The sequence below is a fragment of the Malaclemys terrapin genome, chromosome 21 (genome assembly GCF_027887155.1).
Source record: "Malaclemys terrapin pileata isolate rMalTer1 chromosome 21, rMalTer1.hap1, whole genome shotgun sequence".
Taxonomy (NCBI): domain Eukaryota; kingdom Metazoa; phylum Chordata; order Testudines; family Emydidae; genus Malaclemys; species Malaclemys terrapin.
The window spans coordinates 21,393,394-21,529,478 of record NC_071525.1 but is presented as its reverse complement, the minus strand read 5'-3'; the positions used below and the strand labels follow the sequence as shown (position 1 = coordinate 21,529,478).

Sequence of the window (136,085 nt, the reverse complement as noted above, 5' to 3'; positions counted from 1 at the left end):
GCCTGGGCACCATTTAAAAACCCAGGACAAATACTGCAAATCACTTCAGGATGTTTGTGGTTCGCGCTCACCTAACAGTGGGCAGCCCTAGCCCAAACAGTGCCCCAGACAAGAAGCGTTTTCGGTGCCCCTCCCCCATTTGTTAAACTTTTGAATACTTTATTTTTTTATTGCATTTGTAACTCCTTTCACAACTATGATGCACAATTGCATGCATGATTTATCCCTGTCATTTCCCCCTTTTGTTGCCAACATCAAAAACTGCACCCTGAACCCAACATCCCCCCAAGCCCAGTAACCAAGGTGGTTGCCTGGGTCACCGGCCCCTAAATCCAGTCCTAGAGCTGGCCCTGAAGCAGAGATTTGGTTGTCCTGATCTTGTTGTTTGCAAAGTAATGCACGTTGGAAAACAATCCCAACTATACATACAAAATGGAGTCTAAATGAGCTGTTACCACTCAAGAAAGATCTTGGAGTCATTGTGGACAGTTCTCTGAAAATATCCACTCAGTGTGCAGCAGCATCTGAAAAGGTTAACAGAATGTTAGGAACCATTAGGAAAGGGATAGATCAGGGATCGGCAACTTTTGGCACACGGCCTGTCAGGGAAATCCGCTGGCGGGCCAGGATGGTTTGTTTACCTACAGCGTCCGCAGGTTCGGCCAATCGCAGCTCCCACTGTCCGCGGTTCACCGTTTCAGGCCAATGGGGGCTGTGGGAAGCAACGCGGGCCAAGGGATGTGCTGTCTGCCCTTCCTGCAGCCCCCATTGGCCTGGAATGGCAAACCATGGCCAGTGGGAGCTGCGGTCGGCCGACCCTGTGAATGCTGTAGGTAGACAAGCCATCTCGGCCTGCCAGAGGATTTCCCTGACAGGCCGTGTGCCAAAGGTTGCCGATCTCTGGGATAGATAATAAGATATAAAATGTCCTAATGCCACTATTTAAATCCATGATAGGCCCACACCTTGAATACTGCATGCAGTTCTGGTCACTCCATCTGAAAAAAAGATTAGAATTGGAAGAGATACAGAGAAGGGCAACAAAATTGAGAAAAGGTATGGAACAGGTTCCATATGAGAGATTAAAAAGACAGGGACTTTTCAGCTTGGAAAAAGAGATGACTCATGGGGGAATATGACAGATAAATGGTGTGGAGAAAGCAAATAAGGAGGTGTTGTTTACTCCACACAACACAAGAACCAGAAGTCACTCAATGAAATTAATAGGCAGCAAGTTTAAAACAAGCAAAAGGAAGTACTTCTTCACACAATGCACAGTCAACCAGTGAAACTTGTTACCAGATGATGTTGTGCAGGCCAAAAGTATAACTGGGTTCAAAAAAAGAATTAGATAAGCTCCTGGAGGATAGGTCCATCAATGGCTATTAACAGAGATGGTCAGGGATGCAACTCCATGCTCTGGGTGTCCCTAGCCTTTGATTGCCGGAAGCTGGGATTGAACAACATGGGATGGATCACTTGATTGCCTGTTCTGTTCATTCCTTCTGAAGCACCTGGCACTGGCCACTGTTGGAAGACAAGATACTGGGCCAGGTGGACCATTCATAGAATCATAGAATATCAGGGTTGGAAGGGACCTCAGGAGGTCATCTAGTCCAACCCCCTGCTCAAAGCAGGACCAATTCCCAACTAAATCATCCCAGCCAGGGCTTTGTCAAGCCGGGCCTTAAAAACTTCTAAGGAAGGAGATTCCACCACCTCCCTAGGTAACGCATTCCAGTGCTTCACCACCCTCCTAGTGAAATAGTGTTTCCTAATATCCAACCTAGACCTCCCCCACTGCAACTTGAGACCATTGCTCCTTGTTCTGTTATCTGCTACCACTGAGAACAGTCTAGATCCATCCTCTTTGGAACCCCCCTTCAGGTAGTTGAAAGCAGCTATCAAATCCCCCCTCATTCTTCTCTTCTGGAGACTAAACAATCCCAGTTCCCTCAGCCTCCCTCATAAGTCATGTGCTCCAGCCCCCTAATCATTTTTGTTGCCCTCCGCTGGACTCTTTCCAATTTTTCCACATCCTTCTTGTAGTGTGGGGACCAAAATTGGACACAGTATTCCAGATGAGGCCTCACCAATGTCAAATAAAGGGGAATGATCACGTTCCTCGATCTACTGGCAATGCCCCTACTTATACAGCCCAAAATGCGGTTAGCCTTCTTGGCAACAAGAGCACACTGTTGACTCATATCCAGCTTCTCGTCCACTGTGACCCCTACGTCCTTTTCTGCAGAACTGCTACCTAGCCAGTCGGTCCCTAGTCTGTAGCAGTGCATGGGATTCTTCCGGCCTAAGTGCAGGACTCTGCACTTGTCCTTGTTGAACCTCATCAGGTTTTTTTTGTCCCAATCCTCTAATTTGTCTAGGTCCCTCTGTATCCAATCCCTACCCTCTAGTGTATCTACCATGCCTCTTAGTTTAGTGTCATCTGCAAACTTGCTGAGAGTGCAGTCCACACCATCTTCCAGATCATTAATAAAAGATATTAAACAAAACCGGCCCCAAGACCGACCCTTGGGGCACTCCGCTTGAAACCGGCTGCCAACTAGACATGGAGCCATTGATCACTACCCGTTGAGCCCGACGATCTAGCCAGCTTTCTATCCACCTTACAGTCCATTCATCCAGCCCATACTTCTTTAACTTGCCAGCAAGAATACTATGGGAGACCGTATCAAAAGCTTTGCTAAAGTCAAGGAATAACACATCCACTGCTTTCCTTTCATCCACAGAGCCAGTTCTCATCATAGAAGGCAATTAGGTTAGTCAGGCACAACTTCCCCTTGGTGAATCCATGCTGACTGTTCCTGATCACTTTCCTCTCCTCTAAGTGTTTCATAATTGATTCCTTGAGGACCTGCTCCATGATTTTTCCAGGGACTGAGGTGAGGCTGACTGGCCTGTAGTTCCCCGGATCCTCCTTCTTCCCTTTTTAAAAGATGGGCACTACATTAGCCTTTTTCCAGTCATCCGGGACCTCCCCAGATTGCCATGAGTTTTCAAAAATAATGGCTAATGGCTCTGCAATCTCATCCGCCAACTCCTTGTGGGGAAATAGAACAGGGGGGCCTTCCTTTTAATAGCCAGAGCTTTGAATCTGAAGGCCCTGAAATAAACCCTCTAGCAGAGATCTGTTATGCTGACGGCCTTTATACAGAGTAGTACAGGCCTTAGCATGAGCAAGACTGAACAACACAGTTTTCTGCCAGACTCGGTCAAGGGTAATAACCAGAGGAGTGGGGGAAAAAAGAACCGTGTTGTTCATTCTTGCTCATGCTAAGGCCTGTACTACTCTGTATAAAGGCTGTCAGCATAACAGATCTCTGCTAGAGGGTTTATTTCGGGGCCTTCAGAGTCAAAGCTCTGGCTATTAAAAGGAAGGCCCCCCTGTTCTATTTCCCCACATCCTTTAGCACCCTCGGATGCAGCGCATCCGGCCCCATGGACTTGTGCACATCCAGTTTTTCTAAATAGTCCCGAACCACTTCTTTCTCCACAGAGGGCTGGTCACCTTCTCCCCATATTGTGCTGCCCAGTGCAGCAGTCTGGGAGCTGACCTTGTTCGTGAAGACAGAGGCAAAAAAAGCATTGAGTACATTAGCTTTTTCCACATCCTCGGTCACTAGGTTGCCTCCCTCATTCAGTAAGGGGCCCACACTTTCCTTGACTTTCTTCTTGTTGCTAACATACCTGAAGAAACCCTTCTTGTTACTCTTAACATCTCTAGCTAGCTGCAACTCCAAGTGTTATTTGGCCTTCCTGATTTCACTCCTGCATGCCTGAGCAATATTTTTATATTCCTCCCTGGTCATTTGTCCAATCTTCCACTTCTTGTAAGCTTCTTTTTTGCGTTTAAGATCAGCAAGGATTTCACTGTTTAGCCAAGCTGGTCGCCTGCCATATTTACTATTCTTTCTACACATTGGGATGGTTTGTACCTGCAACCGCAATAAGGATTCTTTAAAACACAGCCAGCACTCCTGGACCCCTTTGCCCTTCATGTTATTCTCCCAGGGGATCCTGCCCATCTGTTCCCTGAGGGAGTCAAAGTCTGCTTTTCTGAAGTCCAGGGTCCGTATTCTGCTGCTCTCCTTTCTTCCTTGCGTCAGGATCCTGAACTCGACCATCTCATGGTCACTGCCTCCCAGGTTCCCATCCACTTTTGCTTCCCCTACTAATTCTTCCCTGTTTGTGAGCAGCAGGTCAAGAAAAGCTCTGCCCCTAGTTGGTTCCTCCAGCACTTGCACCAGGAAATTGTCCCCTACACTTTCCAAAAACTTCCTGGATTGTCTGTGCACCGCTGTATTGCTCTCCCAGCAGATATCAGGATGATTAAAGTCTCCCATGAGAACCAGGGCCTGCGATCTAGCAACTTCTGCTAGTTGCCAGAAGAAAGCCGTGTCCACCTCATCCCCCTGGTCTGGTGGTCTATAGCAGACTCCGACCACGACATCACCCTTGTTGCTCACACTTCTCAACTTTATCCAGAGACTCTCAGGTTTTTCTGCAGTTTCATACCGGAGCTCTGAGCAGTCATACTCCTCTCTTACATACAACGCAACTCCCCCAACTTTTCTGCCTTGCCTGTCCTTCCTGAACAGTTTATATCCATCCATGATAGTACTCCAGTCATGTGAGTTATCCCACCAAGTCTCCGTTATTCCAATTGCATCATAGTTCCCTGACTGTGCCAGGACTTCCAGTTCTCCCTGCTTGTTTCCCAGGCTTCTTGGATTTGTGTATAGGCACTTAAGATAACTCATCGATCGTCCCTCTTTCTCAGTATGAGACAGGAGTCCTCCCCTCTTGCGCTCTCCTGCTTGTGCTTTCTCCCAGGATCCCATTTCCCCACTTACCTCAGGGCTTTGGTCTCTTTTCCCCAGTTTAAAGCCCTCCTCATTAGGTTGGCCAGCCTGCTTGCGAAGATGCTCTTCCCTCTCTTCGTTAGGTGGAGCCCGTCTCTGCCTAGCACTCCTTCTTGGAACACCATCCCATGGTCGAAGAATCCAAAGCCTTCTCTCTGACACCACCTGCGTAGCCATTCGTTGACTTCCACGATTCAACGGTCTCTACCCAGGCCTTTTCCTTGCACAGGGAGGATGGACGAAAACACCACTTGCATCTCAAACTCCTTTATCCTTCTTCCCAGAGCCACGTAGTCTGTAGTGATGCACTCAAGGTCATTCTTGGCAGTATCATTGGTGCCCACATGGAGAAGCAGGAAGGGGTAGCGATCCGAGGGCTTGATGAGTCTCGGCAGTCTCTCTGTCACATCGTGTATCCATTGGTCTGACCCATTATGGTCATGACTATGTAGATATTCTTGTAACCACTATTATATATTTTCAACAAATCTTGTAGAAAATGGGGCATGTGGGATGTCTAGGAAAAGGTTAGGATTATGCTATCTGTATATATGTATCTTTTTGTATTTGAAGTTATGAGTATTTGCTCTATATCTGTATTTCAAATGTTTGCTCCTGGGGTAACTAACAAGGTAGTTAGCCAGCACATCTTTGAGGGACTATTCAAATTGAGTGGCCCATCAAAAGGGCACTTAACTCATAATGGACCATGGGAGATGCCCATCGACACGGAGTGGCTGTGTAGCGAAGCGAAGACTCACCGGTGCAGTGCCTCCTGCTGGTCATCCAGGGAATTAGCTCTTTTCCAGCTCCAGAGCATCCTCTGCAGGCCAGTGTCTCACCTGCTTCAAGCCCCATATCCCTCCCAGACCCCAGTACCCTTTTCCTCAGCGCTCTGCCCCAGCAGTACCCCCACACCCTGGGTCTCCCCTCCCAGGGGAACCCCCAACCCTCTAAACCCACCTTGTCTCAGTGGCTACTGCCAGTCATCATCTAGCCCCCACTCTCTGGGGCAGATGACAGTCTGTAAAGGCCACTCATCATGGGCAAGGGGGTCAGACCAGCTGCCTCTGCCTATCCCCGGGATACACCTCGGCAACCCCTGTATCAGCTTTGGCCTTTAGCAAGGCCCACAGCCCAGGGATTTACCAGGCTGGAGCTCCGCAGTGCCTCCTACCTTTCCCCAGACCTGCTCCATTCCCTGTATCCTGAGCTCCCAGGTAACAGGTCCTTCTCTCTCCGCAGCAAAAGAGAGACTGTCTGACCCAGTTCCTCCCTGAGCCCTTATAACAGGGCCAGGTGTGGCCTGATTGGAGCATGGCCCCAGCTGAGGCTGCTTCCCCAATCAGCCTGGCCTTTTCTCTAGGACCGGGTAGCTGACCCATGGCAGGTTGGCCTGTAAACATGCTGTCTGGAGTATAGGTAATGGCTTCCTGCAATGACTGAGCAAAACTGGGCATGAACATGTGACTTGTCCATGTGACTCAAAACACTATCTGGTCACCTGTGATTCTTCGCTAGCAATGCTGAGGTTTTTGTTTCAAACAATGGGTTTCCCTCCACATGGCAGAGGAGATCAATGGCCCTGGAAACCCCTCCATTTTGCTTCTATCCTGCTCCAGCCTCTGGACTATGAACTTATACTAATGGGAGCATTCTAACCAATGGACTGAAGACCTTCCAATGATTTGGAAGCAGCCAGAGACTTGACTTAAGCCAGCAGTTTATTTCATCACTGCTACAAGCCTGAACCAAGAATTTCACAATTACTGTATGTATTTGATTTCTTTAACCAATTTTTACTCTTACCTTTCTTTCTTTCATTTTATGAATGAACCTTTAGATTTTAGATACTAAAGGATTGGCATCAGTGTGAGTTTGGGGTAAGATCTAAGTTATATATTGACCTGTGTGTGTGACTGGTCCTTTGGGATCAGAGGAACCTTTATTTCAGGGGTAGGCAACTATGGCACACGTGCCGAAGGCGGCACACGAGCTGATTTTCAGTGGCACTCACACTGCCCAGGTCCTGGCCACCGGTCCGGGGGGGCTCTGCATTTTAATTTAATTTTAAATAAAGCTTCTTAAACATTTTAAAAACCTTATTTACTTTACATACAACAATAGTTTAGTTATATATTATAGACTTATAGAAAGAGACCTTCTACAAACATTAAAATGTATTACTGGCATGCGAAACCTTAATTTAGAGTGAATAAATGAAGACTCGGCACACCACTTCTGAAAGGTTGCCGACCCCTGCTTTATTTAATGAGTCTGGTTGTAAAGAACCACTCACCTTTAAATCTAGTGTTTTCAGTGGTAATACAAGGACTGGGATGCCCACGGAAACTGCTTTTATGACTTGTTATTAGCCAGTGTGGTGAAACAGAAGTTTACTTTTGTTGCTGGTTTATCCTATGGGGGGAATAGCCACCTGTCTTGGGGTGTATCTGCCCTATTTCTCAGCAGTCCATCCTGAATTTGGCATCCTCAGCTGTGACCCACTGAGGCACGGTCGCACCCATTATGGCCATTCTTATGTTGTTGTTGTGATGGGTAGCCTCCCACCTTCAAGTCACCTGATATACTGGGGTACAACTGAGCCCGCCTGTTCCACCAGCCTGGGCTCCCTCACCCTGTCCTGCTGAGCCAGGCCCTCAAGCCCCCTCCAGCCGCACAGGTAGGGACACGCCCAGCTGCAGAAAGACACAGACACTGAGATCAGTTCTGCCTGGGAAGACTCAGCTCGGGGATTGCCCAGTACTCAAGTGCACACCCCCTCTGGAGTGTAAACCCAAAATAGTATTGTCCTGCGCTGCACAGAGGCACCCCCACCCCACTATGGGCCATTCCTGTGGTTCCACAATCTGTCTTGAAAGCCTTAATACTCAGATGTTGGCTGGCGGAGAGGAACTTAACTTATGCCCAAATAAATTTGCTAGTCTCGAAAGTGCCACAAGGACTCCTCATTGTTTTTGCTGATACAGACGAACACGGCTACCACTCTGAAACTTAACTTTCAGGGTAAATGTGTGCAGTGTCTGGGGGTGGGGTCGGTGCCTAGCACCCAGCACCCTTTTAAACTAGTGCCCTTTAATACAGAAGGTGCAAACATGTGGCGCTGGGTGAGTTACTGATGTGACTGCGTGGCACTGAGTGTGCAGTGGGATCTGTGTGGTCAGGCCCTGGTGACCCTGTGTGCGGTCGGATCTGACTGCAGGTTCGGGATTGTTTGTAAAGCACTGAATAAAAAAGGGCACAAAGAGGGCAGAACATTTCCCTATAGTGCAGGCGTCGCTGGGAGAGATTCTCTGGCTTGTGCTGTTCCAGGGATCGGACTAGGTCTCTTCTGGCCATAAAACCTAACAATGGCTAGTTGCTATGACGCAGAGCACGACACAGACAAGACTAATGTGGTGACAGCTGGATTTATTGCCATCTCTTGCACCTCTTTCCATCTTACTGTGGCATTGCCCCTCCCAGCACTGAGATGGTCTCACCATGTGTATGGAATGTGAGTTCTGTTTTGTGCCCAGGTCCTGGCCCAGCAGAGTGAGGAGAGTCCATGTTCCCAAGTGGAAAGTGTTGTTCTGTCTGAGCTAGTTAGCGGCCATGGTGCTCTTGATCCAGGACAGCAGAGAGCAGATCTTGGTGTAGATGCTAGGGTGATCCTTTTGGGCCCAGCCAAATCCCCAGGACATGATGCCCTGCAACTCCCCGTTGCAGACCAGAGGTCCACCAGCATCTCCCTGTGTGTGAGTGGAGGGAAAGCAATACCACCAAATTAATGGCCTGTTAAAGTCACTGAATCCCTCCAGTCCCTTATACTGCATGCATCATCCAGGGCCTGCATTGACAGATCCCTCCTGACCTCTGGTGTGTTAGCAGAAGGGCTAGAGTCGCTGTAAGACCCAGACAGGACCATGACTGTTAGCCTTCACCTGGCATGCATCCTTGCCTCCTTCCGGGTACCCAGCGCACATCATGGTGCTGGTGATCATCCCGGGGTAGGAGCGCTCACACACCTGGTCGCTCACAATGGGAACTTCGACACACTGCAGGTTCTTGGCGCTTAGCACTAAAAGGCAGAGAAGAATTGGTCTTACCAGGGATTCTCCTCCTTCCCACACCACGCTGGTATATTCCTTCAGGGGGAGTGACGGTAAGTCATTGAGTTATATCACTATCCTGAATGGTTTCAGAGTAGTAGCCGTGTTAGTCTGTATTCTCAAAAAGAACAGGGGTACTTGTGGCACCTTAGAGACACATTTATTGTAGCATAAGCTTTTGTGGGCTACAGCTCACTTCGTCAGATGCACATAGTGGAAAATACAGAAGGAAGATATATATACACACACACACACACACACACACACACACACACACACACACAGGGAACATGAAACAATGGGTGTTACCATACACATTATAAGGAAAGTGATCAGATAAGGTGAGCTGTTGTCAGCAGGAGGGGGGGGGGAAACTGTTTGTAGTGGTAATGAAAATGGCCCATTTCCAACACTTGACAAGGAGATATAAGGAACTGTGGGGTGGGGGGGAGAGAGATAAGCATGGGGAAGTAGTTTTACTTTGGGAGTGGATGGGCCATTATACAAAGTAAAACTATGCTGGGAATGGGCCACTTTCATTACCACTACAAACAGTTTTGTTTTGTTTTCTCTCCTGCTGACAACAGTTCACCTTAACTGATCACTCTCCTTATAGTGTGTATGGTAACACCCATTGTTTCATGTTCCGTGTGTGTGTGTGTGTGTGTGTGTGTGTATGTATGTATATATATATATATATATATATATATATATATATATATATTCCTTCTGTATTTTCCACTACATGCATCCGATGAAGTGGGTTTAGCCCACGAAAGCTTATGCTACAATAAATTTGTTAGTCTCTAAGGTGCCACAAGTACTCCTGTTCTTTTTACTCTCCTGAATGTTGCACACGGTGGCAGCATGCTCTGAGTGAAGCACTTCAGATTCTGTCCCAGTTCTGGGAGTGGAATGTGCTCCTAAAAGGGCTACAGCAGGGGGGACCTGGGAGTCAGGCTTGTATAAAATCCCTGTTTGCTGTCCCTATCTCTAGCCTCAGTCCAAGCACAGACACAGCTGGGCAGTGGGTCTTTGGGCAGGACAGGGACTGTCCCCTCCTGAACATCTGCACAGTGTGGGCTGTGTCATCCGCATATAATTATTAGACAGCTGAGTGTGATGTGCTGAGTAGCCTGGGACTCCTGAGACAGAGGGAACTCACAGCCATTGCTGAGGATGTTACCCCATCCTGACACCATGCAGAGAGACCCAACCTCTGGGCAGGCGGTCGGCAGGGGAACGGGTCGCACGTAGGCATCCGGCTGGATGCGGTGGGCCAGCTTGATGAGCATGATGTCGTGGTCCAGTGTCTGCTCGTCATAGCTGGGGTGCAACATGATGGTCTCGATGCGCATCAGGTGCTCGGTGTGTTCAAAGACCTGGATGTTGTGGTCTCCCAGGATCACCTGCATGGAGTCGGGGCTGGGAAACGAACGGTGGCTCAGAGCCCCTCTGGACATCCCCCACGAGCTCCCTAACCCCAGCCTGCTCCCACCCTTCTGGGACTGCGATAACAACAGTGACAAGCACACACAGACGGTGAGTTCCTCACTTACTAGTACCAGCAGTGGGCAGCTGACAGCACCCACTGGTCCGCGATGAGGGATCCGCCACAGAAATGGTACCCAGTGTTCAGGGAAACCTGCCAGGGCTGTGAATGGGGGCTGCACTCGTATCCCCCAATTATCTTGTCTACTCCCTGTGGGGCAGCAGCTGTGGGGAGACAACGTTAGTGTGGTTATAGGGGTGAACTGGTAACAAGAGGAGATGCATGCAGCCTCGCTGGGGAAGATCTGGACTCTCATTCCTGTCCCCTTTCATCTGGCCGGGCCCAGGGTCTGATGGGCTGTCACTGAACTCAGTGGCTGCTGCGACCATGCTGAGTTTCCCTGGGGTACATTTTGTAAATGGGAGATTTTACCAAAACCTAAAACCAAGAGTGTTGCTTTAATGGGAACCAGGGTCCCAATCCTGCAGTCGGATCCATACAAACTCCGACGGGCTGGTGCTTCCCATGTGGGTTGGACTGCGAGATCGGACAGTAGCTGTCACCTTAGTTTTTTGTTTGTTTGTTTGTTTTTTAATTTCCTTGCTGTGGTGGAAAACTAAAGACAAGAACTTTGGCTCATGCAAGTGGGAGCTAGAAAATGCAACTGCTGAGTTTTGTTCCACCTGCCCGAGACGAGCAAAATGCAGAAGGTGAATAAATCCCTGTGACGGAGTAGGGAGTATTAACCTGATAATGTTGCATGGGAGTTTTACGTTTACTGTCTGCATTGATACTAGATGATGATGGGAAATAAGGGTGTGATTTCACTGAGGGATGATGCCTGACGGCCAGCACGTAAAGCAGGCCTGCACAACATGCGGTCCGCGTGGGCTCACTGTGTGGCCCGCAGGGGGTGAGTAGGCAAGCAGCAGGTGAGGGAGGGGGGCTGAGGAGTTGAGCGGGCAGGCAGTGACAGGGGGAGTAGGTGAGCCGGGGACTGAGGAGGCGAGTGGGCAGGCAGTGGCGGGGGGGCAGGTGAGCCGGCGGCGGGGGAGGCGAGCGGGCAGGCAGTGGCGGGGGGCAGGTGAGCCGGCAGCGGGGGAGGCGAGCGGGCAGGCAGTGGCGGGGGGCAGGTGAGCCGGCGGCGGGGGAGGCGAGTGGGCAGGCAGTGGTGGGGGGGCAGGTGAGCCGGCGGCGGGGGAGGCGAGTGGGCAGGCAGTGGTGGGGGGGCAGGTGAGCCGGCGGCGGGGGAGGTGAGTGGGCAGGCAGTGGCGGGGGGCAGGTGAGCCGGGGGCCGAGGAGGCGAGCGGGCAGGCAGTGGGGGGGGGGGCAGGTGAGCCGGCGGCGGGGGAGGCGAGCGGGCAGGCAGTGGCGGGGGGCAGGTGAGCCGGCGGCGGGGGAGGCGAGCGGGCAGGCAGTGGCGGGGGGCAGGTGAGCCGGTGGCGGGGGAGGCGAGCGGGGCAGGCAGTGGGGGGGGGCAGGTGAGCCGGGGGCTGAGGAGGCGAGCGGGCAGGCAGTGGCGGGGGGGCAGGTGAGCCGGCGGCGGGGGAGGTGAGTGGGCAGGCAGTGGTGGGGGGGCAGGTGAGCCAGCGGCTGAGGAGGCGAGCGGGCAGGCAGTGGCGGGGGGGCAGGTGAGCCGGTGGCTGAGGAGGCGAGCGGGCAGGTAGTGGCGGGGCGCAGGTGAGCTGGTGGCTGAGGAGGCGAGTGGGCAGGCAGTGGAGGGGGGGCAGGTGAGCCGGCGGCGGGGGAGGCGAGTGGGCAGGCAGTGGAGGGGGGGCAGGTGAGCCGGCGGCGGGGGAGGCGAGCGGGCAGGCAGTGGCGGGGGGGCAGGTGAGCCGGCGGCGGGGGAGGCGAGCGGGCAGGCAGTGGCGGGGGGGCAGGTGAACCGGCGGCGGGGGAGGCGAGCGGGCAGGCAGTGGGGGGGGGGCAGGTGAGCCGGCGGCGGGGGAGGCGAGTGGGCAGGCAGTGACGGGGGGGCAGGTGAGCCGGCGGCGGGGGAGGCGAGTGGGCAGGCAGTGGAGGGGGGGCAGGTGAGCCGGCGGCGGGGGAGGCGAGCGGGCAGGCAGTGGCGGGGGGGCAGGTGAACCGGCGGCGGGGGAGGCGAGCGGGCAGGCAGTGGGGGGGGGCAGGTGAGCCGGCGGCGGGGGAGGCGAGCGGGCAGGCAGTGGGGGGGGGGCAGGTGAGCCGGCGGCGGGGGAGGCGAGTGGGCAGGCAGTGACGGGGGGGCAGGTGAGCCGGCGGCGGGGGAGGCGAGCGGGCAGGCAGTGGCGGGGGGCAGGTGAGCCGGCGGCGGGGGAGGCGAGTGGGCAGGCAGTGACGGGGGGGCAGGTGAGCCGGCGGCGGGGGAGGCGAGTGGGCAGGCAGTGGCGGGGGGGCAGGTGAGCCGGCGGCGGGGGAGGTGAGTGGGCAGGCAGTGGGGGGGGGGGGCGGTGAGCCGGCGGCGGGGGAGGCGAGTGGGCAGGCAGTGGCGGGGGGCAGGTGAGCCGGTGGCGGGGGAGGCGAGTGGGCAGGCAGTGGCGGGGGGCAGGTGAGCCGGCGGCCGGGGAGGGGAGCTGAGGAGGCGAGTGGTGAATCGGTGGCTGACCTGTTCTACTGATCTGGTCTGGCTCCCATCCCCTCTCCAAGGGTTGCAGCTGTCTGGAGGTGCTGCCTTCCATGTCTACCACATTCATTCAACAGAGGAATTGATTACAAAGTGTGGGGAAGATCTTATTCTACTTCTAGCAAAAAGACAGGTTTCTTTTACCTTAATTATACTATCTTAGGGGCCTGCTATAACATATTACCAAGGTTCAATACCGCTGTTTTGGTGGGGCTGCACTAGGGAAGGAGGATTTGTTTCCGCGTGGCGGGCGGCGCTGGTGGGGGGGGTTGGCGGGGCCGGGGGGGTTCCACCCTCAGCTATTTTCTTTGGAGTAATATGGCCCTCGCCGTTTTACGAGTTCTGCAGGCCTGACGTAAAGGATGGTGGCTGTCCTACATAACCTGAGCCCAGGGAGTTGGGGCCAGGTGGACAGAGGCTGAAGGAGGAGCCGGGGGGTGTGGCTGGGTGAAGCTGCTGGAGGGAGTTTCAGTTTGGAGCTGGCTGGGGAAATGGGGGGGAGGCCCAGAACCTGGGTCTGAGCTCCCCGCTCCCCAAGATGGACCTGACTGAGGGATCCTGTTTTCTGTACCTACACGCTCTGTCTTGAACTGTGTTCCTGTTGTCTAATAGACCATCTGCATCTGTTTTACTGGCTGGCTGAGAGTCAGGGTGAATCTCAGGAAGGGAGGGTTCAGGGGCCAGAGCTCTGACTCCCCCCACACTCTGCAACAATTCCATAGGGTGAATAGAACCTGGGCTTTTGCACTAATCTGTGCTGTGATCAGTGACACGGAGGCATCTTATAGATAAATTAATTTAATCTTGAAAATGACTCTCCAACATCATTTGCATAAAATTCTTAGGGAGATGAAGGGCCTGTGTCCTCAGTTGTTTGGAGCATTAACCTCTTGCAAGCCCTGACAAGGTGGTGCAGACTGAGAACATGCTTAAGTTTGGCTTGTGGGATTCATTTCATTGGCCCCTGATCCTGCAAAGACGCGTGTAAAACCTTATTCCGGTGAATCCTCCCATAGGGTTTGCACCTGTGAGTGAAGTTATGGACCCAGTTTGCTGGATAGGGACTTATTTCTGTAACAGTCACCAGTCAGACAGACACGACTCCATCCTATGCTGAAATGGGCCAACACGCTGTTCCCATGTACCGGGATGTCACTACTCCTGCTGGGCAGAGGCAGGACTCAGCACAGCACTTGGCCCTTCCTCCATCACTAATGCATCACATTGATACAGTAATCCTCAGGCAAACCCAGAGGTTTCAGCCGCTCTGTCACTAATTCAGTATCTTGGGCAGAAATTACATTAGCTTCATTCTAACAGGCTTAGCTGGAGCCTGTTTAATTTCACTCTGACTTTGCAGCTATGTCCCGGCCCCGCGTCACTACCGAGCTCCACAAGCTAGCCTGGCTGCATACAACATAATTACCTGCCACCGCAAACAATGCCAGCACGAGCCACATTGTCATACTTCTCTGCAGGCTGTTGGACAGAAAAGAACAAGCCCCAGCCCTCAGGTATTTATAGGGGAGCTGTTATGGAAAGTTTTTATTACTAATCTGCAGCAGATGCAGCTTTCACATGAGCCACTGATGGCAATTAATAACGCCTTAAAATACAACTGACCTCTTTATTTCTGATTCTTAGCCAGATTGATTCTTCTAATACCTCAATATGCACCATAAGAGCAGTACACTGGCAGGTGTTCCAGAGATCTCTCTTAATAGCTGTCTTCAGGGAGTGGAATGGGACCTCAGTAGGGGGGGACTCTCCTTTCATAGTCAGTGCTGATACTAATGCCCCAGTTCAGTGCTAGGGGGTGGTGGGAGCTCAATAGGGGGGCACTCTCTCCTCATGGAGCTGACCCCATTCCCCCACCCAGAACTCAGGGGTGCTGTACTGCAGGGAGCAAGGTGGGTATGAGTCGGGGGCACACTCCCCTTGCAGCTAGAGCTGATCCCAGGATCCTGGCATGGCACATGGGGGCGCTGTGCTACGGGAGGTACCATTTTGGGGATGAGACATGTTGCACTGGTTTTGTGCTTGCTAAAGTCACTGCTCTAGGTCAACGGTTCTCAAACTGTGGGTCAGGACCCCAAAGTGGGTTGTGACCCTATTTTTAATGGGGTCGCCAGGGCTGGCTTAGACTTGCTTGGGCCAAAGCCAAAGCCCGAGCATCACCACCCAGGGCAATAGCCGAGGACCGCAGGCTTCAGCCAGGGGCGGCAAGGCTCAGGTTACAGGCGCCCTGCCTGTATTCTCTAGAGGCTTTCCAATGGATTTCCTAATCATTTCTTCACATAGCTTCCCAGGTATTGAAGTTAGACTGACCTGAGTTGGTCAGAGGCTGGGGGGCTGCATCACTGGCTAAAAAAAGAACAGCAGAGCACCCTTTGCTCTGAGAGGCCTGGCTCACAGCTTAGCTCCAGATCAACCCAGCTAAGGGCACCAGACTTTGCCACACATGCTATTGCACAAGGGCTCCCTCTGCTTACTGTGGTGGCCAGTTACTAACCCTGGTCCCTAAGTGTCTGCCAATAACCCTAGGGTTACCATACGTCCGGATTTTCCCGGACATGTCCGGCTTTTGGGGGCTCAAATCCCCGTCCGGGGGGAAATCCCCAAAAGCCGGGCATGTCCGGGAAAATCGGGAGGGCTCGGTGGTGCTCGGCCGGGGCCGGCGGTGCGGGGCCGGGGCCGGGGGCATGGTGCCGGGCCGGGAACCAGGGGCGCAGTGCCGGGCCAGGGTCACAGTGCCGGGCCGGGCGCGGGGCCGGACGGGGAGCCGGTCAGCCGGGGAGCCCGCGGGGAGCCGAGCCTGCGGGGCGGGGAGCCGGTCAGCCGGGGAGCCGAGCCCGCGGGGAGCCGGTCAGCCGGGGAGCCGAGCCCGTGGGGCGGGGAGCCGGGGAGCCGAGCCCGCGGGGCGGGGAGCCGGTCAGCTGGGGAGCCGAGCCCGCGGGGAGCCGGTCAGCCGGGCCCGCGGGGCCGGGAGCCGATCAGCCGGGCCCGCGGGGCCGGGAGCCGATCAGCCGGGCCCGCGGGGCCGGGAGCCGGGGGGTGCGCCGGGCCATCGGGGGCCAGCAGTGCTGGGCGGGCCGGGGTTGGTCGGCCGGGGCCGGCACCCCAGGGCCCGAGCCGACCCAGGCTGGAGCCGCCGGGGGGGCCAGCCTGGGCCGCGCCTCCTCCCCCCACACTCCCCCTTACCTGCTTCAGGCTTCCCGCGAATCAAATATTCGCGGGAAGCAGGGGAGGGGGCGGAGACTTTGGGGAGGGGGCGGGGTTGGGGAGGGGGCGTGGGCGGGGCTGGGGGCGGGGCCGGGGGCCGTGGAGTGTCCTCCATTTGGAGGCACAAAATATGGTAACCCTAAATAACCCGAGACCCTGGGCCTTGGCTACCATGGCCTGTGGCCCTGCCGAATCCTGGGGCTGACCCTTGAGTGCTAAACTGGGGCCAATCGCTGTTGAGGGGAGGCTCACCAGGCTCTCCCCTGGGCGTGAGGGGCAGAGGTGCTGGATCTGCGGGTGCCTCACTGCGCGTGCCCTCCTGCTGCCCTAGCTCCGTGAGCCCCAGCAGCACTGGGGGTGAGGGCAGCAGGGTCAGCCTGTCGAGGCTGTTGCATGTGAGGTCTGCAGATGCTTGAGGGGTGTTTATTGAGGGGTGTGGAGCTGCATCATGCTCTCTGGGTATTTCCTCAACCCTCTGCTTCCCCCACAATAGCTGCCTGCTCCCAGCCAGGCTGCCTCATTCCCATCTCCCTCTCCCAGCAGGGGGAAGAACCCAGCCCCGCTGGGCTGCTCAGGCCAGTGTCCTGTCCCCTCCCCCAAATGCAGTGAGCACTGAGTCTGACTCTGAGGGCAGTGCATGAGAGCGCAGAGGGAAGTAACCCCTCAGCTGTTTCACCCCAGGATGAGGTCATGTGGCAGCTGGCTGGTTTCTCAGGGTTAATGAGGAGGTGTGGTGGGAGGCTGCACCAAGGTAACTATCTTCTGGGAGCTTCTCCGTGGAATAAACCCAACCTGCCCAGCCTCTCTGATGCCAGCCAATCTCCCTGACCCTCAGCATGCCCCACAGCCCTACTACTGTCTTTGACCCCCCAGGGGATGGAGTGGGACAGAGGACTGGGGGGAAGCTGCAGTGGAAACAGGCTAAGAGGCAGAGAGCCTGGTAGTGACTCAAGCAGGGTGTGGATGAGACGTGAGTGGGGAGCGGGGGAGGATTCTGTCTTGTTGCAGAGGGAGAAGGTGGAATTCCTGTAGGGGGAGGGTCTGTGGGTTAGGGTTAGCATAACTAATGTGTTCAGGTTCAGATGCACCTGTGCAGCCACTCTGGCTCTCCTAGACTTGTTGGGCCATACTCCATGTGGACAAGAGAGAAATGCAGACTGGGAACTGCGATGTCCATATGTTCATAGGACACCTTGCATGGCTGCAGAACCATTTATTTTCAGGTGCTTTGCAGTAGGGCCGAGAAGCCCTAGCCTGGGGACAAGGCCCTGCTATGCCAGCCCCTGCTGTATGGTAACAAGGTAGTCCCTGCCCTGAGAGCTCACGATCTGCATGTGAATACTCATGGAGCACTCAGCCAGGAGCCGTAGCTGGGGGAAGGCCACCTTTCACAGCTGCTGCGGTTCTGTGGCATGGGACTTCACACCTCCACCAGGGAGGTTCCCCTCCTCCACACACCTCCCCTCTTGAATGCACCTGTCCCCAGTTGCCATCTGTGGTGAACGATATTTGTAAAACACTTTTACACCACTTCTCCTGCGAGGAAGAGCTGGTGACTCCTCAAGCAAGCTGGGGATAGAACACAGGAGTCCTGGCAAAACCCAGGCAAAAGCCTTACTGAAGTGGATGAGATTCTTAGTGACTTGAAAACTAGGGACATGCTATATATTGCCAGCCTCCATGAGTCCCAGCCCCCCACCCCACTCATCCCATACAACTTAGGGATCTGGGGCAAAAATCAGTACTTGGTCCTGCTAGTGTGAAGGCAGGGGGCTGGACTCGATGACCTTAGGGGAGAGGGATAGCTCAGTGGCTTGAGCATTGGCCTGCTAAACCCAGGGTTGTGAGTTCAATCCTTGAGGGAGCCATTTAGGGATCTGGGGCAAAAATCTGCCTGGGGATTGGCCCTGCTTTGAGCAGGGGGTTGGACTAGATCCCTCCTGAGGTCCCTGATAGTCTATGATTTAATGCAGCAGGGGCATTTGCTGGAACTACAGGTATCTGCTGCCAATTCGCAGCTCAGACTTCCTGTGTGCCCTTGAGCAAGTCACTGAATCTCTCTGCAGCTCAATTCCCAGCTATAGAATTGGGACCTGGCTTTGGCTGGGTGTGTCACTCACTGTGTCTGTGCAACACCCAGCTCAGCAGGGGCCTCCTGAGGCATCCGCTTGCTACCATAATATTCATCTAATTATAACAATACCAGTGTGGGAGGCAAGTGCTGATTTGGGCTAAAAATGCCAAGAATTCAGCAGGATGTAGGAACTGAATTTTATTGATGAGTTGGGATTTCATAGCCTCATTTGATGCTTCTCTCATAAGCATCTTGTGTCTTCCCTACTGGGTTTCTTGGCGTCACGGCAGCCCCCCGGTTTTACTGAGAAGGTTTCAATCACTTTTATCCAGACAGCAGGCAAAGCGGGACGGGGAGGTCTGAATGCAGCCTCTCTGCCAGGAGAAATACTCTGCGGTTGCACATGTCAGTTGTTGGCAATGACCTCCGCAATCCAGGACACGTAGTTACACACTGTGGTATAGACGCCAGGGTAATTCTTCTGGGCACACCCAATGCCCCAGGACACCACTCCCGTCAACTCTCCATTATAGACCACTGGCCCACCGGAGTCTCCCTGCAGGGAACAAAGAGTTGTGCAGGTCCATTCATGGCACTAGAACAGAGGTGGGCAAACTATGGCCCGTGGGCACATCAGGCCCGCGGGACTGTCCTGGCCGGCCCCGGAGCTCCTGACCGGGAAGGCTACCCCCGGACCCTCCCCCGCTGTCCCCCCTGCCACGCCGCTGTGCAAGCAGCGCTCTGGGCAGTGGGATTGCATGCTCCTGGAGAGCAGTGCGGCAGAGTGTCTGGCTCCCGCCGGGCAGCACAGCTGCCAGACATGCTGCTCTGAGCAGCATGGTAGGGGGGCCAGGGCTGGGGTTGGATAAGGGGCGGAGGTTCAGGGGGGAGGCGGTCAGGGGACGGGGATGGAGAATGGTGAGGGGGGGGTTGGATAAGCGTGGGAGTCCCGGGGGGCCTGTCAGGGGTGAGGGTGTGGATAGAGGTCGGGGGGCAGTCAGGGGACTGGAAGCAGGGGGGTTGGATAAGGGGTGGGGTCCCAGGGGGCGGTTAGGGGACAAAGAGCAGGGGGGGTTAGCTGGGTCAGGGGCAGTCAGGGAGTGGGAAGTGGGAGGGGGTGGATGGGGGCAGGGACCAAGCTGTTTGGGGAGGCACAGCCTTCCCTACACGGCCCTCCATACAGTTTTGCAACCTCAATGTGGCCCTCGGGCCAAAAATTTTGCCCACCCCTGCATTAGAATCTGGCAAGAGAACTATGCGCAAGCGACTAGGAGTCACCGCTTAGGGCTGGACGTGGCTGTCAGTCAGCCAAGGTCCAGGTGATGTTGGTAATAGTGGGAAGACCTGCCCATCGCAGGCCCCCCATCCTTCTCCTTCACACATGCCCTCGCTGGGACATCCCAGCACTAGCCAAGTGCTAGGGTGGGAAGTGCCAGACCACATCACAGGAACCGACAGAGTCAAAGGAGACTGAATCAACTTGCCCGAGGCACAGGGGCCAGTGCACAGCCCAGGGGCCGTGTACATTAGGGGGTTAGTCAGAGTTCTTTGGTGCCTAGGCCCTGGGCTAGAGCAGAATTTTAGGGCTTTTCCTAGAAACTGTAGGTCAGACATTCCTGTTGGTGTGGATTTATTGTCTAGCAAGTGAGCGTGACCTCTCTGCAGAGCTGCAAGCTGGGGTAAGGTGTCCTCCTTGGAACGGACATAACCTCCTATGCATATTCATGCACATACATATCCCTGTGCACAGGGCCAATGAGATGGGCGGGGGGGAAGCCGGTACAAATTACCGAGGCCCAGCTTCCCCGGTTCCTCCCCCCCTCCGCCCATCAGCCCTGTTTAGCCGGTCTGCCCTTGCTGGGGGGCCCGAAAAAATTTTTTCACCGGGGCCTGAACCCGCTCTCAGGCACTAGTAATACTCACATGTATACTAGCACACAGACACCCCTGTGCACACACACTTACACACACCACCTTCTGTAAATAGTAATGTGTACAAAGCCCTTGACATACACACCTCTCTGCACAAACCCGCCCACATGCCTCTGCACACATGAACACCCTATCACTCGCGTGCGCGCACACACACAGACACCTGGCTCCACTGAGAGGAAATATCCCAGAAACGTGCAAGTGCACCCTATAATGATGCCAATGACATCATGATCACCTGATCCTGACATCCCCAGGACACATGTCTAGAGCTCATTGTCCTTGTACTTGCAAAACCCAAGCATGGCGATCGCTTGCCATGTAGTGAGGAAACAGCATTCGCTTTGAACCCCAGGGCAGCTGAATGAAAGGCAACCTCCCCACACACCACAAACCTAACTAGCCACTCCCTCCATACCTGACAAGAGTCCTTGCCCCCTTCTATGTAGCCAGCACAGAACATGTTTGTGGTGATGCGACCAGGGTAGGCGGCACGGCAGGCAGAGTCAGAGAGGATGGGCACATTCAGACACTGTAGGGCATCCGGGTACTGAACTGGGGAGGAGAGAGAATGGGGATAAATGGGGATCGAATGCCACAGACTATTCAAAGGCAGGGAAGCACCCATCAGATTCCCCATCACCCATGCCAGTGTAAATCAGGAGTAACCCCATTGGAGTTGGTGTAAGTCAGGATTATTGCTGATGACCCCTCCCCCTTGCAGATGCTCCCTGAGCTGAAGTTGTCTCCACTGTATCTTACCCCCAGATGTGAGGAGGTTCCCCCAGCCAGAGACCAGGCACTCTGTCCCTGGCACAGGGCAGCTGCTGGAGATGGGGATTGGTTGCACGTAGGCACCGAACCGAGCCGGCTGGGCTAGCTTCACCAGCATGATGTCATTATTCATGGTGCGTTGGCTGTACTGGGGGAACTGGATGGCTTTGGCCACTTGGATATGCTGCTCAGTGCCCTCGTCTGCACTGGTGTCATGCTCCCCGAGATGAGCCACCAGGGTACTGGGCCTGCAGGGAACAGCCATCGAGTCACAGAAATGCAGGGATCTCGAGAAGTCATCACATCCAGCCTCCTGCACTGAGGCAAGACCAAGTAACCCTAAACCAGCCCTGATTCGTGTTTGTTCAGCCCGTTCTTCAACCTTCCATTGATGGGGACTCCACACCCTCCCTTGGAGCCTGTTCCGGTGCCCAACTACCCCGAGAGTTCGAAGGTTTTCATAATATCTAAGATAAATCTGCCTTGCTGCTGATTACACCCATCGCTGCTTGTCCTACCTTCAGTGGACAGGGAGAACTGACCCCTGGCTTCTTTATAACAGTTGTTTTAGCCTCTCCTCAGAAGTCAGGTTTTCTAAACCTTTGATCATTTTTGTTGCTGTCCTCTGGACTCTCTCCAGCTTGTCCACATCTTTGCTAAAGTGCGGCACGCAGCTTTGGACCCACTTCATCAGCTGAGGCCTCCCCGGTTCCAAGTCAAATGGCCCATGACCTCCTTTGTCTGACATGCAACACTCCTGCTAATACACCCTTGAATTATATTAGCCTTTTTGGCAACTGCATCACAGTGTTTCCCATGGTTTAGTTGCTTGGGACCATGGTAAGACTTAAGGCCCCCACATAACACCCACAAGGCCTGGGTCCCACTGAAGACTTTCTTTCTACCCAAAGGGGCCTGTGCCTTGTGCTAGGACAGGGATAAATCCTCCCAAACTGCACCCGTGTACTCACGTTTTGTAGCAATGAGCTGCTGAGACGATCCACCACTCATTGATGAGTGACCCCCCGCACCAGCGGTAGCCTGAGCCGTACGTGAAATAGACCTGCCAGGGCTGGGAGTGGGGCGAGCACTCATATCCACCTATTATCTTATCATCATCCTCCAGCTGTGAGGCTGCTGCAAGGCAAAGGGGATGGATGGGGATTAGCCTGGGGGAGTTAGAACAGGGAGAAAAGAGAGGCCAGTGCGGACAGCAGTTACCTGTGGCGCTCAGCAGAAGAGCGAACAAGACGATCTCCATGGTGCCAGGCTGAGCTGGGCACAAGAATGGGGTGGGTTTATACATGATGAACTGTCCACATGATCCAACAGCTGTCAGTGATTAGGGACTGAATTTAGAAACAAAACCACATCTGTCTCCCCAGGTAAATAACTGTCTGCTCCACCTGCTGCGTTCCCTTGGGGAGGGGTTTGCTGCAGAGGAGGGAACTGGGGCTAAAAATAGTTCAGGGCACGACCTGCTTCCTATGTCATTTGGGTGAAATTCGCCCAGTGCAACTCAACCTTTAACATGGGCTGGAAGTGATAAATAGGCATTGGGCATGTCAAATCCACAGCCCAAGGCTTGGCAGCCCACGTAAGACCTCCGAATAGGGGGCTTCCATGGGAATGAATAGTGAGGAAATGCAGGGCTTTTTTATTAATGTGCTGGACTGGGACTCAGTGCTCCTCGGTAGAACTGGTCAGGAATTTTCCAATTCAACTTTTGTTGTTGTTGGAAAATGCCAATTGATCAAAACAGAAACTGTTTGTGAAACAGTGTCGGGTTTGATGGAACACTCACTGTGACGGGTTCAATCACAGAGAACCCCTTGGGACTGTCACCTGATGCGCTGAAACTACCTCTGCGCCCATCTTCCCTGCCAGCTTGGAACTCCAGAACCCTGCCTTGTTGAGCCAGACACGCTAGCCTGCTGCAACACAGACCCAGGGTCTGAACCACACCCCCAAAGCTGCAGACTTAACTGAAAACAGTTCAGCAAGTACTCCTGTCTCCAGCACCCAGACACCCAGTTCCCAATGGGATCCAAACCCCAAACAAATCCATTTTACTCTGTATAAAGCTTATACACGGTGGGTAAACTCATAAATTGTTCGCCCTCTACAACACTGATAGAGAGAGATGCACAGTTGTTTGCTCCCCCAGATATTAATCACTTACTCTGGGTTAATTAATAAACAAAAGTGATTTTATTAAGTATAAAAAGTAGGATTTAAGTGGTTTCAAGTAATAACAGACAGAACAAAGTAAGTTACCAAGCAAAATAAAACAAAACCTGCATGTCTAAGCCTAATATATTAAGAAGCTGAATACAGTAAATCTCACCCTCAGAGATGTTCCAATAAGTTTCTTTCACAGACTAGACTCCTTCCTATTCTGAGCCCAATCCTTTCCCTGGTACAGTCCTTGATAGTTCCAGCTCAGATGGTAACTAGGGGATTTCTCATGACTGGCAGACCCCTTTGTTCTGTTCCAGCCCCTTTTATGGCTTTGGTACAAGGCAGGAATCTTTTATCTCTCTGGGTCCCCACCCCTCCTTCTAAATGGAAAAGCACCAGGTTTAAGATGGATTCCAGTACCAGGTGACATAGTTACATGTCCCGTGAGACCCCTAGTCGCCATTCTTCCAGGGCTGGCTGGCACTTACTCCTGAAGGTTTGTAAGTAAACAGAGCCATTTACAGTCACACTTTGACCTAAACCAAAAATTATTTCTGATTTTTGATTCACAGAAATGTTTAAAATTTTGACTTTTCATCCCAATCTGAGATGGGAGAGAAAATTTGAATGTTGAAAATTCTCCTGAGCTGGGTGGGAACCAGTTTTCTGCCCAGCCCCACTCCTGGGTTTGATCCTGGTTCTGCCACAGACTCACTGCGTGATCTCAGCTGAGTCACTGAATCTTTCTGAGCTTTGGTCCCCATCTTCTAAGAGGGACAGTTTTACCTGCTTCCCCCTGGGGGTGAGACTGAAGGCTAGTCTACACTAGAAGCACTACATCGGCATAATAAAACCACCTCCACAAGAGGCGGTAGCTATGTCATAACGCTGTCAACACCGGCGCTTAGGTCAGTGTAACTTATGTTGCTCGGGGAGTGGCTTATTCCCATCCCTGAGTGATATAAGTTATACTGATCTAACCTGTAGTGTAGAAAAGCCCTGAGAGATGGTTGGGGCCATAGAAGGGCCTAGCTAGACAGGCCTGAAAGGTACGTCTGCTCTGAGCTGCCTGCTGCACTGGGGTGACTTTCCTTGTGCTGAGCAGGCAACTGCAGATACAACTCTCCCTCTGTTGCTATAACCATGGGGTAGTTCATGTCCTAATATGATTGTAACTCTGCATTTCTAGCAAGCCCACAATCTGGAATGGCCAGTGGTCATTGTTCACTCTCTTCAGACCCCAGGACTGAACCCCAACCCTGGTGCCGCCTGGCTCTGAGAGCACATTGGATGTATAGTCGTTTTCTTTGCTCTGACAAGGGAAAGTAACTAACACCAGTAGGCAGAACAAGCTCTAATCAGTGTTTGATTTTCCAGTGAGTGACCCTGGTGGTGGTGGTATTCTCGGGATTATTGGGCCACCTTCTCTTTCATTTAATTGTTAGCATATTAAACATTGTTAAATGCATCTCCAAAGGGCTGACCTGAACCACCCTCCTCCTACATGGGGAAAATAAACACCACTGGGACATGGGCACAAACCCACTCACGATGCAGAGAATTCACCATCTCTTGTGACTTACAGAGCAAAGTGTGTTTCTTTCTGCGTCGGTATGGAATGAGGCTTGTAAATTGCCATTCAATGCAGAGTGCACTGCGCTCATGCAGCTAGTCCTAGTCAGATGCTTTAATGTACAGGGCACTGTTGTTATTATTTTGTAGTGCAGAAGCACTTACAGATCCCACCTAGGTGGACAGCTCTTTGTGCTGGGTGCTGTACAAGTGCAATCAGTAAGGCACGGTCAAGGGGTGAGTGAGAGAGGGATCATGCCAGGGAGTGAATGTTTTAATGTTAGCTAAACAAACCCTTTCAACCCTATTGAAATGAAACATTTTACCCTTTACTTTCAACAGGGTCCTTTTCATATTTCGAAACTGGAATATTTCAGAATACTTTGTTCCATGAAAAATGTAGATTTAGACTTTTTGTCCCAATTTGAGACAGAAATTCCTGTGCATACCCCAGGAGGTATCCCCATTTGAGTCACAGATACAGAGCACTGCATCACATCACAGTGCCATGTTTGTTCCAGTTACATACCTCCAGAAGCTGCAGGGGGCCCACAGACCCAGTGGCCAGTGCCAGCAGGCACCCAACAGGCCTGAAAGGTACGTCTGCTCTGAGCTGCCTGCTGCACTGGGGTGACTTTCCTTGTGCTGAGCAGGCAACTGCAGATACAACTCTCCCTCTGTTGCTATAACCATGGGGTAGTAACAGTAATTTAAACAACAGTAAGTGTTCAGAGCACAGGCGTCCATCATGTGCCATGTGAATCCCTGAATAACTTCAGGCCCATGCCAGAGGAGGCTGCATCCGCTAAGGACTTCATCAGCCTGCCATTTAAGCAACATGTAGAGGAATGAGGCAGTTCATGCCTACACCCCCCTCTCCCCACACTATTCATGCATGCGGCACAGATATGGACTCACCCACATGCACGCCCTGCAGATATATCAGCCATATGTGCATTGTGTGTACATGTGTGCATGCACGCACACACATGATGCGCCCTCATCTAAACACACTGGCACAGAGGCACACTAGGGAAAAGTGCAGAGCTGTTTGCATGCGAACCTTGCCCCATCGTCCAGCACAGGAGAGAGGCTGAGAACACAACCCTTCTCCCCAAGGGATAGAGGGCTTGGACGGAGCGTGAGGCCTGGCAGTACTGTGCATTGCACCTCTCCTGCACTGCATCTTGCTCTCCGACGCATCAGTGCCGCTCTGGCTGTCCTGCTTGTGCAGGAAACTGAAACCTGCATAAATGATGGGCTGGGGCTGGGGCTGGGGTGGAGAGGTGCCCAAAATAAAGGCTGGGTTGGGGCTGGGTCACATCTGCTGGATTCCTGCTCACTGGGTGCAAAGTCCCCAGAAGCGCCTGCCTCCCTTTCCCCACCCCTGAAGTCTCTGACCTGTAATTATCCTGGTGTGTTACAACCTAAATCTTCCTACCAGACCCATGTGTTACACCCTAAATCTTCCCCTCTGGTCTCTACATGTTGCCGTTTAAATCTCCCCCACCCAGTCACCTGTGTTATACCCTAAAGTTTCCCTCTAGATATACTTGTGATTCACAGAGAGGAACATGAGTGATTAGAGAAGATGTAGGGTGCATTACCCTACGTTATATTTCTAGTCTCCTATGTTTCACCGCAGTTACCCCGACTAGTTGTTCCATCTGCATCTCACCGTAAATCTTCTGAGTTACCTCCACTGTGCTAATCCTAATGCTTTGCCTGTAACAAACCATTCTCCCCCTTATCCCCAGAATTCAGCCTACATTTCCTCTTTAGTGACCTCAGTAATTTTCCTATTTATCACTTTGTGAGTCACCCAGAATCACCATCCCATTCACAAGGGGGACTTGCATACAAAAAAAAAAAAGTGTTGGGGGAAGGGTCTGGGTATTTATGTGCATGTATCGCTCTGTGTGGATATTGAGATTGGGTGTGTATGTGTAAGACTGCATGGGGTGTGTATGCAGGTGGGGGTGAGTGTTTGGCTATTTGTGGATGAGTTTTTATGGGCATGTATGTGGGGATGTATGGCTCTTGGTGTGCAAGGCTTTGTGTGTGTGTATGTTTGTGTGTTTAGCTCAATGTGCCTTTGCAGTTTTACTGTGGATAAATCTCTGCATTAAGCATCTTCATATAACTTTCATATGACTTTGTCATACAACTTTGTATCAGATCCTTATATAGAAAACTTTGTATTGAGCCTTGGTATAATGTTATAGCCCCTCTGGATAGTTAAAGTAGAAGAAAAATGTCTTTTTGCTAGGAGTAGAACAAGATCTTCCCCCCCTTTTAATCAATTGCCCTGTTGAATGAATGAGGTGTGGATGAGCAAGGCATGGAAGGCAGCACCTCCAGACAGCTGCAACTGTTGGAGAGGGGCTAGGAGCCAGACCCAAGGACAATAAAACAATCAAGTGGGCTCACTAAAGAAGATCAGACATATTGACGGCCTCGGGGGGAGGGGAGGGGAGGGGCGTTAGAAGCAAGCACCTTCTTTTGGAAACACCCTCTTTGAACAGCATTGGGACAACCCCCAGAGAGAAGCAGCACAAAGGACCAATGGACACAGACACAGATTTTGAATCTGGTACAGATTGGCATGAGCGGGAAGCTGCTATAAATTTGAGGTGGCTTACAGAGGACCCCGGGTCTCGTCTTGTCAACATGGGAGCATCGATCTGGATCGGCAGAAGCCCGGCTCCACCCCCTCCCCCATCTAACTCACCTGGCCAGTGAAGTTAAGGGGAGCAACTAGTTGGTAACAACAACAAGACGGAGTGTGCTTGTGTGTGTGTGTAAGTGCATGAGTGTAAGATGGGACCCCTATAACGAGTGCGTGCTGAGGACCTGCGGGGTAGGCCGTCGCTACGCGCAGCTCCTGCGACGTCTAATGGTCTCGGACACTATCCGATGGTCCCGAGACATTTATACAGAGCACATCACCGGCCACCGCCAATACCGAGAGTGAGCCAGCGTGACTCCGCGCACCCACAATGAGGAAGAGACCTGAAGACTTCCTCTGTTGGACCCTATCCCCTGAACCCTGAACCCACCGAACCGAACTGACCTCCACCATATGAGGGTCATCCTATCCTCATTACCCGGCCCACTTATTTATACCTATGATTGCCTGTAACTCCTATATGAGTGATGTACCCTCACTGCTTGCTGACTGTACCTTGATTCATTCACTTTGTACCCCTCCATTGGGGATATTGCAGACTGTATGTGTTATGTGCTATCCAACGTCAAAATACTAACATCCCCCTATACTCTGTATGTTACCCCCGATGACTAATAACTGAAGTTTCAACACTCTGTATCATCCATTTTTAAACATTTTCTAATAAAATTTTATATCTCATATGCATATGATACAGTGTTGATTGATACATGTATTACCAATAAATGTGGTGCTTTGCCTTATTCCCCCTGAAAAGATCTTGTGTAGTACTTTAAGTACAAAATTAGCACTGATCACTCAACCCCTTAATGTACAGATGGGCCCATCCCAAACCCCTCAGTGGCAGCTAGTTTCAAACAGGGAGGAAACTTAGGCACTAGAACAAGTTTGCAGTATGACCTTTTCCACTCCCAGCTCTTGGAGGGAGTGGGGTCCAGGCAGTCGGAACAGGAGGGGGCTGGGAGGTAGGATGCCTGATGCTTGGGTGAAGTGGGTTCTAATGGTTAGAGTGAAGGGGGCTGGGACCCAGGACGCCTGGGTTCTATTCTCAACTTAGTGGAGAATGAGCGGGGAGGCAGGAGTTGTGGGTTCTGTTCCTCTGTCTGCAGCTTACTCCTTCTCACGTGCCATCGCTGTGCCTCAGTTGCCTCCCAATATCTGAAGACAGGGATAATGGGACAGGAGGTGCAGTTATAATTAAGACTCTGAGTGAGCCCCATACACGCCAAGTTCTGTGTCACTCACAGATCCACACACACAGCAGTGAATGGAGCCAGGCAAGGGAATTTGCTTTATTGACTCTAAGCAGAAAAGTGTCAGCACGTGAACAAATATGAACATAGAGGAACCCGCTCGCTATCCTGGCTTGTCCCTGTAGGAATGGCAGTGGGGAGGGGATGGGGATGGGGTGGACGGCAGCCTATGTTACTGCTCCCCATGCCACCAATGGTAAACCTGGTCCTTCAGGATTTCTGTGTAGGTCCCTGCAGCCGATGTGGTTTTTTCGTAGATTTCCCTGGGAAGGAAAATGGAGGGGATGAGGAGACGCCACGTGAGAGGGCTGGACCCTAGTCCCGGCGGGATGGTCTGCACTATCAGCATCATTATTAAATACAGTCCATGATTAGAGTAAAACCAGCACCAAATCCAGCCATGGAGCCCTGAAAATCACTGACACATGGGCCCTGCTTCCTAGGGTCCTGTCATGCCATTCGGGCAGCATAGAGGGGCCTCAGATAGGTGGGGACAGCTGTCTGTTAACGTGCCCTGCTCAGAGGACCTTCCCAAATGGGATAGAATGCCACGTTGGAGCCATAGCATCCATCTCTGCGTCCCAGGGCCCAGAGAGAGCCATGAAAAGAACATAACATAAGAGCAGCAATACTGGCTCAGAGCAAAGGTCCATCTTCCTGTCTGCCGATAGTGGCCAATGGTAGGTGCCCCAGAGGGAATGAACAGAACAGGGAATCATCCAGTGATCCATCCCCCGTCGCCCATTTCCAGCTTCTGGCAAACAGCAGCTAGGGACACCATCCCTGCCCAGCCTGGCTAATAGCCACTGATGGACCTGTCCTCCAGGAACTTATCTAGTTCTTTTTTGAACCTTGTTATAGTCTTGGCCTTCACAACCTCCTCTGGCAAGGAGTTCCACGGGTTGACTGTGTGTTGTGTGAAAAAATACTTCCTTTTGTTTGTTTTAAAACTGCTGCCTATTAATTTCATTTGTTGACTCCTAGTTCTTGTGTTATGAGAAGGAGTAAATAACACTTCCTTATTTACTTCCTCCACACCGGTCATGATTTTATAGACCTCTATCATATTCTCCGCTTAGTCATCTCTTTTCTAAGCTGAAAAGTCCCAGTCTTATTAATCTCTCCTCTTATGGCAGCCGTTCCATACCCTTAATCATTTTTGTTGTCCTTTTCTGAACCTTTTCCAATTCCAAAATATCTTTTTTGAGATGGGGCAACCACATCTGCACACAGTATTCAAGGTGTGGGCACACCATGGATTTATAGAGAGGCAATATATTTTCTGTCTTATTATCTATCTCTTTCTTAATGATTACCAACATTTTGACGGCTGCTGCACATTGAGTGGATGTTTTCAGAGAACTACCCACAATGACTCCAAGATCTCTTTCTTGAGTGGTAACAACTAAGTTAGACACCATTATTTTATATGTATAGTTGGGATTATATTTTCCAATGTGCATTATTTTGCACTTGTCAACATTGAATTTCATCTGCCATTTTGTTGCCCAATCACCCAATTTTGTGAGATCCCTTTGTAGCTCTTCACAGTCTGCTTGGGACTTAACTAGCTTGGGTAGTTTTGTATCATCTGCATATATTAAAGCAGCCACACCAGGGCCTAGGGTTACCATACGTCCGGATTTTCCCGGACATGTCCGGCTTTTGGGGGCTCAAATCCCCGTCCGGGGGGAAATCCCCAAAAGCCGGGCATGTCCGGGAAAATCGGGAGGGAGGGAGGGAGGGCTCGGCCGGGGCCTCTTTGGCCGGGGCCGGTGCGGGGCCGGGCCGGGGGCATGGTGCCGGGCCGGGAGCCGGGCCGGGCGTGCGGTGCCGGGCCGGGGTCCAGGGGCGCAGTGCCGGGCCGGGGTCGCCGGGCCGGGCTGGGCGCGGGGCCGGGCGGGGAGCCGGGGGCGCGGTGCCGGGCCGGGGTCCGGGGGCGCGGTGCTGGGCCGGGGTCCGGGCGCCGGGCCGGGGGCGCGGTGCCGGGCCGCTGGGGGGTGCGCTGGGCCGCGGGGCCGGGAGCTGGGGGGCCGGGCCGGGAGCCGGTCCAGGGTCGCGGGGCCGGGGGGTGCGCTGGGCCGCGGGGCCGGGCTGCCGGGGGGTGTGCTGGGCTGCGGGGCCGGGGGGCCGGGCCCGCCGGGCCGGGCCGCCGGAGGGTGCGCCGGGCCGCCGGGGGCCGGCAGTGCTGGGCGGGCCGGGGGTGGTCGGCCGGGGGCCGGGGCCGGGGCCGGCACCCCAGGGCCCGAGCCGACCCAGGCTGGAGCCGCCGGGGGGCCAGCCTGGGCCGCGCCTCCTCTCCCCACACCCCCCCTTACCTGCTTCAGGCTTCCCGCGAATTAAATGTTCGTGGGAAGCAGGGGAGGGGGCGGAGACTTTGGGGAGGGGGCGGAGTTGGGGCGTGGGGCGTGGGCGGGGCTGGGGGCGGGGCCTGGGCCCCGTGGAGTGTCCTCCATTTGGAGGCACAAAATATGGTAACCCTACCAGGGCCTGAGCTGGACCCTGCAGAGTTTCAAACTTCAAGAACCACAAAGGCAGCTTTAACCTACCTGCCAGAGGGCCTGCCCCAGTCGCAGGAAGGAAGGCAATAGGGAATCAGCCCCAGGAATGGGGAAGGGCTGTTAGGTCACAACTAGTGCATGCTCTTTGCATCTGTGCACGTCCAGGATTGTAACCCACATGGGACTCTCCAGGGCTTTATGTCACCAACAGAGCAAACCCTCTGTCTGCGCGGAGCCAGAGACCACCACCTCCCAAACCACTCCCTTTGGGGGTATATCTCTTCCGGGTAACGCTGCCTGGAAAGACCAACCATGCTGGTGGCTTCCTCCAGATTTAATCTCTGCTTGTGTAATACTGACAGACCCCGGTCATCGGCGGGCGGGATCAAACCTGGGACCTCTGGAACTTAGTGCATGAGACTCTACCTACCACATGAACTAAAAGCCAACTGGCTCTTAGCTAAGGCTGTAGAGCAGACTCATTTTATCCCTCTCTAAGTGGTCTTGGTGCCGCTACATGGGACAGAACCCTACGCCCAGGAGGGTTGCACTCTGCCTACCCCTTACCAAGATTTGACACTGTCCATCCAGCCCTGGACCGCTGAATTCAGCCGCTCCCAATAACTCTTGGCAACCTCCTGGATCTGGGAGAATGAGTCCTGAGCCTCTCTCTTCTGCAGCCGATAACTGGCAGCCTCTGCAGAGACAGAAAATGGGGCTCAGGTCTCTCTAGGGGAGGAGGGGCCATGTCCAGGGAGGTAGCTGCTTTTACACTGGTATTGGAAAGCCAGGAGACAAACATTGGCCAAACTGGACAGTCTCTACGTAACAGAATAAATGGACACAAATCAGACAACAGGAATGGTAACATACAAAAGCCAGTAGGAGAACACTTCAATCTCCCTGGACATTCAATAACAGATTTAAAAGTAGCCATCCTACAACAAAAATACTTCAAAAACAGACTTCAAAGAAAAACTGCAGAGCTACAATTCATTTGCAAACTTAACACATTAATTTGGGCTTGAATAGGGACTGGGAGTGGCTGGCTCACTACAAAAGCAATTTTCCCTCTCTTGGTATTGACATCTCCTCATCAATTATTGGGAGTGGACCACATCCACCCTGACTGAATTGGCCTTGTCAACACTGGTTCGCCACTTGTAAGGTAACTCCCTCCTCTTCATGTGTCAGTATATTTAAGCCTGCATCTGTAATTTTCACTCCATGCCTCTAAAGAAGTGTTTTTTTACCCATGAAAGCTTATGCCCAAATAAATCTGTTAGTCTTTAAGGTGCCACCGTACTCCTCGTTGTTTTTGTGGATTCAGACTAACATGGCTACCCTCTGATACATGAGACAAACTGGAAAAGCTGAATCCTCGTGATCCCTTGATGTGCAAAGCATCTGTCACAAATATCCCGGTACCATTCTTGCACCACAGACATCCATTCCACGCAAGATGCTGTTCATGCACCAACACACAACAGCAAATACTGTCTGGAAGGGAGTTTGTGTTTAATGCAGAAAGGAAATCAGCCTATTTCCAGCCGGACAGATGAAAGCCTCCACTTTTGGTGTGTGAGTGACATGCTAAACACAAGCTAGGAGAGGCAGCCATTGCTCAGATGCACCATAAAATCTAACATGGTGTTTATCAACGGGTGGGTTGCAAGCCCCAGAAGGGTCTTGAAAGGCAAATGAGGGGGGTTGTGGGGCATTGAAAATTGAATTACAATTCTAAATTGTGTTGTAGTGCGGTACAATTGTATTACAATTCTAAATTGTGTTGTAGTGCGGTACAATTGTATCACAATTCTAAAGCAAATAAAGTAGGATTTCCAGAATAACTTCATGCTAGCCAAAACTATCGACATGTGTAACATCAAATGTAGGCAGGGCCGGCTCCGGGCACCAGCCTGGCAAGCAGGTGCTTGGGCGGCCTCTCCGGAGAGGGGCGGCACGTCCAGGTATTCAGCGGCAATTCGGCGGATGGTCCCTCACTCCCGCTGGGAGCAAAGGACCTCCCGCCGAATTGCCGCCGCAGATCGCAATCGCGGCTTTTTTTTTTTTTGGCTGCTTGGGGCGGCCAAAACCCTGGAGCCGACCCTGAATGTAGCCATTGTATTTTTAACTCCCACTTTTGTACCCGTAGGGGATCACTTTTATTTTGAAGAAGGGGTCACTGCTGAGAAAAGGCTGAGAGAGGCTGCCCTAACAGACTCCCAGGATGAGAGCCGGCCAGTGCTTTAGGGCAACTCATTCTGGAGCTAACAGAGAACTGGCATTTGTTCTCATGAAAAAAAATGATTCAAACAAACATGTTTTCATTTTTCTTTACCTTCATTCTCCTGTTTTTCATTTTTAACTGCAACTTTGTTGTTATTGGTTTTTGGTTTTCAGTTGCCAGAGACCAAAAAATGTTCCATTTTGGGCAAAAATCCAAGAAATGTCATTGAAATTGGACATTTCTTTGGAAATTTCTGTTCTGGTGAAAAAAACATTTTGGGAAATGTTTTGAAGAAAACCCTGAAGAGGGAGTCTAGGGCTGACCAGCCCCTAACTCCAGGGAAAGCTGGGGGAGCACCAGGAGCTCAGCAGCTCTGAAAATCAGGCCCTAAAATCAGCAGCCACTTTGGCAAATATTGGGCTGCATCCTCAGGTTTCCCCTGGTCCTGGATACAACCCCTAGACTGGAACTGGGGAGGAGGAAGAATAATGTGCTCTGGAGTTGGGGAACGTGAGGAGACATCATCTCTCTAGACATCCTCAGGAGGAATTTAACCCGCATCTCTGGGTTCAGGGAATCTACCACCCGCCAGCATCTCTTACCAGTGCAGAGAAACAGCAGCAGGACGAAGGCCACTGCAATTTTCAGATCCATCCGCCCCATACTTGCTGGAAAACGAAACCCTCAGGTTAATGCCGCTTTCTCCCTGTGCACTGGATGTGTGCGCGGAAAGTCAGAGTGGACAGTGCTGAGCCTAGCCCCTTCCTCCCCCCCTCGCTTATTGCACTGGGGATGAGCTCACACCAGTGGACATCAAGAATGGGAAATGAGGTGGCTCCCATCCAGCCCACATCCCAGGCCCACAGAGCTGGCTCGGGGTTGTTCCGTACAGCATAGTTCCTGGAACACTGTTGGGATTCCCCACCCGAGTCACATCCATCCAGCCCAGCCTCCTGCCTCTATCAGCAGCACGCGCCTGGTGGCCATCCCCACCTGACTCTGTGAGAGAGGGGGTTGCTCATGCCCCATAGCAGGGCGGTGCCAAACCTCTCGTTTTTTAAATCCTTATCACAGCTCTGGATATTCGAGTTCTCCATAGGAATGTCCTATCCTTGTCAGAATCCTGCTGAGCTCTTGTCCTCCGTGCCCTTGTGTGTCAGGGAGTTTCACAGGCTGATTGTGCACCCAGTAGTTCCCTGTCTCATACAGTATAAGGCCAAAAGAGACCATTAGATCATCCAATCTGACCTCCTGTATATCATGCTCCATTCAGTTTAATCCGGACACTCGTCTATTGAGTCCAGAGACTTCAGTTAAACCAAAGCATTTCAGTCCTCAGGAGACTAAACTGTTGTGTGCTCAAGGCAGTGACCAGGAGAGACCAAGGTGCCAGCATCTTCCCAGGAGCTGATTCGCTGTGCTGCCCTGCGCCCAGTCCTGCCATTTGCACTGGCAAAGTGGGTGGGAACCCTGCTGACTTGGGATGGGAGCTTTGCACACACACTTTGCACACCTGCAAAGCACAACACAGAGCCTGGGGTGCAGATTCAGACATTCATTGATGTGAAATCCTGCATAACCCCGGCCAGAGCCCCTCCCAGTGACTCCTGCATCCTCCTGGCCCTGGGTAAGCCAGAGCAGATGGTTTAGCTGAGATGCCTGTGCTCTGTTTACAGACACCAAGGGAGAGGGAGCCCACATCTGTCCCCAGTCCCTCTCGCTGTACGGTTACTGGCCTGAATGTATCTAGATTCTTCTTCCACTGGGCTGGCAGCGGAATCCAGGCCCTGGGGTGACTAGGGATCATACCTGTCGTAGAGAGCGTGGCTCCTTCCTGAGACTCGAGCAAGGCACGGAAACCTACAAACCAAATGAAACATGTACAGCTGGTAAAGGAGAAACAGAACCCTGGGCTCACAGGGAAGCCACGCAAACCCCTCGGGGCTGCGTGTTCCTAGGAAAATCCCCTGTCGGGCCCCAGGCTCCCAGCCTTGAGAGGCGGCTGTTTCCCTCGTGGCTTTTCCAGGTCAGGATGCAGAGATGCAGGGGGAGATCTCACTCCAGAGAGGGCAGCCCGCGTGAGGTTGCTCCAGCCCCCAGGCACTCTGGGAGCCAGGCTGAGAGGCAGGCAGGCTGTGTGACCCACAGGAGAGGTACTCACGGGTGGCTGGAGGCTGCTGCTCACTCTGGCTCCAAGGTCCTGGCCAGCTCATTTATAGAGTGTTTGTGAAAACTCTTAACCCCCCTTTCCCAAAAGCGGCTCCATCAATGACACAACCTCACCGTCCCAGGTCAAACTCCAAGCAAACACAGCCAGGCCTGGCCCTTTGACCTGAGAGCAACTGATTGACCAACGCCACACAACCCTCCCCCCCGCCCGCCGCCCCACCCTGTGTCCCTTGGGGTGGGACTGAGTCAGAATTATACTGGCTCAGTGAGTGGGGAAATTCTGCCCCTCAGAAACACCCCAGCACTCAGCAGGCAGCCTGTGGGACCTGCCCCACCTCACTCCCCCCCAGATCCATCACCCTACTTCCCCACCCCCTCAGCCTGCCTTTCCCCTGCACCTTGCCTCCCCCCAAGACCCCACTCTAGGCCCCTTCAATGGAACATCAGAGACCCCCAGGCCTCTCAGTGGAGCAAAAGAGCCCCCAGGCCCCTTCACCCCAACTCCTTCTCCCTGGCCCTCTCAATGAAACATCAGAGACACCCCCCAGGCCCTTCAGTGGAAGAACAATGTTTCCTACACTCTCCTAGTGGGGGCTCTGAGCCCAGGACTCACTGTTGTCCAGAGCCTCCCAAAGCCAGCCTGACTCAAACAGCACAGATTCCAGCCCCCAGGGACTGCAGCCCAAGGATGATCCAGCCAGGCCTTCCATGGTGAAATTCACCCTGGTGCAAGGGGGCAGCCTAGGCCACAATTAACTCCCATACGGTCTAGGAAATCCTTATGTCCCACGTCCAGCCCCATGTGCTGGGCCTCTGCCCTGGGTGGGGTGGCCCCATTCTCGCCTGCTGAGTGATGCTGAGGCTGTTTGGTTCCCACAGCACTTCCCCCAAGCCTCATCCCGTTAGGGGATTTATGGACGTGCAGATGCTGCTTGTGTGCACAGATGGGCTGAATAGCCAGACTGCTCTTGGTGACTTAGGGCACATCTTCACTGGCAATGTTAAAGTGCTGACGCATGCTTTAACATGGCTTTTGTAGTCACGGCACAAAACCACCCCCACGAGGGGAGTAGCTCCCAGCACTGGGGCACTTCTGCACTGGCACTTCACAGCTCTGAAACTTGCAGTGCTCAGGGGGGTGTTTTTTCACACCCCTGAGCGAGAAAGTTGCAGCGCTGTAAAGTACCAGTGTAGACAAGCCCTTAGTAATGCATCCCTCCTCACGGCATGGGCTGGCAGTCAGGACTCCTGGGTTCTATCCCCAGCTTTGGGAGGGGAGTGGGGTCTAGTGGGTTAGAGTGGGGGAGGGGGGTGTCCTGGCTCACTGTGTGACCTTGAGAGAGACAGGGCGGGTGAGGTAAGTGATCTGTGCAAGCTCAAAAGCTTGTCTCTTTCACCAACAGAACATGGTCTAATAAAAGCCACCACCTCACCCACCAGGTGTCTCTAATATTCTGGACCAACATGGCTATAGCAACGCTGCATGACCCTAAGAGAGTCATTCCAGCTTCCTGTTTCTCAGGGTCCCTGTGAAATTAAACTCCAGCCAGAAAGGCTGCAAAGATGCTGGGCATGCTCATTGTTTTTAAAGGACACCTTTGCCAGTTAAGGCTCTGGGCTTTTCCTTGAGTCAGGTAGGCATACCCATAGGAGCGCTAGCCTACTAGTATTAGCTACAACGGTCATCAAGATGCAGTGAGGGGCTTCAGCGTGAGCTGTAGGGTGCAGGCTTCAGCCGGGGGCCCTGGGTACAGAGTCACGTTTCTAGCTCACACTGCTGCTTCTTCGGTGCTAGCTTAGCTGGGCTAGCTGATAAAAGCTAGTGCAGGTAGCGCTACCGGAGCGGCAATGACACCTCTGAGTGTAGTGTAGACATTCCCCGAAACTAGCAGCCAAAGCCTGGGCGACACAGACAGACAGGAGAGCCCAGGCGGGGCTGTGGAAGCCCATCGTGCCAGAGGCGAAGCTGCAGAGAAGAGGGTGTCCTGGAACCTACAAGCTCTTCCCCAGCTTCTAAACCTGGAATAATCATAATCGTGCAACACAAACACTCTGGGGGCCAGATCAGTGTCAATATATGGGGGGGGGATGGATCAGGGACGGCACCAATGCCACTGGACAGGTGAGGGCATGGAAAGGTACAGCTTAATGGGAATGATCCATCCACACACACCTCCACCTCCCATCTACCTATCTATCTATCTCACTGGCTAGCTACCTCCCTCCCTCTCTGGCTGCCTCGCACCATATTATCAATATCTGCCCAGGGGGCTTTGTTTCCCCCTCCCCATTGAGAATTACAGGGAATCCCCCATTCATCTGTCCTTGTTGAGAACAGTGGGTGCTCCTGGGAACTGCTGCGCACCTTTGTAATCTGCCCCTTTTACTGGTTCCCAGCTGGTGCCAGCCATGTGCAGAGTCAGGGTTTGTGTTAAGAAAGAGGGTGACAAGCAGCTAGTCTCCCTTCTGTGGCCCAGTCATGTTACTGTATCACCTTATGCCTCCAGTGCCTTCCTCTTATGCCTCTCCTCCAAACAGCCCCAGGGCCATCGTCTCAGTGGACACTACTCCACTGAAGCCAGGAGCCCAGCAAACAGGAAGGGTGATAATGATACCGAGCTCCATTGTAAAGCACGGTGAGATTTACTGGTGAAAAGTGCCACAGAATAGAGAGGTATTATTGGTCTCTCTCTCTCCCCCTGCACAGCTGTTCCTCCCGCCATCCCGTCCTCGAGCTTCCCCTATGCATGGGGCTCTCACCCATCAACCATCCCTGTGCTGCATACAAGAGTGGCCTCTCACACAAACACCAGCAGGATTCACGCTCCCACCACCCCCTCCCCACAGCTCCCTCCTGTAGCCAAAGGGGCAATTCAACACAGCATGCTCAGTACAGCCCAACTCGTGTTGTTTGCATTGCCCGTGTGCGGAGGAGTGGCAGTCATGGGCCAGGACACCCTACACACCCAGACCAGGATGACAGGCCCAGTCCCAAAGAGCTGACAATCCATCAGCTGCTCTGAGCCTTTCTCTGCACACACAAGTTCTACCACTTTAACTCTGCCTGTATATTGAAAGTGGTACAACCCCCCTGCCATGGAGGCAGATCTAGAGCCTGTACAGCTGTTCCCTTATGGAAGGGGAATAAGCCAAACCAGGACAAGGCACCCTTATATTGATATAACTGCACCCACATTAGGGGTTGTACTGGTGTAACTATCTCATTAAAAACCCCAAATTAAAGCTACCGGTGCAGAACCTGTGTGTGGAACAGGCACTCCAAGCAGAGACACCGAGGTCAGCTGCTCTCTGACAGGCTGTCAACCTCTGCGGGGTCCAAAGGGATATTTATTTAAGTGTCCCAAAGCATGAGGTTGCTGGGAGCTAAACTCCTGCTCCCAAGGTCACTTTGCTCAGAGCTTTTGCAATATTTGCTCCTGGTAATTTATCAACCAGCTTTTCTGGAGCAATTTAAAACACAATCGCATGGGTCACACAGTGATTTACAGCAGCTGAGGAGCTGAGCCTCCGAAAGGAGCCCTGTGATCATCTCTCCAGACCTGCTTACCCCAGGCTACCCCTAGGGACTTGTGGTTAGGGGTGCTAACACTGTATTGCCAAAATAAGGGACTGTTTTCTTACCCACTCCCCACACTCCTCCTGATATTGTTATCATCATTATTAATAATAATAATACTAAGCACGGCTCACCTCCATTCGCCAGGGGTGTTTCTTGCTGCTTTTTGCAGCACCCAGCTAATCCCGATCTTGTTGGACAGAAATGAATAAATAAGGGCTGTCCCTTATTGTGTTGGCAGCCCGCCTTGGGGGGTGAACTGAAGGCTGCTGCAAAGTGCAAACCCAAACTCACTTCCCTGCAGTCAATGCCTGTAGCAGGGCAATGAAGACGAGATGTTAGGGCTGGATCTAAGGGCTTGTCTACACTTTCAGTGCTGCAATGGTGCACCTGCACTGCTGTAGCGCTTAGCAGCTTCTATGCCACCTATGCCAGTGGGCGAGCCTCTCCTGGCGATGCAGGTACACCGCCTCCCAGGGCGGGAGAGCCCCTCCTGATGACATAGTCTACACCGGGGGTAGGCCAGTCTAACTATGTGATGTGGCTCATAAGTTTGTAGTGCAGATCGCGGCTAAGAACGAGCCCTTCCCCACCCCCGTCTTGATTTAAAGTGACACCCCTAGATGGGTTGTTCCAGTGGCTAGTCCCTCACACTGTTACAATCCCTGCTTTGTTTCCAGTTTGAAATGTTCTCACCTTGACTCTCGGCCATTAGCTCTTGTTCTGCCTTTGTTGGTGAGTTTAGAGCGCCCCCTAGTGTCCGGTCTCTGCCTTTTGTGTCTGTATTTATGGTGTTAAAGATTTTATTGTGAGATTCAAAGCGAAACAATGTTAAGCGAATCCAATTTCCCCATAAGAATTAATGTAAATGGGGGGTGGGGGTTAGGTTCCAGGGAAAATTTTTCAGGAAAACAGGTATGTTAGCCCTAGAATGCTAAAGGCTCTTTTTCCGACAAACTGGGAAGGGGTTACTTCAGGTCAATTAGGGACACCTGAGTCCAAGTAAGGGCTGCCTGAAACCTGTTCAAACCTCTCTCCTGGGGGAGGGAGACAAACTGCTGCAAGGCTAGAGGCAGCAGAAAGATCGGCTTCTCCAGTGTGAGACTGCACCCCTCCCCATAGGGAAAACACCCAAACCTCAGTGCCTGTTTAGGGGGAGGACTGACACCCCAGGGCCAGCAACAGGACAACACCTGCCCCAGTGAGGGGGCCAGGGAAAGGAATCCCCTTTTGTTTCGGTGCATTATAGACTTTTCCCCTTATTTGGCAGAGGAGCACTCCTCAGACCTGCCCCGAGGCCTACCGGGAAGGCTCTGAGAAACAAACCCTGAAGCAGAAAGACAGGCACGCTCCAGAGTGGGGCTAATTTAACCCAGGCCCTGTCCCTGCCAGAGGAGGGAGTGCTAAGTCCAGCAAGGCCTTGCTGCAATATATACACACAGTATACGTTTTAAACAAACAATTGAATACTGTCCACAGCAATGATGAGTGTGAAGCTTGGTTGAGGTGGTGGAGTCAGAGGGTGGGATATTTCCCAGGGAATACCTTACTGCTAAATGATGAACTAGCACTCGACTGAGCCCTCAAGGGTTAACATGTTGTTAATGTAGCCTCACACTCTACAAGGCAGCACAAATGGAGGGAGGAGACACAGCATGGCAGAGAGACAGCGACACACACACTGTGTGTGGGGGAGGGAGGGACACACAGTACACTGGCCCCACTCTAAGTACATTGCCTTTTTAAGTAGATCAGCAAGTTGAGACAGCAGCTGCTGCCAGCAAGCTCCCTCCATCCTGAGCCCTGTCATGTCCCCCCACAGCTCTGTGGAGATGAGGTACAGGAGTGGGGGGCGGGGGAGGGGGACACCCTGACATTAGCACCCCTCTTCCCCCTCCCCCCCGCCAGCACAGCAAGCAGCTCCAACTGGGAGCAGCTCCAAGGCAGAGGGCAGGAGCAGCACAGGGCAGTCGGGGGAGGGACAGCTGAACTGCCTGGCAATTGATAGCCTGCTGGGCGGCTGCGACACAGGGAACTTAGGGGAGCGGGGAGCTGATAGGGGGGCTGCCGGCCCACGCTGGTTTCAAGCCCCCACCAGCCAGCTGCAACGAGCTGCTCTTCCTGCAACCAGTGGACAAAGCAGGTGGCTGCCAAATAACGTTATAAGGGAGCATTGCGCAACTTTAAACGAGCATGTTCTCTAATTGATCGGCAACGTAACAATGTTAACCAGGACGATGTTAAGTGAAAAGTTACTGTACATCCCAACCTCACTCCCAATACACTCGCCCCTCGCCACTTCCACCTAAATGTCAGTCTTTAAAAAAATAACCCTCTGGCTCAATTAATTAATACTGAGCCCAAAGGGACCATTAGATCATCTAGTCTGACTTCCTGCATAACACAGGCCAGAGAGCTGCCCCCAGTTACCCCTGCGCTGAGCCCAATAACTCGCATTGGACTAAAGCATCTTCCAGCAAGGCACCATCAAGGGATGGAGAATCCACCACTTCCCTTGGGAGTTTGTGCCAAAGGGTAACTACCTTCACTGTTCAAATTTGCACCTTGTTTCTAATTTAAATGTGTCTGCCTTTAACTTCCAGGTGCTGGGTCTTGTTCTGCCTTTCTCTGCTGGATAAAAGAGCCCTGCTATTTTCTCCCCGCTGCCTCTGTGAATGTGATTTTATACCTCGATCAAGTCACCCCTTGCTAGTCTTTTTAATCAGTTAAACAGACTGGTCCCCTTCAGTCGCTCCCTGTGAGGCTTTTATTCTAGGAAGAGTTTTGTGTATTCGTATAATTTTTGTAGCTATTTTTTGCACCCTCTACAGTTTTTCTGCTACCAGAGCTGGAGAACGGTGGCCACACATCTATATGGATCTATGCTATATAGACCAGAACTATATACGCAGCACATGAGATACAAGGTTGTAACAGTGACAGCGATGTGCAGGAAAGGTCCCAAACCCCCCGCTGTGCCCTGCAGTTAGAATCCTGGTCTCAGGCCCAGAGAGGTGACAAACTGGAGGGAATTCAGAGCAGTGGCACAGAAATCACTGGGCTTGAGCTGGTAGGAGAGACTGAAAAGGCAAAACCTGCTCAGATTGGATAAGGGACAGGTAAGGGGCAGGGGAGCTGACATGAGAGGCCACGTGAACTGCATGAACACCAGGTACCAGAGAATGATTTCAGGTGATCCATGGGACAAGCGGGAGGGGCACTGAGAATAACAGGACGGAAAAAGCAAAGTGAGACTGAGAGAGAATTTTGAGGCCTCTCCCTAATGAGCATGGTCTGTGCAGGAACGACCAAGCAACCCCTGATACAAACCCAGCACTAAGGCAATCAGCATTTATTCATGGCTACAACAAAAGCAATAGAAAACAGGAACTTGGGTGCCAACCCTGGGTTCCCCTCCCAGCATGATCTCTTCAAGGGGAGCAGTACCCCAGGAATTGCCTGTGAGCTCTGCAGAAAAAAAAACCCTCTCAGTCAGATCAGTCCCTGGAAAACTGCTCATTGAACTTCTCCTTCATCTTCTGGAATTGCTCAGAGAACCAGTTCCTGTAAGACAAGGGGAGGCAGAGGCAACATCAGCCAGTGTGTTAGGATCCTGCACTTCCTCACCCCCCACCTCCACAGATGCTACTACGGGGATGACTGGGGGCTTTGTAAAGGGGCTGGCTGAGAAGCCCTGAGCTTTGCCCTCGTGAACAGTGCAAAGCTGCACTGATTTGAGACACTACCATCTAGGGGCGGCTAACAGAGCCAGCATCCCTCTGGGGACAGAGCCTGGTAGATGCAGGGAAATCTCAGCCGCCACCTGGTCATTATAGTTCATAACAGCGATTTTGACACATGGCTAAGGAATGGGTTTTTCCTTTCTAGTGTAGCCGCCTCTCCTGGGAGCTGTGAGGATAATGAGGCCAACTCAGTCCCAACTGTGAACTAAATCATACTAGTTTATCTGCTGTGCCTTCCAGGCAGCAGGATTTCACAGCACTTCCCATGGGATTGCTTCACATGATACATTATTCATATTTCAGTAGTGACCTAGTTATGGGGCCCCATAGTGCCACCAAGCGCTGCACAGACCCTGACCAAGATCAAGCTCCCATCCTGCCAGCACCGCACCGGACTGACTGAGATCAGGTGCTCCGTTGTGCCAGGTGCTGCACATACAGAGTGAGCGCCAGTCCCTGCCTCAGCTCCGAGAGGGGGGGTATGTCCCAAGCGTGACCAATGCAGTGACATCTGCCTGAGTCTGCAGAGAGCCTGTGGGGGATCTCACTGAGGAGTTAACTCTGATGCTCAGCAACGCTCATTTAAATGTCAACATCATTTACAATGTCATCTGTCCTGTGACACCAGAGCAGGGGGGTCATGGCACTGCACAATTGACTGGAGCTGAGTGTTTGGGAAGAGCATTTCTAGCAGCACCTTCCTCAGTCTCCCAGCCAAGCCTGGAACAGTTCCCGCCTCTGCTTAGCTGCAGGTGACAGTCTCAGTGTCACTGGTTTCTGCAGGAGCCCTGCCCCCCTGCCCCGAGGCCCCTGTGACTCACCGGGTCTTTTCGCTGAACTCGCTGTGATGCAGTTCTTGGAAGGCGGCTTTGGTTTTATCTGCAATGCTGTCAGCAAAGGCCTGCAGCTTGTTCTGGAAGTTCTCCAACTTTTTGGTCAGGGTTGGCTCTGTGGGTTGAGCCTGAGCAGAGTCTGAAAGGGAGACGGAGAACGATGAATGCTACTGCCCAAACTCAACCCACCACACCCGTGCAATGTGCCATGTATGCATGTGCGTGCAATGTGCCAGGGGCGTACGTGCATGTACATGCTCGGCTCTTTGTCTGTGTCAGTCAGTGCCCAGAAAGATGGTCCCTGATCTCGTCACTCTGTGCCTTGGAGTTGTTTCTCCACAGTCTCTGAAACATGCTTGTCGCAGGAATTCTCAGCCCTTTTCACAGTTAGCTTTTCTGCTTCTGGTACCTGGTTCTGGAGCCCCGTGAGACTTTGTGTTACTTGAGATTAATGACCCTTGACCGTCTTTAAATGCCAGACCACCCATTGCACTCTCTCAACCCTGCCCACCCAGACTCCACACAGACGCTGGGGTGGTTGGAGCTCGGTTGCTGAGTAGCAACCTGGGGAGGTTTTCGCTTTTTCCAGACATCTCAGGGCTACTGTTTGGCTCTGGCAGCTCAGAGATGTAATTTGCCACAGATGTGGAGCTACTCCTATTTGTGGTTTTACACACACACACACACATACGGCACAGTGTACATGCACACACACAGTACACTGTACATCCACGCACACCCTGGCACATTGCACGCATGTGCGCACACACCCGGCACACTGCAGGCGCAAAATGCATCCCCCCCTCCCCCCCCCCCCCCCTCCCCGGTTTCAATGAGCCCAGCTATTGCTGACAAGATCCCAGGCATCCCTGAGCCCCAGAGTTATTTATAATCTCTACTGAGGTGTTGCTAGGGCAGTTGTTGGTCCCATGGTGGCAGGCGCTGCATGAACATGCAGCAGAGATCAGTCCTGCCCACCATGGGCGAGGCAGAGACAGGATAGACGGGTCTGACATGCTCCCTGCTCCCCTCTCACCCTGGCCCACACCCTTCCCCCGGCCCCTCCCTCCCCTCTCCCAGGCACAATCTCCTCCCCCAGTCCCTGAGACCCCCATTCCCCCAGCTCTGTTTCCCTGAGGAATTGGGGCTCTTACCTGCCAGGACTGTCAGAGCCACGAGGATCAGTGCGATGGACACTGCAGGCCGCATGGTCACTGGGCTTGGCGTGTCCCTGTGGGGGGGAGGAGGATGTGACCTCGAGACTGGTCCCAAATGCACCAACCTACCCTGGGGAAGGGACCCAGCCAGTGCCTCTGGCTGGGGGTTACACAGCCCTCGCCGAAACACCCACCCAGCTCCACGTGGACCCCACTGACTCCCCCCCAATACTCCACTTCCTCCCCTGATCCTGCAGTGCCCCCCCCGCATGGATACCCCTCCAGCCCCACATGGACCCCACTGCCTCCCCTCTACACAAACCCCACTTCCTCCCCTGATCCTACAGTGCCCCCCCCCCGCATGGACACCCCCCCAGCCCCACACGGACCCCACAGCCTCCCCCCACAGGCCCCACTTCCTCCCCACATCCTGCAGTGCCCCCCCACATGTCCAAACCCCCCCTCACATGGACCCCACAGCCTCCCCCCACAGGCCCCACTTCCTCCCCACATCCTGCAGTGCCCCCCCACATGTCCAAACCCCCCCTCACATGGACCCCACAGCCTCCCCCCACAGGCCCCACTTCCTCCCCACATCCTGCAGTGCCCCCCCACATGGCCAAACCCCCCCTCACATGGACCCCACAGCCTCCCCTCTACACAGACCCCACTTCCTCCCCTGATCCTACAATGCTCCCCCCCCGCATGGACACCCCCCCAGCCCCACATGGACCCCACTTCCTCCCCTCTACACAGACCCCACTTCCTCCCCTTATCCTACAGTGCCCCCCCCACATGGACACCCCCCCAGCCCCACATGGACCCCACTGCCTCCCCTCTACACAGACCCCACTTCCTCCCCTGATCCTACAGTGCCCCCCCTGCATGGACACCCCCCCCAGCCCCACATGGACCCCACAGCCTCCCCCCACAGGCCCCACTTCCTCCCCACATCCTGCAGTGCCCCCCCCACATGGCCAACCCCCCCCCACATGGACCCCCTGCCTCCCCTCTACACAGACCCCACTTCCTCCCCTGATCCTACAGTGCCCCCCCTGGCATGGACACCCCCCCAGCCCCACATGGACCCCACTGCCTCCCCTCTACACAGACCCCACTTCCTCCCCTGATCCTGCAGTGCCCCCCCTGCATGGACACCCCCCCAGCCCCACATGGACCCCACTGCCTCCCCTCTACACAGACCCCACTTCTTCCCCTGATCCTGCAGTGCCCCCCCCCCCTGCATGGATACCCCTCCAGCCCCACATGGACCACACAGCCTCTCCCCACAGGCCCCACTTCCTCCCCAGATCCTGCAGTGCCCCCCCCACATGGCCAGCCCCCCCAGCCCCACATGGACCCCACTGCCTCCCCTCTACACAGACCCCACTTCCTCCCCAGAGGGCAGTGGGTTCTCTCACTCAGGGAGTTTCAGCCCCAAGCCTGCAATCTGCTCAAATGTATCCCCCAGGCCCCTCTTCCCCTCCTCACCCCACCAAGCCCCCTGCCCTCCCCACCAGGTCCCCCAGATTCCCTCCCAGTCTCCACCCCACCGAGCCCCTGCCTCTCCCCACCATGTCCCCCATCCTGGCCAACGAGCCCCCATTCCCCTCTTTGCACACTGCTCCAGTCCCACTGCCTCCACACGCCACCCCAGCCCCACTGAGCCCCGAACACCAGCCCAGCCCCACTCACTGCAGCTGGAATTAAGCAATCTCCGCAGCTGGGATGCAGCTTCCCGACCTCCAGCTCCCTATAAACCATCCTGCCTCCGTCATCCGCCCCCTCTGCTTGATGGGGGGGAAACCTGACCCCTCCCTCCCTGCTCTTCCAAGGCCTCTTAATTATTAGTCTGTGCCATGGGGAAATGAAATCCCAGCTAGGGAACAGCCTGGGGTGGGGGAAGAGCTGTTATTACAAATCAAGGTTCTCATGGCCATGCCTAAGGACCCCCGAGACCAGGGGGGTGCCGGGCGCTGCACAAACAGCATGGGGGACAGTCCCTGCCAGACAGCCACAGGGCGTGGGAAGGGGGTCGAACACCCCAGCCCCATGACCAATGCACTGGCCGCAAACGGCGTGTTTATGGTGTCTAGTCTTGGCTGGGTTTAGTAGGAGGAGATCAGCTAAATGAGAAGAAAAGGGAAGGGGATGGGGAGAAAAGGCAGGGGAGGTGAAGGGCAGGGAGCAGGGGCAGAGTGAAGCCGGGAAGGCGGGGGGTGGGGGGAGGTCGAGCAAACAGACACTCAGCATGGAGCAGGGAAGGGCCAGTGTACCCCTCCAGCGCCTAGTTTGGGGCGCAGACCCAGCTACCTGCCCCCCAGGTGCAGCAGGGTGAGGGTCACACCCAGTGTGTCAGCTGGGACTCCCTGTTCATATCCTCCAGAAGCGCCCATTTAGCTGGGGGGGGGGGCTTACACTGATGCCAGGTAGTGTGCCAGCGCCCCCTTGGGAACACCAGCCCCGCCAGGCCAATCGCATGCACCAGACCCCGAAGAAACAGGAGCTCAGCTGAAAAGCCATGAATCTGCTGGGCTCTGCTCCGTTCCTGTCTCTGCATTCCCTTGCGCTCCCCCCGGCGGTGCCTCTGCTCTGCTATTTGGACTATGAGCTCCATGGGGCAGGGACCAGCTCTTTGCGCTGTCTGTGCAGCACCTAACGCAACGGGGTACTAGGGTCCCTGCGCTCTGGGGTAATAACAATAATGATAAGATTGTGCCTTTGCCCCACGGGCAGCACCAGCCTCATCCTGGGGGGGAGGTGGGGGCTGAGATGGGCCAGACAAAACTAGGGGAGCTGTGCCCCTCCTTGCCATGAGGCCCCCATCCCTCTCCGTGGCCCTGGCCCCAGCCAGCTCAGAGGCCAGGGTGCTGCTCGCAACCAGTAAGAGCTGCCCAGGCAGAGGGACCCGGCTTCGGGGCCGGCAGAGCCCTGGGGAGCAGCGACCGCAGGGGGAGGGGCCCAGGCACCTGGGCCGGAGCGGGTCAGTCCAGGCTTCTGTGGGGAGCCCGGACCCTCCTGCCCTGGATAGCGCACCCTGGTGGGTGGGGACACGGGCCGGGGGCTGCTCTCGGGCACCTCAGCCCACCACTCAGGCTAACTTCTCTGCTGCTGCTGGAACTGGGCGCCCAGTCAGCAGCCCCTGCTCTCGCTGCTCTGCCTTCAGAGCTGGGCGGCTGGAAAGCGGCAGCTGCTATGGGGTGGGTATGGGGGGCTAAGGCAAATTTTGGGTGGCTATAGCCCCCACAAGTCCCCCCTCCCCCAGCGCTGCCTCCTGCTTTGCCCTCTGATGTCTGAGCCTGTAGTGGTAGTATGTTCCAGTTTTTCTCCAAAGCCAGGGGGCCAGAAATGTACTGGATTTGTTTAAATTAAAGCCAAGCGTCTCCCATACATCACAGGACTCCAGGAGCTGGAGATGTAAGAAAACACACCAAATGCTGCAAGCTCAGGAGTCATTTCAGTTCAGCTTAATCCATATTTTTATCACCTTAAACAAACCTACTGAAAACCATAGCTTCAGTGAAACTGACGCCAATTCTGCCGAGAGAGATGGACACAGACAGATGGACACAGGGGGGAGGTTAAAGAAAGTCAGTCAGGCCAGGATAAGAGAAAAAGTGCAGTGGAGGGGAGGGAAAGGGGTTCCAGGGGGCAGGGGCTGGGATGGTCCCCTACAGTCTATTCCAGGGCGGCGGGGCTCATCCCCTACAATCCATGCATGCCCTGGGGTGGGGGCTGTTATTATCACCGACAGTCAACGCCCACCTACAGGGACATCCCTTCTAGTCTTACCCACCCCTCAGGGGAGGAGGGCAGGCAGTGACTGACCCAGCCGGCCCCACCTGCAGATGCTGTCTCTGATCCAAGGCCTGTGGACTTGGAGAATTCCTGGAGCCTTTGAGGAAAGGCCTAGACCCATGTGGCCAGCATTGCACTAAGAGCGTCCAGTGCCTGCTGGGAGCCAGCCGTGTGAACTGAGCCAGGCTCCTGCTGGTTTGGCCTGCGTCTGCCCTGGGCAACCTGGTTAGGAGTGGAGGTGGTTTGGTTGGAGGGGCTGCTGGAAAACTCCATTGTCAGGAGCCTAGTACTCTTCCACAGGCTGGCCTAGCACAGCCAGAGTGATGGGACTCCTGACACTCCCCCCAGGCAAGTGATTCCCTGCGCTCACAGCCCCCCCAGATCTGGGGCTCCCAGCCCTTCCCCCAGGAGGGGATCCCCCAGCTCACAGCCCCCCCGGATCTGGGGCTCCCAGCCCTTCCCCCAGGAGGGGATCCCCCCCATCTCACAGACACTCCCCCAGATCTGGGGCTCCCAGCCCTTCCCCCAGGAGGGGATCCCCCCAGCTCACAGCCCCCCCGGATCTGGGGCTCCTAGCTCTTCCCCCAGGAGGGGATCCCCCCAGCTCACAGACACTCCCCCAGATCTGGGGCTCCCAGCCCTTCCCTCAGGAGGGCATTTCCCCCCTCCCCCAGCTCACAGACCCCCCCGCCCCCCAGATCTGGGGCTCCCAGCCCTTCCCCCAGGAGGGGATCCCCCCAGCTCACAGCCCCCCCGGATCTGGGGCTCCCAGCCCTTCCCCCAGGAGGGGGTCCCCCCAGCTCACAGACACTCCCCCAGATCTGAGGCTCCTAGCTCTTCCCCCAGGAGGGCATTTCCCTCCTCCCCCAGCTCACAGACACCCCCCCAGATCTGGGGCTCCCAGCCCTTCCCCCAGGAGGGGATCCCCCAGCTCACAGACACTCCCCCCAGATCTGGGGCTCCCGGCTCTTCCCCCAGGAGGGGATCCCCCAGCTCACAGACACCCCACCCCAGATCAGGGGCTCCTAGCTCTTCCCCCAGGAGGACATTTCCCCCCTCCCCCAGCTCACAGACACCCCCCGCAGATCTGGGGCTCCCAGCCCTTCTCCCAGGAGGGGATCCCCCAGCTCACAGACACACACACCCCCAGATCTGGGGCTCCCAGCTCTTCCCCCAGGAGGGCATTTCCCTCCTCCCCCAGCTCACAGACACCCCCCACAGATCTGGGGCTCCCAGCCCTTCCCCCAGGAGGGAATCCCCAGCTCACAGACACCCCCCCCCCCAGATCTGAGGCTCCCAGCTCTTCCCCCAGGAGGGCATTTCCCCCCTCCCCCAGCTCACAGAGCCCTGGCCCTCCTCCCTGGCAGGGGACCCCCCCTATGGTTGCCAACCTGTAGGCTCCAGGAATTAAAGCTTAATCTTTAATTAAAGTATCAGGGGGTAGCCGTGTTAGTCTGTATCTACAAAAAGCTTATTCCCAAATAAATCTGTTAGTCTTTAAGGTGCCACCAGACTCCTTGTTGTTTTTGTTTCTTTAATTAAAGATTGTGACATGAGGAAATCTGGAGAGATTCGTCCAACCAAAACTGGCAAACCTAGGACCAACCCCCCCCCCCCCCCAACCCCCGAATCTCTCCCCACCAGTGTTAGGACTTTGTTTCCCAACAGCCTTTCCCTAAGGAATCTCGTTTGTCTCCTCTGCAGCCGCCTCCCCCTCCCCCTTCCTCCCCCCTCAAGCATTTGCACTGTTCAGCCCCTCCGAACCAGGGCAAATTCCTGTGACCAGGGAAAGGACGTGCACCCATGCTGAGCCCAAGTCCTTCCCCCACTAGCCAGTTCCCCACCCCAGGAGATGCCAGCTCCATCGCTGTCTCTGCCTAACTCCACGGGGGTGGGCGCAGCCCCAGATGGGCTCCCCAGGCTGACGGCAACACTAAGGGGTCCCTGTGGGACCTGGCTGGGAAGAGCCCAGCGAGAGCTGGAGGTTATTTGCATTCACTGCTCTGAAGCTCGGTTCATCCCCCTGCCGTCCCACACACTCTTCTCCAGGCTGCTTGAGCTCTGCCCGCTAGTAACCCCTCCTGGCAGGGTCTGTATCGCCAGCCCCTTATTTTCGTATAAGCAGCCCGCATCGAGAAATGCTTTGTTTTTGCTGAGAAACCCAATTCCGTCCTCCCCTCCCTGGCGTTTTCTTTTTTCAGCTTGAGGTTTCGGATTGTGAAAGCTCAGGCCATGGCTGAGTCATTCACAAGCCAAACCCCAGTGCTGGTTGCAAAACAAAGTCAGATGGCACCAGCACTTTCCAAAGGCTTGGCCTAGAAATGCCCCAGATGGGTCCCAGCGCCTGGTGTTCCTAAGAAAACCCACAGCCCTGGGCTGCAGCAGAGGATGGGTGCTCATGTAACCCACACACCTCTTGGGTGTGGTGTTGTGTCCTACCTAGTGGCACTGAGACCACTTCGAGAGAGAGAATGAGTCTGCTCTGCAGCTTAGCTAACAACCAGGTGGCTTTTAGCTCATGCTGTAGAGGCCCGTGCACTGAGGTCCCAGGTTCGATCCTGCCCGCCGACAACCAGGGTCTGTCGGCATTACACTCACAGAGCCTGAGCGTAAGCCCAGACAGGACCATTCTATCCAGTCTAAAACAGGCCACATTCTTTCACCCAGTTCCCCCGGCACTGAGCCCAGGATGGTGCATCACTTCCAGACAGTGGCAGCAGGTGTCCCAGGCCCTGCATGTCAGATTATTCGTGGCCAGAAAGCTGTGACATGGAACCTGGATATAGTTTAAGTTGAACCGGCTTTATTTACTCACCAACACCTAGTCCTGGAACAGTGGTGAGCAAACAATACGTCAGGAAAGCCCTTCTCCCAGAAATTACCACCAGTTCCCCTGGCACCACTCTGCCTTGCACAGCTCCCTGGCTCCCAAAGCTGCCTCTAGGCAGAACTTTGCATAGTCCCAAACTAACAGCCACACCGCATATCTTCCCAAGAGTCAAAACTTGCTCCGCCCCTCAGCACTTGGAAGCGTGTGTGTGTGTGTGACAGCGGCCCCTGGTGATGCCTCAGCCTTAGCAATATCAGCCACTGTTTGCAAGGTGGCTTTGCAGCTGCTGAGAACAGGGGAAGATAAAACAGCCTGTGCCCAGCTCCCTGCCGAACTGTGTAGTTGCTCGCACCAGAAAAAGGAAGTGCATCCACTTTTCACTAGTGTAAACTAAGACCTATGCTGCCTAGCTAGCCCCTGTCCTGAAGGTAAAACCAACGAGGCGTCCTTGTGAGTTTACTGATACAGACTAACACGGCTACCCCTCTGAAACCTGTTCTGAAGGTGTCACTTCTGTCCAGGCTTCTCTGCCAGGGCACAGTAAGTGCAAAGCACCAGCAGGTAAGGCCAGCAGCAATTGCCAGTGGTGTGAGTGACTGTGGATGGTGCAGGGCAATGGCAAATTATGCCCGAGGGAGGGCACGGAGGGCAGGAAAGGTCTGGGTGGGGTTGTACCCTGCTCCATTGAGCAGGCTGCTGTCTGCATGGAGCCACAGCTGCCTGGCACAACCTATGAAGGGGGTTGGGTGATCACGCCAGAATCAAGAGACATTTCACCTCCAACTTGCATGTGGAGCCCAGAAATGAGAGGGTCTGTTTACACAGGGACCCCCTCCCCCAGCACTGAGATGAAGCCTAGGGCATGGGGGTTGTTTATCCAGTGTCCCCTCTTCTGTCACTAAAATTCAGCTGCCTCTGGGGTGGGGCATGGGGGGCTCTTTATACAGGGTCCCCTTGCCCTGAGCTGAGCTGCCTGTGGGGTGGGGGGTGGGGCTGTTTAACAGTACAGCTGGAATTGGAGGCAGAAAGGAATTCCTGAATCAGGGCCAGATTGTCAAAGGCACTCAGCACCCTGCCAGCTCACATTTGCATCCCAAATGACATGAGTTTAGCTGGAATAACAAGGCTAATAAAGGCCACTGCTCTCCTGGAAAGTGTGGGCTGAAATGCTGAGGCAGGAGCAGAACTTTGTTTTGCCAGAGGAAGTTTCCCCGGTGCTTAGAAAAGTTGTGGTTGTGATGAAGCCAATATAAATGTGTGTTGAACAGTCACAGCTTGGAGTGAGAGGCCCACAGACAGCTGTGTTCCAGGGCACAGCGTGGGAGGTTTATAACTTACATGTGCTCATTCTCTGGGCCTCTGGCTTCACAAAAACAGCTTGTTTGTTTGCTATTACGGTGAAGGGAGAAGGAACCTTTTTAACTTCCACCCGACACCCCAAAGAAACCATCCATGGAGCAGACACACCTGCTGCTATGGGGATACGGGGTGCGTGTTCTCCAGTGGTGCTGGAGCAGAGCTGGGGAAGTCCTTTGAAACACAATGGGCCAAATTTCCTGCTGATGTAACTCCCCCAGAGCCAATGGTGAGAGACCTTACCCAACAGACTTGGTTGTGGGTGTTTAGGGAGGGATCGGGGTGGGGCTGGTTAGCAGCATTTCCCACTGAAGGTGCGGGAAGATAAGCATCTGGGGCAAGTCAGAACCCAGAGAGCCCCAAGCGAAGGGCTGTGTCTGTGTCTGGGGGGTTGGGAGCATCTGCTGGGATCCCGCACACTGGTGGGAGGGGGGATTCGGGGAAAGCAGCAGTGAGTGTTGGCGGGTAGGCTGGGGGCTTGGCCACACCCTGCTGCGGCACCAGTATCTGCTGAACACATCAGATTAGTTGAACCAATACCAGGTTTACAGCGGATCCATAGATTCTAAGGCCAGATGGGACCATTCTGTTCATCTAGTCTGACCCCTTGCATAGCAGAGGCCACTGACCTGTCCCACAGTGATTCCCAGAGCAGAGCTGTTAGAAAAACATCTAGGTTTAAAATTGCCAGTGATGGAGAATCCACCACGACCCTTGGTAAATTGTTCCAGTGGTTTATTACTGTCAGCAGTAAAAATCTGCACCTTATTTCCAGTCTGAAGTTATCTAGCTTCAACTTCCAGCCACTGGAGTGTGTGAGACCTGAGGAGCCCATTAGTACAGACCAGGATCAAATCACCCCTTAACCTTCTGTTTGTTGTGCTAAATAGCTTGAGCTCTAAGAGTCTGTCACTACAAGGCAGGTTTGCTAATTCTTTAATCATTCTCATGGCTCTTCTCTGAACCCTCCCCAGTTTATCAGTATCCTTCTTGCATTATGGGCCCCAAAACTGCACACAGTATTCCAGCAGTGATCATACCTGTGCCAAATACAGAGGTAAAAATAACCTCTCTACACTCCTGCTGCCGTGCTCACATCCATATGCCAGCCTAGACAGTGGACGGCAGCAAGGGGGCCAGATCAGACAATTCTGAACGGAGCAGTGCAATATGGGATAGCAATGGGAGGACTTCTTGTATCTGTGGCCCATGGAACAATGCCAGTTGGCCAGGATCTGGCCCCATTGACTTCAGTGGAGCTACGGCTGATTTACAGCAGCTGGGGATCTGAATGTGTGTGTCTCATAAATTTAGGTCATAAAGAAGAAAAGGCCCCTGGTACCTTGTGCCCAAAGCAGGAATTTATTTAGTTTCAGGTGAAAGCACTGGTGAACACAGGAGATCTAACAGCAGGGATCGGAGAGGGGCATCACGTTCAGCTGTGGTTAGAGAGGGGAGAATGGGATGGGCGGAGGTTATCCCCTCATGTTTCCAGGGCGTGCACAAAAGCAGTTCAGGGCCAGATTCATGGGCATCATTTCCACCAGTCCCAAGTGTGAGGCAGGATCAGAGTGGCAATGTCTATACACTGGGGCTCGTGCACAGGGACAATGAAGATCTGGGCCCCTGCGGGAGGTCTGGAGCGGGCTTAGTAGGTGAAGTGACTCCTGCCTGTTCGCTCCAGGAGTCACAGACCTCCATGGCTAGCTTGGTGTTAGTGGGCAGGGCTGTACTGTGGGAGACCTGGGAATGCAGGCCCCTGGATTGCCAGGGCTCTGGGCTGTCAGGGGCCTCAGTGTGGGGTGAGCAGGGGCTGTTACAGCTGGAGTTTCCCTTGCAGCTTCTCCACCAGGCCCTGTAACTGGGCACGGACATCCTGCAGGAAGGGTGCAAACCACTGGCGGACCTGCTCAGCAGCCTGGTCTAGGGAGCTCTGCACCTCCTCAACCTTCCCCTGCAGGTGCCCATGCAGCTCCTGGGCCCGGGTGCCCAGGCTCTCGCGCACCTTCTGGCTCTGCTCACCCATGGCCTGGCTCAGGGCTTCCAGACGCTGCTGTCCCTTGTCACGGATGCTGTCGATCAGTGGCTGCAGGCCCTGGCGCACAGCATTCACCTGCTGGTCAGTGTGGGCCTGCACCTCACCGGCATAGGCGGCCATCTTGCGGCGCAGCTCCTCGGTGTCTTTGCCCAGGCGCTTGCGCAGCTTGCGCAGGTACATGCCAACTCGGGCCTGCACCTCCTCCAGGTTCTGGTTGAACATCAAGCGCACGTCGCCCGTGTACTGCACCACCCGGCCCTTGGCCTCCTCCATGTCGGCCCGCAGCTTCCCCGTCAGCGCCTCCACCTCGCTGCCCAGGCGCTGCTGGGCCTCCTGGGCGTAGGGGCCGAACCGGGTCCGCAGCTCTTCTCTGTACACCTCCACTTCAGCCATGGTGTCGGTGATCAGCCCGCTGGGGAGGGACCGGGGAGTCAGAGCCGGGGCGTCTTGGCTTGCACCCCCCCACCCCGGCCATGGGATCTATGATGAGCCCATGCAGGGCTGTGGTGATACCCATCCAAACCCCGCTCTCCATCAGGGCACTGAGGGCTCCCCAAGGATCCCCACATCACCCCCTCTGTGCCCCATGTTGTGGCCCTTGGCTGGGCATCCCCCCATATGCTGCTTTAGGAATGCTCCCAACCCACCATTACGGCAAAGCGGCAGCAACACCCACAGGGGTGGTGTGCACCAGCCAAACATGGTGCTTCTCAGCACAGCCTGGCACCCGGCACTTAGCCAAAGCCCGGCATTTCCCCAGCAGAGATATCATCCTCTCCAGGGGGACACAGGCCCCTGCTGCTTGGTGTCCTTGCCCCACCCATCTTCACCCAGAGACGCTGAGCCGCAGGGTCACTCACTCCAGTTCCTTGCTGAGCTGGGAGCTCTTGATCTGGGCGGTCACGTTGTCCGCGGCATGTCCCACTTTGGAAAGGTAGTTCCAGAAGACGCTCACGGCCTCTTCCCACTTAGTCTTGGGCTCATCCTGGACGAGCGGGTTGGCCTGGCAGCCTGGAGGGGCAGAGTTTGCAGGTCAAGAGTCGAGTCTGACCTCCTGTGTAACCCAGGCCATTGTGGCCCCGGAGCCACATGGGGGGGGTCAGACCCAGTGTCCATCTAACCCAGCCTCGTATCCCTGGCTGGCCCTGCACAGACTGACTGAGATCAGGGCCCCCCATCATGCCGGGCGCTGCACAGACCCCCACCAAGATCAGGGCCCCCATCATGCCGGGCACTGCACAGACCCCCACCGAGATCGGGGGCCCCGTCATGCCGGGCACTGCACAGGCCCCCACCGAGATCGGGGGCCCCCGTCGTGCCGGGCGCTGCACAGGCCCCCACCGAGATCAGGGGCCCCCATCGTGCCGGGCATTGTACAAAACACAGTAGGAGACAGTCCCTCCCCGAAAGGGTTTACCAGTCAAACGAGACCAGACAAGCTGTGTGAGGCACAAGCCATGGAAGGGTTGGGGCTGTGTCCTCACAGCAAGAGGTGGTGTTTTTACAGTGCAATAACTAACACACAATAGGGATCGCCAGCCTGCTGTACGATCCTGTTGGAGACAAGGCACCTGGATTGGTTACCAGGAGGTAGCTAGGCAGGTCAGCGCTGCACCCTGCTGCTGGTTGATCTCATGGTAAAATTACAGGCTTGGCTTGGCCTTTACTGCCTGATGGTAACAGTTGATAGTAACAGCTAACAGGGGTTGGTTCTCCCATTGGAAAACACACCTGCTTTTGACAGTGAAGACAAAGCCTAAGTGACTCACCCAGGGTCATGGGCAAGTCAGCAGCAGAGCTAGGGATAGACCCCAGGATTCCTGGCTCCCAGCACTAACCCACCAGTCTCCCCTCCCAGAGCTGGGGATAGACACCAGCAGTCCCCAGGCAGGACCCCTACCCACTGGGGTCACACTGCTGATTTACACCGTGGTGCGTGAAAGGGGAACCAGTCCCCATGACTCCAATGGGGTTACTCCTGATCGACATCCCAAGGGGAGTTTCCAACCCTGCCCTGGTGGGGGGAGATGAACTGAACGAGCCATTTACCTGCCAGCAGGGTTGCCCCGAGCAGCACAATCCAAACCTTCATGGCTGCAGCTTTGCCTGCAGGGAGAGAAGGAAGGGGCTGGGGTGAATGAGGGCAGGGAGGGTGGGACCTAACACCCCCCATCGGTCCCCCACAGGGGATACAAGCTAGGGTGCACAGCATGTGGGAAGCCAGGTCCATCTGCTAGGCCAACCACCCCTGTCCCTGGGAAAGCCCTTACCCCTCTGGGCTGCATCCACTCTACCCCTAATCCTGCCCCTCAGCCCTCACCTCTGGTCTGCCCCCCATCCATCCTCCCACTCCTCTGGGCTGCACCCTGCCTGCCCCAAAGCTTGTACCTTTCCAGCCTCCTCGAGGCTGCAACCCCCAGGCCCTCCCACTGCTACCACTGCCCCTCACCCTTCTCCTCTGGGCTGCACCCCACCGGCCCCAAAGCCTGCCCCTCACCAGCCTCCTCATGGCTCCAATCCGCAGCCCCTCCCACCACTACCACTGCCCCTCACCCTTCTCCTCTGGCCTGCACCCCCCGTTACTCCTTAGGGTGTATCTCCATTGCCCCCTGCCCTCACCTCTGCTGGGCTCCTAGTCCCGGGCTCTAAAGTGCCACCAGCCCCACTCGCTGCCTTAAATACCCACGGGGCGGGGGGGGGGAGAGGGGAGGGGAGGACAGAGCCGGCGCAAACTCGCCAATTCAGCTGGAGGGGGCGAAGGTTACTCCCCCCCACCCCCCTCGCATGGGGCCGGACAGCTTCCCCTTCGGAGAAAGTGTTAACCCTCTGCTTGCCGGGGAGGAGGAGGGAGACAGACAGACACATCTCTTCCCCTCGCCCTGCGCAGTCTGCCCCACCCCACCGGGTCTAGGACTCCTATGTACCCGGCGAGCGGACCCCCCCACAGGGAGCGGTGCAGGAGGGAGAGGAGAGAGGGCCCCCACTCTCAGGGACAGACACCGGGGACACTAGCCCCCATCAGCATTTTTGTCCTGTTTGCAAAGGAGAATACAAAGTGTCCAAGTGTCACAGGCTGGGGCGGGGGGTGGGGGCTGAGACTTGGGGGGGCGGGGCGCTGAGATCTGGGGCTGAGGCGGTGTGGGTGGGGTGCCAAGACCTCGTGCTGGGGTGTGTGGGCAGAGACCTTGTGCCCTGTATTTGTGTGTATGCGGGGGGTGGGGATGCTGAGACCTTCTATCATGTGGTGGGGGCATGCTGAGACCTCTTGCTGTGTGTGTGTGTGTGTGTATGGGGGCGGTGCCAAGACCTGGGGGGGGGGCTGCTGAGACTTCATGCTGGATTGGGGGGGACGCTGAAACCTCATGCGGGATTGCGGGGGCACTGAGACTTCATGCTGGATTGGGGGGGACGCTGAGACTTCATGCTGGATTGGGGGGGACGCTGAGACCTCATGCTGGATTGCGGGAGCACTGAGACTTCATGCTGGCTGTGAGGGGGGTGACTTATGAAATCTCAAGAGAAGCCAGACTGTGGGGCTGCTGCTGTTTGGGAGATCTGCTCCTCCCCCCAATGCGTCTTCGTGGTCCAGCAGATAGAGGGGACCCTGCTCCACGTGGGGGGCCCCAGTGCTTTGGGAAAGGTTGGAAGGACTGGGCCGCCTGAGGCCCCATAAGACTGGGAGCTTTCTGAGCCGGTAGCCACACGCACTGCTCCTGCCAGAGGCCCTCGTAGGGTGGGGGTCCTGCTCAGCTCATTAGCATGCGTGTAGGCTCTTTGGATTTTTTCGGTAATGCTTTTACCTTAAGCTGAATGTTGGCTGCTTACAAAGAGCTGGGTAGCACTGTAGGAATCCCTGTGCTACCCAGCTCTGAAGGGAAAGCAAGCAGGTGTGGCTTTGTGGGGGAATGGGGTGAAGGCAGGGAGCTGTGCACCCTGGGAATCTCCTGCTCAGAGGGGAGCGAGGTGGGTCTCCATTCAGAATGGCAACGGCCAGGACATCCACTTGCAATTGCCCTGCACTGTGACAGAGAGTGCCCTTCCCTCCACCCCCTACTGCCACACTGGGGTCAGCACTGACTGAGACAGGAGAGCACCCCCTCCGGAGCCACCTCGCTGGAGCATCCGAACCAACACTGACTGCCCGGGAACAGCGACCCACTCCCTGAGTGCGTCTCCCATTCAAACGCTGACCCAGAGTAACCCTGCGTAGCAGTGCGTGCCAGGTTCAGGGTGATGCCATCATGGTGCGCAGTGACATTGGCAAAATGACTTGAGGGTTTGTTTTTCCAAACAGATAAACAGAAAATTGGTTTCCAGACCCACCTGGCGGGGACTGCCTTGGGGCTGTAATTATGTAATAGAAGCTTATTTGCATAACAAAGGCTGATTCTATATTAAATGCTGTTGGTTTCTGGGTTAGAGGTTTGTGCAGGAGCCTGGAATAACACAGTTGAACTTGCCTCTTCCTTTCCACGAGGGATTATTCCATGCAGTGTCAGGCGGTCTGAAATCAGGCTCTATCGCTGGATGCCCCAACGTGGCACCCTCCCGGTTTGCTGGGAAGAAAACGACAGGCCAGTAAATATCTCCAGCTGCAAAGTGGGAGGGAAGGTCCCTGAGGCTGCAGTTTGCTGTCAGTACCGCCCTGTGGCCTGGGCCTTATCTGCTGCCAGTTGACCTCTGCGCGGAGCCCCAGCGCTGTCGTGTCAGCAGAGGACTCTGCTTGTGATCATAGATCACTGAGCTCCAACCTCTGCACATTCCTCTGTGATGTGGAGCCAGGATTTCCAGCTCTTTCACTTGAACTCCTCACCCCTTTCCAGACCCCCTTGTTAAACTGCATTCCTCATCCAGCTGCAGCCTCATCTCCTTCCCGCATTCCCCATCCCCCTTAGGTTTCCCCACATGACTGCAAATCCTCTGCTAGTGTCAACAACCCCCCTTCCCTGGCAACATGGATTCCCTGTGCCCAAGTGGAGAGGAGAGAAGACAATAAACCAGAGAATGTGTTTTGTAGCATAGAGTGAAAGTTACAGATGCAGGCATTATATCTGTAACTTTCACTCTATGCATCTGAAGAAGTGAGGTTTTTACCCACGAAGGCTTATGCCCAAATAAATCTGTTAGTCTTTAAGGTGCCACTAGACTCCTTGTTGTTTTTGTAGATACAGACTAACACGGCTAGCCCCTGATACTTGTTTTGTAGCATGTTTCACTCACAGATCTTGGGGGGGGGGCACCAGTTGGCATCACCACCCCCATTTTAAAAGGGTGAGTCTGTCAAGTGGCAGACAGGAGATGTGTCTCACTCAGTCACACAGCAGCCAGATTCCCAAGTCTCCCCTGCTCCCTCCCAGAGCCAGAGGCAGAACCCAGGAGTCCTGTCTCCGGTCCCTATCCCTACTCTAACCCACTAGACCCCACGCCCCTCCCAGAACCCAGGAGTCCTGACTGCCAGTCACCAGCCTTCTAACCCACTAGCCCCCATGCCCTTCCCAGAGCTAGGAGCCCTGACTCCCAGCATCTTGTGCCAGGTTCTGCAAAGCCACACAGGGTAACTCTACACTGCAGCTGGGACGGAGGGTGCTTCCCAGTACAAGTAGACAGACAAGCTCTAGGTCTGCTGGAACTAGTGCACCAAAAATAGCCTTGTGGGCTCTGTGGCACAGACAGTGGCTTGGGCTAGCTACCCAAGTACTAGCCTGAGCCGCTGCTTGTGCTGCTAGTGCGTTAGCTTGAGCACAGCTAGCAGGTGTCTGGCTACCCATGCTGGGAAGCACCCTCCCAGCTGCAGCGTAGACACACCGAAGGTCCCTGGCCCTGCCTAAAAGAGTTTAAAATCCCAATATGGGGAGGCGAAACTGAGGCCCAGGAAGGGGAAAGGACTAGCAGGTAAGTGGCAAAGCCGGGTAATAGGTCTCCTGGCTCTGAGGCTGGTGCCCAACCCACTGCCTCTATACCACATTTTCTGAGGTCCCAGTTCCAAAGTCCAGACACTTGTGGGGGCCTGAGCCCAGCTCCGGCAGCAGCGACGGATTTCTGCCCTGGGTTCCAAGCTGGAGGCAATTTGGGAGAACCCCGGAGCTGAGCTCGGCGGTCCCAGTAAACAAGTCAGCAAGGATGATTCATAGTGAGGAGCGATCATGAGACCCGATCAGAGCGGGAGGGAGAGGGGCCTGCAGTGAGGCCGCCAGTGGCATGTGCATTGCGTTAGTGTTTGCCTGGTGTTATTATCCTTATAGTTCTGTGTTACTGGTAGTGCAGGAACCCCAGCCATGTGGCAGGCATTCCAGTGCAGACACAGAACGGTCCCTGAGCCAGTGAAAAGGGGCTGCAAGAGGGGCAATAGAGAGCTAGCGACGGTCACCTTCTCACCTTTTACTCATTGGCCGAGCTTGCGAAGACCTGATGCGTGACTTGGTGGTATTTCCATGTCTGTCTGTTACAGGGTCACTTTTGAACATTGCACCCAATCACTTCCAAAATTTCTGGGCATTTCTAGGCATGGATGGAAAATTGGAAAAGTGAAAAGCGTGGGCGGGGGGGGGGCGGCATGGGGGAGAAACGGGGAAGACATGAAGCTCCTGACATCTGAATAGCAAAGCCAAGGCTTAAGCCTCTGCAACTGGCTGTAGATTGAACAGCTGGTTGGTGGTACCATTAACTCCTTCCAGCATAACAAAACCCCCCGCCCAGGGCCCAGCATCCCAATAGCATGGAACATGGTGACACTTGGATGAATTATTTTCCAGACAAATGATGATGGTGGAGAGCAGGAAGGGTGGCACGCACACAGCCCTTGCACTTGGGGGAGAATGCGGGACCCTGGCTTGGGACGAGGGGAGAATGGAGGTCTCACAGAAGCCCTGCCAGGCAGGGAATGGGTAGAGATACGGGGTGACTCTGAAATAGAGGGGGCTGCAAGGGTGGCACTTAGAGGCATGGGGGGGAGGAATGGAAAGACACAAGGAAGCCCTGAGGGGGCAATGAATTCAGCTGATACAAGCGACAGTGTTTGACTGTCTCTTATTATTATTTTTAATAGGTGAATTATGGTAGCACCAAGGAGCTTCCTCATGCACCGGGACCCCGTGTGCTAGCGCTGTACATTAGGTGTATTACGGTAGCACTGGGACCCCGTGGGCTAGCGCTGTACAAACATAGCACAGGAGGACAGTCCCTGCCCTGCAGAGTTTACAGTACATGACAAGGGACAGCGAATGGAAACAGCCGGACAAGGAGACAATGAGACAATAGGGGTCAACATGACAGGCTGCGGTCTGGGCCTGGCCGGTGTCATTTGTAGGCCTCATCGGGAAGGTGCTGAGGAGGGATGTGAAGGTGGAGAATGAGGTTGAGACTTGCTTTGTGTTTATAGGGCACGCCTCCCCCATGGGAGGGGCCCATGGCAGAAAGCACCAGGGACGTGCTTAGAATTAGGACAGGCGGGTGATGGAAGTGGACAGCACAGGCCCATGGAGGTGGGGACTGATGTTCTGATACTGACAGGTAGGGTGAAGCTAGGACGTGGAAGGCCGTGAAAGTGAAAATAAATAGCTTATGCTTGATATTGTTATGCTGAGAGAAACTGGGGACTGCACGGGTCACAGACCTCTGAAACTGGGTGTGAACTCACCTTCAATTAATATAACTGTTAGGGTACATTAATTACCAGCCCCCACACCTAAAACCAAGGCGCTGTGAACCCCTTAGAGAGTTTTAAACTGGATGGGGAAAGGGCCTTTGGCCGAGCCCTGGTCTACATGCTGAACTTACGTTAGTCTAATTACATCACTCAGGGGTGTGGAAAAGCCGAACGAAGCAGTTATACTGACCGAACTCCCCCTGTAGACAGCGTTATGTCGATGGGAGGGCTTCTCCTGTGGACATAGCTACCGCCTCTCGGGGAGGTGGAGTACCTACACAGGTGGGAGAAGCGCTACCGCCCACATACATAGTGTCTTCACTACACGCTTCAGCGGTGCAGCTGCAGTGCTTGAAGTGCAGACAAGCTCTGAGTATTGTTTGGGGTTTTCATTCCTCCTGCTAGTGCTAGTTTGCAGAAGCAGGACTTTGTACACTCGGTGAATAAACAAGGCTGCATTCAAGACAATATCGGACTCCATCATGAATTTGTACTGCCAGCTGGGACATCGCCAGGGCCCCGAACTTGGATTAGCTGCTTGGGTCAGAGGTGTAACACTACCATAGAGAAGAGGAGCCAGCCAGAGCGGAGAGATAGCCCATTGTTTTGGCCAAAAGAACATGGGTATGAGTGGGGCCAGACTGCATTTGTCAGGCCAGAGAGAAGGCTGCAGCAGTAGTTGAACTGTGAGATGATGAGCTTTAGCTGTGGGGATGGAGAGAAACAGTCTCAGCCCACCAAAGCTTATGCTCAGATAAATTTGTTAGTCTCTAGGGTGCCACAAGTCCTCCTGTTCTTTTAGTCTCAGATCAGGGCTTTCTGGGCAGCACCAGCCCGGGCAGTTTCATTTCGGGGGCTGGGAGCCCAAAGCCCTACCCCGCCCTGGACTGTAGACAGAGCTCAAGGCCAGGTCATGTGGGGATGGTGCTGAGGTTAATGAGTGACAGGAGGAGGCAGGGGTGACAGGGCTGTTACCCCATCCACTCCCCCTTGTCTCTAACTTGTCTCTTTCCTCCATCCTGCCAGGTTCTCCGGGAAACTCCCAGCATGAAGCTTCTCACTGCTGTCCTGTTCCTGGCCGTGCTAGGTGAGTGTGTCTCGGTGCAGCCCCACGCCTGCCCCATTGGGCGCTGGCTGACAGTGTGTGTGGGGATCCCTCTGCCTGGAAGCCAGGTCTTTTGGGCACCCTCTCCCACAGGAATCAACTTTGACTTTCCAAGTGGAAACCACTAAAGTACCTGATAGAGACTCGGTCACAGGAGCGGGGGAGAGGGGGAGGGAATGCAGCTTGGATTTGGGGGGAGCAGGAAACATGAATTAGAAACAGTGTAGCCAACTGAGCCTTCCCAGCTCTGGGAACACCCTGCTTTGCTAAGCATTCAGCGAGGCACTCTGTTTCCTGGGTCCCGATCCATTCAGTCAGGCAGAGCGCCGGCTGGGGAGTCTCAGGACTTGTCTACATTGGATGTTTCTGGCACTGGTCTAACCCTTTAGTGTGTAAAACAGTTTGCATCCGGTGTAAGACACATCCAGCTCAGAACTGTGGTGTGCCTCACGGGTGTGAACGCTGGCTGACTGGAACACTGTCAGGGCAGCGGAAAAATCCACACACACACACACACCTCCCGCGGTATAAACACTTTGCACTGGTGTAAAAAGGATATTGGAGAATTGGTGGGGGCTCAAAGACGGGCAATGAGAGGGAGTCAGGGTCTGGGGAAATGCCCTAGGAGGACAGGATGAAAACACTGGGCGTGTTGTCTAAAAAGGAGACAGATAAAAGGGGATGTGATAAACATATTGTTCCCTTCTACAACAGGCAGACAATATCTCTCTGGCAAGGCCCCAAATCGATGGTAAGAGTCAGGTCTCGTTTTTGGTACAATCCTGTTGATTTACAGAGAACGGGCACAGAATTCCTTTCCCCTGAACACAGCAGGAACATACAACAGCAGGTGGTTTCCTTTTCCAGAAATCCAAGCTTGCCTCTCCACCAGCTGTGTGTTCCAAGGAGCCCTAGCTCTGTTCCCTCCCAGGCCAATGCTCACAACAGCATCTCTCCCTGTCTGCCAGCTTTGTGCCTTTGATACACACAGACATACACAGCTGCTGCCAACCAGTGCCCCATCCCCTGCATTTGAAATCAGTCACTAGGGAAACCCCTTGGCCCACACGGCTAAGCTTCTGCTCAGGCCTTGCCCGTCTGCTGAGTGCCTTGGGCAGTGGCTTCTCTGGTATCAGTTCTCACTACAAAAAGGGATATTTAATTGCTCTTTCTGTCAGTCTGAATGAATCAGAGAAATGAACCTGGAAGGCACCTTAAGAGTTCATCTAGTGCAGCCCCCTGTTCCGAGGCAACTCCAAGTAAACCTAGAGTTCACCAGTGCTAAATAGAGTGGACAGTTACCTCCTATGTCTTACATAGCACACTCCTATTAATACACCCCAGAATGATATAAACCTTTTCTGCAGCTGCATCACATTGTTGGCTCATATTCAATTTGTGATCCACTCTAACCCCCAGATCTTTTTCAGTAGTACTACTGCCTAGCCAGTTATTCCCCATTTTGTTGTTGTTCATTTCACTTTTCCTTCCTAAATTAAGTACTTTGCACTTGCCTTTATTGAATTTAATCATGATAAATTGGAGAATTGGACAGAAATCAACAAGGTCGTTTTGAATTCTAATCCTGTCCTCCAAAGTGCTTGCAACCCCTCCCAGCTTGGTGTCATCTGCAAATGTTTAAGCATATTACCCACTCCATTCTCCAAGTCATTAACGATAATATTGACTAGTACTGAACCCAGGACAGACCCCTTTGGGACCCCACTGGGACCCTTTGGAACCCCACTGGGACCTTATGGGACCCCTTCCAGTTTGAAAAGTGCCTCATTGATAACCACCCTTTGAGGGTGATCTTTCAGCCACTTTTGCACCCACCTTATAGCAATTTCCTCTAGACCACACTTCCCTGGTTTGCTTCTGAGAATGTTACATGGGACTGTATCAAAAGCCTTATGAAAAAATCAAGCTATAATCACAGCTACAGCTTCCCCTCTGGCCACTAGCCCAGTAACCCTGACAAAGAAGGAACTGTCTGGGCATGATTTCTTCTTGACAAATCTCTGTTGGCTATTTCTTAGAACAGTGGTTCGCAACGTTTTTTTTTCACGGACCACTTGAAAATTGCTGAGGGTCTCGGCGGACCACTTAATGCTCTTTTCAAATGTCGTTTGTACCGTTAGCTAACTATTGTAAAGCGCTTTGGATAAAAGCGCTATATAAAAATAAACTTAATTTTTTTTGTTCTACAGATAAAATAACACAACTCATATTTTCACATCCGTAGTCTTACCTTTCTAAGGCGATAGAGGTGCCCTCTCTGCCCTGCTGTGGCAGCCCCCAAGTTGGGGCTGGGAAGGGTGGGGGGGGGTCTCAGGAGCCACGCAGCCCCCGAGCTGGGGCTGGGAAGGAGGGGGTCTCTCCCCCACCACACCAGCCCCCGAGCTGAGGTTGGAAAAGATGGATGTCTCTCCCCGGCAGCCGCAGACCTGGAGCTGGGGAAAGTCGCCTCTTTCTCTGGTGGCTGCAGCCCTGCATGTCCCAAATTCCTCACACCCCCTCTTCTGACCCCACTGCCCCCTCCCATCTACCCCCCATTCTCCCCAAGGCCACCCCCTCACCTTACATGTGTGTCTTCTCCAGGGTCCAGGCACCTAATTAGTGGAGCTTGCAGACCACTGGTGGTCCATGGACCACACTTTGAGAACATTTGCCTTAGAAGCCTATTATCCTCTAGGTGTTCAGCAGGGTGAAGGGTGCTCAGGGAACTCATCTCCAATAAGCAGGTCTGTGATCGACTGCAGGGGATCAGGATACTCTGTTCCCCCAGCTCCTACCCTTAGGACGGGGGACAGTCAATGGCAGTGCAGGGGATGAATTCAGAACCAGTGGAACGACTGTCACAGGAAGTTGCTGATGCCAAGATCTTCACAGGATTCACAGAGGCGTTTCTATGGATAACGGGAGTATCCAGAATGACCATAGTTAGAGATCTGGGAGGCGCATAAACCCGGCTGCCCCAGTGCTAACTATTAGGGTGAGGAGGAAAAATACCCACATCTGCTACTGAGGGGTTCTTGCACATTCCCCTGAACCACTGGGTGCCAGCTTCTAGATACTGGCCTTGACAAACCATGGGGCTGATCCAGTCTGCCAATCCCAGTGTCCCAGTGCCTTATCAGGAGTCTGTGGCAAAGCTGGGATAGAAGCCAGGAGTCCGGGCTCCCAGCCCCTCTGCAGTAACCACTAGACTCCATTCCCCTCCCAGAGCTGGTTGGAACCCAGGAGTCTTGAGCCGCATCCCAGTGCAGTTACCATGTGCCCCTCCTTCCAGGGAGCGGTAGCTCAGTGGGTCTCTCCAGGCCAGGGCAGCCCTGGGGCCTGCAGTGACACTGTCTCACTGGGGATCCCTTTCCTTTCCCAGGCTCCAAGGCCTCTCCCCTCGGCAAGGAACCCACGCCAAGGCTGGACCAGGTTGCAGACGCCATCGAACGTAACTTGGAGCAACTTACCAGAATGACCGTGGAGCTGATCCAGAAATCTGAGCTGGGCCAGGAGATCGAGTGAGGCGCCTGCCCTGACTTGGAGGCAGGGTTTGGGAGCCCCCCATCCATGCCAGGGACCCAGAGTAGAGGGGTTAGAGTCACCCCTGACTGCAGGACCCACACCTCTGCTTCTGGGCCCAGCAAGCCCCCCGAGCTCAGCAGGGATTGGCCTGGCCAACCCCAGGGACGCTGGCAATTCAGCAACGGGTGCAGAATTGTGTCCATTATTTGGCATGGCAGGGCGCGATGCCGCTGGGACCTGGGGGCTGGGGCCAGATCAAAGCCAGCAACACTGGGGGTGGGGAGGACCCATATCACATTCCCAACCCCCATGAGCCAGCCAGTCCTCCTGCCCTGGGATCACATTCCCGTCCCAGACACCTCCCAATCCAGCCAATCCTTCTGCCTTGGGGTCAGACAGAGCCAGCAGCCCAGAGGGTGAGTCACTCTAAGCTGCTTCCCTTTCTTTGCAGGGAGTGGAGACTCTATAGGAAAATTAATAACTTCTTTGATGACCTAAACCGTAAGGTGCCCCCCAAGGCCCAGGAGCAGCTGAGGAACCTGAGCAGGCCGGTGGAAGAAAGTGTGACAATGCTGTGGGAACTGGAGAGGAAGGTGCAGCCCTACATGAACCAGCTGCGTGATGTCCTGGTGTCCTACACCGAGGGGCCGCTGGAGATGGTGGAGCACTACAGCAAGACCCTGCTTGGTAGCCAGGCGTACAGCAACGTCCCGTCTCGGGTGGAGCTGCAGGAGCAGCTGGGCTCCTATGCCCAGGAGCTGGGGCTGCAGGAGTTCGAGCGCAGTCTGGCAGCCTACACCAGGGACCTGCACCGGAAGCTCAGCCCCTATGCTGAGGACTTGCATGGCTGGCTGAACTCCCGCTGGGACGCCTTCATGCAATGCTTCAGTGAAGAGACCGGTGGGGGTGCCTCATAGGCCCTGTCCATACCTGGAGCCCAAGGCGATCCCCCAGGATTGAGGGGGACAGCTCCGCTGTAAGGCACCCCGCAGCAGGCTCCCTGCCCCATACAGCCGTCCATCGCTCAATAAACCAGCTGTTTAATCATGCAGTGATGTGTGGTCCTGCTGCATCTCTGGGGAAGGGGGCTTGGGGTGTCAATCCCCCCACAGCGCAGGAGGTCACCAGCCCTGTGGAGGGGCATGGCACCAATTACCCACTCCCCACAAACTGCTCAACCTCCGCCCCAATGCTCCCCCTAAACCATCCCCCCCTTAAACATGCCCCACCCCAGTGCATCCCCCAGCTTACATTCTAAACTGCTCTCGCTCCATCTCTTCCCCTACACTGCACCACCCTGGCCCATAGGCGTGGGAACTAGGGATGCAGGGCGTGATGCAGCACCCCCAGGTTTTGCATGGGGTCCCAGCCACTGGCCCCATACCTGGGGCTCTGCTCCCAGTCCCAGCTGTGGTCCCAGCCTCAGCCCCCCCACCCCTCCCGGAGCCACAGCCCAGTCCTGGTCCCAGCTCTGGGGAGAGGGGACACGGACAGAGATAAGGGGAGTGAAAAGTAAAAAAGTTGGGCTTTCAGCACCCCCACTGTAAAAAGCGTTCCAGGGCCACTATGTCAAGTTCTGCACAGAGCTGTAGCAACAAGTCCCCACTTCCTAAGGAGCTCCCTCAAGTTCAGTAACAGCCCTATCGCCGCCCCTTTTAAAGTGCCCCCCGCCCTCCCGGGGAGATGTTGCCGTTCAGAGGGAAAATAAGGCCCGATAGCCCCTGTGAACATGTGAGCCCTTGCTCTGCTCACTCCAGCGTTAATGAGCTCCCCTGGAGAAGGCTGGTGGCGGGAATTAGACACTCAGGCTGGCTGGGCCAAGGAGGAGGCAGGAAGCGCCGCGAGAGGGATCAGCGCCAATACCGGATTGATAATGGCGCCAGGCCCATGGTCGAAAGAGGTCCCGGCGCGCTCTCCTCCGCCCCCCTGGCGCACTCTCCTGTGGGGTCAGAGCTTGATTCTGCGGCTCCGTGGTAGCCTCTGCCGGCAGCCTGGCTCCTGCCCCGCCACTTTCCCCAGTGTGCTACGTACGTCTTGCCGGGGGGAGCCGCAGCACGCAGCTCCGAGTCTGGGGGGGAGGAGGCCTGTCCCCCACCTCTTTCCCCAGCGGGCTACGTTCCCCCTCCTCCCCCGGGCGCTGGTCAGTTGGATCAGCCTTGCAGGCAGGAGGGGGGCAAGGAGGAGCGAGCCGCAGCACGCCACTCCGGGGAGGAGGAGAAGACAAGCCAGGGTGAGGCCTAGGGGAAGGGGCTGGAATTGGGGCATACCCCCTCCAGCCCCCTGCGTGAGCACACCCCCGACTCCAGCCCACCCCGCAGCCCCCTGCCCACCCTAACCCCTGCAACCCCCTCCAGCCCCCTGCGTGAGCACACCCCTGACCCCAGCCCACCCCGCAGCCCCCTGCCCACCCTAACCCCTGCACCCCCCTCCTGAGCCCCTGGCCCTGCCCTGACCCTGCACTCCCCTCACACCTCCTCAGCACCCCCTCACACATGGATTGTCTGTGGTGCCTGGGAGCAGGGGGGGCAGTGACAGAGGGACTTGTCAGTGCTGGCTGCCACGCCCCCTGCCAGTGGGAATGCCAAGAAACTACCTCCCTGCACTCCAGGGAGGGGAGGAGGTGCCGCCCAGTTTTGGGGGAAAGGGGCAGTTGTGGGGCAAGTCCGGGTGCGATGGGGGAGCTGGTGGTGACTCCGTGTGGGGGATGTAGGAGAAGCAGGGTGTTAAGGTGGGGGTTGGTGGGGCAGGGGGCAGGGGGCAGAGGGAGGGAGGGAGGGGAAAGTCTGGGTTGAAGGTGGGGGTTGGCTCAGAGTGTGTGTGTGTGTGTGTGTGTGTGTGTAGAAGGGGGGTAGTAGAAGAGAGGGAGGTGACAGCCCTGAGGTGAAAGTGGGTAGGGAGTGGGCAATAGCAGGGAGATTGAGGAGAGCTTTTGTTAGGGGGTTAGTTGTGTGGTATGGGGACAGTAGGAGGGATGGGAGGAGAGCCCAGGGGTGAAGATTGGGGTAGGAACTTGAGGCTGGATTGTGGTAGCCTTTGTAGTAAAGTGTGTGTATTTCAGTGGCCCTTTTTCTCTGCAAAAGATGGGCACCAGCAATTTTCCTCCCCACCCCAAAGGTTTGTAAACATTATTGTACCAAAGCAGAGAATGCAGCTTTCAAAACATGTATTTAGGAAACATAACTTTGGGTGGAGGAGGTGGGAGGGGGATGCAGGTGCGACACCACTGACTGCTGCAGCCGGGATTAATATGGCTCATAAGTTCTTATCAAACTTCTTATCACACTTCTTATCAAACTGTCTGTACTCGGCTAGCTTGATTATCACTTCAAAAGTTTTTTTTCTCTTAATTAATTGGCCTCTCAGAGTTGGTAAGACAACTCCCACCTGTTTATGCTCTCTGTATGTGTGTATATATATCTCCTCAATATATGTTCCATTCTATATGCATCCGAAGAAGTGGGCTGTAGTCCACGAAAGCTTATGCTCTAATAAATGTGTTAGTCTCTAAGGTGCCACAAGTACTCCTGTTCTTTTTGCGGATACAGACTAACACGGCTGTTACTCTGAAACCGCTCATAAGTGTGCTAATTAAGCACTTGTGTTCAGGGTCCTAAGCAGGCCCTGAGTGTTTAAAGAAAAAAACAAAAAAACTAACAAACAACTCCCCCCCCACACACACACAAACCAAATTCAGTGGTGTTCTGCGTACATTGGTGTTAGCCCAGTTTGTTCTCTATGGGCTGAGTGGAGGTCGCAGTTTGGCTTCAAACATCTTATTTTGGTTTTGAATAAATGTTTTCATTCCCATCCCGGCAATACCACATTTGCTATGTTTCAGAGTAACAGCCGTGTTAGTCTGTATCCGCAAAAAGAAGAACAGGAGTACTTGTGGCACCTTAGAGACTATGCATCCGAAGAAGTGGGCTGTAGTCCACGAAAGCTTATGCTCTAATAAATTTGTTAGTCTCTAAGGTGCCACAAGTACTCCTGTTCTTCTTTTTACATTTGCTATGGCATCAATGGTGCTGTCACGCTAGGCCCATATCTGGAAGGGGTTCATCACAACCACATGGGGGCCACCAATATGTTTGGCGCCGGGCCCACAAAAAGTCGATCCAGTAACACAGAGGCCTCAAGGGAGGGCCTGGGGAGAGGGCCGAGAAGCGTGCTTTGTGCTGTCTGGGCTGGCGCATGGGGATTGTTGTAGAAATGGAGGAGGGCACTTAAAATAAAAGGGGGTGGTGAAGGCACAACCCCGGGTGTCCGTGCAGTGTCCCACAGAGGAGCCACGTCCTGTGACACCCCCAGCCTCCATCCCCCGCCCTTGGGCAGGCTTAGCACTGGAGCCCCCAGGATGTAAAAGGTGCCATATTCCCTCCCCTGCATCAGCCAGTCCCCATCCTTCTGACAGCTCAGCGCCCGCGCCGCCTAGAGGGAAAAGGCCCATGTCCCATTCCCTGCCACCCTGAGCCAGCCACTTCCCTGCCCCTGGGCTGGATCAGAGCTGGTGGCCCATTCCCCATCCCACCTATGCCACTGGCAGCAATGATCGCCCCCCCCGAAGGATGCCTGAACAGCAGAGTCACTGTTAGCAGGGCAATCTCGCCCCCTGCCCACAGACCCTCGGATTTGCAAAGTTAAAGGGAAAAAATGTCATGACAGAGTATGTGTGGGGGGCTCAGTAGGAGGCGCTCCCCCCTCACAGGCAGTGCTGGCTCCAATGCAGTGCTGGGGACCTGTGCTGCGGAGCAGTGGGGAGGCTCAGTGGGGGGGGGGGGCTCCCGCTCACAGGCAGTGCCAGCCCCAGTGGGCCTGCACTGCAGACAGCATGGTGAGGAAAGTTGGTGAGTAACACTGGGCAGAGCTGTTTATCGGGAGGTCACAGCAGGGCAGAGATAGCACAAGCCCTAGGGGAGAGGCTTACGGGGATCATCGTGGGGGGAGTTTCGAAGGGGAAAGGCCCCACCCAGGAGACGGCCCTATTTCCCCCCGTCACATGTCCATGATCATGCCCCTGGCTTGCGCCCCACCCGTCGCTTGGCTAAGAGCCCGTTCTCCCTCACGGAGCGGGGCTGCACGACCCTGCCTGGGGCAAAGCCCCGAGCTGGATTATAAGAGCTGCTCCCCTCCCCCAGGGATGCAGCAGCAGCAGCACAGGGGGTGATTAATCAGCAGGTGGTTTATTGAGCTCCTGGGAGGTTGTTACAGACACAGGGAGTGACTAGGGGTGATGGGACAGGGACCCTGGGCATGTCAGGGGCCCTTAGAGAGGAGGCTGCCCCCTCTCGAGCACCTGTGACCCCTGAAGGCTCCGTGCATGGATGGGGTCTGTGCTCCCAGTCCCATGGGCTCCATGGATGGATGGGGTCTGTGTCTCACCCCTCGCCCGCCTGGCTCTGTGTTCCCATCTCCCCACCAGCGCAGGCCCCTCACTGGAAGTGCTGCAGGAAGGAGGCCCAGAGGGAGCCCAGCCGCCCCTGCAGGTCCTGGGCGTAGGGACCCAGCTGGCTGTGCAGCTGCTCCAGCAGCCCCTCGGCATAGGGCGCCAGCCCAGCCTGCAGCTCCTCCACGCTCTTCTGCAGCTCCGCAATGGATGGCTGCACCTTCTGGTTCAGCTCCCGCAGGTCCCCGGAAACCTTCTGCACCAGCAGGTCCATGTCCTTGCTCAGCTTGGCCACCAGCTCCTGGGCCACAGCGGGCAGCTGCTTCTGCACCTCTGTGCCATAGCTGTAGGCAGCCAACAGGCTGTGGCTGACGCGGCTGCTGTGGGGACGGGGGAGCGGATGAGAAGGGAATGGGGGACAGGGCCTTGCCCCTCTATGGGGCTCTGGCTCCGATCCAGCCCCAGGGTCGGGGGGAATGGCTGGCCCAGGGGAATGGGGGACATGGGGCCTTGCCCCTCTATGGGGCTCTGGCTCCGATCCAGCCCCAGGGTCGGGGGGACTGGCTGGCCCAGGGGAATGGGGGACATGGGGCCTTGCCCCTCTATGGGGCTCTAGCTCTGATCTGGCCCTAGGCGGGGGTCTGGTTGACTCAGAGGGGTGGGGAATGAGACACGGAGGCCTTTCCCTTCTATGGGCTCTGGCTCCGATCCAGCCCCAAGGCAGGGGACTGGCGGCTCAGAGGGGTGGCCGGGTGGGGACACGGGGCCCTGTCATCCTGGACATGGGCTCAGTTCTGACTCAGAGGATCCCGGTGAGGGCCGGAGTTTGCTGAGCCCGGAAGCCGAGGTGTGGGGGCTGCAGTCAGGGGGGCGACTAACCTCCCCCATCTGCTCTGGGTCCATGGGGAGGATGGGAGGCTCCCAGCCCGCAAGGTAGGGCTCCCCCCACAAGTCAGTGCCGGGTTCTCACTTGAGCTTCCGGCCCAGCTCAGATTTACGGATCAGCTCCTTGATTTTCTCAGCTTTTGCCACGTACTCCCAGAAGGCTTCCCGGACCTGCTCCAACCTCGGTGTGGGCTCATCGCTGAGGAGAGAGGCCTGGCTGCCTGTGGGGTGACAGAAATCCCCAGCAAGACCCTGTCATTGGAGGCCGCAGACCCACCCTGGGGAGACTCAGAGACGGGACTCTACAGAGCTACCTTGCTCTGCAAGGAGGGGCCGGAGCTCAGGATTCCTGGGCCAATTCCAGGCTCTGCAATCGACTCCCCATGTGGCTTTATGAGAGTCACTTTGGGAAATTTTCAGGTTCTTATTGGAAATCAGGAGCCCCCACCGCGCCGGGGACCGCCCTGACCCCGGCCCGATCCCGGGGCTCCCCACCGCGCCGGGGGCCGCCCTGACCCCGGCCGAGCCCGGGGCTCCCCACCGCGCCGGGGGCCGCCCTGACCCCGGCCGAGCCCGGGGCTCCCCACCGCGCCGGGGGCCGCCCTGACCCCGGCCGAGCCCGGGGCTCCCCACCGTGCCGGGGGCCGCCCTGACCCCGGCCGATCCCGGGGCTCCCCACCGCGCCGGGGGCCGCCCTGACCCCGGCCGAGCCCGGGGCTCCCCACCGCGCCGGGGGCCGCCCTGACCCCGGCTGATCCCAGGGCTCCCCACCGCGCCGGGGGCCGCCCTGACCCCGGCCGATCCCAGGGCTCCCCACCGCGCCGGGGGCCGCCCTGACCCCGGCCGAGCCCGGGGCTTCCCACCGTGCCGGGTGCTGCACACACACAGTGAGAGATGGCCCCTGCCCTGAATAGCTGTCCTAATAGAGACAGGCCGGATTATTCTCCGTATTTTACAGATGGGAGCTGAGGCCCAGAGAGATTCAGGAGCATCTCCAGGGCTACCCAGGGAATCTGCAGCAGAGCAGGGAACTGAACCAAGAAGTCCTGAGCCCCAGCCCAGTGTATTTACCACAAGTCCCAGCTCCCAGTTCTCTCCCTGCGTGCGTGGGCTCTAGATGTGTCTGTGGGCTCGAGGCCGCTGGGTAACTAAGTGTAGGATCCCAGGCAGAGGATCCCTTATGGGGCTTCCCTAGTGGGGCAGGGGCAGGCCTGCACCAAGATGCACTCACCTGCCAGGACGGCCAGCATCAGGACGAGGGCGAAACGCTTCATGCTGGGAGCTCCCTGAGACCCTGGTGCGATGGAGGAAAGAGGGTTAGAGCAGAGGGGGAGCAGACTGGGATGGGGGTTCTGACGGCCCTGCCGCCAGCACCTCCTGTCACGCGTTACCCTCGCACCTGGTCACAAGCTTTCTGCCATCCTAGTCCAGTGCTGGAGGCGACTGCGGGGAATCCCTGGCTGCAGCCCCTGGGCTCGGGCAGGAGGGGAAACAGAGTCAGTCCCAGGGGGGTGGTGGGCAGTGAATAATTGAACCAAAAGCTCTGCAGCCTTGATTAGAATCATTGGGGGGGAGGGTTAATCGATCATAGCTGGGTTTAGACACGGGGTGTGGGGGGGTCTTTCAAAAGTGTTGCTTTAAAATCTTTCCAGGGGCCTTCTCCCACCCAACAGCTCCTTGTAAATCTGGGGTCACAAGGACCCAGAGGGAACCACCCCCCTGCCTGGGGGTGAAAGCAGCTCTCTCTGCTGGGGCTGGCCTTGGTCACCGGGCACCATTTATACCTGTGCAAAGGGCAAAATGCCACGCCCCGGGATGGCAGCATTCTACCCTGATGCAAACAACAGTGTGGGGTGAACTGGGCACTCGGGTGCCAGGATGCCCAGAAAGCGCGGCCCCCGATTAGGCACCAAAATAAGTGTCTGGCTTTTCAGGAGGGCCCATAGTAGCATGCGAGGGGCTGAGCAGTTTGGGATCCACAGCCCCTTGTATTGCCAGCGCTGAAGAACAGGGTGGCTCTGCCCGGACAGCCTGAGCCCCAGTTTGAGGGACCCACCCCACCACGAGGTGCCGTTCTCCGCACAAACCAACAGCATTTATATCCTGCCTGAGTCCAGCAGCGACTCCATGAGACCTGCGCCAAGCAGCCAAGCTACTCAGCCCCTCTCCAAGCTGTGGCTGGCCTTACCTTGCTCTGCCGGCTGCCAGGTCCCTGTCTCCTGCAGTAGGCCCTCCTGCTGCACTGCACCTGGTACCCAGGGACAGGCAATAACCACAGAGAATTCCCTCTTATCTCCTCTCAAGGCCTGGCCAGCCCCTGTCACAGGGCTGCAGGGGCAGCCAGTCAGAGCAGAGTGCTAAGGCGTGGGGCGTACCTCTGCTAGGTTTGTAATCCAGGGCGACATCCTTGGAGCCCCGTCCTGCCCCCAGACTGAGCCTAGCCTGGCTATGGGAGTAGAGCAGCTGCCCGCAGCCAAGTCATCCTGGGCCAGATTCTCTGCTGGTGTAAACTGGGTTAGGGTTAGGGTTAGGGTTAGGGTTAGACTCCTAGCCTTTCCCATTGGCTTGTCATGCCCTGATATTGTCTGCCCTCCCGCCACAGCCAGCTCTCCGCCCCTCCCCTCCCCTCTCCTTCCTCACCCCCCCATCCCGTCCCCCCCCCCACCTGCCTGGGACCTTATCACAAAGTGTCCTTTGGTTCCCTCCTGGCCCATCCACTTCACCCTCCAACGTGGCACTGAAACAGCCTGGCCTGGCCAGAGTCCACCAGGCCCAGCTCACAGGAGCGGCCGGCGCAGTGCCAAGGCTGCGGCATTATGGCCACATCGAGGCAGCAAGGAGCAGGGATGGCTGATCCTGGCCCCCACCTTCGTGGCCTGCGTCACTGGCCAGGCACAACATGCGGGCTGAGGCCCCATCCATTTCACTCGATTGCAGATGTTTTGGGGTCCCCCAAGCTCAGGGCCCTGGTACAAGTGTCTCCTCCTTCCCCCATTAGCCCTGGCCACCCTTCTCCTGCCGCAGTGCTGACCCTGCCTTATCACAGACTGTCTGACCCAGCGCTGAGTCTCACTTTGTGACCCCAGTGGGGCCGGGGCACTCAGCACACTCCACCCCCAGCTGGAGCAGGGATACAGGGCTTTACCCGCCAGTAACCTCCCCGCGCCGCCCACTCAGCTCACGGGGGAGTCACGGCTGGGCCATGTTCTCCAGGCTCAGTGGGTCAAAGTGCTGCAGCAGGGAGGAGCAAGGCCGGCTGGCTCTGGGGAGCTGGGCTGAGCCGGCAGTGCAGGGAGAGAGACAGGCAGGGGATGGGCTGCACAGCTGCCCTGTGCCCCTCTCACTTCCCTTTCCCGGCTCCGCCAAGAGGGGCAAGGCTGGCTGGTTACACAACCGGCGACAGGATGTGGTTACTGGAGGGTGCATGGGGTGACTGCTCTCCTGTCAGCAGCATGTTTCCGCAGCCCTCCCAGAGGTTCTCCCACCCACTGCCTCCTTGGCGTTCCTGTCTGCGCCGGACAATCTGTACCAAGGCAGCGCAGCCCAGCGTGGTACAGGGCCAGGGGTGCTAGTGCCAGTTGAGGCTTTGCCTGCTGCTGTGAGAGGCTTGGCCTGAGGGCCAGGACCCTCTGCTGTAATTGGAGCAAACCCCCAGTGCCTTTTTTGAACAGGGTTCAAAACAGAACTAGACACATTCATGGAGGATCGGTCCATCAATGGCTATTAGCCAGGATGGGCAGGGATGGTGTCCTTAGCCTCTGTTTGCCAGGAGCTGGGAATGGGTGACAGGGGATGATCACTGGATGTTACCTGTTCTGTTCCTTCCCTCTGGGGCACCTGGCATTGGCCACTGTCGGAAGACAGGATACTGGGCTAGATGGACCTTTGGTCTGACCCAGTGTGGCCATTCTTAGGACTGATAGACCAGAGTGGGGTATGGGCGGGGATGGAAAAGTGGCTTCTCCTAGTTTCACTGTGGAACTCATTGCCAGAGGATGTGGTTGAGGCCCAAAGCTTGGCTCATTCCCCAGATGGACGAGCTTGCCAGGGTTAGGCTAGCGCAAGGGTTGGCAACCTTTCAGAAGTGCTGTGCCGAGTCTTCATTTATTCACTCTAATTTAAGGTTTCGCGTGTGTTGCGGATTGTGGGGGAATTAGGGCCCTGCACCCCTCTTCCCGAGATTCACTGCGACTCTCAACCAGCCAGTAAAGCAGAAGATTTATTTAAGGACAGGAACACCATCTCAAGCAGAGCGTGTAGGTACGACCAGACCCCCTCAAGTAGGTCCCTCTGGGAGGTTCAAGGAGCTTAGACCCCAGCTTGGGGTTCCCTGCGTTGCACCACCCAGCCCCAACCGAAACTAAACTCCCAGCCCCTCCCGCTGCTCCTCTCCTTTGTCCAGTCTCCCGGGCAGAAGGTGTTAATTCTCCCCACCCCCGTTTCTGGCTCAGGTTACAGCTCAGGTAGCTTCCTTCAAGGGAAGTCCCACATCCCCACTGCAACCCCCCTGCAACATTCCCAGGTCAAATCTGCCCTGCTCCCTGCTCCGTCACATCTCTCCCCCCTTCGAGACTGAACTGAGCGGGGTCACTCTGACCAGTGACCTGGGGAAGTTCAGGGCTCCCTCTCCGGGACAATGCGTCCGCTATCAGGTTGTCACGTCCCTTCACATGGACCACGTCCATGTCATAATCCTGCAGGAGCAGGCTCCATCTCAGGAGCTTGGCGTTGGCTCCTTTCATCTGGTGCAGCCAGGTCAGGGGAGAGTGGTCGGTGTGCACGGTGAAGTGACGCCCAAAGAGATATGGCTCTAGTTTCTTGAGGGCCCACACCATGGCCAGGCATTCCTTCTCGATGGCCGCGTAGTTCTGCTCCCGGGGTAGCAACTTCTTGCTCAGGTACACGATGGGGTGTCTCTCCCCCTTTTCGTCCTCCTGCATTAACACCGCCCCCAGTCCTGTGTCTGAGGCGTCGGTGAACACCATAAAGGGCTTGTCAAAGTCTGGGTTTGCCAGAACTGGGCCACTGACCAGAGCCTCCTTCAGCGCCCGGAGAGCCTCCTGGCACTCCTCGGTCCAGACCACTTTGTCTGGCTTCCCCTTCTTGCACAGCTCAGTGATGGGGGCGGCTATGGCGCTAAAGTGGGGCACGAACCTCCGATAGTACCCTGCCATCCCAATAAAGGCTTGGACCTGCTTTTTGGTTTGAGGAGCGGGCCAGTCTCTGATCACCTCCACTTTGGCTGGTTCCGGCTTTAGGCAGCCGCTTCCCACCCGGTGGCCTAGGTAGGATACCTCAGCCATCCCCACCTTGCACTTCTCCGGTTTTACGGTCAGCCCAGCCTTCTGGAGTCGGTCCAGCACTTGTCTAACCTGGGATATGTGGTCCTCCCAGGTCTGGCTAAAGACACAGATGTCATCGATATACGCCACGGCAAAACTCTCCATCCCCCTCAGTAGCTGATCCACCAGGCGCTGGAAGGTGGCTGGCGCTCCCTTGAGGCCGAAGGGCAGGGTCAGGAACTCATAGAGCCCCAGAGGGGTGACAAAGGCCGATTTCAGCCTGGCATCTGCATCCAGCGGCACTTGCCAATAGCCCTTTGTAAGATCCATGGTGGTAAGGTACCGAGCACCTCCCAGCTTGTCTAGGAGCTCGTCTGGCCTGGGCATGGGGTAGGCATCGGCTACAGTGATGGCATTGAGCTTCCGATAGTCCACACAGAACCGGATCGACCCGTCCTTTTTGGGGACCAGCACCACCGGCGAGGCCCAAGGGCTGGAAGACGGCTGGATCACCCCCAAAGCCAGCATGTCATTGACCTCTCTTTCCAGGTCCTGAGCAGTTTTCCCTGTGGCTCGGAAGGGGGAGCATTTTATAGGCGGGTGCGATCCTGTCTGCACCCGGTGGACAGTCAGATTAGTGCGTCCAGGCTGGTTGGAAAACAGCTGCTGGTACAGATGCAGCACCCCTCCGATCTCAGCTCGCTGGGCAGGGGTTAGCCGATCAGAGAGGGGAATTGCTTCCAGGGGGAAGCCAACTCTTGTCCCAGGGAATAGATCTACTAAAGGGTCATCTCCCTGCCCCTCCCACTGTCCACACACGGCCAACACCATATTCCCCCTGTCATAATATGGCTTCATCATATTCACATGGTACACCCGGTGGTGGTGTGCCCGGTTCGACAGCTCCACCACATAGTTTACCTCGTTTAGTTGCTTGACAACCTTGAAGGGCCCTTCCCAGGCGGCCTGGAGTTTGTTTTTCCTCACGGGGATGAGGACCATCACCTGATCCCCAGTGGCGAAGGCGCGGGCCCGTGCTGTGCGGTCATACCAGACCTTCTGCTTCCTCTGGGCTCTGGCCAGATTCTCCCTGGCCAGGCCCATGAGCTCGGCAAGTTGTTCCCGGAAGGTCAGGACATACTCCACCACCGACTCTCCGTCAGGAGTGGCCTTCCCCTCCCATTCGTCTCTCATCAGGTCCAGGGGCCCCCTTACCCGCCTTCCATATAGCAGTTCGAAAGGCGAAAACCCAGTAGACTCCTGGGGTACCTCCCTGTACGCAAACAGCAGGTGAGGTAAGTACTTGTCCCAGTCCTGCGGGTGCTGATTCATAAATGTTTTCAGCATCATTTTTAGCATCCCATTGAACCTCTCCACCAGCCCGTTGGATTGGGGGTGATATGCTGAGGCCCAGTTGTGCCGGACCCCATATCTCTCCCACAAGCACCGGAGTAGGGCCGACATGAAGTTGGACCCTTGGTCCGTCAAGACTTCCTTGGGGAACCCCACTCGGCTGAAAATGGTCAGCAGCGCATCCGCCACAGTGTCTGCTTCGATGGACGATAAGGGCACTGCCTCGGGGTAGCAGGTGGCGAAATCTACCACCACCAGGATGTATTTCTTCCCAGACCGGGTCGTCTTGCTGAGAGGTCCCACTATGTCCATGGCCACCTTCTGGAAAGGCTCCTCTATGATGGGCAAAGGTCTCAATGCTGCCTTCCCCTTGTCCCGGGCCTTCCCCACCCTCTGGCAGGGGTCACAGGATCGGCAGTACTGCCGGACGTTGGTGAAGACCCCGGGCCAGTAGAAGTTCTGTAGCAGCCTCTGCCTGGTGCGCCGGATCCCCTGGTGCCCTGCGAGAGGGATGTCATGGGCCAGGTACAGTAGCTTGTGGCGAAACTTCTGGGGAACCACCAGCTGCCTCCTGATCCCCCACGACTCCACTTCCCCCGGGGGAGCCCACTCTCGGTACAGGAACCCCTTCTCCCACAGGAACCTCTCCTTGCATCCTCTCCTCATGGTCTGTACCACACTGAGGTCAGCCAGGCCCCTTAGCTTCCGCAGGGAGGGGTCCTTCTGCAACTCGGCCTGGAACTCGGCGGCTGGGGAAGGGATGGGGACCTGCTCCCTCTCGTCGGCTGGGTCGGAAGCCCCAGCCACCCCGCGGCCTGTCCTTGGGTGTTCCCTCCCCACCCGGGAAGGGTTCGGTGCCTCCGGTGGGACATCCTTCCCAAGGTCAGGGCGTAGTGCCCCTCGCCGGCTCTGGCTACGGGTCACGACTAAGGCGGTCTGGGGGCTGCTTGGCCAGTCCTCTAGGTCCCCCCCCATCAACACCTCAGTGGGCAAATGGTGGTGCACTCCCACGTCCTTGGGGCCCTCCTTGGCCCCCCATTTCAGGTGTACCCTCGCTACGGGAACCTTGAATGGGGTCCCGCCCACCCCGGTCAGGGTCAGGAAGGTGTTGGGCACCACCCGATCTGGGGCCACCACCTCGGGCCGGGCCAGTGTCACCTCTGCGCCCGTGTCCCAGTATCCATAAACTTTCTTCCCATCCACCTCCAGGGGAACAAGGCACTCGCTCCGCAGGGACAGCCCCGCGCCAACCCTGTAAACGGAGAACTTTGAATCCGGAGCATCTGGCCCCCCAGAGAAGCTGGCCGGGGGCCCTTCTCTCTCTTGAGCAGTTGATAAGCTGCCAGCCCCTCTTGCGTGAGAAGCCTGCCCCTCGTCCGTCTGGGCCTCTACCAAGTTAACCCGGTGCGGGTTCGGTCTGCTCAGTCTGTCTTTGAGCTTGGGGCACTGGGCCCGAACGTGGCCTCTTCGGCCGCAGTAATAGCAGCTCATGTCCCGTGGGTCCCCTCGAGCCGGTCGGTTGTCCCTGATGCTGGGCATTCCCCGTGGGAGGGGATTCCCCATATTCCCCCTTTGGGAGGTCCCAGGGTGACTCTCTCTCTGCATCGCGGCGGGCCTGTTCCTTTGGGGCTCCTCCCTGCCACCCCCTGACCGGCTCTTTACAAACTCATCAGCCAGCTGCCCGGCGTGTCGCGGGTTCTCTGGCTTTCTGTCCACCAACCACAGCCTCAGGTCGGATTGGCACCGCTCATACAGTTGCTCCAGTACCAGCAGTTTAATCAGGTCCTCCTTCGTCTGGGCCCCACCAGCCCACTTGCTGGCGTATCTTTCCATGCGGACGGCTAGTTGCAGATATGAGATCTCAGGGGTTTTATCTTGACTCCGGAACCTTTCCCGGTACATCTCAGGAGTCAGCCCAAACTCACGTAGCAGGGCCTTTTTGAATAGTTCGTAGTCCCCTTTCTCTGCCTCTCCCAGTTGGCGGTACAATGCTACGGCTTTGGGGTCCAGTAAGGGGGTAAGGACCCGGAGTCTGTCCGCGGGATCAACCCGGTGCAGCTCGCAGGCCGTCTCAAAGGCCTCCAGGAAGTCATCCATGTCCTCCCCCTCCTTGTATGGGGCCATGATGCACTTATCAAAGCTCCGTGCAGTCCTGGGTCCCCCCTCACTCACCGCAGCCGGGGGTTCGCTGCCCTTCAATCTCGCCAGTTCCAGGTCATGCTGACGCTGTCTCTCATTCTCCTGTCTCTGTCTCTCATTCTCCTCCCGTTCCTGCTGACGCTGTCTCTCTTCACGCTGATGCTGTCTCTCTTCATGCTGTCTCTGTTGTTCACGATCCTCCAGCTCTCTCAGTTTTAGCTCTTTCTCCCATTCCAGCCAATTCCACTCCCCGGATGCCGAACGTTGCCGGGAGGATCCTCTGCTGGCCGGCGAGCTTCGCCGGGAGGGTCCCCTGCTGGCCGGGGGGGCCACGGCGCCTTCGGTATTTGCTGGGCTCCTCCCCACCCTTCCCCTAGGCATAGGAAGGAGGGGTCTCGGGAAGCCCTCAGCAGCCGGCTGACCACTCCCAGCTGGGACAGACACTGGTGCCTGCGCTGCATTTGCCAGGCTGCTTCCCTGAGACACAGGGATCAGTTCATTCGCGCGATCTTCCGCCTCTAGCTGGGCAATGAGCTGTTCTTTGGTGAGCCTCCCAATGCGCAGCCGCCTCTGCTTGCACAGCTCCACCAGGTCGCTCTTAAGCCGCTTGGCATACATCTTCCTGCTGGCCACTCACCGGCCTGTGTGCTCACAGCTCCCCACAGTTCCCAGGGGGCCCCCTAGTGTGCCAGCCCTTCTCGAGGTCACCACCTCTCTGCCAGGGTCGAGCTGCAGACTCCTCCACCCCTGGGACCACTCGCTGCGATCCCCCCGGGGGACCCTGTTACTGCAAAAGTCCTTCTCGCTGGTCACACACTCCCAGGGGTAATAACCGTCTCTCTCCCACTCTTCAGCAGGCCTGGTCCCCGTCAATCCCCCTTCGTTTTACTGCTCCCCAGTCACTTACTGCAGGAAGCGCCGTCCACGGGGTGCAGTAGATCCCACCGCTACCACCAGTTGTTGCGGATTGTGGGGGAGTTAGGGCCCTGCACCCCTCTTCCCGAGATTCACTGCGACTCTCAACCAGCCAGTAAAGCAGAAGGTTTATTTAAGGACAGGAACACCGTCTCAAGCAGAGCGTGTAGGTACGACCAGACCCCCTCAAGTAGGTCCCTCTGGGAGGTTCAAGGAGCTTAGACCCCAGCTTGGGGTTCCCTGCGTTGCACCACCCAGCCCCAACCGAAACTAAACTCCCAGCCCCTCCCGCTGCTCCTCTCCTTTGTCCAGTCTCCCGGGCAGAAGGTGTTAATTCTCCCCACCCCCGTTCCTGGCTCAGGTTACAGCTCAGGTAGCTTCCTTCAAGGGAAGTCCCACATCCCCACTGCAACCCCCCTGCAACATTCCCAGGTCAAATCTGCCCTGCTCCCTGCTCCGTCACAGCGTGCCAGTCATACCTTTTAATGTTTTTAGAAGGTCTCTTTCTAGAAGTCTAGAATATAGAACTAAACTATTGTTGTATGCAAAGTAAATACAGTTTTTAAAATGTTTAAGAAGCTTCATTTAAAATTAAATTAAAATGCAGAGCCCCCCGGACCGGTGGCCAGGACCTGGCAGTGTGAGTGCCACTGAAAATCGGCTCACGTGCCACGTTCAGCACAGTGCCATAGGTTGCCTACCCCTGGGCTAGTGCCTTCATTTCAGCAGGAATATAAATCTGCCTATTCCAGGGTCAAGCCGATTTCCAGTGGGGTAAGGATGACACCTGCACTAGGGGCTGAGTATCCCACGTAGCTTTTGTGGGGCGTTCACCCTCCTCTGGCCCTGGCTGCTCTTGTGGACATGCTGCCAGGCTAGCTGGATCCTGGTTTCGCTTCTCCAGTACTTGGAGTCTTTAAAAGGGCGAGGGGGCGCTAGTCACTGAGCTGGCTGCAAGAGCAGCTGCAGGGTGGGGATTCTGCAACCTGGGTTAGCCAGCCCTTTCTGGCTGCGACAGCTGGGAATCCCCACATTTTGTTATGCAAAGGGTTGGATTTTACGTGTGCAGCACCTGACGTGCTGAGACAGCCCTTTGAAAAGTCTGGCCAGGCCTCAGGGCCTGAGGGACAGCCCAGTAAAAAGTCATAACCCCCATTCAACCTAGTCCTGCCTCATGCGGCTTGTCATCGGTGCAGGGCCCGGCAGGGCTGTGTAGCGCCCGGGGCTGCTCTGTACCCCGAGGCTGACTGCTCCCTGACAGCAGGGGCCCTTCCAAAGCATGTGAGCGGCACCTGCACCGCACCGGCAGAGCATGTGGGGGGCTCTTGGGGTGACCACCAATCAGGCCTGGCATTGGTCAGGGCCATCTGCTCACACACCTTGCCTCCGCCTCCTCACCCCTCTGCACCCAATTCTGGGGTGGGGACAGGCCACAGCCTCACCTTGTGACAGGAAGGGGAGTTGGAAGCCAATGGGGGGAGATGCAATCGGAGCACCAGGGCAGGTCTTGGGAATGGTCGTACACCAAAGCTCTGCCCCTTGTGCTGCCACTTACCCCGCTGCCGAGAGCTACTGCCAGGACTTGGGAGAGGAGGCCTGGAGACCGGGGGCCTGGAAGTTCAAGGCAGCAGCGCCGGCTTCCTCACCATTCTGATGGCAAAATGTCTTTGCACCGCTCCTTGCACAATTCTGGGGGGGAGAAGCGGGTGATTCTCTGCTGCATGCAGCAACCTGCACTACGGTGGTACCATTCATGGGGCAGGACTGCAGCACCCCCATCATTCGCTTCAACAGCTGGGGGGGGGGGGGGGGGATTCTAAGCACCTCATGCCAGGAAAAGGGGTTTTGATTAAATAAATTTTAAAAAATTCCTTGTAGTAAAATCCTGCCCTGAGCCCATTGTGCAGGGAGCCCAGGCTGCAGGGGCCCTGGTCTCCATGTGCTTCAATCCTCCACCACCAGACTCTCCCTTAAACCTGTGCACCCCTCCATTCCTAGCACTACCTGACTGCCCACTCATGCAACCCATCGGGCTCCGTCCCTTCCCCTCGCCAAGCCTCACCACTCTCAGGGACAATGTCTGGTCAATGTGGAACTGCCCCAGCCCCAGGAGATGGCGAGAAAGCCCTGTGCCATAGAACAGCCTGGCCTCGGCTACAGACATGACTGAGAGAAACCCAGGGCTCAATCCCCAATGGCAGCACCTGACCTGCTGGAGGGTGGCTCTCACCTGCCCCAACGGAGCCAAGGGTCAGCGCTTTTCGCTCACTAGCAACAGGTGAATCGCTCGCCCTGCCAATAATGCCTCCCAGCCCCACCCCTGGGGTGCACGGTCCCATCACACCGACCCCTCTGCTCTCCGCGTTCCTGTGCACCAGCCATATTGCCATGCAGCCCTTGGTACGGCAGCCAGTCCAGACAGGCGCATTGACCCACCAGCGTGAGAACCCCTGCACAGCCCAGGCAGGGCGCTTCCTCCCCCCGCCCCCCCCGGCTGAACCAGAGCAGATTGTTCGCGCTGCTGCCATCTGGATTCAGAACCCCCCTAGTTAATTCCTCTCCCCGGAGCCGCCCTGCCAGCGAGCCTGGACAGCCCTCTGCTGCCCAACCCCCTGGCCTCAGCACGGTCGGGGGGCTCTTCTCCACCCCCTCACTGCTTCGGCCCCACCCTATGGGCAGTGTGAGCGCCAGAACTGGACAGGGTGGCCAGTATCAGTCTCATCAACCGCCTACCCCTACTCACCAGGCCCCTGTCCCAATGCCTGCATTCACGATGAGCCAGGGTGTGTGCGCTCCCAGATGGGCATCCACAAGGATCCCTGCCATGGGGCACTGGGGCCAGAAATGCCAGCTTTCGGGCCTCCAAAAAGGACACTGGAGCTGGTCCCCACCCCCTTGGGCTTCCTCTCCTACTACCGCCCCCCAGATCTCAATCCCCCCCTCCCACTCCTTGTCTAGGCTCCCCCCCTTCCCCTCCTCGGGCCCATTTCTCAAGGGGTGTGGGGGGGCTCATACGCAGGACTCAGCAACACTCCCCTGCCACCCCCATGGAAGGGAGAGGTCTCCAGCAGTGCTTCACCCCCACCCCCCCCCTTTCGTGAGAAAGAAGCAGTTGAAGATGGTGCCCAGTGCTGAGGGGTTTATTCAGACAGGACATTTCCAACATCATGGGGGGAGGGGGCGGTGTTTTGAGGGTCTCTATAAAAGATCCTTCAGTTCCCATAACTTATAAACATGATTTACATGCAGTCTCTAACGGCAGGGTGGAGGAACCCCCAATCCACCACTTCTCCTGGTGTTGCTGGGGGGACCCCCCCAATCCGCTGCTCCTCCTGGTACTGCTGGGGGGGCTGAGAGGGACCCCCCAATCCGCTGCTCCTCCAGGTGCTGCTGGGGGGGCTGAGAGGGACCCCCCAATCCGCTGCTCCTCCAGGTGCTGCTGAGATTCCCCAAACCGTTGCTCCTCCTAGTGCTGTTGGGGATCCCCCCCCAATCCGCTGCTCCTCCTGGTGCTGCTGGTGGGGCTAAGAGGGACCCACCAATCCACTGCTCCTCCTGGTGCTGTTTGGGGGGCTGACAGGACCCCTCCCTCAAAGCGCTGGTCTTCCTCAGTGCTGCTGGGTGGGGATGGGATGCAGGCAGGGCCCCCCAAACTACTGCTGCTCCTGTTGGGGGGGGCACAGACCCCCACTCGTGGTGGGTGCAGAGAGCACTCAATAGGTCCCTTGTGTCTCTTTGGATCCGTGTAGGCTGGGAGGGGTGAGGTAGGGCTGAGCAGGGGAGCTGGGATTGTGGCCCCATCACCCCAGGTGTAGAGTCTGCCCCACAGCTCCCTGGGTTGTGAGATAAGAGGCTGCAGAGCCCCTGGTACCCCAGCGATCCAAGGGAGGGGTGTAATTGGCACAGAGAGAGAGGGAATCTCCCCACAGCTGCACCAAGATGGGGTGGGGGGGGGTGTTTGGGGAGGGATCCAACCCCTCCCGGCAGAGAGTTGCGGGGTCAGTGCACCCCCACCAGCTGGGACAATCCATTCCTGAGGGGATCCGCCCAGCCCCGCTCCCCAATCAGTGCAACAGGCCAAGCGACCCCACCCCCAGGACAGAGCCGGTCTCTCTCCCATTGCTCCGGGGGAAGGACAGTTCCTGAGGTCACAGCGCCCTCTGGTGAGGAAGGATGTCAGCACAGGGAACCAGGCAGAAGGGCATTTTACACCCGTCACTGGGTTCACCTACCTGGTGCCCCAGGACAGCCCTCAGCCCCAAGTCCAAGCCACGGGAAGAGATGGGACACTGGGTCCCCTCCCTGAGGCAGGGAGGGTTGCGCCTGCCCTCCCACCAGGGGCTGCTGGAAGAGGCCAGGCACCACCTGAGGGCCCCAGCAGCCGCTGCCCCTGCACCAGCCAGCTCCCCATTTTCCAGCAGCCCCTGGGGACAGCGGGTCGAACCTTGAGTTTGGGGCTAAGCAGCCCCCAGGGACCTGTCCCGAGGGGCAGACGAGGTGACTGGAACAGGACAGTGCCAGAACCGCCACACTAAGGGGCTCGGCCTGGGGATCATACCCCGGGGCTCTGTCAGGACCTATCCCGTGGCCCTCGGGGAGGTGCCTGTGTGGGGCAGTAAAGGGGCTGGAGCCCCACACTCCAGGGCTTAACTGGGCAGCACCAGCAGGGATGGGTGGGGCAAAGGGTCCCAGAGCGGCTCAAACCGCCCGGCAGACTGGGCTGGGGACACTGGAATGGGGGAGGAGGGCTGGTGGAAGAGGAGGAGAGGGCTCTAGCCAATGGTGAGGCCGAAGCCACACTGGAACTTGTTCTTGCGGTGGTTCAGGAAGGCCCCCATGGCCAGTGTCAGGGGCAGCGGCAGCAGCTTCTTCTCCAGCACCGCACCCACGATCCAATTACTGTCCACAGAGCCTGCGGCAGAGAGCAAAGTCAGAGCACTGGGAGAGGCTGGGGCGCGGGCACAGAGGGGAAGGGCGGCCTGGGGCTGCCGTACCTTTGAAGAGCAGGTTGGCCTTGGGCAAGTCAAGCTGGTAGCCAAAGGAGACGCTAGTGTCCTGCATGCGCGTGCTGGCCTCAAACTCCACGCCCACCTGCAGCTGAGGGAAGCAGGGTTAGCCTGGCGAGCAGAGCTGCCAATCGCCCAGTAGGATCCCAGCCCCCCAGCTTCCACCCCTCCCCCACAGGGCCCCAGCCCCCTGGCTTCCACCCTCCCTATGTGATCCCACCCTCCCCAAACACTATCCCAGACCACCCATCCCCAACGTAATCCCAGCCCTCACCACCCAGCCCCAGCCCCCAGCCTTCCCCAATGGGATGGCAGCCTCCAGGCTTGCAGACAATTTGGAGCAGCATCGACTGTTCCTGGGGCAGGGCACCCCCCCACTCCCTCGCCTGCCCAGGCTCTCAGCTGTGCACCACAGCACATCGCTTATACATAGCTCTCCACACGTCACCTGCCCCCACCCCTTGCTCCCAGACTGGGGGCCAAAGCCCCACGCTCATGTCAAAGGGGGAGCCAGATGGGAACGTAAGCCTCTGAGTGCCACATACCTGGTCATTGGCTTTATGGTAGTAGGTTGCATGGGCCCCGGCTTGCCCCACCGTCAAGGTCCCAATCCAGTTAGGTGCTGTGTGGAGAAGGGAAGAGTGGGTGAGTGTCCGAGTAGGGCCCCACCGAAGCCCTGAGCTAGGGAAGGGAACCCAGGAGTCTCGACTCCCAGTCCCCTTGCTCTAACCCACTAGACCCCACTCCCCTGCTGGAGCTCGGGATATAACCCAGGAGTCCTTCCCCAGCTCCCTCAGTACCTGTGTATTTCCCAGCCAGAGACATGACGGTGCCCTCCTCTCCTGGCCGGCGGTGATAGACCAGCTCGCCGCCCAGCGCCAGGCAGGGTGTGATGCTCTGTAGGTAATGGGCTACCAGGATCCCTGCGAAGAGAGACTCGTCAGCTGGGGCTGGGCCCAGGAGGTTATGAGGGGCAGGGTTCAGACTAGTGGTGATGGTAGGCAGGGGCCAGGTTGGAGAGGTGGAGGGAGGGGAAGTGGAGGTGTCAGAGGCTGGGAATGGAGAAGGGGAGGCAGGAGTCAAGCTGGTGGGGGACTTCAGAGACGGGGTAGAATTTCAGAGCAGGAGCTTCAGAGGTGGGAACGAGGCTCTCACCTGAGCCCACCAGGATGTCGGGGTTTCCCAGCGTCACTGCTGCCGTGAAATCCTCCCCCCGATACTCTCCATCCACCTGCCAGTTCACGAACTTGGACTGCTGCGTCTGGAATGAGAGTGGGGGGACATGATGAGACCGTGGCAACCCCCAGGAGGCACACATCCCCCAGAGGCAGATTTACCATGAAAGAAACAGTGCGGTGGCATGGGGCCCCCAATGACTGGGGGGGGACACCAAAAATGCAGGACAAACCTCATCGACAACCTGCCCCCGAGGCCTGGCCGGCAGCACAGCAGGGATCAGGCAGGCAGGCTGCCTGCATTCGGTGGCCAGTGGCCCCATGCCACTCCCGGAAGCACCCGGCTGCTGGAGGCGGCTCTGCGTCCTGCCCCCACCAGCACACAGAGAGCCACTCCTCCCCCCCCCCCCCCCCCCCCCCAGGGGTGCGCAGAGACGTGCCACCAGCAGTGCAGCAGGGCTAAGGCACCTCCCTGTCTGCGCTGCCTCCCTCCCTCCGCTCCCAGAAGCGGCCGGCATGTCCCTGCGGCCTCTGGGGGAGAGGTGGGTGGTGTCTCTGTGCATTGTCCCCACCCGGAGCACTGACTCCACAGCTCACATTGGCCAGGAACTGTGGCCAATGGGAGCTGTGGGGGCCACACCTGCGGGCAGTGGCGCACAGAGATTCCCCTAGCCCCCCTGCCAGAGGAGTATGCCAGTCACTTTGGGAGCCGCACCGCCCAAGGTAAGCGCCGCCCCCCCGACCCCTCCCACACCCCAACTCCCTGCCCCGAGCCCACACCCAAACTCCCTCTCAGAGCCCAATCCCCACATCCCAACCCACTGCCCCAATCAAGGTACCTCACTTGATTTTCATTTACTTCCTATTAGTTATAATATAGGAGAAGGATGAAGAAAAAAAATAAATGAAAAATAGAGGGGATATAAGAGAGAATGTTCTTTCTCTTGGCTGGGTCCCGAGGTGGGGCCCCTCAAAATGAAGCTGTGCACAGGGCCCCACTAACTCTAAATCTGCCACTGACATCCCCGCTCCTTTTACCAGGTAACACCACTACCTTAAACTGTGAGGGAGCAGCCACACTGCACTCACTCCCCTCCCCAGCCAGGACTCTGACAGGGGTATACACAGACACACTGATCCCCTCCTCTCTCCTCTCCTCCCCCCCCCCCCCCAAAGGGACAGGCTGAGAGACAGACCGGCAGGGGGTATACACAGAAGCTCTGACTCTCCACACACACACACCCCCGCCGCAAAGGGACGGGCTGAGAGATGGACCTGCGGGGGCCGGGGGTATACACAGACACTCTGACACCCACACCAGCCCGGCCCCCACAAAGGGGAGGGTGGATAGAAGGACCCATGGGGGATGGGGGGGGGGGGAAATACACAGATGCTCTGACACACACACACCTGTGAAGGAGCAGGTTGAGAGATGGACCTGCGGGGGGGTATACACAGACACTCTGATCCCCCCACTCCACAAAGGGACGGGCTGAGAGATGGACCTGCAGGGTGGGGGGGGAAGATACACAGATGCTCTGACACACACCCACACACACACCCTCTGTGACGCAGTAAGGAGCGGGGTGGATTGACCTGGGAATGTCTTTTAGTTTTACTGGGATTGTCTGCATGGGGGATGGGAGAGCAGGGAGTGACTTTAGGTGAGGGAGGGTACCTGAGCCTGTAACCTGAGGAGGCGGGGGAGTGGACACCTTTGCCTGGGAAGCTGGACAAAGGGAGAGGAGGAGTCAAGGACGGGGAGAGTCTGCTGGAGGGGTTTTTGGTTTCAGATTTGGGCTGGCTGGGAAGAGGCAGGGAACCCCAAGTCTGGGGTCTAAGCTCCCTGCCCCCGAGAGGGACCTGGCTGAGGGGTCCTGGTTGTATGTACAAGCCCTGCTTGGGACTGTGTTCCTGTCATCTAATAAACCTGCTGTTTTACTGGCTCAGAGTCCCGGTGAATCGCAGGAAGTGGGGGGTGCAGGGCCCTGACTCCCCCACACTGCGTGACACCCCCATGAAGGGGAAGGCTGAGAGAAGGACCCACAGGGAGCATACACGGACACTGACACCCCCACCACCTGCCCCCAAAAGGGGAGGGCTGAGGGAAAGACCTGCATGGGGGGGCTGGGGAAAGAAGACTACACAGATGCTCTGACACACACAAACCCATATGCACCCCACAAAGGGGCAGACTAAGATAAGGACCCATGGGGGGGGCGGGGAGAAGAGAATACACGGATGCTCTGACACATGGATTCACGAAGGGGAAGTCATGCCTGACTAACCTAATTGCCTTCTATGATGAGATAACTGGCTCTGTGGATGAGGGGAAAGCAGTGGATGTGTTATTCCTTGACTTTAGCAAAGCTTTTGATACGGTCTCCCATAGTATTCTTGCTGGCAAGTTAAAGAAGTATGGGCTGGATGAATGGACTGTAAGGTGGATAGAAAGCTGGCTAGATCGTCGGGCTCAACGGGTAGTGATCAATGGCTCCATGTCTAGTTGGCAGCCGGTTTCAAGTGGAGTGCCCCAAGGGTTGGTCCTGGGGCCGGTTTTGTTTAATATCTTTATTAATGATCTGGAGGATGGTGTGGACTGCACTCTCAGCAAGTTTGCAGATGACACTAAACTAGGAGGCGTGGTAGATACACTAGAAGGTAGGGATCGGATACAGAGAGACCTAGACAAATTAGAGGATTGGGCCGAAAAAAACCTGATGAGGTTCAACAAGGACAAGTGCAGAGTCCTGCACTTAGGACGGAAGAATCCCATGCACTGCTACAGACTAGGGACCGAATGGCTAGGTAGCAGTTCTGCAGAAAAGGACCTAGGGGTCACAGTGGACGAGAAGCTGGATATGAGTCAACAGTGTGCTCTTGTTGCCAAGAAGGCTAACGGCATTTTGGGCTGTATAAGTAGGGGCATTGCCAGCAGATTGAGGAACGTGATCGTTCCCCTTTATTCGACATTGGTGAGGCCTCATCTGGAATACTGTGTCCAGTTTTGGTCCCCACACTACAAGAAGGATGTGGAAAAATTGGAAAGAGTCCAGCGGAGGGCAACAAAAATGATTAGGGGTCTGGAGCACATGACTTATGAGGAGAGGCTGAGGGAACTGGGATTGTTTAGTCTCCAGAAGAGAAGAATGAGGGGGGATTTGATAGCAGCCTTCAACTACCTGAAGGGGGGTTCCAAAGAGGATGGAGCTCGGCTGTTCTCAGTGGTGGCAGACGACAGAACAAGGAGCAATGGTCTCAAGTTGCAGTGGGGGAGGTCCAGGTTGGATATCAGGAAAAACTATTTCACTAGGAGGGTGGTGAAACACTGGAATGCGTTACCTAGGGAGGTGGTGGAGTCTCCTTCCTTGGAGGTTTTTAAGGCCCGGCTTGACAAAGCCCTGGCTGGGATGATTTAGCTGGGAATTGGTCCTGCTTTGAGCAGGGGGTTGGACTAGATGACCTCTTGAGGTCCCTTCCAACTCTGATATTCTATGATTCTATGACATGGGCGAGCTGAGAGAAGGACCCGAGGGGTGTGGGTGTGTATTTGGGGGGGGGGGGGCACACAGATGCTCTGACACACACACAGCCATGAAGGGGAGGGCTGAGATACCGGTGTGCGGCATACCTGGAAGGCCACCTTGGAGCGCAGTCGGGTCGAGAGCTGGTGGATGATCTGGGCATTGAGGCTGCCACTGTTGTCCATGTCGCCCACCAGCACCGGGAAGGCCTGGAAGGGGCATGAGGGGGTGAAATATAGTTGAATAACAGCCCCACCCCATATCAGGGCAACAGCATCCCTCTGCCCCACCCCCACCCAGAGCAGCCTGCCTCGCCCCAGACTTCCCCACTGTCTGAATTGACAGCCCCAACCCCAATGTCCAGATTAACAACTCTCTCCCCAAACACACACTGCCCCTCTCCCACCATCAGAGGTGGCTCCTCAGCACTGGCTTCCGGCCGGCTAAGTCCACTCCCCCCGGCACTCACCTCTGTGGGGCTGAGCTGCTTGGTGCCCACGTAGGTGACCCCAAAGTGATAGCTGGAGTCACCAACAGTGCTGAGGGCGACGCTGTGATTCACCTGGGGAAAGCAGGCGGAGTAAGCAGGGCCCAACAAATCCTGTGTCTTGGCAGGGGTTACACTAGACTACTGGTTCTCAACCAGGGGTCTGGGACCCACTGGGGGACCGTGAGCAGGTTTCAGGGTGTCCGCCCAGCAGGGCCGACATTAGACTTGTGGGACCCAGGACAATTGCCCGGCTTCCTACCCCCAACACTGGCCCTGGCTTTTATATGCAGAAAATCAGTGGTTGTGGCATAGACGGGCCATGGAATTTTTATAGCCCGTTGGGGGGCCTCAGAAAGAAAACGGTTGAAAACCCCTGCAACTAGACCACACTTGCGGTCCCTTCTAGCCCCATGGTTCTATGCCTGCAGCCAGAGGGGAAGGGCAGCCCAGAGGCGCTGGCATGGGAGACCCAGGTTCAGGTACCTAAAGTGACTGCATCTCTCTGGGCCTTGGCTCCCATCTCACATGCGGCCAGTCACCTTGCCTTCCTCCCAGGAAGCATGGGGATGAATGCATTAGACTGCAAGGGTCAGATATAGGGATGAAGGCCGCCAGATAAGTACCTCACACAGAAAGCACCAACCCACAACCTCATCCAGCCCCAGACACGACACATGGGATCAGGAGGTTTGGGGTCACGTGCCTGCACATTTACTGCTTGGCTTGTAGAGAATGCTCAGTAACATTGCTGAAGCCAGCTGCCCTCAATCTGCACCCCTCCCCCCCCCAGCAGGCATGTCTGTGCCCAGCCCACTCAGCCCCCACATCCTCCTCGACTATAGCCTCACCCCCCTCCACCCCGTACCCTGCTTCACCAGAGGGCACAGCCCTTACCTGGAAATGGTTGCTAAGACCTTTATTCACTGTCAGTTTCACACCTTCCATCTGGATGGGGAACAATTCTGGGGAAGAGACTGCAACAATCAGCACTGAGCCCGCGTGCCTTCACCTCATGGGTCCCTCCAGCCTGCTGGTAACTCCCTTCCCCCAATCATACCCCTGGGCTGTCCAGCCTGGTACCCTCCCCGCTCCCCCAGGGACCTGCCCACCTGGCTGTGTACTGGGGTGCCCCATGCTGTGCTCCCAACCTCTGCACTTGGGGTAACATTCCTTGAAGGTGCCAGGACAGAGGGGTGGGTGGGTGGGTGTGTAGACAGTGGGTTCCAGGTTTCACCTTTGCACTTGCGGTGACATTCCTCAAAGGTGCCAGGGTTGGGTAGCCGATCCCCCTTCTCCTCCGGCCGCTCCTGCGCAGGGGGGCCCAGCCCGCTGACGGGGGGCATGGTGAAGCCAGGCGGCACTGACACCAGCCCAGATCCAGGACTCGGCATGGTGGGGGAGGGTGTGGGGGAGCTGGCAGCCAGGACGTTACCCATGGTGGGGGGCTGTGGAGAGAACAGATAGCAGTGTTGAGAAGGGGTGAGCAGCGCCAGATACCTCCCAATATACCCCCCATGCCCTGAATACCCCACATTCCATACTACCCCATCTGTCCAGGATATGCACCCCAAACTGATACCTCCTCCAGTCTGCCCTGATACTGGTCTCCAATAGACCCCATGTATCCCCAGATCCATCTGCCCCCCACCCCTCCAGTGACCCCCCCACCCTCCAATATTCCCTCCTGAGACTGTCAACCTCAATACTCCCTCTCCAAACAGGCTGGCCCCCAAGCTCCAAGTACATCTGCCACAATACCCCTCTTGACACTGTCTCCCCACGGCCCACATCACCCACCCTGCCCCCAACGGGGTCTGACTATTGCAACACCCCAATACCACCCATTTGTGTATCTACCACACCAACAGCCCATCCCATCTGATGCCCCCTGGTGTGTCCCAACAGCTTCCTGCTCCCCAGACACCTGCCACTGCCAGGGTCCCCCTGCCTCAGCAGTGACCCCACCTGCCCCGCGCCCCTCAATCCCCCCCTGCCCCGAGTTCACCCGCCCCGCGCCCCTCGATTCCCCCCGCCCCGTGCCCCTCGATCCCCCGAGTTCACCTGCCCCGTGCACCTCGATCCCCCCGCCCCCAGTTCACCCGCCCCGCGCCCCTCGATCCCCCCCCGCCCCGAGCCCCTCGATCCCCCCGCCCCGAGTTCACCCGCCCAGTGCCCCTCGATCCCCCCCGCCCCGAGTTCACCCGCCCCGCCCCCCTCGATCCCCCCGCCCCGAGTTCACCTGCCCAGCGCCCCTCGATCCCCCCGCCCCGAGTTCACCCGCCCCGCCCCCCTCGATCCCCCCGCCCCGAGTTCATCCGCCCCGCCCCCCTCGATCCCCCCGCCCCGAGTTCATCTGCCCCGCGACCCTCGATCCCCCCGCCCCGAGTTCATCTGCCCCGCGACCCTCGATCCCCCCGCCCCGAGTTCACCTGCCCAGCGCCCCTCGATCCCCCCGCCCCGAGTTCACCCGCCCCGAGCCCCTCGATCCCCCCGCCCCGAGTTCACCCGCCCCGAGCCCCTCGATCCCCCCGCCCCGAGTTCACCCGCCCCGCCCCCCCGCCCCGAGTTCACCCGCCCCGCCCCCCTCGATCCCCCCGCCCCGAGTTCACCTGCCCCGCCCCCCTCGATCCCCCCGCCCCGAGTTCACCCGCCCCGCCCCCCTCGATACCCCCAGGCCCGAGTTCACCCGCCCCGCCCCCCTCGATCCCCCCGCCCCGAGTTCACCCGCGCCGCCCCGCCCCCCTCGATCCCCCCCCGCCCCGAGCCCCTCGATCCCCCCGCGACCCTCGATCCCCCCGCCCCGAGTACACCCGCCCCGCCCCCCAGGATCCCCCCCGGCCCGCGATTTCCCCCCCCCCCGAGTTCACCTGCCCCCCGCGCCCCTCGATCCCCCCGCCCCGAGTTCACCTGCCCCGCCCCCCTCGATCCCCCCGCCCCGAGTTCACCTGCCCCGCCCCCCTCGATCCCCCCGCCCCGAGTTCACCCGCCCCGCCCCCCTCGATCCCCCCGCCCCGAGTTCACCCGCCCCGAGTTCACCCGCCCCGCCCCCCTCGATCCCCCCGCCCCGAGTTCACCTGCCCAGCGCCCCTCGATCCCCCCGCCCCGAGTTCACCCGCCCCGCCCCCCTCGATCCCCCCGCCCCGAGTTCACCCGCCCCGCCCCCCTCGATCCCCCCGCCCCGAGTTCACCCGCCCCGAGTTCACCCGCCCCGCCCCCCTCGATCCCCCCGCCCCGAGTTCACCCGCCCCGCCCCCCTCGATCCCCCCGCCCCGAGTTCACCCGCCCCGCCCCCCTCGATCCCCCCGCCCCGAGTTCACCCGCCCCGAGTTCACCTGCCCAGCGCCCCTCGATCCCCCCGCCCCGAGTTCACCCGCCCCGCCCCCCTCGATCCCCCCGCCCCGAGTTCACCCGCCCCGCCCCCCTCGATCCCCCCGCCCCGAGTTCACCCGCCCCGCCCCCCTCGATCCCCCCGCCCCGAGTTCATCTGCCCCGCGACCCTCGATCCCCCCGCCCCGAGTTCACCCGCCCCGCCCCCCTCGATCCCCCCGCCCCGAGTTCACCTGCCCCCCGCGCCCCTCGATCCCCCCCGCCCCATGGACGCTCCCCCCACATCCCCCCCCCCGCCCCGACCCCCTCCGGTACCTTCCCGGGGGCCACTTATCCCTCCAGCGAAACCCGCCAGCCCCGCCTGGCCCCAGACTCACGAGGCGGCCGCAGCAGCAGCCGGAGCCGGGAGACACCCGAACCCGCCTGCACCGCTGCCTCCGCTCTGCCCCGCCCCCTCCACGCCGCCATTGGCCAGCTCCGACTTCGATTCCGCCCCTTCCGCCTCTATCGCGTATATCCATTGGCTAAGGGCGGAGAAAGGCCCGCCCACTTCCGGATTCCCTGACCTCATGGGCTGTTGCCCCTCCATGTCCCGCCTGTTCCGGCGTATGACAGATCGTCATTGGGTAGAGTCTCCTCGGGCCCCGCCCATATGAGCCATCGCTATTGGACAGACCTGGGTGTGCCCCGCCCCTCCCCGCGATACCGCATCTCTATTGGCCACTGTGTCACCGGGCCTTGCCCCTTCCCCATGCCGCCTTCCCGTTGGCTGATTCCATAGGAGGCGAGGCGAGGCCAGGCCCAGGAGCTGCCCCTGATTGGTCGCCCCTCCAGAGGCGGGGCCCGAGGGCAGCAAGTTCGGTTGCTCGGTGCGGCCGCAAGGTCAGGGCGCCGGCATGGTCTCGGCGTGCACCGCGGCAGCCATAGCGTCTGCGGGGGCGTGCGGCGTCACCGTGTTGGGGGCGGAGCCAAACACCAGCCCCGCCCCCCGAGAGGGAGCGGTTTCCAGGCCCCCCCCCATAGGTATTGGGGGCGGCAGTGAGGGACCTGGATTCTAATTTTCTTCCCAGAGGCTGGTAGTGACCAGTTCCCCCCCCTCCCCCCTGGGAATGGCAGTGTCCAGCTCCCCCCCCTCCGGGAATGGCAGTGTCCAGCTCCCCCCCCCCCGGGAATGGCAGTGTCCAGCTCCCCCCCCCCTCTGGGAATGGCAGTGTCCAGTCCCCCCCCCTCTGGGAATGGCAGTGTCCAGTCCCCCCCCCCGGGAATGGCAGTGTCCAGTCCCCCCCCCCGGGAATGGCAGTGTCCAGGCCCCCCCCCTCTGGGAATGGCAGTGTCCAGTCCCCCCCCCCCGGGAATGGCAGTGTCCAGCTCCCCCCCCCCCGGGAATGGCAGTGTCCAGCTCCCCCCCCCCTCTGGGAATGGCAGTGTCCAGTCCCCCCCCTCTGGGAATGGCAGTGTCCAGTCCCCCCCCCCGGGAATGGCAGTGTCCAGTCCCCCCCCCCCGGGAATGGCAGTGTCCAGGCCCCCCCCCTCTGGGAATGGCAGTGTCCAGGCCCCCCGCAGGGAATAGCCGTGTCCAGCTCCCTCCCCCCTCCGGGAATGGCAGTGTCCAGCTCCCCCCCCCCCCTTCCGGGAATGGCAGTGTCCAGCTCCCCCCATCCCGGGAATGGCAGTGTCCAGCTCCCCTCCCCCCCCCTCCGGGAATGGCAGTGTCCAGCTCCCTCCCCCTCCGGGAATGGCAGTGTCCAGGCCCCCCCCCCTCTGGGAATGGCAGTGTCCAGGCCCCCCGCAGGGAATAGCTGTGTCCAGCTCCCTCCCCCTCCGGGAATGGCAGTGTCCAGCTCCCCCCCCCCTTCCGGGAATGGCAGTGTCCAGCTCCCCCCCCCCGGGAATGGCAGTGTCCAGGCCCCCCGCAGGGAATGGCTGTGTCCAGCTCCCCCCATCCCGGGAATGGCAGTGTCCAGCTCCCCTCCCCCCCTCCGGGAATGGCAGTGTCCAGCTCCCTCCCCCTCCGGGAATGGCCGTGTCCAGCTCCCCCCCTCCCGGGAATGGCAGTGTCCAGCTCCCTCCCCCCAGGGAATGGCAGTGTCCAGCCCCCCCCGCAGGGAATGGTCGTGTCCAGCTCCCCCCCTCCCGGGAATGGCAGTGTTCAGGCCCCCCGCAGGGAATAGCCGTGTCTAGCTCCCCCGCCCCCCTCCCCGATAAATAAAAAAATAAAAATAAATAAATAGCAGTGTTCAGCCCCTTGGGTCCCCCAGAGACTGTCATTGTCCAGCCCACTCCCCAGATTATGGCAGTGTCCAAGCTCCCGCTCAGAGCCCTAAAATGGCAAAGTGCAGCAGCACCCAGAAAATGTCAGTGTCCAGCCCCTCCCACCAGAGCATGGCTGTGTCCAGCTCCTCCACATAACATTCATAGGGGGTCCTCCAGAGTCCAGAGGGACACTGGATTTTAGGCTCACCCCCAGCAGCATCCTGCCACTCATAGCTACCCCCTCCCATGGATGCCAGTTTCAAGGCCCTGCCCACTGCCCTCCCCCACTCCCAAGACAGCAGCTCTTGTGGCTGTTCCCATCCAAAGAGAGAGAAATGCCACCAGCACGGGTTTAGAAACATTTATTTTAAGAAACAGCAAATACAAAAAACAAAATCCCAATCCAAACCCAGTCGCTCAGTAGTGGTTCCGAAGGCAGCAGCTAAAACCCCAAACCCAGTCGCTCAGTAGTGTTTCCAAAGGCACCAGCTAAAATCCCAAACCCAGTCACTCAGTAGTGTTTCCAAAGGCACCAGCTAAAATCCCAAACCCAGTCACTCAGTAGTGTTTCCAAAGGCACCAGCTAAAATCCCAAACCCAGTCACTCAGTAGTGTTTCCAAAGGCACCAGGGCAGCAGCTAAAGCCCCAGGCCCATTTGCTCGGTAGTGGTACTGAACCCACTAATCACCCTGTTCACTCAGGGTGTCTGCAAAGGCACAAAAAGAAGCTGCTAATCCCCCATCTCTAATTTGACACCCGTGTGGAGGGAGAAAGAAGCAGCAGCAGCGGATTTATTTAGAGACCAATCAAGTTAGTAACACAAAAAAACCTTCACATTATCAGATCCCCTATGGAAGGTGGCTGTACAGCAGGGACCGGGACAGGGCTCAGAAGCAGGAGGGAGGAGGCGCTGATTGCAGGGCCCCCATGTCAGCTGGGCTGGGGAGTCACTGAGGCAGGGATCCTGTCGGAGCCGACGATGAAATTCAAGTAGAGAATCCAGGCTGAGTTTGCATCTTCCCCACACTTGCTTCTTGCAATAGATGGCAGCTCCTCGCAGCAGTGAATGGACTGACCCACCGGTGTGTGGACAGGGAACCAGCCCCACAGCGACTCTACTCTCCCACCCCCTCTCACACACACCCTCCCACTAGTAGCAGCAGCAGGGAGCTGCTCCTACAGTAGCTACAGTCACCCTCATGCCCGGCCAGGGGAAGATGCTGCCTCCCGCCCGTCATGGCTCAGACACAAGGCAAGGAGAGACTGTTCCCCTGGCATGGAGAGGGGGAGGATGAGTTCTGACCTTTGGCAAATCCAGACTTCTGGCACTGAGGCCTCCAGACCCTCTCCCAGGCCCCAACACCCTGCTTCCCCCCTCAGGCCAGACCCCCAGACCTGCTGAGGGCTGCAGCCCCACTGACCCCACTGGGAGCAGACAGGACAGGAGCCCAGTTGGGGTGGTGAACCAGGCACCAGTGTCAGTCCAGGGAGCCGTGGGCAGAGCCAGGCGTCTCAAAGGGGCCCCCTGTGTCCGTCTGGGTGGGGCAATCTCAGACATACATGGCTCAGGGAGCAATGGGGGTGGGGCAGGGAGCTGTACACCTGTCCCGAGAGCCATGTGTCTGTCCCAGACTGGGGATCCCAGGGAGTGGTGGGGGTGGGGACTAATAGATTTCAAGGCCAGAAATGCCCACTGGGATCATCTAGCCTGATGTCCCATATAACAGGCCAGAGAACTTCCCCAAAACCCCAGGGAGCACCTACATTGGGGTCTCAAGTACAGGGCCGGGGGAACTGCAGGGAGTGGGGAAGGGAGCTGTCTGTCTATCCAGGAAGACATGTGTCCATCTGTGCCAGGCTGTCAGACGTACAAGGCCCGGGACATAATGAAGCCCTGCTCGGGGGCACCCTCCCCAGAGGTGAAGGACAGGGCGTCGTAGATTGGGTTGATCTGGTCCAGGTATTCATCCTCCAGGCTGAGCCCCGTTGTTGCCGCTGGCTCCTTGTCCTCCAGCGTAGGCAGCTCGTGGTACCGCGGTAGGTCCTGCAAGGAGATGGATGGACAGATGGGCAGAAGGGTCACTGACCCCTAGGGGATCCTCTGGGCTCACAGACAAATGGATGGACTAGTGGATTAGAGCAGCGGGGGCTGGGAGCCAGGACTCCTGAGTTCTATGCCCAGCTGTGGGACAGGAGTGGGGTTTAGTGGGTTAGAGCAGGGGGGCTGGGAGCCAGGACTCCTGGGTTCTATGCCCAGCTGTGGGACAGGAGTGGGGTTTAGTGGGTTAGAGCAGGGGGGCTGGGAGCCAGGACTCCTGGGTTCTATGCCCAGCCGTTGGAGGGGAATGGGGTCTAGTAGGATAGAGTGGGGGTGAGGGGTGCTGGGAGCCAGGACTCATGGATTCTATTCCTGGCGCTGGGAGGGAGTGGGGTCTGGTGAGTTAGAGCAGTGCGGGCTGGGAGCCAAAACTCCTGAGTTCTGTCCCCAGCTCTGAAAGGGGAGAGGGGTGTTTTGGTTAGAGCTGGGGCAGAGATTCCCAGAGGAGTTTCCAATCCAAGCTGGTTGTTCTTGTCAGGTGTAATCCTAGCTGAGAGGATTGGGCACCTGATCCCCCTCCACCGCCCACCCCGTCCCAGTAATTACCGGCTCTGTGGGATCTGCCGCAATGCTGGGCTCGAAGTAGACAGCTTTCAGTGGGATGTTCTCAGCCTCGGGGGGATTAGAGACCTGGAACGAACCAAATACATTGAACCAGGCCAGAGCCAGCAGTGTGCTGGGCTGCTTACCCGAGCCGGGGAGAGAACCCAGGAGTCCTGCCTCCCAGCCCCCACCCTGCTTCCCGCTAGATACATCCCCCCTGGTCCCTGGAGGTAGCAGAGATGTGGCACCTACCAGCTCAGGGTCCTCAATCTTCTTCTGGGGTGGGGGCGGCTTGTAGGCTGGAGGCCCATCCAGGCTGGGGGGGCGGGGGAGATGGAGGCAGAGAGGTTAGTGTGGGTGGAGGCAGGGAGGGGAAAGCATGTCCCCGAACCTCTACCCAAATCGTCTTCCTGACCCTCATCACCCTTCCCCCACACTGACCCCCTCCCCTTCCTCTCTTCCACCCCTCTCCTCCTCCACCCCTCAGAAACCCCAAACCCCCTCTATATCTCTGACCCTCAGATTCCATCCCCCAAGCTCTCTGAGCCCCCTCCCCTGATTTTCCTGCCCAAACCCCGACCCCTTTACCCCCAGACACCACCCTTTTCCCCAAACCCTGCACCCCCAGACATTGCCCTGTTCCCCAAACCCTGACCCCTGTGCCCCAGACACTGCCCTGTTCCCCAAACCCTGACCCCTGTGCCCCAGGCACTGCCCTGTTCCCTGAACCCCAACCCCTGCACCCCCAGACACTGCCCTGTTCCCCAAACCCTGACCCCTGTGCCCCAGGCACTGCCCTGTTCCCTGAACCCCAACCCCTGCACCCCCAGACACTGCCCTGTTCCCCAAACCCTGACCCCTGCGCCCCAGGCACTGCCCTGTTCCCTGAACCCCAACCCCTGCACCCCCAGACACTGCCCTGTTCCCCAAACCCTGACCCCTGCGCCCCAGGCACTGCCCTGTTCCCCAAACCCCAATCCCTGCATCCACAGATACTGCCCTGTTTGCCAACCGCTGCACCCCCAGATATTGCCCTGTTCCCTGAACTCTGACCCCTGCACCCCCAGACCCTCCTCTGTTCCCCGAACGCCAACCCCTTGGTCCCCACATTGCCCTGTTCTCCGACCCCTGCACCCCCAGACACCACCCTGTTCGCTGAGCCCCAACCCCTGCACCCCAGATACTGCCTGTTCCCTGAACCCTGTACCCCGAGACACCGCTCTGTTCCCCAAACCCTGACCTCTGCGCCCCCAGACACCGCCCTGTTCGCTGAGCCCCAACCCCTGCACCCACAGATACTGCCCTGTTCCCTGAACCCTGCACCTCCAGACACTGCCCTGTTCCCCAAACCCCAACCCCTGCACCCCAGACACCGCCCTGTTCCCCAAACCCTGACCCCTGCGCCCCAGACACCGCCCTGTTCCCCAAACCCTGACCCCTGCACCCCAGACACCGCCCTGTTCGCCGAGCCCCAACCCCTGCACCCCCAGACACTGCCCTGTTCCCCAAACCCTGACCCCTGCGCCCCAGGCACTGCCCTGTTCCCCAAACCCCAACCCCTGCACCCCAGACACCGCCCTGTTTGCCGAGCCCCAACCCCTGCACCCCAGATACTGCCCTGTTCCCCAAACCCCAACCCCTGCACCCCCAGACACTGCCCTGTTCCCTGAACCCCAATCCCTGCACCCCAGGCACTGCCCTGTTCGCCGAGCCCCAACCCCTGCACCCCCAGACACCACCCTGTTTGCCGAGCCCCAACCCCTGCACCCCATATACTGCCCTGTTCCCTGAACCCTGACCCCTGCACCCCCAGACACCGCTCTGTTCCCCAAACCCCAACCCCTGCACCCCCAGACACCGCCCTGTTCGCCGAGCCCCGAGTCACTCACTCGTCGTTGTCCTGCTCTGTGCGATTCTTCTGCTGCTGGCGGAAAATCAGGACCCCAGTGGCCACCACGGCCACGGCCACGATGACAGCGATGATGCCGCCAATGATGCCCCCCGTGGTGCCCGCGCCAGCCATGTTGGGCTGGGCTAGGAGAGAAAGGAAGAGGGGGCATGAGCGGGGGAGGGGTGGCGCCGGGGGGGAGGGGCTGTCACCCCCCTGGCCTCTATGTGCCCCCCCCCAGGACGTCCATGGGCATGGAGGACCCTTCCTCAGGATCCTGTATCCCCTTCACAGCCCCAGCATCACAGACCTGTCCCTAACCTCACCCACCCTCCAGTCCCCCCATCCCCCCACTGAAATCTAACCTCTACCCCGCACTCTGACCCCTCCCCAGCCCTAACCCCTGACCCATTGGGCCAGCCACCCTCCATCCCCCCACTGAAATCTAACCTCTACCCCGCACTCTGACCCCTCCCCAGCCCTAACCCCTGACCCATTGGGCCAGCCACCCTCCAGCCCCCCACTGAAATCTAACCTCTACCCCGCACTCTGACCCCTCCCCAGCCCTAACCCCTGACCCATTGGGCCAGCCACCCTCCAGCCCCCCACTGAAATCTAACCTCTACCCCGCACTCTGACCCCTCCCCAGCCCTAACCCCTGACCCATTGGGCCAGCCACCCTCCAGCCCCCCACTGAAATCTAACCTCTACCCCTCACTCTGACCCCTCCCCAGCCCTAACCCCTGACCCATTGGGCCAGGCACCCCCCAGCCCCCCACTGAAATCTAACCTCTACCCCTCACTCTGACCCCTCCCCAGCCCTAACCCCTGACCCATTGGGTCAGGCACCCCCCAGCCCCCCACTGAAATCTAACCTCTACCCCTCACTCTGACCCCTCCCCAGCCCTAACCCCTGACCCATTGGGCCAGCCACCCCCCAGCCCCCCACTGAAATCTAACCTCTACCCCTCACTCTGACCCCTCCCCAGCCCTAACCCCTGACCCATTGGGTCAGCCACCCCCCAGCCCCCCACTGAAATCTAACCTCTACCCCTCACTCTGACCCCTCCCCAGCCCTAACCCCTGACCCATTGGGCCAGCCACCCCCCAGCCCCCCGCTGAAATCTAACCTCTACCCCGCACTCTGACCCCTCCCCAGCCCTAACCCCTGACCCATTGGGCCAGCCACCCCCCAGCCCCCCGCTGAAATCTAACCTCTACCCCGCACTCTGACCCCTCCCCAGCCCTAACCCCTGACCCATTGGGCCAGCCACCCCCCAGCCCCCCGCTGAAATCTAACCTCTACCCCTCACTCTGACCCCTCCCCAGCCCTAACCCCTGACCCATTGGGCCAGCCACCCCCCAGCCCCCCGCTGAAATCTAACCTCTACCCCGCACTCTGACCCCTCCCCAGCCCTAACCCCTGACCCATTGGGCCAGGCACCCCCCAGCCCCCCGCTGAAATCTAACCTCTACCCCGCACTCTGACCCCTCCCCAGCCCTAACCCCTGACCCATTGGGCCAGGCACCCCCCAGCCCCCCGCTGAAATCTAACCTCTACCCCGCACTCTGACCCCTCCCCAGCCCTAACCCCTGACCCATTGGGCCAGGCACCCCCCAGCCCCCCGCTGAAATCTAACCTCTACCCCGCACTCTGACCCCTCCCCAGCCCTAACCCCTGACCCATTGGGCCAGCCACCCCCCAGCCCCCCGCTGAAATCTAACCTCTACCCCTCACTCTGACCCCTCCCCAGCCCTAACCCCTGACCCATTGGGTCAGCCACCCTCCAGCCCCCCGCTGAAATCTAACCTCTACCCCGCACTCTGACCCCTCCCCAGCCCTAACCCCTGACCCATTGGGCCAGCCACCCCCCAGCCCCCCACTGAAATCTAACCTCTACCCCTCACTCTGACCCCTCCCCAGCCCTAACCCCTGACCCATTGGGCCAGCCACCCTCCAGCCCCCCGCTGAAATCTAACCTCTACCCCGCACTCTGACCCCTCCCCAGCCCTAACCCCTGACCCATTGGGCCAGCCACCCCCCAGCCCCCTGCTGAAATCTAACCTCTACCCCTCACTCTGACCCCTCCCCAGCCCTAACCCCTGACCCATTGGGCCAGCCACCCCCCAGCTCCCCACTGAAATCTAACCTCTACCCCTCACTCTGACCCCTCCCCAGCCCTAACCCCTGACCCATTGGGCCAGGCACCCCCCAGCCCCCCACTGAAATCTAACCTCTACCCCTCACTCTGACCCCTCCCCAGCCCTAACCCCTGACCCATTGGGCCAGGCACCCCCCAGCCCCCTGGGGTCCCAGCTGCTCACTCTGACCCAACCCTCAGGAGCCACCAGGTGGCGCTGCAGGCTGCGCTATCCAGGCAGCAGCAAGTCTGTGAGCCCAGCACCAGGTGCTGGACCAGGTGGGACCCCACCAAAGGAGCTGACCCCGGCCAGCCTGGCTCCGCTCCCCCCACCCGCCCCCGCTACACTGAGTGTGGCTGGGGGGGGGGGTCATTGCAGGAGAGTGACGGGCTGGGAACAGGGTTCTACCCATGGCTCGGGGGGGGGAACGGGACTCCTGGGTTCTGATCCTGAGCACAAGGCTTGGGGGGGGGGGGTGCAGAAACCCCCGCACCTCCCAGTTCTCCAGCCTGCAAACTCCCCTTACCCCTGCTCTCCAGGGAGAACCCAGAATTACACACAGCCCCGTGCATTATGCACAAGCAGCTGGGGGCGCCGGCTGCTTTGCCGCAACTCAGCCAGGCCGTTTCATTTTGTGTGTGGGTGTCAGGGCGGGGGGGCGGGGGAGGCTTTCAAGTTGCCATGTTGCAGAAAGCCCCGTGGAGCCAGAGATCTCAGAGCCAGCAGGGACAGGCTGGTCTGGGCCTGGCCTTGACCCATCCAGCAACCTGCGTCAGGCTCCCTTAGCGAGACGTACCCAAAGGCTGCCCTGGAAACCCTGCAGTTATAGGGGGTCCCTGGCCATGGGGAAAGCCCCTCCTAATTCGCACCAGGTGAGAGCTGACACATGGCCCAAAGCAGAGGGTTTAACATGCACTTGTAACTGTAACTCTGACTCTATGGCTGCCCTGGGCAGTTACGTCAGCGGAGTCTCCTGCCACTCCGGGGAGAGCGTAAGCAACAGGGCCGGGTCTCAGGACGCCTGGGTGCTGTTCCCAGCTGTGGCTGACTCCCTGGCTAACCTTGGTCCAGTCCCCGCCTCTCTCAGGAACCAGTTCTCAGCTGGGAAAGGGGGATAAGAGCTCTGGCTGACTTCCCAACTTAGACCAGGAGCAATTCAGTACCCAGCCTGACAGAGAGCCCCGTCTCAGCTGGGGTCTGTGCAGTGCCTGGGACCATGTGAGGCCCCTCGAGCCTCCCACAACACACGACACTCTCCCCACGTTACAGACACTGGCCGAGATTTCCAAAAGGGCCTGGTCATTTGGGGCACCCACCTCAACACCCCTGGAAAGGGAGCCTGGTTTTTCACAGGGCAGATGCTCAGTATTTAGCACCTCTCCCCTCCCAGAGCCAGGATAGAACCCAGGAGTCCTGGCTCCCAGCCCCCTTCCCGGCTCTAACTACCAGCCCCCACTCCCGAGAGCACAGCCAGGTCTCTGCTGAGACACTGGGGGGGAGGGGGGGGGGAGGCCTTTGGTGCCTGTGCAGGGATGGCAGCAGGTGACTCATGGGATCCGAAACCCATCAGCTCTCACCGGGGGGAGGGGCTGTCTCAGCGTTCCAAGTTTCACTATGTGCTGGAGGTGACATACCAAAGCAATGAAACACTCATCCAGGGCCCCCCATCTCCAGGGCTGGGAATGCAGCAGTCCCCTTATCTTATCTCGCCGCCAGCCCCGTGGGAACAAAGTCCGACTCCCTTGGCCTCACTCCACCGGGCCTGCAGCCAGCCCCCCCATCCCCCCACAGCTCCCATCCCCCCACGGTCCCCCCTTCTCGCACCACCCCCACCCCACCTGCAGACAAGCACTGGCTCTTCCCCCCCCCCATGGGCTCCAAACTAGTGTTTATGTGACCCCAGACTCAGCACCCCCCTACGTGGCCCTGTGCAGCTGCAGCTGGACTGGTGCACTTCAGGTTTCACCTTCAGCCTTGGGGTGTGCCCAGCTCTCATCCGCCCCTCAGCCCCTGCCCCCCCAGGTGCCATGGGCCTGGGACCCCACAGCTCAGACCCTTGGCCTCCCCATCTCCCTCCTGGGCTCTGGGGCTGAGACCCCTCCCCAGCTGTGAACCCCCCCATCCCTCCACTCCCCATCTCCCTCCTCAGCTCTGTGGCCCTGAGACCCCCCAACTGTGAACCCCCCAGAAGAGACCCCCCCCAACTGTGAACCCCTGGTTCCCCAGCTCCTCCCTGGGCTCTGGGGCTCCAAGGCCCCCCAGCTGTGAACCCCCCCATTCCTATCTCTCGGGCTCTGGGGCCCAGAGACCCTGCCCAGCTGAGACCCCCAGCGCCCTCCTGGGCTGTGGGGCCCCAAGACTCCCCCAGTTGAGATCCCCCAACTTTGAGAACCCTGGTCCCCCAGCTCCCCAACCTGAGATTCAGGGATCAGAGGCCAGTTCCCTGAGGGGCACATTACCAGAGGCCACAGGCACTGGGCAGGGAGGGTGATAGGATGCCGGGCTAGTGACCCCCTCCCAAAGGGAAGGCAGGATGGTCCAATGGTTAAGCCCTTGCCTAGGACTCAGGAGCCGAGATCCATCCCCTGCTCCCCCCAGCCTTCATGTGCCTAGGAGGGCATGTCCCTTAGGGTGGGCCCATGGGGCAAAGCCCCTGCAGTGGTGAGTCTCCGAGCTCAGCCAGGGGCTCGCGCTCTGTATGGGGACAGCCCCTGGGGGGAGGAGCAGTACAGCAAAGTGCGCTGAGATCCCCGGCTGGACAGTTTCTCCCACCCTCCCCCCTCTTGGCAGGAAACAGCCAGGGTGTGGGGGGGGAAATGGTGTTTCCCTATAAATGTTTTGATGAAACGGAAATAGGACACCAGGCTCTGGCTTGGTGTTTCCCCCTTTGCATAAACAGAAAAACAAACCTGTTCCATGTGACTCGGCATTTACAGACACTGGGGAAGAGCCTCCAAGCGGGACGGGAACTGGCTCCTGGTCAGTCCCACCTGCGCTTTGCTACAGGTGGATCCAAAGGGTCCACACATTATTGAACCATCTGCCGATCCTTCAGCATCAGAGCAATTGCTACAGGCAGCTGCAGAACAGCTCCCTGCTAATTCCACAGCCCCCCAGAGAGATGGGCCAAGGTGGAGGGATGTCCCATAACCCCCCAGCTCCCAGAGTCACGGGCTGAGGGGAGGAGCTCGGCTTGCGCACTTTACAAAAGGGAAGTTCTAGCCTGCGGTTTTTGGGGAGAAAAGCTACATGACATGGAGTGCGACCCCTACAGGCTCAGACAGACACCAGAGAGAGGTCACAGAGCAGGAGCCCCCTGCGCCGGGCGCTGCACAAACACAGATGGGCTACACTTGTCTCTAACCTCCAGGCATCCTCCCAGCAACTCCTTACCATTGAGCCCTGGGAAAATCCCGGCTTCTCCCTGCAGCCCCACTCCCCTGCCAGGAATAAACATGGGCTATTTATACACCACAGCCACTTAGAACTACGCCCGCAGCTCAGGAGAGCTGCAGAGAGGAAGTCACAGGACTTCCAGGAACAGGCAGAGACAGGGGAGGGAGAGTCTTGGGGATGGCGTCACCCACCAGTGCTTGAGGACTCACCCTTTCACTTCTGCCTTCACCCCAAGGGATTCCCCTTGGGCTGCAGAGAGCAGCAGGCATGGAGCTGAGCACAGTCCCGGCACCTGACTGCCACCCCTGCCCCCCCGCCCTACAGCAACCCCCGCCTAGCATGCACCCCCACTCCCCAGAGACGCCCTGCCTAACATGCACCCCCACCGAGACCCCCTGCCTAGCATGCACCCCCACCAACCCCACACAGACCCCCTGCCTAACATGCAAACCAACCCCAGAGACCCCCTGCCTAGCATGCACTCCACCAACCCCACAGAGACCCCCTGCGTAGCGTGCACCCCACCAACCCCAGAGACCCCCTGCCTAGCATGCACCCCTCCTGTTGTCATGACCTCATCCTGCACAGAAGTCCCCTACCTGGCATTCACCCTCTCCCTGCACGCTGCCTGGCATGCCCTCACCCAGCCTGCACCCACCCCACAGGCTGTGACCAGCCCATTCCCCCAAATCTAGAGCCCAGCTCAGGGCTGGGAGAGAGGCAGGTGCTATTTTTAACTCAGCAGCTTCAGCTCAGGTCAGCAGCAGGAAAGGGAGCCAGGGCCGGTCCCCTGCGGGGAGGATGGGGGGACCTGAGGGGCTGCACTCATGTAAAAGGGGAATGGCCCCATTACGGCTGCTGTTACCCTTCAGCTCCCAGCCCTTAGGAGGGCTTCAGTTAATTGGTCTTTAGGCACCTACAAAAGCTGCCCTCAGACCCCCGCCGCATGCTACCCTTGGGGCTGCAGCCGGGCAAGACAGGTGTCCCAGCCCCCTGCTGTGATTCAGCAAGACTGAGGCTCCTCGGAGGAGGGGTCCCTGTCTGCCCCCAACCCCTCGCTTAGCCAAGGGGACGCCCAGCAAGAGCATCAGGCAGGAGATTCCCAACGGATGAAAGGAAATGACTCCCACTTAAGGCACGTGAGCCAGTGGAACTCACTGCTACCAGACATGGGCAGTCACCCAGGGAAAGAACAGCAGCAACTTCTGGCAAGGTACTAACCCCCTTATGCCCCCAGCATGGTGTGACCCCGCTCTCGAGGAGGGTCAGGATGAGGGGTGGGAGGAGTAGGCCAATCACCACCCTGCAGGGTCTCACACCTCCCCTCTGAGGCACAGCTCCGGATGGGAGACAGGACGCTGGGCTAGATGGGCCCTCCCCTGGGCTGGGGGCGGGTCCCAGGCCTTTCCAGTGCTGTGAGGTAGCATTAGGGAACTGTCGGCTACTGCCCAGTCCCAGCAAGCGTGGAACAGCTGCCAGCACTTCAAAGCCGGGAGCTGCCGGGTCAGGGTCAGGTCAGCCAAAAACCAACCGCAGCACTGCTGAACTGACACCACAAGCTCCCAAGGGGCATGGGGGCTGGAGGGGGGCTGCCCCAGGCCTGCAAAGCCATGCCAGAGCAGCACGGGGGGGGGGGGAGGGGGGGAGATGGATGGACAAGTCCCACAACAGATCGCAGAGCCCGGGTCTCCCCAGCTCCTCCAGCCTGGGTGGGCAGCACTGGCAGCCCAGGTCACAGAGAATTAGGGGGATCCCGACAGCGGGGGAGGTGGGTGGCAGAGGGGAAGGGGGTGAATTCTGGCAGCGGGGGAGGGGGGCAGCAGAGAATTAGGAAGGAGTGGGGGGAGGAGCCCCAATACAGAACCCAGGAGAGCAAGTCAGTCTGGGGGCCCCTTACTAGTGTCCCGGCTCCCCCACCCCTGACATGTTGCCCCAGCTCCTCTCAACGTGGCCTCTGCACGAACCATAAACCACATTTCACACCTGAGCGGATGCCGCTTGTGGTGACGCGGGCCTGAAACCACAGACACCTGCAGCAACACTCACAGGCCTCCCCAGTCCCACAGGGTGGGCCCAGGCCCCAGCCAGGGGCAATGGGCCCCCGGCCCACCAGGCCGACCCTTCCCCCGTCAGACAGGCTCCCGCCCGGCCCGCAGTCTAGGAAGGCACAACAGGGAGCAGGGCACGAGAACGGCAGAACGTGTGCGGTGCTGACAGAGCCGGGCGACCCCCTTCCCCCCACCAAGCCGGCCACCGACCTGGCGGCTACCCATAAAATGGGCACTTCCCAGGTTTTCCAACCGCCCCAGAGCAGGCTGGGTTTGGGAAGTGGGTCCCACTGACGCTTTCCGTCGCCCCAGACACTGTCTGTAAGCTGGGGCGGGGGGGGGGTGTCCAATGTCCCCCCGGGGATTTTTTTTGTGTTGATTAGAAAGGAAATTTCTGTGACCGCACAACGAAAAGCACCAGCTGTTTCAGTTGGAAAGTTTGGTTTTTTTTCCTGCCCACAGAAATCGTTTCTGGCCATCTCTAGATGGTCGGCGATTCGCTGTCCCCATACACCCCACCTTCTATACCCCTCCAGCGCAATGCCCCATAGACACCCCTCACCCCGCTAACAATGCATTTCCAGTGTGCCTCCAGCCGGCCCTCTCCCATGCCCACCCTGTAGTAATGCACGTGCCCTCCCCCACTCACCTCCTGTATGAGCCCCCAGCATGCCCGCCTTGGCATCGTGCCCACCAGCACACCCTGCAGTAATGCACGCGCCCTCCCCAACTCACCTCCTGTATGAGCCCCCAGCACACCTGCCTTGGCACCGTGCCCCCCTAGCACGGCCCGCAATAATGCACGCACCCTCCCCCACTCGCCTCCTGTATGAGCCCCCAGCACGCCCGCCTTGGCATCGTGCCCCCCAGCACACCCTGCAGTAATGCACGCGCCCTCCCCCGCTCACCTCCTGTATGAGCCCCCAGCAAATCTGCCTTGTCATCATGGCCTCCAGCATGCCCATCTTGGCATCGTGCCCCCCCCAGCACGCCCTGCAGTAATGCATGTGCCCTCCCCCACTCACCTCCTGTATGAGCCCCCAGCACGCCCGCCTTGGCACTGTGCCCCCCCAGCACGCCCACTTTGGCATCGTGCCCCCCAGCATGCCCTGCAGTAATGCACGCGCCCTCCCCCACTCACCTCCTGTATGAGCCCTCAGCACGCACGCCTTGGCACCGCGCCTTCCCCAGCATGTCCCCCTTGACACTATGCGACCCTCACAGCATGCCCGCCTTGGCACTATGGGAGTCCCCAGGACACCCGCCTTGGCACTGTGACCCCCCCAGCATGCCCGCCTTGGCACTATGCACACCCCCTGCACACCCTTCATGGTGCCATGTGCCCCCCCAGCACATCCTCCTTGGCACTGCACCCCCCCCAGCATGCCCGCCTTGATGCCACGTGCGTCAACACAGCGCCCCCCAGCACGCCCTCCTTGGCCCCATACACAGCTGCCCTCCCAAATATACCTGCCTTCATGCATATGCCCCCTGCAATAATGCAGACTCTTCCCCCCACCACCCACGCAGCCCTTGGTACTGTGCCCTGCCCCCCGATCCTCCATCAATACTCTTTTCAGCCCCCCAGCAATGAGAAGAGACAGGGCTGGGCCTGGGTTCCAAAGAGACTTTATTACACACAAAATGGAGACAGACGGTGACGGTGCCATAGCAACCAGTACACTCTGAAAATAACCTCTCGGGGGCTCAGAGTATTTACACAAGGGGGCGGAGGAGCTGGCACCCTAAGACACAGTGGGGGGAACAGTGCGTGGGGGGGGTGTAAACAGTGTGTCACATGGACACTGGGAGACAAGGGAGAAATGGCACTCCCTAGGGCACGTGCACACTGGGCGCCCCAGGGCCATCCACCCCAAAAGCTGGGCAGGTCACAGACATAGGGTGCGCCTCGGGGAAGCCCCCCCAAACAGAGAGAGAGAGTCACAGACTCTCCCGCTCTCATTCCAGGTGGGGCAGAATCAGGCAAATCACATCTTGAATCCAGGGAGCTGCGTGGGTCATCTTTTAAAGGGGGAGGGTCTGCATTCCCGCATTTCCAGCCAGGCTGGGGCACCCCGGCACAGCCCCAGTCCCCCTCCCAATGCCTGGCTCAGGAACTACTCTATTGTACAAAAACCAAGGCATCAGCACAAACCTTCCTGTTGGGGGGGCAGGGGGTTGTCATCTCCCCATCCTGCCCCCCTTCCCGGCACTCCAGGGTCCCCAGCCCCATGTGTTCACCCCGAGCAGAGCGTCCCCATCCCAGCACATGGGTGTCAACAGAGCCTCTCCCCAGACACAAGGGCGCATCTCCTCCCACCTGGCCAGGCAGCCGAGACCCGCCTACTGCCTGGGGCTGGCGGGATCATGCGTCAGAAGTCCAGCGTCCATGGCCCCCCAGCAGCTTGTCGCCCCCTGGGAGTTTCCGCAGCCCCCTGAGTTAATCCATCTCTGCTCCCCAGACACTCTCGTCCTCGCCCGCGAGGGGTTCACCCCCCATTGTCTCGGCTCCCCGCAGGGCAGGGCGGTCACACATAGACAGCCGTCTTGGAGATGATGGACCCGTCGTGCTGCGACTCCATGTCATCCTCCTCGTAGCCGCTCGGAGCGCCGTGCCCAGGGTGGGCGCTGAGCCGCAACATGGGCCCCACCTCGTCAAGACGCTCCTCCTCCTCCTCCTCGTGCCGCTGGCCGGGGTAGCTGTAGGGGCCGGGCCGCTCCCCAGGGGCCCCCTCGCCCGGCGTGGCCTTGAGGGGCCGGTCCAGCTCCGAGTCGGGGCGGTAGATTAAGTTGGGGGGCGGGGCAGCACCATTGCCGAAGACGCGGGTGGTGGGGTCATAGACGCCCTTGAGAGGGGGCCGGGCGCGGCGCCGGCGGAGCAGGAAGAATACCAGAGCCCCCAGCAGGGCGAGGGCCAGGATGCCCCCGACGAGGCCCCCAGCCACGGCTCCGGCGCTGCTCTGCAGCTTCATGGGGTGCTCTGGAGTAGAGAAAAGACGGGGGCAGGGGGTCACTCTCCAAGCTTCGGGGAGGGGGTGTTGCTCGCCACGTGCCGCTGGGCAGAAGAGCCGTGGATGGAGCCGTTGGGGGCAGGGGGAGGGTCGTGGCGACCCCTTTGTCATCTGAGGCGGCGCTTCCATGCAGAGCCGGGTCCTCCTAGGGCCAAGACGGGGTCTCCCCTCCCTTCCCCGCTCTGCCCAGCGCCCCACAAACTCACACCCCCCCCAAGCCCACAATGCACTTGGGCCCCTGCACGACCAGTCCCCACAATGCACCTGGGCCCCTGCACGACCCCTCCCCACAATGCACCTGGGCCCCTGCATCCCCATCCCCCACAATGCACCTGGCTATGTGCACACACCAAGCCCCTGTCCCCCTCTCCACAATGCAACCGGCTGTTGGCACAGGCCTCACCCCCTGCCCTCCCATGCATCTGGCTAATGGCACATCCCCCATCCCCTGCCCCACAATGCACCTGGTTAGTGATATATGCCACACACACACTCCTCCACAATGCACCTGGTTTGCCCTGCCCTCCCACAATGCACTTGGGTATTAACTGTCCCCCCCCCCCCCCCCCGACCCCATACTAATGCTCACACATGCTGCCTGGCTGCTGCAGGAGCCTTGCACCTGGGTGCAAATCCTCAGGGCAGATAATTATTTGGCACAGGACAGTCACAGGCATCCCCATCACCCCTAAGAACCAGAGAGAGAACCCAGGAGTCCTGAGGCCAGCCCAGCCCCCGCCTCCCACCCCTAAGAACCAGAGAGAGAACCCAGGAGTCCTGAGGCCAGCCTAGCCCCCGCCTCCCACCCCTAAGAACCAGAGAGAGAACCCAGGAGTCCTGAGGCCAGCCCAGCCCCCGCCTCCCACCCCTAAGAACCAGAGAGAGAACCCAGGAGTCCTGAGGCCAGCCCAGCCCCCGCTTCCCACCCCTAAGAACCAGAGAGAGAACCCAGGAGTCCTGAGGCCAGCCCAGCCCCCGCCTCCCAACCCTAAGAACCAGAGAGAGAACCCAGGAGTCCTGAGGCCAGCCCAGCCCCCGCCTCCCACCCCTAAGAACCAGAGAGAGAACCCAGGAGTCCTGAGGCCAGCCTAGCCCGACTCATTAGGAGAAGCTGAAGTTGGGGGAAGATTACCCCAGCTCCTGGGCTGTGGGACCCCTGAGGAGGTGGGGGAGTGGGGGGAAGCCAGCAGGGGTGTGGGAGAGCCCACCACACCCCCAGAAAAGACAATGAGGTGTAACACATTCCCCAAGCAGCTTCCACCAGCTAAGTGGGCCTTTGCACCCCCTCGCAGCCCCTCCCTTGCTCACAGGCTCAGGCAGGGACCAGAGCAATGCCTTGGGGAGAGGGGATGAAGCGAGGGGGGGGGGCATTTGCAGGGACACCTTCTCTCCCCCAGGATGGGCCCCTTTGCCTCCCAGGGCATGACACAGACACCCTTCCCGCACCCCTGGGAGCCCCACCCCCTGGAACTTACCCAATATCCCTGCATGAGACCCTGCCACCTTCCCCTGGGAGCCCCCCATCCCATGGCACACAGACACCCCCAACTCCCACCCCTACCCTGCGCTCCTCCAGCCCTTTGAACAGACCCTGGTCCCAGATGACACACCCTTCACCCTGCTGGGGGAGGGGACACCCCCCATTCTCAGCCACCAGGGAAGGACCCCCGCGCACTCACCTCGCACCAGGACGGTCTGCTCAACCCGTGTCGTCCCCACGCTATTAGTGACCTGGCAGATGAAGGTCGTGTTCACCGCCACGTCCACCGACTGCACCACCAGCCGGTCACCCTGTACCTGCACCGTGGGGGGCAGCGGCCCTCTGGGGCTGGGGGAAGGGAGGGGAGAGGAGAGACTGGTTAGAGACCAGGGCAGGGAGGTCTGACTCCCAGCATACCCACCCCACACCCTTCTCAGACCTCGGGTTTGTCCCGGCTTCCAGCCCCCTCCCATGCTCTACCTACTAGACCGCACTTCCCTCCCAGAGCCGGGGATAGAACCCAGGAGTCCTGGCTCCCAGCCTCCCCTCCCCCCGGCTCTAGACATTTGACTCCTTGTGCATTCAAAGCAGGAACAACCCCCAACATACTTGCTGCCGTCACACCATGGGGCGCGGGGGGCTGCCACTGGCACAGCAGTTCTGAGCTCTGTGCCAGGGGCTGGGTGGGGTCCCCCAGATAACCCCTCCGATGCACAACGTAAGCGTGGCTGCCATACACCGACCCCCCACCCCAGCCGCTCTCCTTTCAGCCCGGGCTCCTAGCAGTGGCGGGGGGGGGGGGCAGCTGTTCCTCGCGGGGGGGTTCAGACCCATCAGCCTCCAAAGAGACAGCCCCCTCCCATCCAGCCGAGTCTGCCACAGGGACAGGCCAGCCCAGGGTACAGACAGTGCCCCTCGCTACCCTGGCTCTGGGAGTTTGGGGCCCCGCTACCCAGCAGAACAGGACCTGAGGCCTCTGACAACCTAGAAAAACAGGTTTGCGAGCTGGTTTGTGTTTTCATTTCCTCCTCCCAGTGGGAGCAGCACAGTGACCCAGTGTAGCGGATTGTGGGGGAGTTAGGGCCCTGCACCCCTCTTCCCGAGATTCACTGCGACTCTCAGCCAGCCAGTAAAGCAGAAGGTTTATTTAAGGACAGGAACACAGTCTCAAGCAGAGCGTGTAGGTACGACCAGACCCCCTCAATTAGGTCCCTCGGGGAGGTTCAGGGAGCTTAGACACCAGCCTGGGGTTCCCTGCGTTGCACCACCCAGCCCCAACCGAAACTATCTCCAAACTTCTCCCGCTGCTCCTCTCCTTTGTTCAGTCTCCCGGGCAGAAGGTGTTAATTCTCCCCACCCCCGTTCCTGGCTCAGGTTACAGCTCAGGTAGCTTCCTTCAAGGGAAGTCCCACATCCCCACTGCAACCCCCCTGCAACATTCCCAGGTCAAATCTGCCCTGCTCCCTGCTCCGTCACACCCAGGACCTGCCACCCTCCTTAAACGTAATCTCGTTGGACCCTGGAACATCCCTTCTCCCACGATGGGGGCAGAACCCAGGAGTCCTGGCTCCCAGCCCCCCTGCTCTAACCCTCTAGACCCCACTCCCCTCCCAGAGCCAAGGACAGAACCCAGGAGTCCTGGCTCCCAACCTAAGATTCCTCTCCCCCAGGCCTGGGCCCAGCCCAGCCCCGTCACAGACCTGCTGTGGCCGAGGGAGACGCACCGCTCCCCGGGTCCCAGCCCAGCCCGTGCAGGTGCCATGGCTGTGGGAAAGGCACCCCTCCTCCCCAGCCCAGGTGCTGCTGCGGGGAGAGAGGGCTGAGGGGAGTCCTCTCTCCCTGCCGTAGCCCCAGGGCAGCCTGCACCCCAAACCCCTCATCCTTGGCCTCACTCCAGAGCCTGCACCCCCAGCTGGAGACTTCACCGCCCCCCCCGCCCAAGCCCTGAGCCCCCTCCCATACTCCGAACCCCTCGCCCCCCCCCCCCCCATGAATTTTGTTATGTACCGTACACCAATATGGAGGGGAAGTGTGACACATCACCTCCCTATTGGTGTACATAACAAAATTCATTCTGCACATGGGTAGGAAAAATTAGAGGGAACACTGCCTTCCAGCCCCCCATGCTCTAACCTGCTAGGCCCCGCTTGCCTCCCAGAGCCAGGGATAGAACCCAAGAATCCTGGCTCCCAGCCCCCCCTGCTCTAACCCACTAGACCCCAACCTAGGAGTCAGCCAGTGTGTTTGGGGGCGGGGGGGGGTGTCTAACAGCAGCCTCTCCTCCCCCATGGGCCTGTGCAGGGACTCACGTGCTCCAGGAGTAATGGGTGGGTTTGGGGTTCCCTTTGGCCGTGCATCTCAGCACGGCCTCACTCCGGCTCACGTACCAGTTGTCATCATAGCCATCGATAGTGACTTGGGGAGGGTCTGTGGAGAGAGCAGAGGAGTTGGTCAGACTCTGCCGGCTGCCTTTGGGGCCCGAGCTATCCCTGCCCCACAGCCATGGAGAGAACCCAGGAGTCCCGGCTCCCAGCCCCTGCCCCCCCTCTAGCCCACTAGACCCCACTCCCCCACCAGGGACAGGGATAGAACCCAGGAGTCCTGGCTCCCAGCCCTCCTGCTCTAACCCACCAGTCCGCACTCCCCTCCCAGAGCGGCGGATGGGATCCGGCCCCGTCACTCACACAGCACGGACAGCACGACCGGGATGTTCTCCGGCGCAGCCAGTGTCCTCTGGCTGATGACGCAGGTGATTTGCTGCTGGTCTGCTGCCGCCGTGGGCACCATGTTGAACTGGCTGGTGACGGTGACGGTGCCGTCTCCATTGGTCATCTCGGAGGCATTGAAGTTGCCGGGGAGGGTGGAGAGCCACTTGATCTGGGCAGGGGGTTTGCCGTTGGCTGAGGTGCAGACGGCCACTGGGATCGTGGTGTTACCTGCCACCACCTTCCGCGACTCCGCCGTGTTGGTGGGCCTGGCTGGGGGGACCAGAGGACAGGGTTAGCTAGTGGTGTTCCCCAGGCTCCTCCAGCCAAGGTCAGGGGCCCCATCGTACTGGGCGCTGCACAGAGATTGGACTTAGCCAAGCTCCGAGGGAGCAGAACCAGGAGTTCTGAGTCCCAACCCCCCGGACCCTCCTAGCCAAGTTCCCGTCCCTGAAAATCCCTTTCCCAGCAGCTGCCCACCGAGAGCGTCTTGGTAGCCATGCTTTATGATGCTTTCCCCATTGTTAATTAAAGCAATTAGCACAGGCAGTTCTGCCCATGTCAGACAAAGGTATGAGGAACCCCGAGGCACCGATTTCACCACTTCCCCTGCCCTGGGAGCGGCGCAGGCTGCATCTGATCCCAGGGGTGTCCTCACAGACCATTCTCTGAGAAGATGGGACCCACAGGCCAAACCATCAGCCCCATACGCCCTTCTCCAGATCAGAGCCAGCAGCCCCTAGAGGGGAAGGCCTGTATCTCATTCCTCCACCCCCACCCCAGCCAGTCCCCTGCCCTGGGGTGGGATTGGCACACTCTAGAGGGGAAGGCCCCATGTGCCATTCCCCCCCCCCCAACCAGTTCCCCACCTTGGAAGCCCCCAGGGACAGTCCCTATGCACCCCTCACCCAGGATGCTGAGCGTGGTGACCCCATCCTCGTTGCCATGAGGGTAGGTGGCGAATTCACAGACGTAGGTGCCCTCGTCACTCATGCGCAAGGGCTGGATGATCAGCGTGGCATCCTGCAGGGAGACGTTCAGAAACCGGATCCTGCCGCTGTTGTCCAAGGGGAAGTTGGGCTTGTGGTCCGGGAGATAGACAGCCACATTCTGCTTCTTGCCCCCCATCTCCTTCATCCAGGTAACCTGGCTGACCTTGATGTCGGGGCTGGTGGCGGGGAAGAGGCATTGCAACATGGCCTCATCGCCCACATAGCCCGTGACCTCATTCCGGACCTTCACCCGCTGCGTCAGCACCACTGTGTGGGGAGAGACAGAGCCAGTTAGCAGGGGTGGGAGGGAATAGCTTACTCCAGCCGCTAGACCCAACGCCGTTCCCAGAGTTGGGATGGAACCCAGGAGTCTGCTCTCCCAGACCCTCCTGATTTGACCCACTGGACCCCACTCCTCTCCCAGCCCCCCTGCTCTAACCCACCAGACCCCATTCCTCTCACAGAGTCAGAATAGAACCCAGAAGCCCTTCTGCTCTGACCATTAACCCCACTCCCCGCTCAGAGCCAGGAAGAGAACCCAGCCCCCCTGCTCTAACCACTAGACCCCAAGTCCTTCCCAGAGCCAGGACAGACCCAGATGTCCCGATTCACAGCCTAGAGAGAGATTCAGCTGGTTAGTGATTGGGGGGGAAGAACAAAAGAGACACACCCCCATGAGTATCCCACTCTGAGCTCCAAGCCCCTGCAGCCCAGAGCTGGCCAGCTCCTCGCTGGGGACGCCCCTCTGGCAGGGAGATGTGGAAGTCTGGGAGCCACAAACCCAGGGAGTTACTGGTGGGTTTGGAGGGATAATTCCAATAAGAGCCATTTAAGTTGCAGGTGTTATTCTGGGGTCTGACTAGATGATCTAATGGTCCCTCCGCCTATGGGCCTGCTTTACTTGCCCACCAGGGATCCTTCTACCCACAGATCCAGGGACCATTCGGTCTTGCAGTCTGACCTGCTGTACATCACAGGCCAGGGACTTCCATGCGTCCTCCTGCACAAACCCGCATCTCAGTGAGAACCCACTGCTTCCCATGGGAGTCCCTCCCAATCCACTCAGAACTGGTGCCTTGTTTCCAACTGCACCATGTCTGGCTGTACCGTCCAGTCACTGGTTTCTGTTCTGCTTCGCCGCTAGGCTCAGAGAGGCTTTCAGTGCCTGGGACAATCGCCTCCCCAGGGGCGTTGGAGCAGTGTGTATAGGGGGGTGCCAAGAGCCACTGAGCCAAACTGTAAACTCTGCGTATGATGGAAACCACGTCGACCCCCCGACCCCTGCACCTCGTGACCCTTGTGAGACGCTAGCCAGACCAAGCACGCTCCGTCTCACTCCAAGGCATCTTCTCCAGCCCTCAGATCATTTCTGCGGCTCTTCTCTGCCCCCGGGTTTAACTCAATGGGTTTGGGGCACGCAAACAAACGCTCCTGTTCCTGGGTTGTTTGCCCAAGTAACGACGCCTGGGCAAGGGCTGCACAGGGAATTGCACCGATAGAACTGAACGTGGCAGCTTTGTAAACGGTACAACTGCATGCTTAGACCTAAGCCTGCCTCCAGCCAACCCGGAGTGTCCACAGGGCCGTTTACACCAGTTACCTGAATCCATTTAAACCCAGATCTTAAACAGGTGCAGCTCTGCATATAGACAAAGCCAAGGGACAACTGGGGCCAGTTCAGAAAAGGGAAAAGCTAGGCTGCATACCATGGGAAAATATCACGACAGAGAGATGGATCAGGCTGGGGAATTGTCTCCCCAAAGGAAGAGCTGGGAGCCCCAACATTGGGCTGGGGTCCCTATATAAATAGCCCCACTCCCCACCCGGGCAGGGATGCCATGGGGAGCTGGACTCTCTGTTTCGCAAGCCCAGCGCACCAGGAGCTGCACCAGATGAAGATCTCTTCTGATGTGCTGCCATGAATGCATAAAGGAGCAAGCGTGCAGTTCAAAGTGCCGTCACCTTCCGCACCCCGATCCAGAGTGAGGGAGAATCGAGCAGAGGGCAGGGGCCGCCGGCAGGGGGACACGGGAAAATTTTAGCCCAGCCAGCTGAGCGCTGCCACAGGTGCTGATCAAATGCAGTGTATTTAACAGGCTCCCCCGCACCCGATTGGTTCATCCCACTAACTTGGGAGAGCAGCGCTGCTCTCCCAAGGAGACCCATGCAGGGTCTGGGAACCTCCCTCGGGCGTCTGTCTGTCCAACGTGCCGTTGTATCCCAACACAGACAGACAAGTTCTATCCACACACCCACCCCTGCATGCACAGATACACACCTGTCCAACCCTCTCACACAAAGGCTTCCTCCTCTCCCTGGACAGTCACTAATCTGAGATTTTCGTGACTCAGGGCCACAAAAAAAACACTGTTTTTGTTTCTTAAACTCTTCTCCCCTGCCCCAATTCGGCTCGTTTTGCCTTCTGCTTTCTGAGCTGTTTTCTTGTCTCCTGACACACCCTTCCCCCCCCAGCCAGGAGAGCCAGAATGGACTTTTTCCAAACACAAGCAGTGAGTCTCAAATAAATCACATGACCCTGGGAGCTGGGTCTTTATGAAGAAACACCAGAATCCACAAGAGTCATGACAACAGCACAAGTCAGCCACAGTGCTGGATCTCCCCCCAGTGTGCATCTCCACACCCCACATGTGCATCTCTATGCAGACATCCCTGCTCCCCCCGTACCTGCACGGCTGTATCCATACAGACTGCGCGTTTCCACACACAGGCGTGTGGGGCTGAAGGCACGGTGCGTTTTCAGGCTGCTAAAGCCGGTCCGGCTCGGACTTCGCTGTCTGAGCCACTTCCATTGATTCAGCTTCGCCCTCACATGCCCAAGACGTTGCCCTGATTTCATGAGCCCCCAGTCCCGTTCCCCGCCCCTACTCGGCTGCTGCTCCCGGATGGGGATTCCCCCTTGATGTGACTCACACACACAGCCCCACTCATCCTTTGAGAGATCACATGGCTCCCACCCCAACCTGGCTCATGGGAACTGACCAACATCTTGTACTACAGCCCTGTGCCAGTCCCAGGCCTGGGGCCGTCAGTGGCAGCAGCTCCCTGCTGGCCCCGGGGGGGAGGAAACAAACTGCTAATAAATGCTTCATATCTCAGAAAACCTGTTACTCACCAGACACAGCTGGTAAATGACTCACCACCATCACATAGTGAGTTGGCAGCAAAGCTACGAATGGAACCCAGGAGTCCTGGCTCCCAGGCCCCTGCTCCAACCACTAGACACCACTCCACTCCCAGAGCCGGGTACAGAACCCAGGAGTCCTGACTCCCAGTCCAGCCCCTTAACGACTGGCCCATTCTCCTCCTCCAGCAGAGCTGTGAGGCTGTGTCCATCCAGGCTGGGAGCACTCAGAGCGTGGGATCTGGGCAGGGATTTGGGGGACATGGATGCAAATCCAACACACACACACGCAGGCCACATGTCCCCTGCTGCAGAGGTGAGGACAGCAGACGGCTCGGGGCGATGCAGCCCAGTTCTCCCAGCATTTCCAGGCTGCTGGGTAAGGTGCCAGCTCCTCTGCTTCACAGACAGTAACCTATTGTCCCTGCCACAGCTTTCTTCCTATTTGGCTGGGAGGACATGGGACACTTTGTTTCCGCGCGCACACACACACAGATACACACACCCTCCACCCAGACAATGCAGAAAAGGGAAAGCAACCTGCCTGGGTCAGCAGGGAGTAAAGGACAGAGAGATCGGAGCTGGGGAAGCTCCCACTCCCTGAACAGGGATGGGGAAAGAATTGGTCATACTTTAATCACTGTGGCTGGCCTGACTCAGCACACTACAGCCTGGATAGAACTGCTCCCAGTCATCCCCCAGTCCACTAGACCCCACTCCCCTCCCAGAGCTGGAATAGAACCCAGGAGTCCTGGCTCCCAGACCCCCTCGGCTCTAACCACTAGACCCCACTCTCCTTCCAGCACCCCTCTCTCAGGCTGGCTGTGGTATCCACTCACGGCTCCCTCCCTCTGCTAGCTCTGCCGAACCATAACCTTTTGGGCTGCAATTTCCCCTCTTCAGCCCCTTCAAAGAAAACCGCGTTGTGGACTGGGGCTCAGGACACCTGAGTTCACTTCCCGGCCCTGCTGCTTGCTCTCCGTGTGACCAGGGCCAGTTCCTGCATCTCCCAGAACCTCACTTCCCAGCTGTAACGTGGGGAGATGATTCTGCCTTGGGCCACTTGGACTGCGAGCATTTTGGGCCAAGGATTGTGCCTAGCTATGTGTCTGCCCAGCACCAAGACTCACTGGGGGGCCCTTCCGATCTCTGCCAAGGGGGGCAGCACCAGGCACAAGGGGGGCCCCCCCAACCTCAGCCTGGGGGGCCAACACCCAGCACAATAGGGGTCCCCGATCTCTGCTTGGGGGACTGAACAACATCCGGCACAATGGGGGGACCCATTTCGATCTCGGCCGGTGGGAGCGTATACAGCACCCAACACGACTGGCCCCCCTCCTCCCGAACCAGAATCATGCCCAGTCCCTCCACTGCATTTCGGCTGGGAGGGTGAGGTCTGTGCAGCACCCGGCACGACAGGGGGAGTGGGGCCCCTTAGCTCTGTGGAACAAACAAACCCTAATTGCACCATCTCTGTGCTCCACTTAGATCAGTTTGAGAAACCAGAGAGGAAAAAGGCTCCAGGCAGATTTTTTGCCTGATGATTTTGCTGCAGAAGAAAAGGCTTTTTTTGTTCCCAGTCAGCTAAGGGATCTTTGCAAGAGAGAAAGAGGCACACAAAGGACAGACGGCCAATGGGACAGACACACAGACAGTTTCACTTTTTAAAAATAGCCATAGTTGCTGAGGGACCAGCCTGGCAAACACCCCCACCCCCAAGCCCCTCTCCGCTCCGCCCCAGCTTTCAGAGCCCTCTCTTAGGCTTCGTCCCTCTGTAGGACGATTATCCCAGTGAGCCAGGCACAGACCCCCTGCCCGTAATGGGAAGCGACAGAGCCATCTCGAGCTGCGCGCCACAGTCAGTCTAATTCTAAGAGCGTGAATGAAGCGGCCCCTAATTTAATAAGAAACCAGATCGAGCGTGAGGCGGGAGCATTAAAAATTCAGTTTTACATGAGGGGAAAAACAAAAACCTGAAACCGAACAGGAGGCAGCGGAGGGTAATTGCAGAGCTGCATTTTATCCTCCACTGCTCGGGGAAGCTCCCAGAGACCCCGACTGAGCTGAGATCAACCTGGACTTAGTAGGGGCTTGGTTAACCCCTTTCTCCTGGCTTTATAATTACAACCTCTAACCCAAATCTCCCTCTCTCTTCCCTTCTCCAATCGACATTGCTAAATAGCACTGTTGTGCTGCTGTCAAATGGTCCCCCAGAGGTGCATGTCAGAGCCAGGCAAGAGAGCCCTGTATAAACAGCCCCCATGCCCCACCCCAGAAGCAGCCGCAACTCAGCACAGCAGGTACACGGTAAAGGCAAGCAGCTAGTACTGCCAGCCATGCCCACGCCCCCAAACTGTGGTGGCAAGAGGCACCTGTTCCTCATCAGGAACATTTGGGGAGGGTGTAGGGCAGGGGAAGCGAACAGAGAAGGGGGACCAGGACTGTCTCTGATTTTCCCTCTCCCTGCAGGAACGGGGCCTCCAGCTGAGTCAATAGGATCAGACAGCAGCAGCCGGGCTGCAAATGCACAAGCGGAAGCCATCGCGATTCCCCCAGCAGCTGCATGCCCCCCATAAGATTCCCACCGCAGTGGGCGAGCCAGGGAGGGGGCTAGCGGCACCCCTGCCACCCCCCATGCTGCTGCAGAGCTCTGTGGACAATGCTGGCTCCACACCGCAGCACAGGGACGGGGGAGGGCTCACTACAGCTCGGGCAGCAGGAAGGGGCAGGTTACATATAAAAGGCCCCTTCCCACTGGGCAGTTCAGGCACCAGGTGCCCGTCTTGGCCGACCGGGGGTAGGGGGACTGACAAGGCCCTGAAGTGCTGGGTGCTCGAGTGTGAGGCAGGGGCATGGGGTGGGACAGCAGCCAGATGGAAACAGGCATTGGGAAGAGAGGATAACAAGAGACACCCATGCACGTAGATGGGGGAGGCGGCACTCCGGCCATTGTTAGGGGCTGGGAGCCAGGACTCCTGGGTTCTACCTCCACTTCTGGGAGGGGAGTGGGGTCTAGTGGTTGGACCAGGGGGGCTGGGGGCCAGGACTCCTGGGTTCTCCCCCTGGCTCTGGGAGGAGCAGGGGTCCAATAGCTCTAGCTACAAGAATGGATGGGGGCCCACTGTTAACTAGTTTGCCCTCCTGGCCGGCCTCACACAGCAGGTCAGACGAGATATTCACAACAGTCCCTTCTGGCTTGGACGATCTATGAATAACCCAGGCCAGGGAACGACACACAGCGACTCATCCTCTGCAGCGGAGCGTTAACACGGGGTGACACTAACGCGCACTGAGGCCCTCAGGTCTGCGGGGCAGGGACTGTCTCATCCTGTATCTCTCCCCCCAGATGCAGCCTCTCGGCACTACTGCAAAGGGTGAGCAGCCCGCACAGGAAACAGCAGCGAGTGGGGCCCCGGCACAGGAGCCCTTCACATTCCCAGCTCTGCTATGATGCAGGGAACCAAACACGAGACTTGCAGCGTCCGTGGGCTGGCAGGAGGCAGGTCCCAGTTCCCTGGTCACCAACCATCTCAAGGGGGTGATCTCCGATCCGGGATGGGGGCAGGGAGTCACCCCGAAGGGCTCTGGGGGACCTGAGCGCATTTCCCTTCCTCAACTGCGCTCAGATGACCTTTAGACTGGTCTGTGCAATGCTTAACACAATGGGCGCCGGGCATGCCCCTCGCAGCCACGACTATACAAAGGAGACACTAATCCTTAATGAATACAGACTTAATGCCAGCTATCCACAGGGATTGGTCCTGGGTCCTGTTCTGTTCAGTATTCTTCCTCAATCATTTAGATAATGGCACAGAGAGTGCACTTACAAAGCATGTGGACGATACCAAGCTGGGAGGGGTTGCAAGTGCTTTGGAGGATGGGATGAAAATTCAAAATGATCTGGACAAACCAGAGAAATGGTCTGAAGTAAACAGGATGAAATTCAATCAGGACAAATGCAAAGTCCTCCACTTAGGAAGGAACAACCAGTTGCATACACAATAAATGGGAAATGACGGCCCAGGAAGGAGCACGGCAGAAAGGGATCTGGGGGTTATAGTGGATCACAAGCTAAATACGAGTAAACCATGTAACAGTTGCATAAAACGCAAACATCACTCTGGGATGTCTTAGCAGGAGTGTTGTAAACAAGACACGAGAAGTAATTCGTCTGCTCTACTCCGTACTGATTAGGCCTCAACCGGAGTATCGTGTCCAGTTCTGGGCCCCACATTTCAGGAAAGATGTGGACAAATTGGAGAAAGTCCAGAGAAGAGGAACAAAAATGATTAAAGGTCTAGAAAACATGACCTATGAGGGAAGATTGAAAAAATTAGTTTTGTTTAGTCTGGAGAAGAGAAGCCTGAGAGGGGACATGATAACGGTTTTCAAGTACATAAAAGGCTGTTACAAGGAGGAGGGAGAAAAGATATTCTCCATAACCACTCAGGATAGAACAAGAAGCAATGGGACTTGCAGCAAGGGAGATTTAGGTTAGACATTAGAAAAAACTTCCTGTCAGGGTGGTTAAGCACTGGAATAAATTGCCTAGGGAGGTTGTGGAATCTCCATCATTGGAGGTTTTTAAGAGCAGGTTAGACAAACACCAGTCAGTGATGGTCTGGGTAATACCTCATCCTGCCTTGAGTGCAGGGGACTGGACTAGAGGACCTCGAAGTCCCTTCTAGTCCTAAGATTCTATGATTAGCTACAGCATCGCGCTGGCAGCTCGTGCCCAGATGTATCCTGGAAAGGTTTCGAGCGTCAAGCTGCCAGCCTGAGCCACATTCTTTACATCCAACAGGTGGGGAAACCACGCGAGGCAGCAACTGTCATTTTTATAGATTTTGAGGCCAGAGGGGCCATTCCCCATCCCCAGAGGGGACATCGCAGGCCAGCGAGTTTCACCCAGTGACCCTGCACTGAGCCCAATAACCGCATTTGGCGAAAGCCCCTTCCAGAAACGGCCCCGTTCTGGGTCCAAGGTGGAGCCACGGCCCTCGGGAGTTTGTTCCCCGAGTGACTCCCCCTCAATGTCAGACTGGTGCCTCCTGTCTCAGCTGGGATTTGTCTGGCTGCAGCTGCCAGCCACTGGCTCCGCTGCCTTCCTTTGCTAACTCAGAGGCTTCAGGTCACAGGATTTCTCCCCGGGACGGTGCTCAGACCCCGTAACCAAGTCAGCTCTCAACCGCCATCTGAGACACTCAGGAGATTGGGCTGCGTCCATCTCTCCCCATCAGACCTTTTTCTCCAGCCATAGATCATTTCTGGGGCTCTTCTCTGTCCCCTCTTCAGCTTTTCTACATGCGCCCCCAGAACAGGACGCAGGATTCCAGGATTCCCCTCACCAAGACAGAGGTAAAATCGCCTCCCTGTTCCTCCATTCAGCTCCTCTATTTATACACCTGAGGATTGTGACTTGCCCATGGCCACCCAGTGGCCCAAAGCTGGGAAAGAAACCAGGAGTCCTGGCTCCTGACTCTCCCTCCCCTAACCGCTAGACCTAGCGGGATCAGCTGTCCCGATTTTATAGGGACAGTCCCGATATTCTGGGCTTTGTCTCATATAGGCACCTATTACCTGCCACGCCATCCCAATTTTTCACACTTGCTCTCTGGTCACCCTAACTAGACCCCACTCTGCTCCCAGAGCTGGGAGAGAACCCAGCTGGACCCAGCGTCTGAACCATAAAGGCCACCCAGTCCTGCGAGATTGGCTGGAGAAGAGGCTGCAGCCCTGGGGAATCCGGGGAGGAGATGGGGGGGGGGGTGTCCCCAGGCCAATCGATTCGGCTTAATAAAATATAACCCACAAGATGCAGCAAGCGGCCCCTGGGGCAAGGGGGGAGTTGGATTCTTCCTGATTTTTTAAATACATGCAAATGATGGGGGAGGGGAGAAGTAGGTCACCCACCAGGAAGCTGCCTGCATGGGGAGGGCGGAGCAGTGCAGCGGGGCAGAGGGAAGTGCTGTTTGATGTAGTCACAGCAGGAAGACAAAGGGTTTCAATGGAGCGGGGGCTGGCAGCAGGGACATCCATTCACCTAACTGCCTGGTGCCAGACTGCGGACAGGGTGGGGGAGAGAACTAACCTGCTGGAAGGCAGACCAGAGGTTGCGGGCAGGTGATAGGCTGGGAAAAGGCGGAGCTGCCCGCAGGTCAGCAGGGGGACAGAGGAGCCCTGGAGAGAGTAACGGGAAGGGGGGGCTCCCTGCAATCTCGCCACGACTGCACCCACCACCCTGGCAGACCTGTCCCTGCTCCCTGAGTCCCTTCCCTGGGAAGCCAGTCACAGCCCTGCCACGCCAAGGCCAGCACTGAAGGATCAATGAGACGCAACTCTGCACTTCAGAGAGGCAGGTGCCCAATGACAAGGGGGGAGGGTATCCCCATTTTACAGACAGGAAACGGAGGGACAAGCAGGAAGGACACTTGGCTAACCTTACAGTGCCAGAGCTGGGGAGAGAACCCAGGAGTCCTGGCTCTCAGTCCACTGCTCTAACTCACCAGCCCCCACTGCCCTCCCAGAGCCAGGGAGAGAAACCAGGTGTCCTGGCTCCCAGCCCCCCCCCTGCTCTAACCACTAGACCCCACTACCCTCCTGGAGCTGGGGAGAGAACCCAGGAGTCCTGGCTCAGGACTGTAGCTGCAGAGGACAGAGCAGCCTTTCCAGCATTATGCAGCCATGTCCCTTGCCTTGCCACTGCAACGAGCCCCCATCTCTGTCCAAGAGTCACTTCCAGGAAGGCAGCATCGCAGCTGAGGCGCGGGGTGGGGGTTGCACGTCCGCCAGGATTACGCTCCTTGTCCCGCAGGGCCCAGGGGGACCACGCAGTTCAGGGAGATCTCAACAAGCAGAGACAGCACTTCACAGCTCATCTCTTCAGTTCATTATCGAGGAGCGCGCTCCTTCTCCCTCCCCCACACCACGGGCCTGTACGCCTGCCACTGCCAGACACAGCAAACAGAGCTAGAACACAACCCCCGCTCTAAACACCAACCCATTGAGAGAAGCCAGGAGTCCGGGCTCCCAGCCCTCCTGCTCTAACCCACCAGGCCCCACTCCCCTCCCAGAGCTGGGATAGAACCTAGGAGTCCTGGCTCCCAGCACCCCTGCTCTAACCCACCAGACCCTACTTCCCTCCCAGAGCTGGGGTTAGAACCCAGGAGTCCGGGCTCCCAGCCCCCCCTGCTCTAACCCACCAGACCCTACTCCCCTCCCAGAGCTGGGAGAGAACCCAGGAGTCGGGGCTCCCAGCCCCCCTGCTCTAACCCACCAGACCCTACTCCCCTCCCAGAGCTGGGATAGAACCCAGGAGTCCTGGCTCCCAGCCCCCCTGCTCTAACCCACCAGACCCTACTCCCCTCCCAGAGCTGGGATAGAACCCAGGAGTCCTGGCTCCCAGCCCCCCTGCTCTAACCCACCAGACCCTACTCCCCTTCCAGAGCTGGAAGAGAACCCAGGAGTCCGGGCTTCCAGCTCCCATTCCCCACTAATGCAGGCGGTGGGCATGCTGTCCCCTGGCCAGGGTATCTGAGGAATGTTGGTGCATTGGAGACAAAGGCAGGGTGGAGCTGGGATTAGGGCTGGAACAAGGAGGCGGGGGAGTGGCTGCTGAAAGGCAGAGGGTGGGAGGGGGGTGCAGGGGCAGGGGTGTGCACTGCACAGCTGGGCGCAGGGGGAACTATGGAGTGGGCTGTACCCAGGGATGGACAGTACTGGGATGCAGCTGCTCCCTGCAGCCTCTCCCCCTCCCTTGGGCCAGTGCAAACAAAGTCAATGGGCTTTGCATTGGCTGCTAGTCCCAATGCAGCAGGGCCCCAGCGCAAAGGGGCCAGTGCAGGCAACATCTCTGCCATGGCCCTGCAACCTCCCCAGCCTCCAGCACCATCCCTGGCACCAGTGGTCTCTTTGGTGTCTGGCTTCTAACTATTGGTACAGTCTGGGCCGTGAAATACCAGCTCTGTCACCAGCCAGCCGCTGCCTCTTCCTGGGCCTCCGATCCCACAGGTAGCGAGGGGACGGCGATCCCCTCTGGCTATTCAGACTGCGCTCTTTGGGTAGAGACCACCCCCGGGACCCCTGCAACACCCGGCACAATGGGGGTGGACAGGTGCTGTCACAATACAAATTACGCCAGGTTCACCAGCTCTGCCCGTAGGCGAGTTGCCAAGCCTGGGTTCTAGTCTCAGCTCCTCGTACAAGTCACTGAATCTCCCTGTGCCTCTGTTTCCCCATCTGTGGATTGGGACAGTTCCCAACCTCACAGAGGTGCAGGGAGGCCAGCCAAGTCCACGGCTCTTTGCAAGTGCCTGGATGCTCCAGGCTCAAATCCCACCCAATGGACAGGACCTCGGGGATTCCCTCCAGCCCAACATGCTGCCGTGCAGCAGCTACGACACAGACCCTTCTACAGCCGGCTGAGACCACGGCCTGAACATCGGCCCCGTCACCCCAGAAGTGCAGCGCTGGGGGAAAGCTGGACCTTCACCTGATGGGGATTCTGACCCAGTCTGCACTGGGGGCGGGGGTGTCGACACGCCATTCCTGCAGCACCAGAGCCAGCTCCAAGTTTTCTCCCATTGAAACGTGGTTTTTGCAAACCCAGCTTTGTCGAAAACAAGGAGATGCCCAGTGCAGTGTCTGGGTTTGACCAATTCCTCTCCACTTTTGATGAAAATAGATTGAAAAAAACTGATTTTCAGAAAGCCCCTTTCTCTTTAACCCGGCCTCAGAGCCCAGTCTCCATCCCTCCCAAACAGATTTAATTTTTCTATCAAAACCCCAAACATTCTTCAGGGGAAACTTTCACAAGACATTTAGAGGGGGATTATTTTTTACATTTCCCAAGGAAAACAGCTACTTTGGGGACAGGCTGTAGTGTTTGCACCAGTGCATACAGAACCCCCCCCCCCCAACTGAGGGGGTGGAGGGGTGTGATTCATGGAGCAGGATGAATGCTGTCACAGGAGCCCAGAGGGGCAGTCCAGGGGCTTTTCATGAGCTCCAATTCCCTGAGCATCCAGGAGTTTCCCACGGCCACATGGCCTGCAGAACAGGAAGGGGTTAATGCTCCCAGGCTGGGCCCTGAGCCTGCCTTTCTCATGCTAATGCCGGGCCTGCATGTCTGGCTCAGGCAAGTGCTGGGCTCAGGGGGAGGGGAGTGGGGCTGCTGGGTTTTCAATGACCAAGGCACCAGAGGTTTCCAGGGACCAGACTGGGGCTGGGCAGAGCCCTGGGTTAAAAAGGACAAGCTGGCACGCAGGGCTCAGCGTGGCTCAGGTTTGGCCCAACTGCCCCTGTCATGGTGCCAAACCCATGCTGCAACCAAGCCCAGCAGATCAAAAGCCCAGACCAGCAGTGGGGCCCAGCCCTGTGGGCAGGGCCGGCTCTGGCTTTTTTGCCGCCCTAGGCCAAAAAGCCCCCCCACCTCCGCGAGACAGGGGAGGGTGCCAAGGGTGCCGAGTCCGCCGCGGCTCCACTCTCCCAGGCGGCCAGAGCGCCGGGGGGAGGGCGGCGAGCCCAGTCGTGGCCCCGCTCTCAGCTGGAGCGCCCCGCCGCGCCGCCCCCCCTCCAGGCGCCGCCCCAAGCACATGCTTGGTGGGCTGGTGCCTGGAGCCGGCCCTGCCTGTGAGCCCCTGGAGCAGCTGCTGCCTGGTGGGTGTGGTGGGTGTAGTGGGTGGGTGGGGACTTGCTCTCCGTTCCCCTCCCCAACCTCGCTGTCCTCCTTTTCCAGCTCTCCCCTCCACACAAGGACCGTGGTTCCCTCCGCAGCGGGACGGGGGCCTTCATGGGACACCAAACTCCAAAAGAGAGCGCAGCAAGAGAAGTTTGGGAACCTGTGGGCTAGAGCATACGGGGACCTCCTGGAGCTGGCAGACCTGCACTTCCTAGACACAACGCACCCCTCCCGCACCCCTCCGGCACACCCGGTGCCCAATAGAAACAATACACACCCTACGTTCCTACACACCCTCCTCCAGACACAACCTGTATCCCTACAGCATAGCTGTACACACAGTGACTGGGAGTCGCTGGTAGGACCTGTGCCCACAGACACCGCATGCACCCTGCCTTCCTCTCAGCAGGATATTTTACATCTAGAGCACCTGGGTGTATTGCAAAAGCCTCCCACCCTCCTGCAGAACTGCCCTGTGCGGAGGGTATGCCCAGTGTCCCTAGACAGCACCCGTACTGGCCCTCAACCCAGCAACCTGCCACCAGACCCGGGAGACAGGCAGCCAGCTGGCAGAGGGTCAGTCCAGGGTACCGGCCAAGGGGCCCTCGCTCTGCTAGACCTGCCTCAGGCCAATAGTCACACGGGACTGAAGCTGAGCGCATGCAGGTGCTGCAGAAAGGAGCCACGTGCATGTAGGGTCCATTTTAACCTCCCCTGTACACAGAGGGGCAGGCAGCGCGATGGGGACATGACACAATTCAGCCCCCGAGGCCGTTACATTTGGCTTCCCCTCCCTCCCTTTCAGCGATTGAAGTCATTTCCAGCAGCAGTGAGGGACATACCGATGCCAGGACCCGCAGCACTGCATGTCTCCCGCAAGAATAGCTGGGGTGCTCGGGGTGGCCAAGCGGGGTCAGACCAATGCAGAGGTGCTGGAACTGGAGGTGCTGGAAAACAGGAATTTTCATTCCACAAAGCCAGGATGGGCAGGGATGGTGTCTCTAGCCTCAGTTTGCCAGAAGTTGGGAATGGGCGACAGGGGATGGATCACTTGATGATTCCCTGTTCTGTTCATTCCCTCTGGGGCACCCGGCACTGGCCACTGTCAGAAGACAGGACACTGGGCTAGATGGACTTTTGGTCTGACCCAGTACAGTGGTTCTTATGTTCTAAAGCATTTTCCAACCAAGCTAAGATTCCAATTTCCTGGGGTGTGTGGTGTTTTCCCTCCAGGTCAACCCAGAAAAATCCAAAACAAAATGCAAATTTTCAATCCATTTTGTCAAAAACCCACAAAGAAAATGAAATTTTCCCAGGAGTTCCCGTTTCCCTTGAAAAGCCGGGGGGCTGTTTAGACTAAGAAAAAAAGACTTCAGAGGCAAGATTTGTTTCTAGCTAAAATGGCAGAGCAGCCCTATCGGAAACAAGGACAGGGCTGCGCTAGGCCATTATATGGCCTCCTTTGCTGTCCTAGCCAAGCTTCTCATATGTTTATCCCCCACGCCCCGTGAGCTGGGGAAAAGAGCACGTCCCCATATTACAGGTGGGGAACCGAGACATGGGCGTGGGGTGCGTCTACACAGCAATTGGGTGTGACGGCAGCACACACAGGCAGAGCGAGCGGCAGCAGGGGCTGGACCAGGACAGTGACCCCTTCGCATCCCTGAGTGGCACAGCTGTGCTGGCTGAAGTCTGTGGTGTGCACACTCACGCACACGCCTGGTCTCCACACTCACGCACACGCCTGGTCTCCACTAGAAGCCAGTGGTACAATAGAGCCCAAGGCCAGAAGGGCCCTTGGGATCAACTGGTCTGACCTCCTGGACGACACAGGCCAAAGACCTGCCCCACAATAATTCTGATTGAAGTACAGCCATTTTTTAATCCCATCTAGATTTAAAAATCACCACCTTGATTTAAAACCCCACCACACTCCTTGGTGAATTGCTCCAGGCAATGATTAGTCCCCTTCCCCCGGGTGAACAGGTTCACCTTATTTCCAGTCTGAATAGTTACACCGGGGTAAGGCCTAGCAGGGACACAGACCAGGATAAAGGTGCCACCCACAGAGCTCCTGCTTCGCAGAACAGGAAGTGCTGATATCACCTATAACAGAACTCCCAGGTCCTGTTTATGCAACTGCAGGCTCTGGAGGGGCAGGGCACCGGTTCTGGGATCCTAGACAGCTGGACTGCAGGGTCCCATTGCCCAGCAGAACAGGGACCGGGCTCTACCCAGAGTGTGGGACCCACTCAGAACAGATGGGGGCCCACCCAGAGCAGGACTGGGCCAAGGAATCGCCAATCCTGGTTGCCATGTTAGCTAGACCAGTTTAGCGACAGAGGCAAAACCTTCTAGTATGGACAAGGCCTATGTCGCGGGGCAGAACAACAGAGCCCAGGTGTCCCACTACAAGCTGGAGCATGGGGGAGGGGTCGGTGTCAGGTTCAGGGGCCCTCTGCCAGCCTAGTGTTTACACGAGATGAAAGCAGAGTGAGTTTAGCAGAGTCACTCCCTGTTGGCCAGTTTCGGTTCCAGGTAGTTCACTTTTCCCTAGATCCACAGTTTCTGCGATACCGTTTTTCTCTTGCGCCAACGCCCCGGGCTGGCCTGGGATCCGGTGACTTCACACAGCTGTTCCCACAGGACCCACCCCCCAGAGCCAAGGCGGAGCCGGCCCCTGCGCCATCAGCCGCTGTCCTGCCCCTATGGCCTGGTTCGGGGCTGCGAGTAACGCACCTCACAGGGAAGGGGGGCGGGACGCGCTATCCCAGCAACCACACAACAGCCAGGGTCTGGAACAGACACAAGCACCCTCATCCCATCCCCCAGCAGCTACGCAGCCCGGGACAATGGGGGGGGAGGGGGGGCAGGTCCCCACCCCCATGCTCCAGTGTGGGGAGCTGCCGGGGTGAATGAGGTTTCCCCCTTTCGGGCTGAAATTCCCCACATTCCTTAGGGCGGAAAGGGAATAATAGGCTCTGCCCCCCCCACACACACACACTTCAGTTGAGCAGAATCCGAAGGCTACGCCCCCCCTACCCGGGCACCCAGCCAGAGAAACAGGTTCTCTGAACCTCGTCATCTTGGGAACAGAGAAAGTTTATCGGGGGGGGGGGGGAGCGGGAGAGGGCAGAGGCCAAGGACCGGGTTTGGGGGCAGGGCCGAGGCGGCTGAACTGGGGGGGGGGGGGCATAGCAAAGCCTGGAGTTGGAGATGCAGGGACGGGACTGGGGCGCCTCGGGGGCGGTCGGCGCAGAAGGGATCGGGAGATCTGGGGATGAGGAGGGATGGGAGACGCAGCAGGGTCTGGGGAGGGGGGGACGCAGGATAGCGCGGGAGATCTGGGGGTGCAGGAGCCATGGGGGCCGAGGGATGGGAGACGCAGGAGGGACCGGGGGTCTGGGGAGGGGGGCGCAGGAGGGACCGGGAGATCTGGGGGTGCAGGAGCCATGGGGGCCGAGGGATGGGAGACGCAGGAGGGACCGGGGGATCTGGGGGTGCAGGAGCCATGGGGGACGCCCCCCCCTGCAGCCAGCCCTTACCACTCAGCAGGCTCCAGAAGACGAGGCTGCGGGGCGCGCCCATGGGACGCAGGGGGGCCCCGCTGGGTTCGAGCTCGGCTCGCCCCTCCCGACCCCGGCTCGGTGTCCGGCCGCGTCCCCCTGTCCGGCCGGCGCCGCTGTGTCCGTCCTGCCCCGCTCCGCTCTGCGCCCTTCTGCCAGGGCCCAGCCCAGTCATGCGCCCGCCCGGCCCCAGCGATAGCCCCGCCCCCCCGCGGCCGGCTCACCCCCCCCGCCCTCCCCGGCACCCCCCCGCCGGCCGGCTCACCCTCACCCCCCTAGGCCCCCCCTGGCCGGCTCACCCCCTCCGCCCCCCGCGGCCGGCTCATCCCCTCCGCCCTCCCCGGCACCCCCCCCCGCCCCCCCGGCCGG

At 57.6% G+C, this 136,085-nt stretch overlaps 9 protein-coding genes across 13 annotated transcripts; 1 reads left to right on the top strand and 8 right to left on the bottom strand.

The window, feature by feature from the left end:
* Window positions 1-8,298: 8,298 nt before the first annotated feature.
* LOC128826834 (serine protease 1-like) lies at window positions 8,299-14,580 on the bottom strand. Of its 2 annotated transcripts, XM_054010339.1 has the most exons (6): window positions 14,516-14,580; window positions 13,072-13,146; window positions 10,555-10,711; window positions 10,161-10,420; window positions 8,828-8,964; window positions 8,299-8,635 (listed from the first exon to the last, which is right to left on the bottom strand). In XM_054010339.1, exons 1-6 carry the CDS (start codon window positions 14,553-14,555, stop codon window positions 8,486-8,488), a joined length of 819 nt encoding a protein of 272 aa, XP_053866314.1. In that variant the 5' UTR covers window positions 14,556-14,580; the 3' UTR covers window positions 8,299-8,485. The 2 variants fall into 2 exon arrangements, with proteins under 2 accessions (XP_053866314.1, XP_053866315.1); XM_054010340.1 differs by lacking the exon at window positions 13,072-13,146 and having other exon boundaries at window positions 14,516-14,577.
* A 3,988-nt stretch (window positions 14,581-18,568) lies between these two features.
* LOC128827422 (trypsin-like) lies at window positions 18,569-22,421 on the bottom strand. Its single transcript, XM_054011277.1, has 5 exons — window positions 22,313-22,421; window positions 22,063-22,228; window positions 21,080-21,339; window positions 20,736-20,872; window positions 18,569-18,941 (listed from the first exon to the last, which is right to left on the bottom strand). Exons 1-5 carry the CDS (start codon window positions 22,395-22,397, stop codon window positions 18,792-18,794), a joined length of 798 nt encoding a protein of 265 aa, XP_053867252.1. The 5' UTR covers window positions 22,398-22,421; the 3' UTR covers window positions 18,569-18,791.
* Window positions 22,422-28,801: 6,380 nt separating this feature from the next.
* Window positions 28,802-35,745, bottom strand: LOC128827423 (apolipoprotein C-II-like). The gene is made up of 5 exons (XM_054011278.1): window positions 35,679-35,745; window positions 35,327-35,377; window positions 34,120-34,185; window positions 31,855-31,984; window positions 28,802-29,049 (listed from the first exon to the last, which is right to left on the bottom strand). Exons 1-5 carry the CDS (start codon window positions 35,728-35,730, stop codon window positions 28,959-28,961), a joined length of 390 nt encoding a protein of 129 aa, XP_053867253.1. The 5' UTR covers window positions 35,731-35,745; the 3' UTR covers window positions 28,802-28,958.
* Window positions 35,746-42,600: 6,855 nt separating this feature from the next.
* On the bottom strand, window positions 42,601-51,701 carry APOC1 (apolipoprotein C1). 2 transcript variants are annotated; one of them, XM_054010822.1, is made up of 4 exons: window positions 51,610-51,701; window positions 44,994-45,070; window positions 43,828-43,978; window positions 42,601-42,827 (listed from the first exon to the last, which is right to left on the bottom strand). In XM_054010822.1, the coding sequence occupies exons 2-4, from the start codon at window positions 45,046-45,048 to the stop codon at window positions 42,761-42,763; spliced, it is 273 nt and encodes a 90-aa protein (XP_053866797.1). In that variant the 5' UTR covers window positions 45,049-45,070; window positions 51,610-51,701; the 3' UTR covers window positions 42,601-42,760. The 2 variants fall into 2 exon arrangements, with proteins under 2 accessions (XP_053866797.1, XP_053866796.1); XM_054010821.1 differs by lacking the exon at window positions 51,610-51,701 and adding an exon at window positions 46,692-46,794.
* A 2,618-nt stretch (window positions 51,702-54,319) lies between these two features.
* Window positions 54,320-57,662, bottom strand: APOE (apolipoprotein E). Its single transcript, XM_054010817.1, has 4 exons — window positions 57,638-57,662; window positions 57,068-57,124; window positions 55,879-56,029; window positions 54,320-55,430 (listed from the first exon to the last, which is right to left on the bottom strand). Exons 2-4 carry the CDS (start codon window positions 57,108-57,110, stop codon window positions 54,797-54,799), a joined length of 828 nt encoding a protein of 275 aa, XP_053866792.1. The 5' UTR covers window positions 57,111-57,124; window positions 57,638-57,662; the 3' UTR covers window positions 54,320-54,796.
* A 1,868-nt stretch (window positions 57,663-59,530) lies between these two features.
* Window positions 59,531-68,344, top strand: LOC128827092 (uncharacterized). Of its 2 annotated transcripts, none has more exons than XM_054010819.1 (4): window positions 59,531-59,596; window positions 63,690-63,750; window positions 67,151-67,289; window positions 67,745-68,344. In XM_054010819.1, the coding sequence occupies exons 1-4, from the start codon at window positions 59,546-59,548 to the stop codon at window positions 68,208-68,210; spliced, it is 717 nt and encodes a 238-aa protein (XP_053866794.1). In that variant the 5' UTR covers window positions 59,531-59,545; the 3' UTR covers window positions 68,211-68,344. The 2 variants fall into 2 exon arrangements, with proteins under 2 accessions (XP_053866794.1, XP_053866795.1); XM_054010820.1 differs by lacking the exon at window positions 59,531-59,596 and adding an exon at window positions 62,486-62,499.
* A 4,110-nt stretch (window positions 68,345-72,454) lies between these two features.
* Window positions 72,455-76,039, bottom strand: LOC128826842 (apolipoprotein Eb-like; the record flags this gene model as incomplete). The annotated part of the gene is made up of 4 exons (XM_054010346.1): window positions 72,455-73,056; window positions 73,647-73,782; window positions 74,793-74,855; window positions 75,937-76,039. Coding segments are annotated over 4 exons (636 nt in total), but the record flags the coding sequence as incomplete, so codon positions are not given.
* A 10,335-nt stretch (window positions 76,040-86,374) lies between these two features.
* TOMM40 (translocase of outer mitochondrial membrane 40) lies at window positions 86,375-97,191 on the bottom strand. Its single transcript, XM_054010385.1, has 10 exons — window positions 97,088-97,191; window positions 94,680-94,890; window positions 94,340-94,407; window positions 93,425-93,517; window positions 93,063-93,164; window positions 89,412-89,517; window positions 89,057-89,179; window positions 88,802-88,878; window positions 88,245-88,347; window positions 86,375-88,162 (listed from the first exon to the last, which is right to left on the bottom strand). Exons 2-10 carry the CDS (start codon window positions 94,879-94,881, stop codon window positions 88,023-88,025), a joined length of 1,014 nt encoding a protein of 337 aa, XP_053866360.1. The 5' UTR covers window positions 94,882-94,890; window positions 97,088-97,191; the 3' UTR covers window positions 86,375-88,022.
* A 2,180-nt stretch (window positions 97,192-99,371) lies between these two features.
* Window positions 99,372-135,875, bottom strand: NECTIN2 (nectin cell adhesion molecule 2). Of its 2 annotated transcripts, XM_054010404.1 has the most exons (9): window positions 135,696-135,875; window positions 119,246-119,596; window positions 118,317-118,610; window positions 117,942-118,059; window positions 115,832-115,980; window positions 103,557-103,701; window positions 101,920-101,983; window positions 101,671-101,754; window positions 99,372-101,070 (listed from the first exon to the last, which is right to left on the bottom strand). In XM_054010404.1, the coding sequence occupies exons 1-9, from the start codon at window positions 135,736-135,738 to the stop codon at window positions 100,888-100,890; spliced, it is 1,431 nt and encodes a 476-aa protein (XP_053866379.1). In that variant the 5' UTR covers window positions 135,739-135,875; the 3' UTR covers window positions 99,372-100,887. The 2 variants fall into 2 exon arrangements, with proteins under 2 accessions (XP_053866379.1, XP_053866380.1); XM_054010405.1 differs by lacking the exons at window positions 99,372-101,070; window positions 101,671-101,754; window positions 101,920-101,983; window positions 103,557-103,701 and adding an exon at window positions 113,318-114,121.
* Between the last annotated feature and the right edge of the window lie 210 nt (window positions 135,876-136,085).

What these genes read in the sequence shown, in the direction of transcription:
- LOC128827422 (XM_054011277.1), bottom strand. Translation starts at nt 22,397, where the DNA reads ATGTATAAACCCACCCCATTCTTGTGCCCAGCTCAGCCTGGCACCATG. An exon ending in GCAGCTCATTGCTACAAAAC is followed by an intron (nt 21,340 to 22,062) that starts GTGAGTACACGG and finishes TGTTCCCTGCAG; the next exon opens with GCCCAGTACCCTGGTGGCTC. An exon ending in GAACCTCCTCACATCTGGGG is followed by an intron (nt 20,873 to 21,079) that starts GTAAGATACAGT and finishes TCTCCTCCCCAG; the next exon opens with TTCAGTACCCGGATGCCCTA.
- TOMM40 (XM_054010385.1), bottom strand. Translation starts at nt 94,881, where the DNA reads ATGGGTAACGTCCTGGCTGCCAGCTCCCCCACACCCTCCCCCACCATG. An exon ending in CGACATCCTGGTGGGCTCAG is followed by an intron (nt 89,180 to 89,411) that starts GTGAGAGCCTCG and finishes CTCTCTTCGCAG; the next exon opens with GGATCCTGGTAGCCCATTAC. An exon ending in GGCCAACCTGCTCTTCAAAG is followed by an intron (nt 88,163 to 88,244) that starts GTACGGCAGCCC and finishes TCTCTGCCGCAG; the next exon opens with GCTCTGTGGACAGTAATTGG.
- APOC1 (XM_054010822.1), bottom strand. Translation starts at nt 45,048, where the DNA reads ATGCGGCCTGCAGTGTCCATCGCACTGATCCTCGTGGCTCTGACAGTC. An exon ending in GGCTCTGACAGTCCTGGCAG is followed by an intron (nt 43,979 to 44,993) that starts GTAAGAGCCCCA and finishes TCTCCCTTTCAG; the next exon opens with ACTCTGCTCAGGCTCAACCC. An exon ending in GAGTTCAGCGAAAAGACCCG is followed by an intron (nt 42,828 to 43,827) that starts GTGAGTCACAGG and finishes CTTGTCTTACAG; the next exon opens with GAACTGGTTCTCTGAGCAAT.
- LOC128827092 (XM_054010819.1), top strand. Translation starts at nt 59,546, where the DNA reads ATGCCCCAACGTGGCACCCTCCCGGTTTGCTGGGAAGAAAACGACAGG. An exon ending in CCTGTTCCTGGCCGTGCTAG is followed by an intron (nt 63,751 to 67,150) that starts GTGAGTGTGTCT and finishes TTCCTTTCCCAG; the next exon opens with GCTCCAAGGCCTCTCCCCTC. An exon ending in GAGCTGGGCCAGGAGATCGA is followed by an intron (nt 67,290 to 67,744) that starts GTGAGGCGCCTG and finishes CTTTCTTTGCAG; the next exon opens with GGAGTGGAGACTCTATAGGA.
- LOC128827423 (XM_054011278.1), bottom strand. Translation starts at nt 35,730, where the DNA reads ATGAGCTGGCCAGGACCTTGGAGCCAGAGTGAGCAGCAGCCTCCAGCC. An exon ending in GCAGCAGCCTCCAGCCACCC is followed by an intron (nt 35,378 to 35,678) that starts GTGAGTACCTCT and finishes TTTGGTTTGTAG; the next exon opens with GTTTCCGTGCCTTGCTCGAG. An exon ending in GCTGCTGTTTCTCTGCACTG is followed by an intron (nt 31,985 to 34,119) that starts GTAAGAGATGCT and finishes CTGTCTCTGCAG; the next exon opens with AGGCTGCCAGTTATCGGCTG.
- APOE (XM_054010817.1), bottom strand. Translation starts at nt 57,110, where the DNA reads ATGAAGGTTTGGATTGTGCTGCTCGGGGCAACCCTGCTGGCAG. An exon ending in CGGGGCAACCCTGCTGGCAG is followed by an intron (nt 56,030 to 57,067) that starts GTAAATGGCTCG and finishes CTGCCCCTCCAG; the next exon opens with GCTGCCAGGCCAACCCGCTC. An exon ending in CAGCTCAGCAAGGAACTGGA is followed by an intron (nt 55,431 to 55,878) that starts GTGAGTGACCCT and finishes GTCCCTCCCCAG; the next exon opens with CGGGCTGATCACCGACACCA.
- LOC128826834 (XM_054010339.1), bottom strand. Translation starts at nt 14,555, where the DNA reads ATGACAATGTGGCTCGTGCTGGCATTGTTTGCGGTGGCAG. An exon ending in AGACCAGATCAGTAGAACAG is followed by an intron (nt 10,712 to 13,071) that starts GTCAGCCACCGA and finishes GTCTCCCCACAG; the next exon opens with CTGCTGCCCCACAGGGAGTA. An exon ending in GAGGCAAGGATGCATGCCAG is followed by an intron (nt 8,636 to 8,827) that starts GTGAAGGCTAAC and finishes ACTCACACACAG; the next exon opens with GGAGATGCTGGTGGACCTCT.
- NECTIN2 (XM_054010404.1), bottom strand. Translation starts at nt 135,738, where the DNA reads ATGGGCGCGCCCCGCAGCCTCGTCTTCTGGAGCCTGCTGAGTG. An exon ending in AGATTGAGGACCCTGAGCTG is followed by an intron (nt 101,755 to 101,919) that starts GTAGGTGCCACA and finishes GGTTCGTTCCAG; the next exon opens with GTCTCTAATCCCCCCGAGGC. An exon ending in CGGCAGATCCCACAGAGCCG is followed by an intron (nt 101,071 to 101,670) that starts GTAATTACTGGG and finishes ATCTCCTTGCAG; the next exon opens with GACCTACCGCGGTACCACGA.